The sequence below is a fragment of the Lissotriton helveticus genome, chromosome 6, assembly GCF_964261635.1.
Source record: "Lissotriton helveticus chromosome 6, aLisHel1.1, whole genome shotgun sequence".
Classification (NCBI taxonomy): domain Eukaryota; kingdom Metazoa; phylum Chordata; class Amphibia; order Caudata; family Salamandridae; genus Lissotriton; species Lissotriton helveticus.
In genome coordinates, this window is record NC_136067.1 from 200,017,470 (window position 1) to 200,161,648 (window position 144,179).

The window sequence follows — 144,179 nt, forward strand, 5'->3', positions numbered from 1 at the left end:
TAATATGTGTACTTGTATTCTCCACCCTGCTTCTCCCCCTCCCCGCCTCCCTGCCTCAACGTAACTCCCTCCACGGCCCGCGGCTGCTTATAAGTGTTGCTAACTCTTATTCATTTACAGCATGTTAACATACTATCACCATTCACTTTTTATGTACTAGTAACTATGCTGGTAATTTTGCTACTGATAATATGTGTACTTTTATTATCTAAGGTACTACGCCTGAGAAGACGGCATTAGTAAATAAACATTTCAAATACACATCTGTTCTTCTTAACTCCATGTTCTGGTTTCTAAGAAATCTATAACGACCGACTGTTCATGAGTTCCACGTATCCTGAGGTACTATAAGTTCATATTCTGGATTGTCTAAACATTGAGAGTTTGTTATATCCAATGTGACACTGTACCTAGCTTGCTAAGGAGTTTTTGATTACTAACGTGAGTTTTGGGACACCCTAATTCGCCGAGGTTCCAATCCTCTGTCCACAGTTCTGTGTGAGAACAGAAACCCTGCGACAGGGGCACCCCCGACCCTTGCTGGAGCTTCATCACACTTGCGATACAACTCCAGCAATGCGCCACCTTTACGGCACAGATACATCACGCATCTGTGCTGTTTTTGCCCCATGATGCTCCGCATTGTAAATGCAGCACACCATAGGTGACGGAACAGCGGCACAGAATGACTAACACATCCCTGGTGATGCGCCAGTCATCATAAATGTATCCCTATGCTTCTTATCTTGTTAGAGATGAACCGCCATATGTATCATCAAAGTTTTTTGCATTTCCTAAATAGCGAACTTTAAGGAATAAATAGCGATTCTTTACCATTCCTAGTTTGCGATGAGCTATTTGCTAATTAGCCGAATGTAGCCCAATGAAGCCCAATGTAGCCCAAAGATGGCCGCCAGACACACAAAAAAACAAATGTAGCCCAAATATCAGCCAGATGTAGCCCAACTATAGCCCAGTGACAGAATGACCAATCAGCTTCGCAAACCTCCGTTACGCGAAGCGGAGCGCTGTTACAGATATATATATTTTTTTGAACGTTAATTTCTCAAAATCCACTGGAGCACATATATTGAGACCTAGCAAAGGCACATCGGGCTACCAGTCCCTAATATTTTGCCAAGTTTCGTGCAAATCCATTCAGCCGTTCAATTATTATTATTATTTTTTTTTTTTGCCCCGCGGGGCCCTTTTAAAACCTCCACATCAAACCTAGGGGGTCAGCGAGGATCTACTATGCCCCCTTATAGTTATTTCCCCCTTTGTTTTGACCTCCTCTTGTCTCTCGATCCTACCGAGAGACAAGATGGCGGCCGCTACGGACTGTTTGGAATGTTGACAGACGCCGGAGAACCAATCAGCTTCGCTTCACAAAGCTCCGTTGCGCGAAAAGTCCGCGAACCAGTGCGCTGCCCAGTCCGCGCTTACAGATATATATCTTTTTTTAAACGTTCATTTCTCAAAATCCACTGGAGCACATATATTGAGACCTACAAAAGGCACATCGGGCTACCAGTCCCTACAATTTTGCCAAGTTTCGTGCAAATCCATTCAGCCGTTCGGGCTAAAAGTGAGGCCAACCGCCCTATGGAAAACTCAATGTTAAAAACACGTTTTGGGACCCCCCTTTTTTCTCGGCCCCCACTGGACGAACCCCCCCCAAATTTTCAAGGGCTGCTCAGAAACAAAATGTGCCATTTTCCTGAAAATTTCAGCCAATTCCGTCCACAAACGCCAAAGTTATTAGACATAGAATTTTCAAAAAACCCATAGAGAAAAAATCCTAACTATATATACCTACTGGCGACCGCCAGTAGGTAATGTGTGTGTGTGTGTGTGTGTATATATATATATATACACATATATATTACCTAGTCGCCAGTAGGTAGTTATAGTTAGGACCTAGTTTCCATAGGAAAAGCGTTTTTTCTTTTCCCAATAACTTTGGCGCTGGTTGATGAATCTTCAGGAAATTTTCAAAAAAAATGGCCAGCTCCGGTCAGTTTCTGTCTTCAATGTTTCGGGGTGATTCTTCAAGCAGGGGCTGAGAAAAAGGGGGGTCCCAAAATGCGTTTTCCGCAACTTAATTTCCATACGAAACTTTAGACAAAGCTACAGCCCGAAATGCTGAACGAAATTACACCAAATTTGGCAACAAAGTAGTGCTTGCTTCAGAAAGAGCCCTTTTTGTTAAATGGTGTAACTTGTTCAGTAGTTGCTGAGAAATTAGAAAAAGAAAGTTTCGAGATCTGAGCACCGAGGAGGGATTACGAACCCTCCCTGGCACGAGCTTCACTCCAAACCATCCGTTGAGTCTACTGAGTCACAAGAAAACAGTAATACAAATATAAAAAACAAGAAAAGGGGGAAAGGTATAAACACCCTGTCAGTGATGTCATTTGAGATGTCATCAGTGATGTCATCAGTGATGTCACTGACCATGTCATGAATGATGTAATATGTGACATCATCAACAGTGGATTGTGGGCGCGCGAGTTATAGTGAGTACGACTAACTATAACGGGGGAATTTCAATGGTTTTGTATGAGTGAAATGTCCAGCTAACTATAACTGGTGTGAAACCTATGGTTTTTTCAGTGAATTTGTAAGGTTTTTTCAATGCTTATTCCTAACTGTAACAAGTTTGAAACCTACGGTTTTTAAGTGAATTATTAAGTTTTTTTAATAGCTAATTTTTATAGCTATTAATTTTTCAATTTTTTTCTAATTATTCCAATTTTCTATATTTTTATAATATTATTTTTTGAATGTTTTTCATGTATATTTTTTTAAAAATATTTAACTCCGTTGCGCTCAGGGTGCGCGCACCCGTACATGCACCCTTACATGTAGCGAGAGCGCAAATCCCGCGAGTGAAAAAAAATATATTAATGTATTTAAAGTAAAAAATAATGCAAGACATTTAGTGGCATACTCATAAAAGTAGTATTTTCGATTTTTAAGAACCATATTTTAACTTTAAAAGCATTTCCGAAAATCGAGCAAAACGTCATTCATACGCGCCGCGTAAGCGCCCCGTATGCGCCTCCGTAAGCGCCTACGTACGTGCCGCGTAAGCGCCCCCGTAAGCGTCCCGGAGCGCGCAGCGTAAGCGCGCGTCAAGCCATGTGACCTTATAACAACACTTTTGATTGGTTCATAACTGTTTTTTTCACAACTATGGAAAGTCCCCACCCATTTCCCCACCTACCTCTTTTCAATTGCTGAGAGAACACCTCTTGCTTGTTTCTTAAACTCATTTTTGAAGGATGTCTGCTTCCCAGGACCCCTCCTCAGATTCTGATGTGGAATTCCTGCCTGAGGAGCCCCCCCCAAATAAAAATTAAAGAGCATTTTATTTGGAAGTTCTTTACTTTCCCAGAGGGGGAAAAGAAATGTAATGCTGCAAAGGTAACGTGCCAGATATGTGACACAACTCTGTCACGTGGGGATCCCACCCGAAAATACAGCTTTGGGTATGCCACCTTGATCCGGCATGTGGAGAGGAGGCATCCTAACAACTTTGCCAGGGAGAGCACCAGGGACATGGCATGCAATCCCCCTAGAACTACCTCCAATTCTCCAAAAAGAGCTATATTCCTTATATATTGTGTCATTCTTTTTTTCAAAGAATGTGTACTGAATAAATGAATGAATCAAATGAGTGAATGAAGGGGAGAAACTGACGGAGGGAACAAGTGACAGAAGTGGAGTGAGGGAAGGTGAGTTGTGAACGGGAATGAGTTAAAGTGGAGTGAACAAAGGAGAGTGACAGGGAGTGAGGGAAGGGAATGAGTAAAGGTGAAAAAAGGGGATTGATATTGAGGGAAAGAGGGTGAGGGAGGATAAAGTAATGGGAGTGAGAGTAAGTCAAGGTTAGTGAAGGAGAAGGAAGGCGGAGTGATTGATAGTGAGTTGATGACAGTGAGGGATGGAAGATGAGTGAGGGTGAGTGAAGAGAAGTGAGAGAGTCAGGAGACGGAGGGAGTGAGGGTAAGACAGAGGGAGTTAGGGAAGAGGAGTGAGGAAGTGAGAGGACAGAGGGAGTGTGAGAAGGAGTGAGTGAAGTGGAGTACGGGGAGTGAGGAAAGGAGAATTACTGAGGGAGCAAAGGAAGGAAAGAAGGGGAAGGGGAGTGAAGCAGAGGGACTGGGAAAAGGTGAGTGGGGGAGGAGAGTGAGGGGAAGGGGAGTTAAGGATGGGGAATGAGGATAAGTGAGGGAAGTGGAGTAAGGGAACGGGGGTGAGGGAGGGTGAGAGAAGGGCAGTGAGGTTGAGGAAAGAGGGGTGATATAGGGTGGATAAAGGCGAGTGAGCGTAAGACAAGGGGAGTGAGGGAGTGAGGAGATAGAGGGAGTGAAGGAAGGAGTGAGAGAAGGGGACTGAGAGAGAGAGCAAAGAAAGGTAAGTGAGGGAGTGTTGGTGAGTTAAAGGGAGTGAGCGTGAGGGAAGGGGGTGTGTCAAAGTGACTAGATGGAGGGAGTGAGGGTAAGAGAGAGGGAGTGAGGGAAGGGGAGTGAAGATGTGAGAGGACAGAGGGAGTGAGAGAAGGAGTAAGTGAAGTGGAGTAAGGTGAGTGAGAGAAGGGGAATGAGTGAGGGAGCAAAGGAAGGAAAGAGAGGGGAAGGGGAGTGAAGGAGAGGGACTGAGAGCAGGAAAGTGGGGGAGGGGAGAGAGGGGAAGGGGAGTGAAGGAATGGGGAATGAGGGGTAGTGAGGGAAGCGGAGTAAAGGAACGAGGGTAAAGGAGGGTGAGAGAAGGGCAGTGAGGGTGAGTAAAGAGGGGTGATAGAGGGTGGATATAGGCGAGTGAGCGTGAGACAAGGGGAGTATAATATATATTTCACAGTACAAAATACAAAATAACTTGTACAATATGTTATATGATTTATTTTGCTGTTCTCAGAATATATTGAATTTCACTAAAAACAGTGAGTTCAATACTACTTATCATATGACAGCGGGCAAAAAAAACACAATCAAAAAGATTGTGTTTAAAAAACCCATACAACGTTTCAATAAATAATGTAAAACTTAGAAAAAAACATATCTTAAATGTTTTTTTACAAACAACAATTAGTTACGTACATTTCAACAATCACAAACTAAAAAATCATTAGTATGTCATTATTATACTCTCAAAGTAAAGTAGTATAAAAACATATATTAACAACTTTTACCCGAAATACTCGTTTTTGATTCACTTACTTTTCCAAGAGGACAAATAGTATATGAAAAGTCCTTTTTTTGGAAATTAATTAATAGTACTTTTAAACTTCCATTTACTCGACTTTCTGAATGAAAAGCTCCAACATCTATTCGATCATCTAACAATAGTTATATTTCCACCTCTGGCTCACTCATGATCAACATTTCCTATAATACTGATATCACTCACTATGTGATACACTTACACTACCTCTATGAGAACTACAAGTTTTTTATTATCTTGATCACTCTCACTCACAAAGTAATTTTGAACAGCGGACTAACTTTAATTAACTGTTCTAATCATCCTAGGCCAATTACTTTTCCTAAAATTTGGGTTGTAAGAACACTAGGTAAGAATTTTGTAAGTCAAAAGGCAAACGTTGTTTGAAAGTCAATTGATTATCGTTACAATAAGTTCAGCCTTTTTGACGTTTTAAATAAGCTGTGTAATGTCCTGATGTTGTAGAAGGACCATCATGGAAAATAATTACTGCAGTTACAAAGGTTCTTCCTGAAATTGATAATTGAGAAGCCACAACATTTTTAAGTAAAGATGTCAATTTAGTTCCATCAGGTCTACAACGTTGGAACATTAAAATTACATACTGTCCATATCTTTGTATAAATAATGTTGATAGCATTGCAGAGTTACATTGGGTACAGACCATGTTTTGATTTGCTTCTCTAACAAGATTATTAAAAGACACTGATTTGCAGTCTGGTACAGTCAAATATATAAATCTTTCAGTGTCTATTGTAGTATTACTTGAAAAGGAACAATTGTCGCAGTCAAGCTGCCATTTATAAGAAAGGCCAAAATGATTTTCAACATCTATACCTTCATCTTGCAATACAACAAGCATATACATTAGAAATTCCTGAAAATCTTGCTGAATATTCTGTGAAAATTGATTTAGACCAGAACATATGTCTAAACATTTCGAATATCAGAAACACTTTCTATTTTTGTTTTATCACTGCTACATTTCTCAAAGACAGAATTCAACAAACAACAAAATCTTTGACCCCGATTTTCAACAATCTGCTCTTGTAAAGTTTGGAGAAAAAAAACAACATTAACCACTACATTAGCATAGCAGTTGACACCAGAACTGTTTTCAAACTGAAATCCAACAACATCTTCAACAGAATACTTTTCCTTTCTGCTTACAATTACTGGTTCATCTAGTTTTTTTCTTTTTGCTACAACTTCGCTACAATTTTTCTCATTTCTTCTTTTTCGGCCTACCACACGCTTTTCAAATAAAGGATATTGAGGTAAATTTGGAGCATATTCTCTTCTTAACCTATTATATTTTTTACACAATTTAGATCTGCACTAATCTTTGTCTCATCAAAATCAATCAAGTATAATCCAGATAAAGTTTTGACTCGAGATAAAGCAACATATGCCATACCCTCCTTGAACACAGAACTTCCAATATTCACCAAAGCACTATCTACACCTAAACCTTGAGATTTATGAATAGTCACCGCATATGCCAAACAAACAGGAAACTGTTTTCGGCAGACATAAATCTTTCACAAGCAAAAATCGAGCAGAACAACGACTCAATTGTTGTACTTCTTCAATTCCATCAAATTTAATTTTCAAAAATTCAATTTCATCTCTATTTCGGTAATTCACAAAATCAACAACATGACCCATTGCTCCATTTACTAAACCTCTTTCCACATGTGAATTCCGTCGTAAAATTATACGACAATTCAAACATGCATATAGACTCTTTTCAAAACCCGCAGTTTTAGATATTGTCTTCTCTAAAGAATCCAATTTTGATTTAAACTTTTCTGACAAAATAATAGTAGCTCCTTCATGCTCTATTTTATCAATAGCTTCCAGTTTTACAATCTTTTGATTTTCTAACTTTAACATTTTGTTGTTGAAGATTGAACATTCTTGCAGAGTTGGCATCAAGCATATCACAGATTTGTTTTCAGCAATTTTCCTATAAATATTCTCTGGGAGAATATTTTCGTTTGGAAAAAAATTTGAAAGTAATCGTGCCTGTAAAGCTTCTTTGCCATGTTCACTTACTTTTGCAATTCTTATATCTTGAAGAATATTTTTATAATCTTCATCCTTTGCCTGTCGCATATTTTGAAGCAGTTCTGCATGTTTCAAATATAACCATATATTATCATTTCCATTGCTTCCTAGGCACTTTCTGGTATCTTCCTGCGTAAGCATTTTAAAGACTGGTTATCCTTTTTTTTTAGGAGTTAGCTGCAGTAGATCTCCAAAAACAATGATGTGTTTGCCTCCAAATAACACATCATACTCTGTTTTAAGAATTTGTTGCATTATTAAATGCACAAAAGCAAGCATTAAATCTGATATCATGCTTACCTCATCAATGATAAGAAGTTTAATTTTCTTCAGGACTCTGGAAACTTCACAACAAGCTTCTCCAGATAGCTTGTGGTATTGTAATTTATTATCATGCTCTACTGGCAGCATCAATAAACGATGTGAAGTAATCCCTTTAATGTTATGTGCTGCCAACCCAGTTGGAGCGGTAACAACACAAGAGAGCGATGACTCAGTTCTTTTCTGTAGATAAGTTGCAATTCCTTTAATTAGAAAACTTTTTCCAGTTCCTGCTTCTCCACTCACGTACAGTTGGACAGGTTTAAATGATGTACATGAGCACTCTTTTTTCTCATGACATAATCCATGCTCAATCTGTTCTATGACTTCATCATATATTTGTTTCTGCTCAACGTTTAGTTGTTTTTTCAATTCTTCTAAGTTTACTAAATCCTCCTGAGCTTGTTCCATTGCTCTTTCCACCTCATCCATGGCAGTGGCAGCTTCATTTTGGATAATTGGTCCTCCGAGTGGATCCTGACTCAACGAAGCAGAACTCTGACTGTCTTGAGAACAGTCTCTAGCAATCTCTGCTGAAATTGTAGCTTCTTGCTGTATTTCATCGTTCAACATTTGCAGATAATTAGTAAAAGCAGGACATTCTATAGTATTTTTGCTTGCATTGAAAGAATCTTCATAACTGAGAAAATCTCCAAGTAGTTCCTCTTCTGTACGCCATGGCTTAAATAGTTGCAAAAGAGCTAAATAGTAAAATTCCCTTTTGTCAGGAGATTCGCAACTCAATTTTTGATGATTAATCAAATGTCCTTTTCTTTGTTTCACCAGACATCCTTCACATCCAATTACAGCATATACTCCTTTATTGATATCTTCTGTAATATTCATCTTCAAAATATAGCTTTGCAGTACTTCATAGAGACAAACATTCTCAAGATGACTACTTCTATTCGGATAGTATTTATCCAACATGTTTGTCTTCAAAATATCTGTACTGTTTGGTTCTTTCTCTGCCAAATACTCAATTTCTTGTACAGATTTCAAAACTCGGTTTCGTTTGCAGCAAGACCTAGACTCACCCAAATAATTGTTCTAGATTTGGCATATAGACTTGGTGATGATAACTGATCTTAACATTCGTATGCTCCAATTTCTCGATGCGACAACATCTTCAGACTGTAACTGTACAGTTTCTTACTTAGGCTCTTTTCATGAGAAATTTCTTCCCACATTTCCTTTAGTTCTATCTTTTCTGATTTTGTTATGTAAGACATTACATATCGAGCCACAGCAATAAAGTTGTCAGCAACATATTGATAATCCATGTTAGCATTCCAAATGGACAAAATGACTGAGTTGTAGTCATTTATGTATTTTGACTCTTCATTTCTTTTTAAGTTGTATGTATTTTTTGGTGATTTTCTTGTCACAGTATGTCGCAAAGAATACAATAAATTATTTACTCTTCCTTTAGATATTACTGGTCGTGGAAATCCAAAACGACATTTTGTGTAGAACTTGTCCTTGGATTTGAACTTTCGACGACAGTATTTTCCACAACGATGGGTTTGAAACCGTAAGACTTGATGTCTTAAATTGTTTTCTTCTGTACTTTTCGGAACAACACATGTAGAATACTGTTCAATAAAACTCATCACTGTGTCATCCGAATCTGTTCCAAATTTGGTAGCATCTTTGATCGATAGCAGCATATGTATGTGAGGAGCACATCTTGCATGATACTCCTTTCTCCAAAAGAAATCCAAAACCTCTCCAAGAGGAGGATTTTTTTTGTTTGTGATAAAAGACATCATAGCTTCAAATCTATGATTGAAATACCTGCATACATTAACTGGATCCAAAAAGCATAGTTCTCCAGGTGTCTTGTATTCTATATTTTCTATGTTTGTATTTGCCTCTCGAAGAAATTAAAGTAAGTCTTCCCAAGCATACTCAGCACAGCTAAGTGTAAGGAACCATGTAGGAGTTCCTAAGTTTCTTAGCATACATTTCAGTTCCCCATGACGACGGTACCAATACTCGTTGGTACCACGCTGACATGCCATGAGATTAATTAGCTGAGACTCCAAAATAGTGTCTTGCTGTTGGACTTTATCCATAAAGTCCCTTGCCGAAACATTTAGCAGATATACTCCACTTTTCAGTACATGGTTCACTGCATAAGAAAGTCCAGACAAGTCACTCTCAAACAGAAGATGAAACAAATATGGAATACATTGGCGAAACCTTGGATCTTCTGCATATAATCTTAAAGTCCGGTATTCAGATGCAGGAATTTGAACAGATCGGTCATCATATCAACCACCTTGACCTGTTGGAAATAACTGAGGAAAACAACGAGCTTCCAAGCTTTCTTCCCATACACTAATGGGACTTCCTTTTGCTTCTTTCATTTGGAACAACTCAATAGCATTCCCTATTACTTCTTTGGAAGGCCGAGGATGAACACTATAATGTTCAAAAATTTCTTCACTTCTAGACACATCTACTTTTTCAATTTGCCCAGCTGAGAAATCACTGTCCTCTTCTACAGTTGTTTCCTCTTCCCCTACATATTCATTTTTGTAGTATTGATTGTTTTTTACCAAATACAACGTTGCCTTTTTGACTTTCCTAACATCCACTAATGCTTGCCAGATTTTCTTACTCTTTGTAGGAACGCCATTAACTAGAATAACCAGAGGTTCCTCTTTCACTTTTTCTACACCAATTGTATCAATATTTTTCTTTAAATCTAGAGTCAAATACACCCTTTAATCCTCTCTGTAAATCTGAAGGAGGCAATTTCCCTGTCTTAGGCTCCATGCGAACAATAGCTTGAAGTGGATGCACACATTGAATCAGAATAGACTCATAAGTATTTAAATCCATCAATTCACAAGGAATGTTTACCAACTCAAGATTATTATGTACAGCTCTAGCAGGCATTTTGTTTTCATTTAATTTATTATAACAATATTTACAAATACGCAGATCAGAACCCAAATCAAAACAATTCTCTACCAAGAAATAAGTTGCAAAATCCTTTCACTCATTATTATTTTCCTTTTCACTTTTTACATATAAATCAACTAACCTAGTCTGATTCTTATAATGAGTTCGTCGACAACACACACAAGAAAAATTTAGCCTTTCACTTGAAATGACCTTAAACTTTGTAAATTCATGGTCACAATTTTCTGTACTTAAATTCTGTACATTCTCTTCCACATTACCTTCTATTACTATATCAGTTTCTGCACTGCCCTCTTTTTCACCACAGTAACTAAACTCAATTTCTTCACAAATGTTGTTCACATCTAATACAGATCCATGCAAAAGAGAACTGTTTAACTGTTTTAGCTTAAGTGCTGGACTTTATGTATAATACAACCTTCTCACTAATATCCTCACTTTAGTATGATGTACCGCTAACATCCTAAAATAATGAAAAACACTCTGACATACTTTTCTAGAAAGACAAGCCAGTGAATGCCCATGCAAACCTGTTTTTTCTCTCACTCTGCAAGGATCTAACTCTTGCAACATTTAAATTTTTTGTTTTATATTTTTCTTAGTATATGTATGTCAGAAATTGCGAAACAAATCAATTGAAGCCTGTCACACACTACAAATACTACTATAATTCCAAATGTACACTGGAGCCTTAGGATGTCTACCTAAAACTTCATCAGCTAACACCTCTTCTGCATTTCTAGGCACAATGTTTTCATTTTCAATCGGACAACCGTCCTTCACCTCATATCCTCGACCAATGGTGTCAACTGCATGCACCAAATCATTATCCTGAAAATAACTTTCTTCAATAGAAAATGGCTCACAACTTGAACTATGCTTCCATTCTCCATAAAAAACATCACAAAAATGAGTCCAATTAATTACTCTTTTCCACTTACTTTTTGATTTCAAAACATTGATTACCTTGTCTAGTGTACGAATTCTATTGATTACTAAAATATATATATTTTGTTTCATTTCAAAAGCCTGATCAACTATCCTCTCTATACTTTTCTTTTTCTTGTAAAAATCTGTTTTCCTTTTACAATTCTTAACATTTTTAAATAAATTTAAAACAATTCTGTTATAAAACATTCGCCTACGAATGTCAATGAACTGATATTTACGTCTATTAATGTAGACAATATCATCTCCATAAACTTTTTCTACATTTTTGCTGGGATTTTGCTTTTTTTTTAGTTTTTAGTTGCAGAAACATTTTTTTTCTTTTGTGCATTATCTTGACTTTTTTTACATTGAGTTAATTTCCATATAAAATGCTTTGTTGCCTTACCAGGAGCATTCTTCTTTTTCTCCGTATTTTTTTGCTTACATTCATCTTGTAATTGCGTTTTCTTGGAAAAGTACGTTTTTTTATATTTTCTTCTTCGAACAGATTTAGTAGGCATATTGTTTGTTCTTTTTGTAGATAATTACAATCTGTTGTGAAGAAAAAAGAACATATTATAGACCACTACTAACATACTACATAGCAATTACAATAACTAAACGATATAAACACTAGTTTACAACATAAGTAAGTTTATAGCACAGCAATTGTGTCTCACCAGAGTAGGAAATCATGCAGTGAGTGCTGTTTCTCACTTTATGGCAGTGCAGAACAGCTGCAACATTAATGTCACTCTTTGCCTACACCATCTCTCTCTTTGCGTGTGTCATCTCACTCTCTGCCTGTGCCATCTCACCCTCTACCTGCATCATATCTCCTTCCACTTTTGTCATCTCACTCTCTGCCTGCGTCATCTCTCTCTTTGCGTGTGCCATCTCACCCTCTGCCTGCATCACGTCTCTCTCCACCTGCGTCATCTCTCTCTTTGCCTGTGTCATCTTAGTCTCTGCCTGCGTCATCTCTCTCTTTGCGTGTGTCTTCTCACTCTCTCCCTGCATCATGTCTCTCTCCACCTGCGTCATCTCTCTCTTTGCGTGTGTCATCTCTCTCTTTCCCTGCGTCATGTCTCTCTTCACCTGCATCATCTCTCTCTTTGCGTGTGTCATCTCTCTCTTTGCATGTGTCATCTCTGTCTTTGCGTGTGTCATCTCACCCTCTGCCTGCGCCATCTCTCTCTTTGCGTGTGTCATCTCACTCTCCGCCTGCGTTGTCTCTCTCTTTGCATGTGTCATCTCTCTCATTGCGTGTGACATCTTACTCTCTGCCTGCACCATGTCTTTCTTTGCCTGTGTCATCTCACTCTCTGCCTGCACCATCTCACCCTCTGCCTGCACCATGCCTCCCTCCACCAGCGTCATCTCTCTCTTTGCGTGTGTCATCTCACTCTCTGCCTGCATCACGTCTCTCTCCACCTGCGTCATCTCTCTCTTTGCCTGTGTCATCTTAGTCTCTGCCTGCGTCATCTCTCTCTTTGCGTGTGTCTTCTCACTCTCTCCCTGCATCATGTCTCTCTCCACCTGCGTCATCTCTCTCTTTGCGTGTGTCATCTCTCTGTTTCCCTGCGTCATGTCTCTCTTCACCTGCGTCATTTCTCTCTTTGCGTGTGTCATCTCTCTCTTTGCATGTGTCATCTCTGTCTTTGCGTGTGTCATCTCACCCTCTGCCTGCGCCATCTCTCTCTTTGCGTGTGTCATCTCACTCTCCGCCTGCGTTGTCTCCCTCTTTGCATGTGTCATCTCTCTCCTTGCGTGTGACATCTTACTCTCTGCCTGCACCATGTCTTTCTTTGCCTGTGTCATCTCACTCTCTGCCTGCACCATCTCACCCTCTGCCTGCACCATGCCTCCCTCCACCAGCGTCATCTCTCTCTTTGCGTGTGTCATCTCACTCTCTACCTGCGCCCTCTCACCTTCTGCGTGCATCATGTCTCTCTCCACCTGCGTCATCTCTCTCTTTGCGTGTGTCATCTCACTCTCTGCCTGCGCCATCTCATCCTCTGCCTGCATCATGTCTCTCTCCACCAGCATCATCTTACTCTTTGCATACGTCATCTCACTCTCTGCCTCCACCATCTCTCTCTTTGCGTATATCATCTCACTCTCTACCTGTGTCATCTCTCTCTTTGCGTGTGTCATCTTACTCTGCCTGCACCATCTCTCTCTTTGTGTGTGTCATCTCTCTCTTTGCGTGTGTCATCTGACTCTCTGCCTGCACCATCTCTCTCTTTGCATGTGTCATCTCTCTCTTTGCGTGTGACATCTCACTTTCTGCCTGCAAGATGTCTGTCTTTTCGTGTGTCATCTCACTCTCTGCCTGCGCCATCTCACCCTCTGCCTGCATCATGTCTCTCTCCACCTGCGTCATCTCTCTCTTTGCGTGTGTCATCTCACTCTCTGCCTGCACCATCTCTCTCTTTGCGTGTGTCATCTCACTCTCTGCCTGCGCCATCTCACCCTCTGCCTTCATCAATGTCTCTCTCCACCTGCGTCATCTCTTTTTTTTATTGAACCAGGATAGTTACAATACACAGGAAACACAGCACAATATAATGGTGTACAAATCAAAAAGAACAATAAAAAGAAACAATATTCAAACAGGCAGACAGGCAACGACATTGTTATCAACCATATACCTACTACCCTAACGTTAATTACTGCATCTTAAAGTCGGGCTGATTCCTGCCTTCCAATGAGTGACAGGGCACCAAATTGCATCTCCCAACTTCCTTGCTTTCAGTCCTATTGTAGCATAGATTGTTGTCTCGAAGCTGTATACCGCTAAAAAGCGAGCTAACCACATCTGGAAGCTGGGTGGATCAGAATCTTTCCAGCGCGCGGACAAGATAATTCTTAATACCGCTGTACCAATGAATACAAGTCTTTTTTCATTTCTTGATAAATTTAAAGAATTATCATAACCCATCAAGTATAAACAATCAGAGTCGGGGAGTCTGTGACCAAACAGTACCTCCCAGAAGTCTGACATCATACTTTTAATTAAGTCCAGCTTGCAGCAACCGCTAAACATGTGAATACTGTCAGCTGGACCCAGGGCACATCTGGGACACAAGTCATTCTCTCTTTTTCCCCATGCATGTAACTTAGCCGGGGTATAGTACAAGCTGAACATGGTTTTATACAGCTGGGCTTTGAGATTACTAGACATAAGAAGGAGGTTTGTTAATTCAATAACTTTATACACATCGACATTTGGATTATCCAGTTTAGTTGCCCAAATTACCTCAGTTTTCTCAAGATCATCCTGAATTTCGGCCATTAAAATATCATACAGTCTACCAATTCTGATCTTAAATCTTCCCATTATATCAATCAACTCAATTCTTAACATACAAACTGTTGATTCGTTGGCTTTGAGCTTAGCAAACAGTTGTACGAATTTAAGATAGTCTCCATTAAGTAAGTTATATTTCACTTTTAGATCCAGAAAAGTAGTTACAAAACGTTTGACCAAAAAATCATTAACCGTTTTGATCCCAAGAATTTCCCATTTTTTTGCCATAGCATAAAAAACCATACCAGATGTAAGACTTGAATGCCACAATGGTGTATACCTATTGATTTTCCTAATATGCTTATGTTTGATGATCTTATTCCAAACCTTCAAGGCACTAGTTATGGTTGCAAATTTACAGTTATTTCTATAATAAAAAGAGTCTGTATATCGCAAAAACAAACCTTCCATATTACTCCCAAGTAAAAGCTCATATATTGAAGGTATTGGGTTGATTTCCCTATTGTCCACTTCACTCCTAGGACGAATCAAAATAGCACAAATTTGGAGAAAAGCTGCCCAATGGTACAGGGTTGAGTTGGGTATAGCAAGCCCTCCTCTCTCCAGTGGTAGAGACAACAATTTATGTGACCTCCTAATTTTGCCATGCTGCCAAATAAATTTGGACATAAAAAGAGTTTAACATTTTTAATATCTTATCGTCAATAGCTAGGGGGATAGCACGGAATAGGTATAAGAACCTAGGAAGCACATTCATTTATAAAAAATTGGCTCTACCAATGATTGAAAGGTAAAGGCTATTTACTCAATCTAAATCTAGTTTAATTCTGTCCAATAGGGGATCATAATTAAGTTTTATGATTTGTTTGATATCTGGCTAATCACAACTCCCAAATATGTAGCTTTACTAGCTACTCTAACATCGGAGCAGTCAACGTTATTGGTACATACGATTACTGTTTTCCCCTTTTTAAGACAATAACCTGAATAGTTACCATACTCAAAGGTCACACTCTCAATTGTGTTCATGGCCTCCGACGGATCAGACGTAATAACCGCTATATCCTCTGCATATGCCAACACTTTTGTTTCATATTGACCACAAACAACTGGTTTAATTAGATGATTCTCAAGAAGTTTTAAGATTAAGGGGTTGATATGCAGTGCAAATAAAAGGGGGGAACAAGGGCACCCCTGCCTGGTGCCCCTGGAAATGTTAATATAACCAGAATCCTGCCCTAATATCTGACTCTGCGTCATCTCTCTCTTTGCGTGTGTCATCTCACTCTCTGCCTGCGCCATCTCACCCTCTGCCTGCATCATGTCTCTCTCCACCAGCGTCATCTCTCTCTTTGCGTGTATCATCTCACTCTCTGCCTGCACCATCTCTTTCTTTGCGTATATCATCTCACTCTCTACCTGCGTCATCTCTCTCTTTGTGTGTATCATCTCACTCTCTGCCTGCACCATCTCTCTCTTTGCGTGTGTCTTCTCTCTCTTTGCATGTGTCATCTCACTCTCTGCCTGTACCATCTCTCTCTTTGCATGTGTCATCTCTCTCTTTGCGTGTGACATCTCACTCTCTGCCTGCACCATGTCTTTCTTTGCCTGTGTCATCTCCCTCTCTGCCTGAGCCATCTCACCCTCTGCCTGCATGATGCCTCCCTCCACCAGCGTCATCTCTCTCTTTGTGTGTGTCATCTCACTCTCTACCTGCGCCCTCTCACCTTCTGCGTGCATCATGTCTCTCTCCACCTGCGTCATCTCTCTCTTTGCGTGTGTCATCTCACTCTCTGCCTGTGCCATCTCACCCTCTGCCTGCATCATGTCTCTCTCCACCAGCATCATCTCACTCTTTGTGTGTGTCATCTCACTCTCTGCCTCCACCATCTCTCTCTTTGCGTATATCATCTCACTCTCTACCTGTGTCATCTCTCTGTTTGCGTGTATCATCTTACTCTCTCCCTGCACCATCTCTCTCTTTGCATGTGTCATCTCTCTCTTTGCGTGTGTCATCTCACTCTCTGCCTGCACCATCTCTCTCTTTGCAGGTGTCATATCTCTCTTTGCGTGTGACATCTCACTTTCTGCCTGCACCATGTCTGTCTTTGCGTGTGCCATCTCACTCTCTGCCTGCGCCATCTCACCCTCTGCCTGTATCATGTCTCTCTCCACCAGCGTCACCTCTCTCTTTGCGTGTATCATCTCACTTTCTGCCTGCACCATCTCTCTCTTTGCGTATATCATCTCACTCTCTACCTGTGTCATCTCTCTCTTTGCATGTATCATCTTACTCTCTGCCTGCACCATCTCTCTCTTTGCATTTGTCATCTCTCTCTTTGCATGTGTCATCTCACCCTCTGCCTGCACCATCTCTCTCTTTGCATGTGTTATCTCTCTCTTTGCGTGTGACATCTCACTCTCTGCCTGCACCATGTCTTTCTTTGCCTTTGTCATCTCACTCTCTGCCTGCGCCATCTCACCCTCTGCGTGCATCATGTCTCTCTCCACCTGCGTCATCTCTCTCTTTGCGTGTGTCATCTCACTCTCTGCCTGTGCCATCTCACCCTCTGCCTGCATCATGTCTCTCTCCACCTGCGTCATCTCTCTCTTTGCGTGTGTCATCTCACTCTCTGCCTGTGCCATCTCACCCTCTGCCTGCATCATGTCTCTCTCCACCAGCATCATCTCACCCTTTGCGTGTGTCATCTCACTCTCTGCCTCCACCATCTCTCTCTTTGCGTATATCATCTCACTCTCTACCTGTGTCATCTCTCTCTTTGCGTGTATCATCTTACTCTGCCTGCACCATCTGTTGGACCCGGCCTCATGGCGTGGTCCTACCCCTCCCGCATGGCGGGCCCAGGACAACATCAGCCCTCCTCCGGACCTCAGGCGGCCCCTTCGGCCCGACCCTGCACGCCCCAACACCACAGATCCCGCTACCTGCCCGGATCCCCATCATCGGCCTGGCCCCAGCGTAGGCCCCTCACGACCTCAGCACGAGGCCGTGCCGGACTCCATCTTGGGCCCACCACGTCACGACCACGTGGCCTCGGCCCAAGCCTCGGCCCCAGCGAAGCCCAGACATCGAGGCACCAAGATCCATCCAGGTGGTCGAGTGGCCACTCGACAGATCCCGGAGGGAGAGGAGTTTCGATGGCCCTCCAGCCGTCCCCGGACGCCTGGTATCGATCGCCCTCCGGCCTCCCTGGGCGCTGGCTCCACCCCCCTGCTGGGTGTCTGGACACCATCATCCCGGCCCCTCTGGCCCCCAGGCGCGAGGGTCCGGACATCAAAGGACCTCCGTCCTATATCTGGGCCAGCCCCGGAGTAGGACGCTAGTTGTATCCTGGACTGGAAGCCCTGCTGACGCTGTCACGGCCGACACCAGACGAACTCATCCTTCTTGTAACCTGAACCATCTGAGAGCCTGCTGGCGCTGCCGCGGCCTACCTTGCTGAACCATCTGAGAGCCTGCTGGCGCTGCCGCGGCCTACCTTGCTGAACCATCTGAGAGCCTGCTGGCGCTGCCGCGGCCTACCTTGCTGAACCACCTGAGAGCCTGCTGGCGCTGCCGCGGCCTACCTTGCTGAACCACCTGAGAGCCTGCTGGCGCTGCCGCGGCCTACCTCGCTGAACCATCGGAGAGCCTGCTGGCGCTGCCGCGGCCTACCTTGCCGAACCATCCTGTTAGCCTGCTGGCGCCGCCGCGGCTCGAACCTCTCGGAACCCCCCAGCTCGAGGATTGAGAGCTGTGCGTAGGGTATCCCTTCCTCCACCCAGAGTAAGACTGTCCCGCTACCTTACCCTCCTTGTCCGAGACTTTACGGATCCCGCGATCCAGCTGTATATACTGCCAAGAACTCTCAACCGTTATTACTTATAAAAGCTTGAGAACTTGACCTCCTGTGTGGTGTCCGTTTGTAGTGTTGTGATTACTCTGCTGTTCGATCCTAGGAGGGGCCCTCATTCAGGAGGCCTCTCGGCAACGCTCGGCTACTTCTCGACAGAGGGGTTGACCTAGGGGTGGTCAGTCAGACATCTTCTGCCTCCCCCGGGTCGCCTTTCTAACACCATCTCTCTCTTTGCGTGTGTCATCTCTCTCTTTGCGTGTGTCATCTGACTCTCTGCCTGCACCATCTCTCTCTTTGCATGTGTCATCTCTCTCTTTGCGTGTGACATCTCACTTTCTGCCTGCAAGATGTCTGTCTTTGCGTGTGTCATCTCACTCTCTGCCTGCGCCATCTCATCCTCTGCCTGCATCATGTCTCTCTCCACCTGCGTCATCTCTCTCTCTTTGCGTGTGTCATCTCACTCTCTGCCTGCGCAATCTCACCCTCTGCCTGCATCATGTCTCTCTCCACCAGCGTCATTTCTCTCTTTGCGTGTATCATCTCACTCTCTGCCTGCACCATCTCTCTCTTTGCATGTGTCATCTCACTTTCTGCCAGCACCATCTCTCTCTTTGCGTGTGTCATCTCACTCTCTGCCTGCGCCATCTCACCCTCTGCCTGCATCATGTCTCCCTCCACCTTCGCCATCTCTCTCTTTGCGTGTGTCATCTCACTCTCTGCGTGCGCCATCTCTCTCTTTGCATATATCATCTCACTGTCTACCTGCGCCATCTCTCTCTTTGCGCGTGTCATCTCACTCTCTGCCTCCACCATCTCTCTCTTTGCGTATATCATCTCACTCTCTGCCTGCACCATCTCTCTCTTTGCGTTTGTCATCTCTCTCTTTGCATGTGTCATCTCACTCTCTGCCTGCACCATCTCTCTCTTTGCATATGTCATCTCTCTCTTTGCGTGTGACATCTCACTCTCTGCCCGCACCATGTCTTTCTTTGCCTGTGTAATCTCACTCTCTGCCTGCACCATCTAACCCTCTGCCTGCATCATGCCTCCCTCCACCAGCATCATATCTCTCCTTGCGTGTGTCATCTCACTCTCTGCCTGTGCCATCTCACCCTCTGCGTGCATCATGTCTCTCTCCACCTGCATCATCTCTCTCTTTGCGTGTGTCATCTCACACTCTGCCTGTGCCATCTCACCCTCTGCTTGCATCATGTCTCTCTCCACCAGCATCATCTCACTCTTTGCGTGTGTCATCTCACTCTTTGCCTCCACCATCTCTTCCTTTGCATATATCAGCAAGACCACTGACTCATTGTCCGTGAAATTGCTCTCCCACAGTCGCAGCTCCACCATTAAGTGAGGTGCCCCTGCCCCTGCACTCTTGAGTGTTGGTGATCGAGGCCCTCCTCCACCCGCAGGTTTTCCCTGCGCCTCATCCCTGGTGGTCCAGTGGACCTCTGTCTCCTTTCTTTCTTTCTGCTCCTTCACTCGTTTTTCTCCCCTTTCTATCTTTCACCTGTCTGCACCTCTGCTCTTTTGCGCCTTATTTCTTCCCATTTCCCTTTCTCTCCCTCTGCTCCTTCACTCGTTTTCACTCGTTTTTTTCCCCTTTCTATCTTTCACCTTTCTGCACCTCTGCTCTTTTGTGCCTTATTTCTGCCCATTTTCCCTTTCTCTCCCTCTGCTCCTTCACTCGTTTTCACTCGTTTTTTTTACCCTTTCTATCTTTCACCTTTCTGCTCTTTTCTGCATCTCTGCTCTTTTGTGCCTTATTTCTGCTTATTTTCCCTTTTTTCTTTATCCCTTCTTTCCTCCCTTTACCTTTCCCCGCCGCTGCTGCCCCCGCGGCCCCTCCCCCCCAGCATGACCGGCCCAATCCAGCTCCCCTCCCCGCTCCCGCCTCCCAGCTGTCCAGCCCTCCCCGACCCCTACTTAATGGCGGCCACTGCGGGGACAGGCGAGCAAGACCACTGACTCATTGTCAGTGAAATTGCTCTCCCACCCTCGCAGCTCCACCATTAGGTGAGGTGCCCCTGCCCCTGCACTCTTGAGTGTTGGTGATCGAGGCCCTCCTCCACCCACAGGTTTTCCCTGCGCCTCATCCCTGGTGGTCCAGTGGACCTCTGTCTCCTTTCTTTCTTTCTGCTCCTTCACTCGTTTTTCTCCCCTTTCTATCTTTCACCTTTCTGCACCTCTGCTCTTTTGCGCCTTATTTCTGCCCATTTCCCTTTCTCTCCCTCTACTCCTTCACTCGTTTTCACTCGTTTTTTTCCCCTTTCTATCTTTCACCTTTCTGCACCTCTGCTCTTTTGTGCCTTATTTCTGCCCATTTTCCCTTTCTCTCCCTCTGCTCCTTCACTCGTTTTCACTCGTTTTTTTACCCTATCTTTCACCTTTCTGCTCTTTTCTGCATCTCTGCTCTTTTGTGCCTTATTTCTGCTTATTCTCCCTTTTTTCTTTATCCCTTCTTTCCTCCCTTTACCTTTCCCCGCCGCTGCTGCCCCCGCGGCCCCTCCCCCCCCAGCACGACCGGCCCAATCCAGCTCCCCTCCCCGCTCCCGCCTCCCAGCTGTCCAGCCCTCCCCGACCCCTACTTAATGGCGGCCACTGCGGGGACAGGCGAGCAAGACCACTGACTCATTGTCAGTGAAATTGCTCTCCCACCCTCGCAGCTCCACCATTAAGTGAGGTGCCCCTGCCACTGCACTCTTGAGTGTTGGTAATCGAGGCCCTCCTCCACCCGCAGGTTTTCCCTGCGCCTCATCCCTGGTGGTCCAGTGGACCTCTGTCTCCTTTCTTTCTTTCTGCTCCTTCACTCGTTTTTCTCCCCTTTCTATCTTTCACCTTTCTGCACCTCTGCTCTTTTGCGCCTTATTTCTGCCCATTTCCCTTTCTCTCCCTCTACTCCTTCACTCGTTTTCACTCGTTTTTTTCCCCTTTCTATCTTTCACCTTTCTGCACCTCTGCTCTTTTGTGCCTTATTTCTGCCCATTTTCCCTTTCTCTCCCTCTGCTCCTTCACTCGTTTTCACTCGTTTTTTTACCCTATCTTTAACCTTTCTGCTCTTTTCTGCATCTCTGCTCTTTTGTGCCTTATTTCTGCTTATTTTCCCTTTTTTCTTTATCCCTTCTTTCCTCCCTTTACCTTTCCCCGCCACTGCTGCCCCCGCGCCCCCCCCTCCAGCACGACCGGCCCAATCCAGCTCCCCTCCCTGCTCCCGCCTCCCAGCTGTCCAGCCCTCCCCGACCCCTACTTAATGGCGGCCACTGCGGGGACAGGCGAGCAAGACCACTGACTCATTGTCAGTGAAATTGCTCTCCCACCCTCGCAGCTCCACCATTAAGTGAGGTGCCCCTGCCCCTGCACTCTTGAGTGTTGGTGATCGAGGCCCTCCTCCACCCGCAGGTTTTCCCTGCGCCTCATCCCTGGTGGTCCAGTGGACCTCTGTCTCCTTTCTTTCTTTCTGCTCCTTCACTCGTTTTTCTCCCCTTTCTATCTTTCACCTTTCTGCACCTCTGCTCTTTTGCGCCTTATTTCTGCCCATTTCCCTTTCTCTCCCTCTGCTCCTTCACTCGTTTTCACTCGTTTTTTTCCCCTTTCTATCTTTCACCTTTCTGCACCTCTGCTCTTTTGTGCCTTATTTCTGCCCATTTTCCCTTTCTCTCCCTCTGCTCCTTCACTCGTTTTCACTCGTTTTTTTACCCTTTCTATCTTTCACCTTTCTGCTCTTTTCTGCATCTCTGCTCTTTTGTGCCTTATTTCTGCTTATTTTCCCTTTTTTCTTTATCCCTTCTTTCCTCCCTTTACCTTTTCCCCGCCGCTGCTGCCCCCGCGGCCCCTCCCCCCCAGCACGACCGGCCCAATCCAGCTCCCCTCCCCGCTCCCGCCTCCCAGCTGTCCAGCCCTCCCCGACCCCTACTTAATGGCGGCCACTGCGGGGACAGGCGAGCAAGACCACTGACTCATTGTCAGTGAAATTGCTCTCCCACCCTCGCAGCTCCACCATTAAGTGAGGTGCCCCTGCCCCTGCACTCTTGAGTGTTGGTGATCGAGGCCCTCCTCCACCCGCAGGTTTTCCCTGCGCCTCATCCCTGGTGGTCCAGTGGACCTCTGTCTCCTTTCTTTCTTTCTGCTCCTTCACTCGTTTTTCTCCCCTTTCTATCTTTCACCTTTCTGCACCTCTGCTCTTTTGCGCCTTATTTCTGCCCATTTCCCTTTCTCCCCCTCTACTCCTTCACTCGTTTTCACTCGTTTTTTCCCCCTTTCTATCTTTCACCTTTCTGCACCTCTGCTCTTTTGTGCCTTATTTCTGCCCATTTTCCCTTTCTCTCCCTCTGCTCCTTCACTCGTTTTCACTTGTTTTTTTCCCTATCTTTCACCTTTCTGCTCTTTTCTGCATCTCTGCTCTTTTGTGCCTTATTTCTGCTTATTTTCCCTTTTTTCTTTATCCCTTCTTTCCTCCCTTTACCTTTCCCCGCCGCTGCTGCCCCCGCGGCCCCTCCCCCCCCAGCACGACCGGCCCAATCCAGCTCCCCTCCCTGCTCCCGCCTCCCAGCTGTCCAGCCCTCCCCGACCCCTACTTAATGGCGGCCAATGCGGGGACAGGCGAGCAAGACCACTGACTCATTGTCAGTGAAATTGCTCTCCCACCCTCGCAGCTCCACCATTAAGTGAGGTGCCCCTGCCCCTGCACTCTTGAGTGTTGGTGATCGAGGCCCTCCTCCACCCGCAGGTTTTCCCTGCGCCTCATCCCTGGTGGTCCAGTGGACCTCTGTCTCCTTTCTTTCTTTCTGCTCCTTCACTCGTTTTTCTCCCCTTTCTATCTTTCACCTTTCTGCACCTCTGCTCTTTTGCGCCTTATTTCTGCCCATTTCCCTTTCTCTCCCTCTGTTCCTTCACTCGTTTTCACTCGTTTTTTTACCCTTTCTATCTTTCACCTTTCTGCACCTCTGCTCTTTTGTGCCTTATTTCTGCCCATTTTCCCTTTCTCTCCCTCTGCTCCTTCACTCGTTTTCACTCGTTTTCACTCGTTTTTTTACCCTATCTTTCACCTTTCTGCTCTTTTCTGCATCTCTGCTCTTTTGTGCCTTATTTCTGCCTATTTTCCCTTTTTTCTTTATCCCTTCTTTCCTCCCTTTACCTTTCCCCGCCGCTGCTGCCCCCGTGGCCCCTCCCCCCCCAGCACGACCGGCCCAATCCAGCTCCCCTCCCCGCTCCCGCCTCCCAGCTGTCCAGCCCTCCCGACCCATACTTAATGGCGGCCACTGCGGGGACAGGCGAGCAAGACCACTGACTCATTGTCAGTGAAATTGCTCTCCCACCCTCGCAGCTCCACCATTAAGTGAGGTGCCCCTGCCCCTGCACTCTTGAGTGTTGGTGATCGAGGCCCTCCTCCACCCGCAGGTTTTCCCTGCGCCTCATCCCTGGTGGTCCAGTGGACCTCTGTCTCCTTTCTTTCTTTCTGCTCCTTCACTCGTTTTTCTCCCCTTTCTATCTTTCACCTTTCTGCACCTCTGCTCTTTTGCGCCTTATTTCTGCCCATTTCCCTTTCTCTCCCTCTACTCCTTCACTCGTTTTCACTCGTTTTTTTCCCCTTTCTATCTTTCACCTTTCTGCACCTCTGCTCTTTTGTGCCTTATTTCTGCCCATTTTCCCTTTCTCTCCCTCTGCTCCTTCACTCGTTTTCACTCGTTTTTTTACCCTATCTTTCACCTTTCTGCTCTTTTCTGCATCTCTGCTCTTTTGTGCCTTATTTCTGCTTATTTTCCCTTTTTTCTTTATCCCTTCTTTCCTCCCTTTACCTTTCCCCGCCGCTGCTGCCCCCGCGGCCCCTCCCCCCCCAGCACGACCGGCCCAATCCAGCTCCCCTCCCTGCTCCCGCCTCCCAGCTGTCCAGCCTTTCCCGACCCCTACTTAATGGCGGCCACTGCGGGGACAGGCGAGCAAGACCACTGACTCATTGTCAGTGAAATTGCTCTCCCACCCTTGCAGCTCCACCATTAAGTGAGGTGCCCCTGCCCCTGCACTCTTGAGTGTTGGTGATCGAGGCCCTCCTCCACCCGCAGGTTTTCCCTGCGCCTCATCCCTGGTGGTCCAGTGGACCTCTGTCTCCTTTCTTTCTTTCTGCTCCTTCACTCGTTTTTCTCCCCTTTCTATCTTTCACCTTTCTGCACCTCTGCTCTTTTGTGCCTTATTTCTGCCCATTTCCCTTTCTCTCCCTCTGCTCCTTCACTCGTTTTCACTCGTTTTTTTCCCCTTTCTATCTTTCACCTTTCTGCACCTCTCCTCTTTTGTGCCTTATTTCTGCCCATTTTCCCTTTCTCTCCCTCTGCTCCTTCACTCGTTTTCACTCGTTTTTTTACCCTTTCAATCTTTCACCTTTCTGCTCTTTTCTGCATCTCTGCTCTTTTGTGCCTTATTTCTGCTTATTTTCCCTTTTTTCTTTATCCCTTCTTTCCTCCCTTTACCTTTCCCTGCCGCTGCTGCCCCCGCGGCCCCTCCCCCCCCAGCACGACCGGCCCAATCCAGCTCCCCTCCCCGCTCCCGCCTCCCAGCTGTCCAGCCCTCCCGACCCATACTTAATGGCGGCGGGCGCGCCGCTGGTGCACCGAAGGCGCGTCAAAGGCAAGCACATCTGCGCCCGTCTGCGACCCGTCCGCGACCAGCACCAGGAACCCTGGACCTCCGCCCCGCCAACGCTACGACCCAGCAGCACTCCACGCACTCAACCCAGGCTACAACAACAACTGCAAGCTAGCATCACCAGCCGACACCCATGGACCCTTCAGCTGTCACCGCTGCCGGCACACCTGCAGCACCGCCAAGAACACGGATCCAGCACAACCCGCCCACAAGAACACAACCGAACCGAAGACCCTGCAATGCATCCTCCTCAACGTCCGATCCCTCCACAAACACGCCACAGAAATCTGGGACCTCCTCGACAGCACAACCCCAGACGTAGCATTCTTCACCGAAACCTGGACCAACACCACCTCGGGACCGGACATCGCCATCGCCATCCCCCAAGGATACAAGATCTCCAGGAAGGACCGCCCCATCCACCCAGGAGGAGGAATCGCCATCGTCCACAAATCCAGCCTCCGCCTGAGCACACTGCCTGACGAGTCCACAGAACTGATGGAACACCTTCACTTCAAGATACTGGCCAGCCCCACCGCAGCCCTCCGAGGAACCCTCATCTAGCGACCCCCTGGACCCCGCGGACCCTTCGCCAACTCCATCACGGACATTATCTCCCCGCAGGCCATCGCATCCACCAACTACACCCTGCTGGGAGACCTCAACTTCCACCTCGACAATCAACTGGACCCCAACACCACATCCCTCCTGGACAACCTCCACAACATTGGACTCCGCCAGATTGTGACCGAGCCCACGCACTCAGCAGGACACACCCTCGACCCCCTCTTCACTACAGGAAACTCCATCACCTTCAGCCACACCACCGAACTCCCATGGACCGACCATCGTTGCGTCCACTTCACCTTCAGAACACCCACCATCCACAGACACCAGCACCTGCTTCCACAAAGAAACTGGACCAAAATCACCGATGACCAGCTCACCTCCTCACTCAACAACTCCACCCCAACCATCGTGGAAAACGACGACCCCAACACCGCAGCCCGAACCCTGCATAGATGGATCTCGGACAGCACCAACACCATAGCCCCCCTCAAGAAAAACAACAATACCCGTGCCAAGAAAGCCAGATGGTTTACCACCGAACTTCGAGAGTCCAGGCGCACATGCCGCCGCCTCGAAAAGGCCTGGAGAAACACCAAATCCACAGAAGCCCACAACAACTTCAGAGCCGCCACCAACGCCCACCATCAACTCATCAGAGAAATGAGGAAAAAAGCGATTGAAGACAGAATCTCCACCCACGCACACAACAGCAAGGAACTCTTCAGCATCATCAAGGAGTTCGCCCAACCCACCAGCGAGTCTACCGACATCCCTCCCTCACAAGACCTCTGCGACAAACTCAGCATCTTTTTCCACCACAAAATCAAGAGCATCTACGACAACTTCGACGAAGACAACCAACACACTGAACCCTCACCAACCACCCCCGACATCCGGAAACCAGCGATTGATGACTGGACAGCCCTCACCACCGAAGACACACTGAAGACAATGAAGTCAATCCACTCAGGGGCCCCCACGGACCCCTGCCCCCACCACATCTTCAACAGAGCCGCCAACACCATCGCACCCATGCTCTGCCAAACCATCAACCGCTCCCTGACGACCGCCTCATTCCCCGACGACTGGAAACACGCCGAGGTCAACCCCCTCCTAAAGAAACCCTCAGCGGACCCCACCGACCTCAAAAACTACAGACCCATCTCCCTGCTCCCGTTCCCAGCGAAAGTCATCGAGAAAGCCATCAACAGCCAACTCGCCACATTCATTGAAGAACACAACATCCTCGACTCCTCCCAATCCGGCTTCAGAAAAAACCACAGTACGGAAACCGCCCTCCTCGCCGCAACAGATGACATCCGCACCTTACTGGACAAAGGAGAAACAGTAGCCCTCATCCTCCTCGACCTATCAGCGGCGTTCGACACAGTCTCCCACCGCACCCTAATACGCAGACTCTACGATGCAGGAATCCAGGACAAGGCCCTCGACTGGATCTGCTCCTTCCTCTCCAGCAGGACGCAGCGGGTCAGACTCCCCCCTTTCCTCTCGGACCCCACACCTATCACCTGCGGAGTCCCCCAGGGCTCCTCCCTCAGCCCGACGCTCTTCAACATCTACATGGCTCCACTTGCCCCCATCGTCAGAACCTACGGACTCAACATCGTGTCGTATGCAGACGACACCCAGCTCATCCTCTCCCTATCCAACGAGCCCAACACCGCCAGACGCAACTTTCGAGAAGGCATGGAAGCCGTCGCCAAATGGATGAAAAACAGCTGCCTACAACTAAACACCAACAAAACAGAAGTACTCATCATGGGCCCAAACCCCGACGCCTGGAGTGACACCTGGTGGCCCACCGCCCTCGGAAACCCGCCAACCCCCACAGACCACGCACGCAACCTGGGAATCATCCTGGACTCCGAGCTCAAAATGGACCGCCAGATCAACTCTGTCTCATCTTCCTGCTTCCACACCCTCCGCCTCCTTCGTAAGACCTTCAAATGGATCCCCCTCGAACACCGAAAGACAGTCACTCACGCCCTGGTCACCAGCAGACTCGACTACGGCAACGCACTCTACGCCGGAATAAACAAAAACCTCATCCGCAAGCTACAGAACATCCAGAACGCCGCCGCAAGACTGGTCCTCAACCTGCCAAAACACTGCCACATCTCCCAGCACCTGCGCACACTCCACTGGCTCCCCGTCGAGGCGAGAATCACCTTCAAGATGCTCACCCACGCACACAAGGCCCTCCACGGCACCGGACCAGCATACCTGAACAGCCGACTCAAATTCCACGCACCCCAAAGGACCCTACGATCAGCCCAGCTTTCCTACGCTGTGGTCCCCCGCACCAGAAAGACCAGATCGGGAGGCCGCTCCTACTCCTTCCTTGCGGCCAAAGCATGGAACGCCCTTCCGCTCCACCTCAGACAGACAACATCGCTCCCCATCTTCGCAAGAAACCTCAAAACCTGGCTCTTCGACAGACCCCCCTCCTGGATGGAATGGAACCTGCACCCCCCCAACTCACCCCCCCACCCCTAGCGCCTTGAGACCCTTACGGGTGAGTAGTCGCGCTTTAACAAACTCCTGATTGATTGATTGATTGATTGATTGATCTCACTCTCTACCTGTGTCATCTCTCTCTTTGCGTGTATCATCTTACCCTGCCTGCACCATCTCTCTCTTTGCGTGTGTCATCTCTCTCTTTGCGTGTGTCATCTGACTCTCTGCCTGCACCATCTCTCTCTTTGCATGTGTCATCTCTCTCTTTGCGTGTGACATCTCACTTTCTGCCTGCAAGATGTCTGTCTTTGCGTGTGTCATCTCACTCTCTGCCTGCGCCATCTCACCCTCTGCCTGCATCATGTCTTTCTCCACCTGCGTCATCTCTCTATTTGTGTGTGTCATCTCACCCTCTGCCTGCGCCATCTCACCCTCTGCCTGCATCATGTCTCTCTCCACCAGCGTCATTTCTCTCTTTGCGTGTATCATCTCACTCTCTGCCTGCACCATCTCTCTCTTTGCATGTGTCATCTCACTTTCTGCCTGCACCATCTCTCTCTTTGCGTGTGTCACCTCACTCTCTGCCTGCGCCATCTCACCCTCTGCCTGCATCATGTCTCCCTCCACCTTCGACATCTCTCTCTTTGCGTGTGTCATCTCACTCTCTGCGTGCGCCATCTCTCTCTTTGCATATATCATCTCACTGTCTACCTGCGCCATCTCTCTCTTTGCGTGTGTCATCTCACTCTCTGCCTGCACTATCTCTCCCTTTGCGTGTGTCATCTCTCTCTTTGCGTGTGTCATCACACTCTCTGCCTGCACCATCTCTCTCTTTGCGTGTGTCATCTCACTCTCTGCCTGCGCCATCTCACCCTCTGCCTTCATCATGTCTCTCTCCACCTTCGTCATCTCTCTCTTTGCGTGTGTCATCTCACTATCTGCCTGCGCCATCTCACCCTCTGCCTGTATCATGTCTCTCTCCACCAGCGTCATCTCTCTCTTTGCGTGTATCATCTCACTCTCTGCCTGCACCATCTCTCTCTTTGCATATATCATCTCTCTCTCTCTACCTGCGTCATCTCTCTCTTTGCGTGTATCATCTCACTCTCTGCCTGCACCATCTCTCTCTTTGCGTGTGTCATCTTTCTCTTTGCATGTTTCATCTCACTCTCTGCCTGCACCATCTCTCTCTTTGCATGTGATATCTCTCTCTTTGCGTGTGACATCTCACTCTCTGCCTGCACCATGTCTTTCTTTGCCTGTGTCATCTCCCTCTTTGCCTGCGCCATCTCACCCTCTGCCTGCATCATGCCTCCCTCCACCAGCGTCATCTCTATCTTTGCGTGTGTCATCTCACTCTCTACTTGCGCTCTCTCACCTTCTGCGTGCATCATGTCTCTCTCCACCTGCGTCATCTCTCTCTTTGCGAGTGTCATCTCACTCTCTGCCTGTGCCATCTCACCCTCTGCCTGCATCATGTCTCTCTCCAACAGCATCATCTCACTCTTTGCGTGTGTCATCTCACTCTCTGCCTCCACCATCTCTCTCTTTGCGTATATCATCTCACTCTCTACCTGTGTCATCTCTCTCTTTGCGTGTATCATCTTACTCTCTGCCTGCACCATCTCTCTTTTTGCGTGTGTCATCTCTCTCTTTGCGTGTTTCATCTCACTCTCTGCCTGCACCATCTCTCTCTTTGCATGTGTCATCTCTCTCTTTGCGTGTGACATCTCACTTTCTGCCTGCACCATGTCTGTCTTTGCGTGTGTTATCTCACTCTCTGCCTGCGCCATCTCACCCTCTGCCTGTATCATGTCTCTCTCCACCAGCGTCATCTCTCTCTTTGCGTGTATCTTCTCACTCTCTGCCTGCACATCTCTCTCTTTGCGTATATCATCTCACTCTCTACCTGCGTCATCTCTCTCTTTGCGTGTATCATCTCACTCTCTGCCTGCACCATCTCTCTCTTTGCGTGTGTCATCTCTCTCTTTGCATGTGTCATCTCGCTCTCTGCCTGCACCATCTCTCTCTTTGCATGTGTCATCTCTCTCTTTGCGTGTGACATCTCACTCTCTGCCTGCACCATGTCTTTCTTTGCCTCTGTCATCTCACTCTCTGTCTGCGCCATCTCACCCTCTGCCTGCATCATGCCTCTCTCCACCAGGGTCATCTCTCTCTTTGCCTGTGTCATCTCACTCTCTACCTGCGCCCTCTCACCTTCTGCGTGCATCATGTCTCTCTCCACCTGCGTCATCTCTCTCTTTGCGTGTGTCATCTCACTCTCTGCCTGTGCCATCTCACCCTCTGCCTGCATCATGTCTCTCTCCACCAGCATCATCTCACTCTTTGCGTGTGTCATCTCACTCTCTGCCTCCACCATCTCTCTCTTTGCGTATATCATCTCACCCTCTACCTGTGTCATCTCTCTCTTTGCGTGTATCATCTTACTCTCTGCCTGCAGCATCTCTCTCTTTGCATGTGTCATCTCTCTCTTTGCGTGTGACATCTCACTTTCTGCCTGCACCATGTCTGTCTTTGCGTGTGTCATCTCACTCTCTGCCTGCGCCATCTCACCCTCTGCCTGCATCATGTCTCTCTCCACCTGCGTCATCTCTCTCTTTGCGTGTGTCATCTCACTCTCTGCCTGCACCATCTCACCCTCCACCTGCATCATGTCTCTCTACACCAGTGTCATCTCTCTCTTTGCGTGTATCATCTCACTCTCTGCCTGCACCACCTCTCTCTTTGCATGTGTCATCTCACTTTCTGCCTGCACCATCTCTCTCTTTGTGTGTGTCATCTCACTCTCTGCCTGCGCCATCTCACCATCTGCCTGTCATGTCTCCCTCCGCCTGCGCCATCTCTCTCTTTGCGTGTGTCATCTCACTCTCTGCCTGCCCCATCTCTCTCTTTGCTTATATCTTCTCACTCTCCACCAGCGTCATCTCTCTCTTTGCGTGTGTCATCTCACTCTCTGCCTGCGCCATCTCTCTCTATGCATATATCATCTCACTGTCTACCTGCGCCATCTCTCTCTTTGCGTGTGTCATCTCACTCTCTGTCTGCACCATCTCTCCCTTTGCGTGTGTCATCTCTCTCTTTGCGTGTGTCATCTCACCCTCTGCCTGCATCATGTCTCTCTCCACCTGCGTCATCTCTCTCTTTGCGTGTGTCATCTTAGTCTCTGCCTGCGTCATCTCTCTCTTTGTGTTTGTCTTCTCACTCTCTCCATGCATCATGTCTCTCTCCACCTGCGTCATCTCTCTTTGCGTTTGTCATCTCTCTCTTTCCCTGCGTCATGTCTCTCTTTCCCTGCGTCATGTCTCTCTTCACCTGCGTCATCTCTCTCTTTGCGTGTGTCATCTCTCTATTTGCACGTGTCATCTCTGTCTTTGCGTGTGTCATCTCACCCTCTGCCTGCGCCATCTCTCTCTTTGCCTGTGTCATCTCACTCTCCGCCTGCGTCGTCTCTCTCTTTGTATGTGTCATCTCTCTCTTTGCGTGTGACATCTCACTCTCTGCCTGCACCATGTCTTTCTTTGCCTGTGTCATCTCCCTCTCTGTCTGCACATCTCACCCTCTACCTGCACCATGCCTCCCTCCACCAGCGTCATCTCTCTCTTTGCGTGTGTCATCTCACTCTCTGCCTGCAAGATGTCTGTCTTTGCGTGTGTCATCTCACTCTCTGCCTGCGCCATCTCACCCTCTGCCTGCATCATGTCTCTCTCCACCTGCGTCATCTCTCTCTTTGCGTGTGTCATCTCACTCTCTGCCTGCACCATCTCTCTCTTTGGGTGTGTCATCTCACTCTCTGCCTGCGCCATCTCACCCTCTGCCTTCATCATGTCTCTCTCCACCTGCGTCATCTCTTTTTTTTTTATTGAACCGGGATAGTTACAATACACAGGAAACACAGCACAATATAATGGTGTACAAATCAAAAAGAACAATAAAAAGAAACAATATTCAAACAGGCAGACAGGCAACGACATTGTTATCAAACAAATACCTACTACCCTAACTTTAATTTCTGCATCTTAAAGTCGGGCTGATTCCTGCCTTCCAATGAGTGACAGGGCACCCAACTTCCTTGCTTTCAGTCCTATTGTAGCATAGTTTGTTGTCTCGAAGCTGTATCCCGCTAAAAAGCGAGCTAACCACATCTGGAAGCTGGGTGGATCAGAATCTTTCCAGCGCGCGGACAAGATAATTCTTAATACCGCTGTACCAATGAATACAAGTCTTTTTTCATTTCTTGATAAATTTAAAGAATTATCATAACCCATCAAGTATAAACAATTGGAGTTGGGGAGTCTGTGACCAAACAGTACCTCCCAGAAGTCTGACATCATACTTTTAATTAAGTCCAGCTTGCAGCAACCGCTAAACATGTGAATACTGTCAGCTGGACCCAGTGCACATCTGGGACACAAGTCATTCTCTCTTTTTCCCCATGCATGTAACTTAGCCGGGGTATAGTACAAGCTGAACATGGTTTTATACAGCTGGGCTTTGAGATTACTAGACATAAGAAGGAGGTTTGTTAATTCAATAACTTTATACACATCGACATTTGGATTATCCAGTTTAGTTGCCCACATTACCTCAGTTTTCTCAAGATCATCCTGAATTTCGGCCATTAAAATATCATGCAGTCTACCAATTCTGATCTTAAATCTTCCCATTATATCAATCAATTCAATTCTTAACATACAAACTGTTGATTCGTTGGCTTTGAGCTTAGCAAAAAGTTGTATGAATTTAAGATAGTCTCCATTAAGTAAGTTATATTTCACTTTTAGATCCAGAAAGGTAGTTTCAAAACGTTTGACCAAAAAATCATTAACCGTTTTGATACCAAGCATTTCCCATTTTTTTGCCATAGCATCAAAAACCATACCAGATGTAAGACTTGAATGCCACAATGGTGTATACCTATTGATTTTCCTAATATGCTTATGTTTGATGATCTTATTCCAAACCTTCAAGGCACTAGTTATGGTTGCAAATTTACAGTTATTTCTATAATAAAAAGAGTCTGTATATCGCAAAAACAAACCTTCCGTATTACTCCCATGTAAAAGCTCGTATATTGAAGGTATTGGGTTGATTTCCCTATTGTCCACTTCACTCCTAGGACAAATCAAAATAGCAAAAATTTGGAGAAAAGCTGCCCAATGGTACAGGGTTGAGTTGGGTATAGCAAGCCCTCCTCTCTCCAGTGGTAGAGACAACAATTTATGTGACCTCCTAATTTTGCCATGCTGCCAAATAAATTTGGACATAAAAGAGTTTAACATTTTTAATATCTTATCGTCAATAGCTAGGGGGATAGCATGGAATAGGTATAAGAACCTAGGAAGCACATTCATTTAAAAAAAATTGGCTCTACCAATGATTGAAAGGTAAAGGCTCTTTACTCGATCTAAATCTAGTTTAATTCTGTCCAATAGGGGATCATAATTAAGTTTTAAGATTCGTTTGATATCTGGGCTAATCACAACTCCCAAATATGTAGCTTTACTAGCTACTCTAACATCGGAGCAGTCAACGTTATCAGTACATACGATTACTGTTTTCCCCTTATTAAGACAATAACCTGAATAGTTACCATACTCAAAGGTCACACTCTCAATTGTGTTCATGGCCTCCGACGAATCAGACGTAATAACCGCTATATCGTCTGCATATGCCAACACTTTCGTTTCATATTGACCACAAACAACTGGTTTAATTAGATGACTCTCAAGAAGTTTTAAGATTAAGGGGTTGATATGCAGTGCAAATACAAGGGGGGAACAAGGGCACCCCTGCCTGGTGCCCCTGGAAATGTTAATATAACTAGAATCCTGCCCTAATATCTGACTCTGCGTCATCTCTCTCTTTGCGTGTGTCATCTCACTCTCTGCATGCGTCATCTCACCCTCTGCCTGCATCATGTCTCTCTCCACCAGCATCATCTCTCTCTTTGCGTGTATCATCTCACTCTCTGCCTGCACCATCTCTCTCTTTGATTATATCATCTCACTCTCTACCTGCGTCATCTCTCTCTTTGCGTGTATCATCTCACTCTCTGCCTGCACCATCTCTCTCTTTGCGTGTGTCATCTCTCTCTTTGCATGTGTCATCTCACTCTCTGCCTGTACCATCTCTCTCTTTGCATGTGTCATCTCTCTCTTTGCATGTGTCATCTCTCTCTCTGCGTGCGCCATCTCTCTCTTTGCATATATCATCTCACTGTCTACCTGCGCCATCTCTCTCTTTGCGTGTGTCATCTCACTCTCTGCCTCCACCATCTCTCTCTTTGCGTATATCATCTCACTCTCTACCTGTGTCATCTCTCTTTTTGCGTGTATCATCTTACTCGCTCCCTGCACCATCTCTCTCTTTGCGTGTGTCATCTCTCTCTTTGCGTGTGACATCTCACTCTCTGCCTGCACCATGTATTTCTTTGCCTGTGTCATCTCCCTCTCTGCCTGCGCCATCTCACCCTCTGCCTGCATGATGCCTCCCTCCACCAGCGTCATCTCTCTCTTTGCGTGTGTCATCTCACTCTCTACCTGCGCCATCTCACCTTCTGCTTGCATCATGTCTCTCTCCACCTGCGTCATCTCTCTCTTTGCGTGTGTCATCTCACTCTCTGCCTGTGCCATCTCACCCTCTGCCTGCATCATGTCTCTCTCCACCGGCATCATCTCACTCTTTGCGTGTGTCATCTCACTCTCTGCCTCCACCATCTCTCTCTTTGCGTATATCATCTCACTCTCTACCTGTGTCATCTCTCTCTTTGCGTGTATCATCTCACTCTCTGCCTGCACCATCTCTCTCTTTGCGTGTGTCATCTCACTCTCTACCTGTGTCATCTCTCTCTTTGCGTATATCATCTCACTCTCTACCTGTGTCATCTCTCTCTTTGCGTGTATCATCTTACTCTCTGCCCGCACCATCTCTCTCTTTGCGTGTGTCATCTCTCTCTTTGCGTGTGTCATCTCACTCTCTGCCTGCACCATCTCTCTCTTTGCATGTGTCATCTCTCTCTTTGCGTGTGACATCTCACTTTCTGCCTGCACCATGTCTGTCTTTGCGTGTGTCATCTAACTCTCTGCCTGCGCCATCTCACCCTCTGCCTGTATCATGTCTCTCTCCACCAGCGTCACCTCTCTCTTTGCGTGCATCATCTCACTCTCTGCCTGCAACATCTCTCTCTTTGCGTATATCATCTCACTCTCAACCTGCGTCATCTCTCTCTTTGCATGTATCAACTCACTCTCTGCCTGCACCATCTCTCTCTTTGCGTTTGTCATCTCTCTCTTAACATGTGTCATCTCACTCTCTGCCTGCACCATCTCTCTCTTTGCATGTGTCATCTCTCTCTTTGCGTGTGACATCTCACTCTCTGCCTGCACCATGTCTTTCTTTGCCTTTGTCATCTCGGTCTCTGCCTGCGCCATCTCACCCTCTGCCTGCATCATGTCTCTCTCCACCAGCATCATCTCACTCTTTGCGTGTGTCATCTCACTCTCTGCCTCCACCATCTCTCTCTTTGCGTATATCATCTCACTCTCTACCTGTGTCATCTCTCTCTTTGCGTGTATCATCTTACTCTGCCTGCACCATCTCTCTCTTTGCGTGTGTCATCTCTCTCTTTGCGTGTGTCATCTGACTCTCTGCCTGCACCATCTCTCTCTTTGCATGTGTCATCTCTCTCTTTGCGTGTGACATCTCACTTTCTGCCTGCAAGATGTCTGTCTTTGCGTGTGTCATCTCACTCTCTGCCTGCGCCATCTCACCCTCTGCCTGCATCATGTCTCTCTCCACATGCGTCATCTCTCTCTTGGCGTGTGTCATCTCACTCTCTGCCTGCGCCATCTCACCCTCTGCCTGCATCATGTCTCTCTCCACCAGCGTCATTTCTCTCTTTGCGTGTCTCATCTCACTCTCTGCCTGCACCATCTCTCTCTTTGCATGTGTCATCTCACTTTCTGCCTGCACCATCTCTCTCTTTGCGTGTGTCATCTCACTCTCTGCCTGCGCCATCTCACCCTCTGCCTGCATCATGTCTCCCTCCACCTTCCCCATCTCTCTCTTTGCGTGTGTCATCTTACTCTCTGCATGCGCCATCTCTCTCTTTGCATATATCATCTCACTGTCTACCTGCGCCATCTCTCTCTTTGCGTGTGTCATCTCACTCTCTGCCTCCACCATCTCTCTCTTTGCGTATATCATCTCACTCTCTACCTGTGTCATCTCTCTTTTTGCGTGTATCATCTTACTCGCTCCCTGCACCATCTCTCTCTTTGCGTGTGTCATCTCTCTCTTTGCGTGTGTCATCTCACTCTCTGCCTGCACCATCTCTCTCTTTGCATGTGTCATCTCTCTCTTTGCGTGTGACATCTCACATTTCTGCCTGCACCATGTCTGTCTTTGCGTGTGTCATCTCACTCTCTGCCTGCGCCATCTCACCCTCTGCCTGTATCATGTCTCTCTCCACCAGCGTCACCTCTCTCTTTGCGTGTATCATCTCACTCTCTGCCTGCACCATCTCTCTCTTTGCGTGTGTCATCTCACTCTCTGCCTCCACCATCTCTCTCTTTGCGTATATCATCTCACTCTCTGCCTGCACCATCTCTCTCTTTGCGTTTGTCAACTCTCTCTTTGCATGTGTCATCTCACTCTCTGCCTGCACCATCTCTCTCTTTGCATGTGTCATCTCTCTCTTTGCGTGTGAAATCTCACTCTCTGCCTACACCATGTCTTTCTTTGCCTTTGTCATCTCACTCTCTGCCTGCGCCATCTCACCCTCTGCCTGCATCATGCCTCCCTCCACCAGCGTCATCTCTCTCTTTGCGTGGGTCATCTCACTCTCTGCCTGTGCCATCTCACCCTCTGCGTGCATCATGTCTCTCTCCACCTGCGTCATCTCTCTCTTTGCGTGTGTCATCTCACTCTCTGCCTGTGCCATCTCACCCTCTGCCTGCATCATGTCTCACTCCACCAGCATCATCTCACTCTTTGCGTGTGTCATCTCACTCTCTGCCTCCACCATCTCTCTCTTTGCATATATCATCTCACTCTCTACCTGTGTCATCTCTCTCTTTGCGTGTATCATCTTACTCTGCCTGCACCATCTCTCTCTTTGTGTGTGTCATCTCTCTCTTTGCGTGTGTCATCTGACTCTCTGCCTGCACCATCTCTCTCTTTGCATGTGTCATCTCTCTCTTTGCGCGTGACATCTCACTTTCTGCCTGCAAGATGTTTGTCTTTGCGTGTGTCATCTCACTCTCTGCCTGTGCCATCTCACCCTGTGCCTGCGTCATGTCTCTATCCACCTGTGTCATCTCTCTCTTTGCGTGTGTCATCTCACTCTCTGCCTGCACCATCTCTCTCTTTGCATGTGTCATCTCACTTTCTGCCTGCACCATCTCTCTCTTTGCATGTGTCATCTCACTCTCTGCCTGCGCCATCTCACCCTCTGCCTGCATCATGTCTCCCTCCACCTTCGCCATCTCTCTCTTTGCGTGTGTCATCTCACTCTCTGCGTGTGCCATCTCTCTCTTTGCATATATCATCTCACTGTCTACCTGCGCCATCTCTCTCTTTGCGTGTGTCATCTCACTCTCTGCCTCCACCATCTCTCTCTTTGCGTATATCATCTCACTCTCTACCTGTGTCATCTCTCTTTTTGCGTGTATCATCTTACTCTCTGCCTGCACCATCTCTCTCTTTGCGTGTGTCATCTCTCTCTTTGCGTGTCTCATCTCACTCTCTGCCTGCACCATCTCTCTCTTTGCATGTGTCATCTCTCTCTTTGCGTGTGACATCTCACTTTCTGCCTGCACCATGTCTGTCTTTGCGTGTGTCATCTCACTCTCTGCCTGCGCCACCTCACCCTCTGCCTGTATCATGTCTCTCTCCACCAGCGTCACCTCTCTCTTTGCGTGTATCATCTCACTCTCTGCCTGCACCATCTCTCTCTTTGCGTATATCATCTCACTCTCTACCTGCGTCATCTCTCTTTGCATGTATCATCTCACTCTCTGCCTGCACCATCTCTCTCTTTGCGTTTGTCATCTCTCTCTTTGCATGTGTCATCTCACTCTCTGCCTGCACCATCTCTCTCTTTGCATGTGTCATCTCTCTCTTTGCGTGTGACATCTCACTCTCTGCCTGCACCATGTCTTTCTTTGCCTGTGTCATCTCACTCTCTGCCTGCACCATCTCACCCTCTGCCTGCATCATGCCTCCCTCCACCAGCGTCATCTCTCTCCTTGCGTGTGTCATCCCACTCTCTGCCTGTGCCAGCTCACCCTCTGCGTGCATCATGTCTCTCTCCACCTGCGTCATCTCTCTCTTTGCGTGTGTCATCTCACTCTCTGCCTGTGCCATCTCACCCTCTGCCTGCATCATGTCTCTCTCCACCAGCATCATCTCACTCTTTGCGTGTGTCATCTCACTCTCTGCCTCCACCATCTCTCTCTTTGCATATATCATCTCTGTTGGACTTGGGCCTTCTGGCAGGGTCACCCCTGAACTTTTTGCCTTGAAATTATAGTGATTTCTGGTCTTTGCGCACTTTGACACTGTGGCGCAGTGTAAAGTGCGTGCTCTCCCTGAGTGCGTGTGTGAGATTGGCCTGCCCTCCCATAGGAATGCATGGGGAATGTCTGTGTCCCTGGTAGTTCCTGGTGCGTGAGGTGTGCATGGTCAAGTTTGGTATGTGTGAACTCGGGGGAGTGAATGCTGCGAGATGGTGTATGCCGCATGTATGTGTCTAGTAGGGAAGCGCCATTTCTAGACATGGCTGTACGTGTGCTGTGAGGGTGCTGGCGTGTGATTGGCTGGAGCTGGCTGGGATGCCAGGCTCCAGGAAGTCTGTGTGGGTCTGCCCCGGTGGTGAGTGGGAGATTAGCATGAGTGATGTGTGGGAGGAGTGTACCTGTGTCCTGGATGGGCTGGGTTTTCCCCACACAATGCTGGCTCCGCCCCCCTGTGGTGTGACTGATGACCCTAGCCCTGCCTGTGAATAGAATGGGTGGTTGGGCCATCAACAGTACTCCCAGACCAGCTGCGACTGGTTCTGCCCCCACCCTGCACCTAAAGACAAAGAGAAAGGTGTATAAAAGAGGGGCTGTGACCCCATGAAAATGTTCTTGTTTGCTGCTTGAATCTGCCAGGGGCGTGCTGCTGCTTGGGCTCAGGGATGGCTTGCCTCCCTGAGCCCTGCCCAGCCCCTGGCTTGCTGATGGACCCCTGATGGACTTTTGTTGCTCTTTGTGCCTTCCTAGCGCCTGGGAGCGCTGTAGTTCTTTCCTAGCGCCTGGGAGCGCTGTATTCCTTTTAAAGCGCCTGGGAGCGCTGTTCTTTGCCTCTGCCATAGCGCTTGGAAAGCGCTTTTATTTCCCCTCTAGCGCTAGGAGCGCTGTAATTGCTTTTCATAGCGCTGTGGTCACCCTTCTAGCGCTGGGAGCACTTTATTTGCGGCTAGCGCCTGGGGACGCTTTCTGTTCGTGGCCGGTGCCCACCCGGCATTTGCCCCGTGGATTTGCCAACTTGGGCGCGGCTGCCCACGCCGCCTACGTGCCTTTTTGTTATTTAAAAAGGAAAGCCGGTGCCCACCCGGCATTTGCTGCTGTTCTACGGCCGGGCCGCCGCTCTGCCTTTGACGACCCGGAAGCGGTTGGGCAGCCGGCCAATCCCGGCGCGGCCCCAACCGGAAGTCCCGCCTGCCGCCACCGGCAGGAGAAAGAAGTCGAGTGATGGCCGCCCGGGACTCCCGTGAGCTCGGGAGAGCCCCGGGCCCGCCAGGAAGCAGCCGCCGGATGTTGAGGGGCTCCCAGGACCAGGAGGGAGCCCCGGTGGAGGAGGAGAGCCGCCACCGAGCATCAGAGACCCGGTGAGTGTGTGCGGAAGGGAGGGGGCGTCGGGGCATGTTGCCGGTGCCCGCTCCTCCCCTCCATAGCGAGACCCTGTGTGTCCAGAGGCCCGTGAGGCCTCCAGCAATGCCGAGTCCCCCGAGAGGGACTCCGCCTACCCCCCCACCTTGCTAGTGAGCCCCGAGAGGCTCTGAGATGCTGAGCCCTGCGAGGCTCCCCCGCTGTTGCCCGGAGCCCCGAGAGGCTCCCAGATGCTGAGCCCCAAGAGGCTCCTTTGTTCTCTTGAGCCCGAGAGGCTCCCCAGTTGTCCTCGAGTCCCTCGAGAGGGACTCCAACGTGGAAGGGGCTGCATTGCTTCATTGTGAGCCCGGAAAGGCTCAAAGGGGCATTCTGATTTACTGAGAGCCCACGAGGCTCAAGGGGGCATTCCTTTGTTCTCTGAGTCCCCAGGAGGGGGACCCCAACGATGCCCGCAATTGTGCCTACAGCCTAGAGAGGCTCAGGGCACCCCCAGTGTTCCCGGGTCCCCTGGGAGGGACCCCACCGCCCAGTGAGGCTACATCTTTTTGTTGAGAGCCCGGAGAGGCTCCAAAAAGGGGACAGTCATTTCCTCAGAGCCTGTGAGGCTCCCACATCATGTTTTCCCCATCATCCCCAGCTGCCCAGCACTTTGTGGGCAGCTGCCACGTTTAGGTTTTGGCGCAGTGGCGCAACCTGGACCCTGGACTTTGATGTAAGTTCATGTTACTGTGATTTCTGCGCTAAAGGTGATTTATGCGCTAACTGAGGCTTAGATGCTGTTGTGATCTATGTCCTATTGCTTTTGGGTGTTAGGAAATGTACAATGTGTAGTATGTTTTGCGCACCCTGTGTTCTGCACCTCTGAATGTGTTGTTGATACATTATGTGCCCTGTTCCTTACACCGCTGAATGTAGGTTCTGCATCATGTGTTTTGTCCCCAGGTCTATGCCCCTACTTGTATTGTGATACTGAGGTGGTTGTTCTTGCTAGTGCAGGTGGTGTTAGTAAGGTCCTGGTTCCCTGCGTGACCTGTTCCTAGGGTGGTTAGGATTGCGTAGGGGGGACTTACCAGTTACCAGTGGGTACTGGTTGTGTGCTTTATGTCCTATTTTGTGTTACAGTGATCTTCTGTTATAAGTGATCCCAAGGGCTTGATACTAAGCTTGCCCCCTGACCAGAGTCCCAGGACCAGTGGACTCTATGGTGCCTTCCCTGCCAAATTGCTGGGACTTGTCTGATCTCCCTTGGCCCCTGGGGCCTCGCTGAAGTGTGCCTCGCTCGTTCCCCTCGGCAGCTCGTGCCGGCAGCCCGTCCAAGCCTCGAGCAGCGCCGCTCTCCCCTGAGCCGCGCCGCTTCGCTGGGTCGCCCGCATCCTGCCTCCCCCTCCTCTTCTGAGCCGCACACATTGGTCGCCCCAGAGAAACGCTTGTACTGTGCCGGCAGCCCGTCCAAGCCTCGAGCAGCGCCGCTCTACCCTGAGCCGCGCCGCTTCGCTGGGTCGCCCGCTCAAGCTTACTAAGGAGGTCACTCGCATTATCCCGTGCAACCAGGACGGAAGGTACTGTCTGATAGGCTATGTTCTAAGTTCTAGGCCTACAAGTATTGTATTGTTACTCCTAAAAGTGCTGATTCCTGACAGTGGTCCAGGTGGCCCTGTCTTGTAAATAATCCCTTGTAAATTCTGCCCGTGCCTCTGGCACATTGTAAAGTGTGTTTTATCTAATGTGTTTTGGTGTAATACAAAGGCTATTTTTATATAACCTTGTGTGGAGTTTCCTTTGTGGTGGGCCTTTGGGTGTTGTTGCTGGGGTGCGTGCGCAAATACTTAACTTACATCGCCTCCAAGTTTAGCCTTGCTGCTCGCGCCACGTTACCTAGAGGGTGAGCAGGGGTTATCTTGGCGTGTAACTCCCTTGCCCTGACTTGGGTGTGGTGGTCTCTGACTGACTTTGGCGAAAGCCCTGGCCAGCCGGGGATCCCATTTCCAACAATCTCACTCTCTACCTGTGTCATCTCTCTCTTTGCGTGTATCATCTTACTCTGCCTGCACCATCTCTCTCTTTGCGTGTGTCATCTCTCTCTTTGCGTGTGTCATCTGACTCACTGCCTGCACCATCTCTCTCTTTGCATGTGTCATCTCTCTCTTTGCGTGTGACATCTCACTTTCTGCCTGCAAGATGTCTGTCTTTGCGTGTGTCATCTCACTCTCTGCCTGCGCCATCTCACCCTCTGCCTGCATCATGTCTCTCTCCACCTGCGTCATCTCTCTCTTTGCGTGTGTCATCTCACTCTCTGCCTCCACCATCTCTCTCTTTGCGTATATCATCTCACTCTCTGCCTGCACCATCTCTCTCTTTGCGTTTGTCAACTCTCTCTTTGCATGTGTCATCTCACTCTCTGCCTGACCATCTCTCTCTTTGCATGTGTCATCTCTCTCTTTGCGTGTGACATCTCACTCTCTGCCTACACCATGTCTTTCTTTGCCTTTGTCATCTCACTCTCTGCCTGCGCCATCTCACCCTCTGCCTGCATCATGCCTCCCTCCACCAGCATCATCTCTCTCTTTGCGTGTGTCATCTCACTCTCTGCCTGTGCCATCTCACCCTCTGCGTGCATCATGTCTCTCTCCACCTGCGTCATCTCTCTCTTTGCGTGTGTCATCTCACTCTCTGCCTGTGCCATCTCACCCTCTGCCTGCATCATGTCTCTCTCCACCAGCATCATCTCACTCTTTGCGTGTGTCATCTCACTCTCTGCCTCCACCATCTCTCTCTTTGCATATATCATCTCACTCTCTACCTGTGTCATCTCTCTCTTTGCGTGTATCATCTTACTCTGCCTGCACCATCTCTCTCTTTGTGTGTGTCATCTCTCTCTTTGCGTGTGTCATTTGACTCTCTGCCTGCACCATCTCTCTCTTTGCATGTGTCATCTCTCTCTTTGCGTGTGACATCTCACTTTCTGCATGCAAGATGTCTGTCTTTGCGTGTGTCATCTCACTCTCTGCCTCTGCCATCTCACCCTGTGCCTGCGTCATATCTCTCTCCACCTGTGTCATCTCTCTCTTTGCGTGTGTCATCTCACTCTCTGCCTGCACCATCTCTCTCTTTGCATGTGTCATCTCACTTTCTGCCTGCACCATCTCTCTCTTTGTATGTGTCATCTCACTCTCTGCCTGCGCCATCTCACCCTCTGCCTGCATCATGTCTCCCTCCACCTTCGCCATCTCTCTCTTTGCGTGTGTCATCTCACTCCCTGCGTGCGCCATCTCTCTCTTTGCATATATCATCTCACTGTCTACCTGCGCCATCTCTCTCTTTGCGTGTGTCATCTCACTCTCTGCCTCCACCATCTCTCTCTTTGCGTATATCATCTCACTCTCTACCTGTGTCATCTCTCTTTTTGCGTGTATCATCTTACTCTCTGCCTGCACCATCTCTCTCTTTGCGTGTGTCATCTCTCTCTTTGCGTGTGTCATCTCACTCTCTGCCTGCACCATCTCTCTCTTTGCATGTGTCATCTCTCTCTTTGCGTGTGACATCTCACTTTCTGCCTGCACCATGTCTGTCTTTGCGTGTGTCATCTCACTCTCTGCCTGCGCCATCTCACCCTCTGCCTGTATCATGTCTCTCTCCACCAGCGTCACCTCTCTCTTTGCGTGTATCATCTCATTCTCTGCCTGCACCATCTCTCTCTTTGCGTATATCATCTCACTCTCTACCTGCGTCATCTCTCTTTGCATGTATCATCTCACTCTCTGCCTGCACCATCTCTCTCTTTGCGTTTGTCATCTCTCTCTTTGCATGTGTCATCTCACTCTCTGCCTGCACCATCTCTCTCTTTGCATGTGTCATCTCTCTCTTTGCATGTGACATCTCACTCTCTGCCTGCACCATGTCTTTCTTTTCCTGTGTCATCTCACTCTCTGCCTGCACCATCTCACCCTCTGCCTGCATCATGCCTCCCTCCACCAGCGTCATCTCTCTCCTTGCGTGTGTCATCTCACTCTCTGCCTGTGCCAGCTCACCCTCTGCGTGCATCATGTCTCTCTCCACCTGCATCATCTCTCTCTTTGCGTGTGTCATCTCACTCTCTGCCTGTGCCATCTCACCCTCTGCCTGCATCATGTCTCTCTCCACCAGCATCATCTCACTCTTTGCGTGTGTCATCTCACTCTCTGCCTCCACCATCTCTCTCTTTGCATATATCATCTCACTCTCTGCCTGTGTCATCTCTCTCTTTGCGTGTATCATCTTACTCTGCCTGCACCATCTCTCTCGTTGCGTGTGTCATCTCTCTCTTGGCGTGTGTCATCTGACTCACTGCCTGCACCATCTCTCTCTTTGCATGTGTCATCTCTCTCTTTGCATGTGACATCTCACTTTCTGCCTGCAAGATGTCTGTCTTTGTGTGTGTCATCTCACTCTCTGTCTGCGCCATCTCACCCTCTGCCTGCATCATGTCTCGCTCCACCTGCGTCATCTCTCTCTTTGCGTGTGTCATCTCACTCTCTGCCTGCGCCATCTCACCCTCTGCCTGCATCATGTCTCTCTCCACCAGCGTCATCTCTCTCTTTGCGTGTGTCATCTCACTCTCTGCGTGCGCCATCTCTCTCTTTGCATGTGTCATCTCTCTCTTTGCGTGTGATATCTCACTTTCTGCCTGCACCATGTCTGTCTTTGCGTGTGTCATCTCACTCTCTGCCTGCGCCATCTCACCCTCTGCCTGTATCATGTCTCTCTCCACCAGCGTCACCTCTCTCTTTGCATGTATCATCTCACTCTCTGCCTGCACCATCTCTCTCTTTGCGTATATCATCTCACTCTCTACCTGCGTCATCTCTCTTTGCATGTATCATCTCACTCTCTGCCTGCACCATCTCTCTCTTTGCATGTGTCATCTCTCTCTTTGCGTGTGACATCTCACTCTCTGCCTGCACCATCTCTCTCTTTGCATGTGTCATCTCTCTCTTTGCGTGTGACATCTCACTCTCTGCCTGCACCATGTCTTTCTTTGCCTGTGTCATCTCACTCTCTGCCTGCACCATCTCACCCTCTGCCTGCATCATGCCTCCCTCCACCAGCGTCATCTCTCTCCTTGCGTGTGTCATCTCACTCTCTGCCTGTGCCAGCTCACCCTCTGCGTGCATCATGTCTCTCTCCACCTGCGTCATCTCTCTCTTTGCGTGTGTCATCTCACTCTCTGCCTGTGCCATCTCACCCTCTGCCTGCATCATGTCTCTCTCCACCAGCATCATCTCACTCTTTGCGTGTGTCATCCCACTCTCTGCCTCCACCATCTCTCTCTTTGCATATATCATCTCACTCTCTACCTGTGTCATCTCTCTCTTTGCGTGTATCATCTTACTCTGCCTGCACCATCTCTCTCTTTGCGTGTGTCATCTCTCTCTTTGCGTGTGTCATCTGACTCACTGCCTGCACCATCTCTCTCATTGCATGTGTCATCTCTCTCTCTGCGTGTGACATCTCACTTTCTGCCTGCAAGATGTCTGTCTTTGCGTGTGTCATCTCACTCTCTGCCTGCGCCATCTCACCCTCTGCCTGCATCATGTCTCTCTCCACCTGCGTCATCTCTCTCTTTGTGTGTGTCATCTCACTCTCTTCCTGCGCCATCTCACCCTCTGCCTGCATCATGTCTCTCTCCACCAGCGTCATCTCTCTCTTTGCGTGTGTCATCTCACTCTCTGCGTGCGCCATCTCTCTCTTTGCATATATCATCTCACTGTCTACCTGCGCCATCTCTCTCTTTGCGTGTGTCATCTCACTCTCTGCCTGCACCATCTCTCCCTTTGCGTGTGTCATCTCTCTCTGTGCGTGTGTCATCTCACTCTCTGCCTGCACCATCTCTCTCTTTGCGTGTGTCATCTCACTCTCTGCCTGCGCCATCTCACCCTCTGCCTTCATCATGTCTCTCGCCACCTTCGTCATCTCTCTCTTTGCGTGTGTCATCTCACTCTCTGCCTGCGCCATCTCACCCTCTGCCTGTATCATGTCTCTCTCCACCAGCGTCATCTCTCTCTTTGCGTGTATCATCTCACTCTCTGCCTGCACCATCTCTCTCTTTGCGTATATCATCTCACTCTCTACCTGCGTCATCTCTCTCTTTGCGTGTATCATCTCACTCTCTGCCTGCACCATCTCTCTCTTTGCGTGTGTAATCTCTCTCTTTGCATGTGTCATCTCACTCTCTGCCTGCACCATCTCTCTCTTTGCATGTGTCATCTCTCTCTTTGCGTGTGACATCTCACTCTCTGCCTGCACCATGTCTTTCTTTGCCTGTGTCATCTCCCTCTCTGCCTGCGCCATCTCACCCTCTGCCTGCATCATGCCTCCCTCCACCAGCGTCATCTCTCTCTTTGCGTGTGTCATCTCACTCTCTACCTGCGCCCTCTCACCTTCTGCGTGCATCATGTCTCTCTCCACCTGGTCATCTCTCTCTTTGCGTGTGTCATCTCACTCTCTGCCTGTGCCATCTCACCCTCTGCCTGCATCATGTCTCTCTCCACCAGCATCATCTCACTCTTTGCGTGTGTCATCTCACTCTCTGCCTCCACCATCTCTCTCTTTGCATATATCATCTCACTCTCTACCTGTGTCATCTCTCTCTTTGCGTGTATCATCTTACTCTGCCTGCACCATCTCTCTCTTTGCGTGTGTCATCTCTCTATTTGCGTGTGTCATCTGACTCTCTGCCTTCACCATCTCTCTCTTTGCATGTGTCATCTCTCTCTTTGCGTGTGACATCTCACTTTCTGCCTGCAAGATGTATGTCTTTGCGTGTGTCATCTCACTCTCTGCCTGCGCCATCTCACCCCCTGCCTGCATCATGTCTCTCTCCACCTGCGTCATCTCTCTCTTTGCGTGTGTCATCTCACTCTCTGCCTGCGCCATCTCACCCTCTGCCTGCATCATGTCTCTCTCCACCAGCATCATTTCTCTCTTTGCATGTATCATCTGACTCTCTGCCTGCACCATCTCACTCTCTGCCTTCACCATCTCTCTCTTTGCATGCGTCATCTCACTTTCTGCCTGCACCATCTCTCTCTTTGCGTGTGTCATCTCACTCTCTGCCTGCGCCATCTCACCCTCTGCCTGCATCATGTCTCCCTCCACCTTCGCCATCTCTCTCTTTGCATGTGTCATCTCACTCTCTGCGTGTGCCATCTCTCTCTTTGCATATATCATCTCACTGTCTACCTGCGCCATCTCTCTCTTTGCGTGTGTCATCTCACTCTCTGCCTGCACTATCTCTCCCTTTGCGTGTGTCATATCTCTCTGTGCGTGTGTCATCTCACTCTCTGCCTGCACCATCTCTCTCTTTGCGTGTGTCATCTCACTCTCTGCCTGCGCCATCTCACCCTCTGCCTTCATCATGTCTCTCTCCACCTTCGTTATCTCTCTCTTTGCTTGTGGCATCTCACTCTCTGCCTGCGCCATCTCACCCTCTGCCTGTATCATGTCTCTCTCCACCAGCGTCATCTCTCTCTTTGCGTGTATCATCTAACTCTCTGCCTGCACCATCTCTCTCTTTGCGTATATCATCTCACTCTCTACCTGCGTCATCTCTCTCTTTGCGTGTATCATCTTACTCTCTGCCTGCACATCTCTCTTTTTGCGTGTGTCATCTCTCTCTTTGTGTGTGTCATCTCACTCTCTGCCTGCACCATCTCTCTCTTTGCATGTGTCATCTCTCTCTTTGCGTGTGACATCTCACTTTCTGAATGCACCATGTCTGTCTTTGCGTGTGTCATCTCACTCTCTGCCTGCGCCATCTCACCCTCCGCCTGCATCATGTCTCTCTCCACCTGCGTCATCTCTCTCTTTGCGTGTGTCATCTCACTCTCTGCCTGCACCATCTCACCCTCCGCCTGCATCATGTCTCTCTCCACCAGTGTCATCTCTCTCTTTGCGTGTATCATCTCACTCTCTGCCTGCACCATCTCTCTCTTTGCATGTGTCATCTCACTTTCTGCCTGCACCATCTCTCTCTTTGTGTGTGTCATCTCACTCTCTGCCTGCGCCATCTCACCATCTGCCTGCATCATGTCTCCCTCCACCTGCGCCATCTCTCTCTTTGCGTGTGTCATCTCACTCTCTGCCTGCCCCATCTCTCTCTTTGCGTATATCATCTCACTCTCCACCAGGGTCATCTCTCTCTTTGCGTGTGTCATCTCACTCTCTGCCTGCGCCATCTCTCTCTATGCATATATCATCTCACTGTCTACCTGCGCCATCTCTCTCTTTGCGTGTGTCATCTCACTCTCTGTCTGTACCATCTCTCCCTTTGCGTGTGTCATCTCTCTCTTTGCGTGTGTCATCTCATTCTCTCCCTGCACCATCCCTCTCTTTGCGTGTGTCATCTCACTCTTTGCCTGCGCTATCTCTCCCTCTGCCTGCATCATGTCTCTCTCCACCTGCGTCATCTCTCTCTTTGCGTGTGTCATCTCAATCTCTGCCTGCGCCATCTCACCCTCTGCCTGCATCATCTCACTCTCCACCAGCTTCATCTCTCTCTTTGCATGTGTCATCTCACTCTCTGCCTGCGCCATCTCTCTCTTTGCATATATCATCTCACTGTCTATCTGCGCCATCTCTCTCTTTGCGTGTGTCATCTCACTCTCTGCTAGCACTATCTCTCCCTTTGCGTGTGTCATCTCTCTCTTTGTGTGTGTCATCTCACTCTCTGCCTGCACCATCTCTCTCTTTGCGTGTGTCATCTAACTCTCTGCCTGCGCCATCTCACCCTCTGCCTGCATCATGTCTCTCTCCACCTGCATCATCTCTCTCTTTGCGTGTGTCATCTCAGTCTCTCCCTGCGCCATCTCACCCTCTGCCTGCATCATGTATCTCTCCACCAGCGTCATCTCTCTCTTTGCGTGTATCATCTCACTCTCTGCCTGCACCATCTCTCTCTTTGCGTATATCATCTCACTCTCTACTTGCGTCATCTCTCTCTTTGCGTGTATCATCTCACTCTCTGCCTGCACCATCTCTCTCTTTGTGTGTGTCATCTCTCTCTTTGCATGTGTCATCTCACTCTCTGCCTTCACCATCTCTCTCTTTGCATGTGTCATCTCTCTCTTTGCGTGTGACATCTCACTCTCTGCCTGCACCATGTCCTTATTTGCATGTGTCATCTCTCTCTCTGCCTGCGCCATCTCACCCTCTGCCTGCATCATGCCTAACACGACCAGCATCATCTCTCTCTTTGCGTGTGTCATCTCACTCTCTACCTGCGCCCTCTCACCTTCTGCGTGCATCATGTCTCTCTCCGCCTGCGTCATCTCTCTCTTTGCGTGTGTCATCTCACTCTCTGCCTGCGCCCTCTCACCTTCTGCGTGCATCATGTCTCTCTCCACCAGCATCATCTCACTCTTTGCGTGTGTCATCTCACTCTCTGCCTCCACCATCTCTCTCTTTGCGTATATCATCTCACTCTCTACCTGTGTCATCTCTCTCTTTGCATGTGTCATCTCACTTTCTGCCTGCACCATCTCTCTCTTTGCGTGTGTCATCTCACTCTCTGCCTGCGCCATCTCACCCTCTGCCTGCATCATGTCTCCCTCCACCTTCGCCATCTCTCTCTTTGCGTGTGTCATCTCACTCTCTGCCTGCGCCATCTCACCCTCTGCCTTCATCATGTCTCTCTCCACCTTCGTCATCTCGCTCTTTGCTTGTGTCATCTCACTCTCTGCCTGCGCCATCTCACCCTCTGCCTGTATCATGTCTCTCTCCACCAGCGTCATCTCTCTCTTTGCGTGTATCATCTCACTCTCTGCCTGCACCATCTCTCTCTTTGCGTATATCATCTCACTCTCTACCTGCATCATCTCTTTCTTTGCGTGTGTCATCTCTCTCTTTGCATGTGTCATCTCACTCTCTGCCTGCACCATCTCTCTCTTTGCATGTGTCATCTCTCTCTTTGCGTGTGACATCTCACTCTCTGCCTGCACCATGTCTTTCTTTGCCTGTGTCATCTCCCTCTCTGCCTATGCCATCTCACCCTCTGCCTGCATCATGCCTCCCTCCACCAGCGTCATCTCTCTCTTTGCGTGTGTCATCTCACTCTCTACCTGCGCCCTCTCACCTTCTGCGTGCATCATGTCTCTCTCCACCTGCGTCATCTCTCTCTTTGTGTGGGTCATCTCACTCTCTGCCTGTGCCATCTCACCCTCTGCCTGCATCATGTCTCTCTCCACCAGCATCATCTCACTCTTTGCGTGTGTCATCTAACTCTCTGCTTTCACCATCTCTCTCTTTGCGTATAGCATCTCACTCTCTACCTGTGTCATCTCTCTCTTTGCGTGTATCATCTTACTCTCTGCCTGCACCATCTCTCTCTTTGCGTGTGTCATCTCTCTCTTTGCGTGTGTCATCTCACTCTGTGCCTGCACCATCTCTCTCTTTGCATGTGTCATCTCTCTCTTTGCGTGTGACATCTCACTTTCTGCCTGCACCATGTCTGTCTTTGCGTGTGTCATCTCACTCTCTGCCTGCGCCATCTCACCCTCTGCCTGTATCATGTCTCTCTCCACCAGCGTCATCTCTCTCTTTGCGTGTATCATCTCACTCTCTGCCTGCACCATCTCTCTCTTTGCGTATATCATCTCACTCTCTACCTGCGTCATCTCTCTCTTTGCGTGTATCATCTCACTCCCTGCCTGCACCATCTCTCTCTTTGCGTGTGTCATCTCTCTCTTTGCATGTGTCATCTCACTCTCTGCCTGCACCATCTCTCTCTTTGCATGTGTCATCTCTCTCTTTGTGTGTGACATCTCACTCTCTGCCTGCACCATGTCTTTCTTTGCCTGTGCCATCTCACTCTCTGCCTGCGCCATCTCACCCTCTGCTTGCATCATGCCTCCCTCCACCAGCGTCATCTCTCTCTTTGCCTGTGTCATCTCACTCTCTACCTGCGCCCTCTCACCTTCTGCGTGCATCATGTCTCTCTCCACCTGCGTCATCTCTCTCTTTGCTTGTGTCATCTCACTCTCTGTCTGTGCCATCTCACCCTCTGCCTGCATCATGTCTCTCTCCACCAGCATCATCTCACTCTTTGCGTGTGTCATCTCACTCTCTGCCTGCACCATCTCTCTCTTTGCGTATATCATCTCACTCTCTACCTGCGTCATCTCTCTCTTTGCGTTTATCATCTCACTCTCTGCCTGCAACATCTCTCTCTTTGCGTGTGTCATCTCTCTCTTTGCATGTGTCATCTCACTCTCTGCCTGCACCATCTCTCTCTTTGCATGTGTCACCTCTCTCTTTGTGTGTGACATCTCACTCTCTGCCTGCACCATGTCTTTCTTTGCCTGTGCCATCTCACTCTCTGTCTGTGCCATCTCACCCTCTTCCTGCATCATGTCTCTCTCCACCAGCATCATCTCACTCTTTGCGTGTATCATCTCACTCTCTGCCTGCACCATCTCTCTCTTTGCGTATATCATCTCACTCTCTACCTGCGTCATCTCTCTCTTTGCGTGTATCATCTCACTCTCTGCCTGCACCATCTCTCTCTTTTCGTGTGTCATCTCTCTCTTTGCATGTGTCATCTCACTCTCTGCCTGCACCATCTCTCTCTTTGCATGTGTCATCTCTCTCTTTGTGTGTGACATCTCACTCTCTGCCTGCACCATGTCTTTCTTTGCCTGTGCCATCTCACTCTCTGCCTGCGCCATCTCACCCTCTGCTTGCATCATGCCTCCCTACACCAGCGTCATCTCTCTCTTTGCCTGTGTCATCTCACTCTCTACCTGCGCCCTCTCACCTTCTGCGTGCATCATGTCTCTCTCCACCTGCGTCATCTCTCTCTTTGCGTGTGTCATCTCACTCTCTGTCTGTGCCATCTCACCCTCTACCTGCATCATGTCTCTCTCCACCAGCATCATCTCACTCTTTGCGTGTGTCATCTCACTCTCTGCCTCCACCATCTCTCTCTTTGCGTATATCATCTCACTCTCTACCTGTGTCATCTCTCTCTTTGCGTGTATCATCTTACTCTCTGCCTGCACCATCTCTCTTTTTGCGTGTGTCATCTCTCTCTTTGCGTGTGTCATCTCACTCTCTGCCTGCACCATATCTCTCTTTGCATGTGTCATCTCTCTCTTTGCGTGTGACATCTCACTTTCTGCCTGCACCATGTCTGTCTTTGCGTGTGTCATCTCACTCTCTGCCTGCGCCATCTCACCCTCTGCCTGCATCATGTCTCTCTCCACCTGCGTCATCTCTCTCTTTGTGTGTGTCTTCTCACTCTCTTCCTGCGCCATCTCACCCTCTGCCTGCATCATGTCTCTCTCCACCAGCGTCATCTCTCTCTTTGCGTGTGTCATCTCACTCTCTGCGTGCGCCATCTCTCTCTTTGCATATATCATCTCACTGTCTACCTGCGCCATCTCTCTCTTTGCGTGTGTCATCTCACTCTCTGCCTGCACCATCTCTCCCTTTGCGTGTGTCATCTCTCTCTGTGCGTGTGTCATCTCACTCTCTGCCTGCACCATCTCTCTCTTTGCGTGTGTCATCTCACTCTCTGCCTGCGCCATCTCACCCTCTGCCTTCATCATGTCTCTCGCCACCTTCGTCATCTCTCTCTTTGCGTGTGTCATCTCACTCTCTGCCTGCGCCATCTCACCCTCTGCCTGTATCATGTCTCTCTCCACCAGCGTCATCTCTCTCTTTGCGTGTATCATCTCACTCTCTGCCTGCACCATCTCTCTCTTTGCGTATATCATCTCACTCTCTACCTGCGTCATCTCTCTCTTTGCGTGTATCATCTCACTCTCTGCCTGCACCATCTCTCTCTTTGCGTGTGTAATCTCTCTCTTTGCATGTGTCATCTCACTCTCTGCCTGCACCATCTCTCTCTTTGCATGTGTCATCTCTCTCTTTGCGTGTGACATCTCACTCTCTGCCTGCACCATGTCTTTCTTTGCCTGTGTCATCTTCCTCTCTGCCTGCGCCATCTCACCCTCTGCCTGCATCATGCCTCCCTCCACCAGCGTCATCTCTCTCTTTGCGTGTGTCATCTCACTCTCTACCTGCGCCCTCTCACCTTCTGCGTGCATCATGTCTCTCTCCACCTGGTCATCTCTCTCTTTGCGTGTGTCATCTCACTCTCTGCCTGTGCCATCTCACCCTCTGCCTGCATCATGTCTCTCTCCACCAGCATCATCTCACTCTTTGCGTGTGTCATCTCACTCTCTGCCTCCACCATCTCTCTCTTTGCATATATCATCTCACTCTCTACCTGTGTCATCTCTCTCTTTGCGTGTATCATCTTACTCTGCCTGCACCATCTCTCTCTTTGCGTGTGTCATCTCTCTATTTGCGTGTGTCATCTGACTCTCTGCCTTCACCATCTCTCTCTTTGCATGTGTCATCTCTCTCTTTGCGTGTGACATCTCACTTTCTGCCTGCAAGATGTATGTCTTTGCGTGTGTCATCTCACTCTCTGCCTGCGCCATCTCACCCCCTGCCTGCATCATGTCTCTCTCCACCTGCGTCATCTCTCTCTTTGCGTGTGTCATCTCACTCTCTGCCTGCGCCATCTCACCCTCTGCCTGCATCATGTCTCTCTCCACCAGCATCATTTCTCTCTTTGCATGTATCATCTGACTCTCTGCCTGCACCATCTCACTCTCTGCCTTCACCATCTCTCTCTTTGCATGTGTCATCTCACTTTCTGCCTGCACCATCTCTCTCTTTGCGTGTGTCATCTCACTCTCTGCCTGCGCCATCTCACCCTCTGCCTGCATCATGTCTCCCTCCACCTTCGCCATCTCTCTCTTTGCATGTGTCATCTCACTCTCTGCGTGCGCCATCTCTCTCTTTGCATATATCATCTCACTGTCTACCTGCGCCATCTCTCTCTTTGCGTGTGTCATCTCACTCTCTGCCTGCACTATCTCTCCCTTTGCGTGTGTCATATCTCTCTGTGCGTGTGTCATCTCACTCTCTGCCTGCACCATCTCTCTCTTTGCGTGTGTCATCTCACTCTCTGCCTGCGCCATCTCACCCTCTGCCTTCATCATGTCTCTCTCCACCTTCGTTATCTCTCTCTTTGCTTGTGGCATCTCACTCTCTGCCTGCGCCATCTCACCCTCTGCCTGTATCATGTCTCTCTCCACCAGCGTCATCTCTCTCTTTGCGTGTATCATCTAACTCTCTGCCTGCACCATCTCTCTCTTTGCGTATATCATCTCACTCTCTACCTGCGTCATCTCTCTCTTTGCGTGTATCATCTTACTCTCTGCCTGCACATCTCTCTTTTTGCGTGTGTCATCTCTCTCTTTGTGTGTGTCATCTCACTCTCTGCCTGCACCATCTCTCTCTTTGCATGTGTCATCTCTCTCTTTGCGTGTGACATCTCACTTTCTGAATGCACCATGTCTGTCTTTGCGTGTGTCATCTCACTCTCTGCCTGCGCCATCTCACCCTCCGCCTGCATCATGTCTCTCTCCACCTGCGTCATCTCTCTCTTTGCGTGTGTCATCTCACTCTCTGCCTGCACCATCTCACCCTCCGCCTGCATCATGTCTCTCTCCACCAGTGTCATCTCTCTCTTTGCGTGTATCATCTCACTCTCTGCCTGCACCATCTCTCTCTTTGCATGTGTCATCTCACTTTCTGCCTGCACCATCTCTCTCTTTGTGTGTGTCATCTCACTCTCTGCCTGCGCCATCTCACCATCTGCCTGCATCATGTCTCCCTCCACCTGCGCCATCTCTCTCTTTGCGTGTGTCATCTCACTCTCTGCCTGCCCCATCTCTCTCTTTGCGTATATCATCTCACTCTCCACCAGGGTCATCTCTCTCTTTGCGTGTGTCATCTCACTCTCTGCCTGCGCCATCTCTCTCTATGCATATATCATCTCACTGTCTACCTGCGCCATCTCTCTCTTTGCGTGTGTCATCTCACTCTCTGTCTGTACCATCTCTCCCTTTGCGTGTGTCATCTCTCTCTTTGCGTGTGTCATCTCATTCTCTCCCTGCACCATCCCTCTCTTTGCGTGTGTCATCTCACTCTTTGCCTGCGCTATCTCTCCCTCTGCCTGCATCATGTCTCTCTCCACCTGCGTCATCTCTCTCTTTGCGTGTGTCATCTCAATCTCTGCCTGCGCCATCTCACCCTCTGCCTGCATCATCTCACTCTCCACCAGCTTCATCTCTCTCTTTGCATGTGTCATCTCACTCTCTGCCTGCGCCATCTCTCTCTTTGCATATATCATCTCACTGTCTATCTGCGCCATCTCTCTCTTTGCGTGTGTCATCTCACTCTCTGCTAGCACTATCTCTCCCTTTGCGTGTGTCATCTCTCTCTTTGTGTGTGTCATCTCACTCTCTGCCTGCACCATCTCTCTCTTTGCGTGTGTCATCTAACTCTCTGCCTGCGCCATCTCACCCTCTGCCTGCATCATGTCTCTCTCCACCTGCATCATCTCTCTCTTTGCGTGTGTCATCTCAGTCTCTCCCTGCGCCATCTCACCCTCTGCCTGCATCATGTATCTCTCCACCAGCGTCATCTCTCTCTTTGCGTGTATCATCTCACTCTCTGCCTGCACCATCTCTCTCTTTGCGTATATCATCTCACTCTCTACTTGCGTCATCTCTCTCTTTGCGTGTATCATCTCACTCTCTGCCTGCACCATCTCTCTCTTTGTGTGTGTCATCTCTCTCTTTGCATGTGTCATCTCACTCTCTGCCTTCACCATCTCTCTCTTTGCATGTGTCATCTCTCTCTTTGCGTGTGACATCTCACTCTCTGCCTGCACCATGTCCTTATTTGCATGTGTCATCTCTCTCTCTGCCTGCGCCATCTCACCCTCTGCCTGCATCATGCCTAACACGACCAGCATCATCTCTCTCTTTGCGTGTGTCATCTCACTCTCTACCTGCGCCCTCTCACCTTCTGCGTGCATCATGTCTCTCTCCGCCTGCGTCATCTCTCTCTTTGCGTGTGTCATCTCACTCTCTGCCTGCGCCCTCTCACCTTCTGCGTGCATCATGTCTCTCTCCACCAGCATCATCTCACTCTTTGCGTGTGTCATCTCACTCTCTGCCTCCACCATCTCTCTCTTTGCGTATATCATCTCACTCTCTACCTGTGTCATCTCTCTCTTTGCATGTGTCATCTCACTTTCTGCCTGCACCATCTCTCTCTTTGCGTGTGTCATCTCACTCTCTGCCTGCGCCATCTCACCCTCTGCCTGCATCATGTCTCCCTCCACCTTCGCCATCTCTCTCTTTGCGTGTGTCATCTCACTCTCTGCCTGCGCCATCTCACCCTCTGCCTTCATCATGTCTCTCTCCACCTTCGTCATCTCGCTCTTTGCTTGTGTCATCTCACTCTCTGCCTGCGCCATCTCACCCTCTGCCTGTATCATGTCTCTCTCCACCAGCGTCATCTCTCTCTTTGCGTGTATCATCTCACTCTCTGCACCATCTCTCTCTTTGCGTATATCATCTCACTCTCTACCTGCATCATCTCTCTCTTTGCGTGTGTCATCTCTCTCTTTGCATGTGTCATCTCACTCTCTGCCTGCACCATCTCTCTCTTTGCATGTGTCATCTCTCTCTTTGCGTGTGACATCTCACTCTCTGCCTGCACCATGTCTTTCTTTGCCTGTGTCATCTCCCTCTCTGCCTATGCCATCTCACCCTCTGCCTGCATCATGCCTCCCTCCACCAGCGTCATCTCTCTCTTTGCGTGTGTCATCTCACTCTCTACCTGCGCCCTCTCACCTTCTGCGTGCATCATGTCTCTCTCCACCTGCGTCATCTCTCTCTTTGCGTGGGTCATCTCACTCTCTGCCTGTGCCATCTCACCCTCTGCCTGCATCATGTCTCTCTCCACCAGCAACATCTCACTCTTTGCGTGTGTCATCTAACTCTCTGCTTTCACCATCTCTCTCTTTGCGTATAGCATCTCACTCTCTACCTGTGTCATCTCTCTCTTTGCGTGTATCATCTTACTCTCTGCCTGCACCATCTCTCTCTTTGCGTGTGTCATCTCTCTCTTTGCGTGTGTCATCTCACTCTGTGCCTGCACCATCTCTCTCTTTGCATGTGTCATCTCTCTCTTTGCGTGTGACATCTCACTTTCTGCCTGCACCATGTCTGTCTTTGCGTGTGTCATCTCACTCTCTGCCTGCGCCATCTCACCCTCTGCCTGTATCATGTCTCTCTCCACCAGCGTCATCTCTCTCTTTGCGTGTATCATCTCACTCTCTGCCTGCACCATCTCTCTCTTTGCGTATATCATCTCACTCTCTACCTGCGTCATCTCTCTCTTTGCGTGTATCATCTCACTCCCTGCCTGCACCATCTCTCTCTTTGCGTGTGTCATCTCTCTCTTTGCATGTGTCATCTCACTCTCTGCCTGCACCATCTCTCTCTTTGCATGTGTCATCTCTCTCTTTGTGTGTGACATCTCACTCTCTGCCTGCACCATGTCTTTCTTTGCCTGTGCCATCTCACTCTCTGCCTGCGCCATCTCACCCTCTGCTTGCATCATGCCTCCCTCCACCAGCGTCATCTCTCTCTTTGCCTGTGTCATCTCACTCTCTACCTGCGCCCTCTCACCTTCTGCGTGCATCATGTCTCTCTCCACCTGCGTCATCTCTCTCTTTGCTTGTGTCATCTCACTCTCTGTCTGTGCCATCTCACCCTCTGCCTGCATCATGTCTCTCTCCACCAGCATCATCTCACTCTTTGCGTGTGTCATCTCACTCTCTGCCTGCACCATCTCTCTCTTTGCGTATATCATCTCACTCTCTACCTGCGTCATCTCTCTCTTTGCGTTTATCATCTCACTCTCTGCCTGCAACATCTCTCTCTTTGCGTGTGTCATCTCTCTCTTTGCATGTGTCATCTCACTCTCTGCCTGCACCATCTCTCTCATTGCATGTGTCACCGCTCTCTTTGTGTGTGACATCTCACTCTCTGCCTGCACCATGTCTTTCTTTGCCTGTGCCATCTCACTCTCTGTCTGTGCCATCTCACCCTCTTCCTGCATCATGTCTCTCTCCACCAGCATCATCTCACTCTTTGCGTGTATCATCTCACTCTCTGCCTGCACCATCTCTCTCTTTGCGTATATCATCTCACTCTCTACCTGCGTCATCTCTCTCTTTGCGTGTATCATCTCACTCTCTGCCTGCACCATCTCTCTCTTTTCGTGTGTCATCTCTCTCTTTGCATGTGTCATCTCACTCTCTGCCTGCACCATCTCTCTCTTTGCATGTGTCATCTCTCTCTTTGTGTGTGACATCTCACTCTCTGCCTGCACCATGTCTTTCTTTGCCTGTGCCATCTCACTCTCTGCCTGCGCCATCTCACCCTCTGCTTGCATCATGCCTCCCTACACCAGCGTCATCTCTCTCTTTGCCTGTGTCATCTCACTCTCTACCTGCGCCCTCTCACCTTCTGCGTGCATCATGTCTCTCTCCACCTGCGTCATCTCTCTCTTTGCGTGTGTCATCTCACTCTCTGTCTGTGCCATCTCACCCTCTACCTGCATCATGTCTCTCTCCACCAGCATCATCTCACTCTTTGCGTGTGTCATCTCACTCTCTGCCTCCACCATCTCTCTCTTTGCGTATATCATCTCACTCTCTACCTGTGTCATCTCTCTCTTTGCGTGTATCATCTTACTCTCTGCCTGCACCATCTCTCTTTTTGCGTGTGTCATCTCTCTCTTTGCGTGTGTCATCTCACTCTCTGCCTGCACCATATCTCTCTTTGCATGTGTCATCTCTCTCTTTGCGTGTGACATCTCACTTTCTGCCTGCACCATGTCTGTCTTTGCGTGTGTCATCTCACTCTCTGCCTGCGACATCTCACCCTCTGCCTGCATCATGTCTCTCTCCACCTGCATCATCTCTCTCTTTGCGTGTGTCATCTCACTCTCTGCCTGCACCATCTCACCCTCCGCCTGCATCATGTCTCTCTCCACCAGTGTCATCTCTCTCTTTGCGTGTATCATCTCACTCTCTGCCTGCACCATCTCTCTCTTTGCATGTGTCATCTCACTTTCTGCCTGCACCATCTCTCTCTTTGTGTGTGTCATCTCACTCTCTGCCTGCGCCATCTCACCATCTGCCTGCATCATGTCTCCCTCCACCTGCGCCATCTCTCTCTTTGCGTGTGTCATCTCACTCTCTGCCTGCCCCATCTCTCTCTTTGCGTATATCATCTCACTCTCCACCAGCGTCATCTCTCTCTTTGCGTGTGTCATCTCACTCTCTGCCTGCGCCATCTCTCTCTATGCATATATCATCTCACTGTCTACCTGCGCCCTCTCTCTCTTTGCATGTGTCATCTCACTCTCTGTCTGCACCATCTCTCCCTTTGCCTGCACCATCCCTCTCTTTGCGTGTGTCATCTCACTCTTTGCCTGCGCTATCTCTCCCTCTGCCTGCATCATTTCTCTCTCCACCTGCGTCATCTCTCTCTTTGTGTGTGTCATCTCAATCTCTGCCTGCCCATCTCACCCTCTGCCTGCATCATCTCACTCTCCACCAGCGTCATCTCTCTCTTTGCATGTGTCATCTCACTTTCTGCCTGCGCCATCTCTCTCTTTGCATATATCATCTCGCTGTCTATCTGCGCCATCTCTCTCTTTGCGTGTGTCATCTCACTCTCTGCCAGCACTATATCTCCCTTTGCAAGTGTCATCTCTCTCTTTGCGTGTGTCATCTCACTCTCTGCCTGCACCATCTCTCTCTTTGCGTGTGTCATCTAACTCTCTGCCTGCGCCATCTCACCCTCTGCCTGCATCATGTCTCTCTCCACCTGCATCATCTCTATCTTTGCGTGTGTCATCTCAGTCTCTCCCTGCGCCATCTCACCCTCTGCCTGCATCATGTATCTCTCCACCAGCGTCATCTCTCTCTTTGCGTGTATCATCTCACTCTCTGCCTGCACCATCTCTCTCTTTGCATATATCATCTCACTCTCTACCTGCGTCATCTCTCTCTTTGCGTGTATCATCTCACTCTCTGCCTGCACCATCTCTCTCTTTGTGTGTGTCATCTCTCTCTTTGCATGTGTCATCTCACTCTCTGCCTTCACCATCTCTCTCTTTGCATGTGTCATCTCTCTCTTTGCGTGTGACATCTCACTCTCTGCCTGCACCATGTCCTTATTTGCGTGTGTCATCTCTCTCTTTGCCTGCGCCATCTCACCCTCTGCCTGCATCATGCCTAACACCACCAGCGTCATCTCTCTCTTTGCGTGTGTCATCTCACTCTCTACCTGCGCCCTCTCACCTTCTGCGTGCATCATGTCTCTCTCAACCTGCGTCATCTCTCTCTTTGCGTGTGTCATCTCACTCTCTGCCTGCGCCCTCTCACCTTCTGCGTGCATCATGTCTCTCTCCACCAGCATCATCTCACTCTTTGCGTGTGTCATCTCACTCTCTGCCTCCACCATCTCTCTCTTTGCGTATATCATCTCACTCTCTACCTGTGTCATCTCTCTCTTTGCGTGTGTCATCTCACTCTCTGCCTGCACCATATCTCTCTTTGCATGTGTCATCTCTCTCTTTGCCTGTGACATCTCACTCTCTGCCTGCACCATGTCTGTCTTTGCGTGTGTCATCTCACTCTCTGCCTGCGCCATCTCACTCTCTGCCTGCACCATCTCTCTCTTTGCATGTGTCATCTCACTTTCTGCCTGCACCATCACTCTCTTTGCGTGTGTCATCTCACTCTCTGCCTGCGCCATCTCACCATCTGCCTGTATCATGTCTCCCTCCACCTGCACCATCTCTCTCTTTGCAGGTGTCATCTCACTCTCTGCCTTCACCATCTCTCTCTTTGCATGTGTCATCTCTCTCTTTGCGTGTGACATCTCACTCTCTGCCTGCACCATGTCCTTATTTGCATGTGTCATCTCTCTCTCTGCCTGCGCCATCTCACCCTCTGCCTGCATCATGCCTAACACGACCAGCATCATCTCTCTCTTTGCGTGTGTCATCTCACTCTCTACCTGCGCCCTCTCACCTTCTGCGTGCATCATGTCTCTCTCCGCCTGCGTCATCTCTCTCTTTGCGTGTGTCATCTCACTCTCTGCCTGCGCCCTCTCACCTTCTGCGTGCATCATGTCTCTCTCCACCAGCATCATCTCACTCTTTGCGTGTGTCATCTCACTCTCTGCCTCCACCATCTCTCTTTGCGTATATCATCTCACTCTCTACCTGTGTCATCTCTCTCTTTGCATGTGTCATCTCACTTTCTGCCTGCACCATCTCTCTCTTTGCGTGTGTCATCTCACTCTCTGCCTGCGCCATCTCACCCTCTGCCTGCATCATGTCTCCCTCCACCTTCGCCATCTCTCTCTTTGCGTGTGTCATCTCACTCTCTGCCTGCGCCATCTCACCCTCTGCCTTCATCATGTCTCTCTCCACCTTCGTCATCTCGCTCTTTGCTTGTGTCATCTCACTCTCTGCCTGCGCCATCTCACCCTCTGCCTGTATCATGTCTCTCTCCACCAGCGTCATCTCTCTCTTTGCGTGTATCATCTCACTCTCTGCCTGCACCATCTCTCTCTTTGCGTATATCATCTCACTCTCTACCTGCATCATCTCTCTCTTTGCGTGTGTCATCTCTCTCTTTGCATGTGTCATCTCACTCTCTGCCTGCACCATCTCTCTCTTTGCATGTGTCATCTCTCTCTTTGCGTGTGACATCTCACTCTCTGCCTGCACCATGTCTTTCTTTGCCTGTGTCATCTCCCTCTCTGCCTATGCCATCTCACCCTCTGCCTGCATCATGCCTCCCTCCACCAGCGTCATCTCTCTCTTTGCGTGTGTCATCTCACTCTCTACCTGCGCCCTCTCACCTTCTGCGTGCATCATGTCTCTCTCCACCTGCGTCATCTCTCTCTTTGCGTGGGTCATCTCACTCTCTGCCTGTGCCATCTCACCCTCTGCCTGCATCATGTCTCTCTCCACCAGCATCATCTCACTCTTTGCGTGTGTCATCTAACTCTCTGCTTTCACCATCTCTCTCTTTGCGTATAGCATCTCACTCTCTACCTGTGTCATCTCTCTCTTTGCGTGTATCATCTTACTCTCTGCCTGCACCATCTCTCTCTTTGCGTGTGTCATCTCTCTCTTTGCGTGTGTCATCTCACTCTCTGCCTGCACCATCTCTCTCTTTGCATGTGTCATCTCTCTCTTTGCGTGTGACATCTCACTTTCTGCCTGCACCATGTCTGTCTTTGCGTGTGTCATCTCACTCTCTGCCTGCGCCATCTCACCCTCTGCCTGTATCATGTCTCTCTCCACCAGCGTCATCTCTCTCTTTGCGTGTATCATCTCACTCTCTGCCTGCACCATCTCTCTCTTTGCGTATATCATCTCACTCTCTACCTGCGTCATCTCTCTCTTTGCGTGTATCATCTCACTCTCTGCCTGCACCATCTCTCTCTTTGCGTGTGTCATCTCTCTCTTTGCATGTGTCATCTCACTCTCTGCCTGCACCATCTCTCTCTTTGCATGTGTCATCTCTCTCTTTGTGTGTGACATCTCACTCTCTGCCTGCACCATGTCTTTCTTTGCCTGTGCCATCTCACTCTCTGCCTGCGCCATCTCACCCTCTGCTTGCATCATGCCTCCCTCCACCAGCGTCATCTCTCTCTTTGCCTGTGTCATCTCACTCTCTACCTGCGCCCTCTCACCTTCTGCGTGCATCATGTCTCTCTCCACCTGCGTCATCTCTCTCTTTGCTTGTGTCATCTCACTCTCTGCCTGCGCCATCTCACCCTCTGCCTGCATCATGTCTCTCTCCACCAGCATCATCTCACTCTTTGCGTGTGTCATCTCACTCTCTGCCTGCACCATCTCTCTCTTTGCGTATATCATCTCACTCTCTACCTGCGTCATCTCTCTCTTTGCGTTTATCATCTCACTCTCTGCCTGCAACATCTCTCTCTTTGCGTGTGTCATCTCTCTCTTTGCATGTGTCATCTCACTCTCTGCCTGCACCATCTCTCTCTTTGCATGTGTCACCTCTCTCTTTGTGTGTGACATCTCACTCTCTGCCTGCACCATGTCTTTCTTTGCCTGTGCCATCTCACTCTCTGTCTGTGCCATCTCACCCTCTTCCTGCATCATGTCTCTCTCCACCAGCATCATCTCACTCTTTGCGTGTATCATCTCACTCTCTGCCTGCACCATCTCTCTCTTTGCGTATATCATCTCACTCTCTACCTGCGTCATCTCTCTCTTTGCGTGTATAATCTCACTCTCTGCCTGCACCATCTCTCTCTTCTCGTGTGTCATCTCTCTCTTTGCATGTGTCATCTCACTCTCTGCCTGCACCATCTCTCTCTTTGCATGTGTCATCTCTCTCTTTGTGTGTGACATCTCACTCTCTGCCTGCACCATGTCTTCTTTGCCTGTGCCATCTCACTCTCTGCCTGCGCCATCTCACCCTCTGCTTGCATCATGCCTCCCTACACCAGCGTCATCTCTCTCTTTGCCTGTGTCATCTCACTCTCTACCTGCGCCCTCTCACCTTCTGCGTGCATCATGTCTCTTTCCACCTGCGTCATCTCTCTCTTTGCGTGTGTCATCTCACTCTCTGTCTGTGCCATCTCACCCTCTACCTGCATCATGTCTCTCTCCACCAGCATCATCTCACTCTTTGCGTGTGTCATCTCACTCTCTGCCTCCACCATCTCTCTCTTTGCGTATATCATCTCACTCTCTACCTGTGTCATCTCTCTCTTTGCGTGTATCATCTTACTCTCTGCCTGCACCATCTCTCTTTTTGCGTGTGTCATCTCTCTCTTTGCGTGTGTCATCTCACTCTCTGCCTGCACCATATCTCTCTTTGCATGTGTCATCTCTCTCTTTGCGTGTGACATCTCACTTTCTGCCTGCACCATGTCTGTCTTTGCGTGTGTCATCTCACTCTCTGCCTGCGACATCTCACCCTCTGCCTGCATCATGTCTCTCTCCACCTGCATCATCTCTCTCTTTGCGTGTGTCATCTCACTCTCTGCCTGCACCATCTCACCCTCCGCCTGCATCATGTCTCTCTCCACCAGTGTCATCTCTCTCTTTGCGTGTATCATCTCACTCTCTGCCTGCACCATCTCTCTCTTTGCATGTGTCATCTCACTTTCTGCCTGCACCATCTCTCTCTTTGTGTGTGTCATCTCACTCTCTGCCTGCGCCATCTCACCATCTGCCTGCATCATGTCTCCCTCCACCTGCGCCATCTCTCTCTTTGCGTGTGTCATCTCACTCTCTGCCTGCCCCATCTCTCTCTTTGCGTATATCATCTCACTCTCCACCAGCGTCATCTCTCTCTTTGCGTGTGTCATCTCACTCTCTGCCTGCGCCATCTCTCTCTATGCATATATCATCTCACTGTCTACCTGCGCCCTCTCTCTCTTTGCATGTGTCATCTCACTCTCTGTCTGCACCATCTCTCCCTTTGCCTGCACCATCCCTCTCTTTGCGTGTGTCATCTCACTCTTTGCCTGCGCTATCTCTCCCTCTGCCTGCATCATGTCTCTCTCCACCTGCGTCATCTCTCTCTTTGCGTGTGTCATCTCAATCTCTGCCTGCGCCATCTCACCCTCTGCCTGCATCATCTCACTCTCCACCAGCGTCATCTCTCTCTTTGCATGTGTCATCTCACTTTCTGCCTGCGCCATCTCTCTCTTTGCATATATCATCTCGCTGTCTATCTGCGCCATCTCTCTCTTTGCGTGTGTCATCTCACTCTCTGCCAGCACTATATCTCCCTTTGCGTGTGTCATCTCTCTCTTTGCGTGTGTCATCTCACTCTCTGCCTGCACCATCTCTCTCTTTGCGTGTGTCATCTAACTCTCTGCCTGCGCCATCTCACCCTCTGCCTGCATCATGTCTCTCTCCACCTGCATCATCTCTCTCTTTGCGTGTGTCATCTCAGTCTCTTCCTGCGCCATCTCACCCTCTGCCTGCATCATGTATCTCTCCACCAGCGTCATCTCTCTCTTTGCGTGTATCATCTCACTCTCTGCCTGCACCATCTCTCTCTTTGCGTATATCATCTCACTCTCTACCTGCGTCATCTCTCTCTTTGCGTGTATCATCTCACTCTCTGCCTGCACCATCTCTCTCTTTGTGTGTGTCATCTCTCTCTTTGCATGTGTCATCTCACTCTCTGCCTTCACCATCTCTCTCTTTGCATGTGTCATCTCTCTCTTTGCGTGTGACATCTCACTCTCTGCCTGCACCATGTCCTTATTTGCGTGTGTCATCTCTCTCTTTGCCTGCGCCATCTCACCCTCTGCCTGCCTCATGCCTAACACCACTAGCGTCATCTCTCTCTTTGCATGTGTCATCTCACTCTCTACCTGCGCCCTCTCACCTTCTGCGTGCATCATGTCTCTCTCAACCTGCGTCATCTCTCTCTTTGCTTGTGTCATCTCACTCTCTGCCTGCGCCCTCTCACCTTCTGCGTGCATCATGTCTCTCTCCACCAGCATCATCTCACTCTTTGCGTGTGTCATCTCACTCTCTGCCTCCACCATCTCTCTCTTTGCGTATATCATCTCACTCTCTACCTGTGTCATCTCTCTCTTTGCGTGTGTCATCTCACTCTCTGCCTGCACCATATCTCTCTTTGCATGTGTCATCTCTCTCTTTGCGTGTGACATCTCACTCTCTGCCTGCACCATGTCTGTCTTTGCGTGTGTCATCTCACTCTCTGCCTGCGCCATCTCACTCTCTGCCTGCACCATCTCTCTCTTTGCATGTGTCATCTCACTTTCTGCCTGCACCATCACTCTCTTTGCGTGTGTCATCTCACTCTCTGCCTGCGCCATCTCACCATCTGCCTGTATCATGTCTCCCTCCACCTGCACCATCTCTCTCTTTGCTTGTGTCATCTCACTCTCTGCCTACCCCATCTCTCTCTCTTTGCGTATATCATCTCACTCTCCACCAGTGTCTTCTCTCTCTTTGCGTGTGTCATCTCACTCTCTGCCTGCGCCATCTCTCTCTTTGCATATATCATCTCACTGTCTACCTGAGCCATCTCTCTCTTTGCGTGTGTCATCTCACTCTCTGCCTGCACCATCTCTCCCTTTGTGTGTGTCATCTCTCTCTTTGCGTGTGTCATCTCACTCTCTGCCTGCACCATTTCTGTCTTTGCGTGTGTCATCTCACTCTCTGCCTGCGCCATCTCACCCTCTGCCTTCATCATGTCTCTCTCCACCTTCGTCATCTATCTCTTTGCGTGTGTCATCTCGCTCTCTGCCTGCGCCATCTCACCCTCTGCCTGTATCATGTCTCTCTCCACCAGCGTCATCTCTCTCTTTGCGTGTATCATCTCACTCTCTGCCTGCACCATCTCTCTCTTTGCGTATATCATCTCACTCTCTACCTGTGTCATCTCTCTCTTTGCGTGTATCATCTCACTCTCTGCCTGCACCATCTCTCTCTTTGCGTGTGTCATCTCTCTCTTTGCATGTGTCATCTCACTCTCTGCCTGCACCATCTCTCTCTTTGCATGTGTCATCTCTCTCTTTGCGTGTGACATCTCACTCTCTGCCTGCACCATGTCTTTCTTTGCCTGTGTCATCTCCCTCTCTGCCTGCACCATCTCACCCTCTGCCTGCATCATGCCTCCCTCCACCAGCGTCATCTCTCTCTTTGCGTGTGTCATCTCACTCTCTACCTGCACCCTCTCACCTTCTGCGTGCATCATGTCTCTCTCCACCTGCGCCATCTCTCTCTTTGCGTGTGTCATCTCTCTCTTTGCATGTGTCATCTCACTCTCTGCCTGCACCATCTCTCTTTCTTTGCGTGTGTCATCTCACTCTGCCTGCATCATCTCACCCTCTGCCTGCATCATGTCTCCCCCCACCTGCGTCATCTCTCTCTTTGCGTGTGTGATCTCACTCTCTGCCTCCACCATCTCACCCTCTGCCTGCATCATGTCTCTTTTGCGTGTGTCCTCTCTCTCTTTGCGTGTGACATCTCACTCTCAGCCTGCACCATCTCTCTTTCTTTGCGTGTGTCATCTCACTCTGCCTGCATCATCTCGCCCTCTGCCTGCATCATGTCTCCCTCCACCTGCGTCATCTCTCTCTTTGCGTGTGTCATCTCACTCTCTGCCTCCACCATCTAACCCTCTGCCTGCATCATGTCTCTCTCCACCAGCGTCATCTCTCTCTTTGCGTGTGTCATCTCACTCTCTGCCTGCTTCATCTCTCTCTTTGCATATATCATCTCACTCTCCACCAGCGTCATCTCTCTCTTTGCATGTGTCATCTCACTCTCTGCCTGCGCCATCTCTCTCTTTGCGTATATCATCTCACTCTCCACCAGCGTCATCTCTCTCTTTGCGTGTGTCATCTCACTCTCTGCCTGCGCCATCTCTCTCTTTGCATATATCATCTCACTGTCTACCTGAGCCATCTCTCTCTTTGCGTGTGTCATCTCACTCTCTGCCTGCACCATCTCTCCCTTTGTGTGTGTCATCTCTCTCTTTGCGTGTGTCATCTCACTCTCTGCCTGCACCATTTCTCTCTTTGCGTGTGTCATCTCACTCTCTGCCTGCGCCATCTCACCCTCTGCCTTCATCATGTCTCTCTCCACCTTCGTCATCTATCTCTTTGCGTGTGTCATCTCGCTCTCTGCCTGCGCCATCTCACCCTCTGCCTGTATCATGTCTCTCTCCACCAGCGTCATCTCTCTCTTTGCGTGTATCATCTCACTCTCTGCCTGCACCATCTCTCTCTTTGCGTATATCATCTCACTCTCTACCTGTGTCATCTCTCTCTTTGCATGTATCATCTCACTCTCTGCCTGCACCATCTCTCTCTTTGCGTGTGTCATCTCTCTCTTTGCATGTGTCATCTCACTCTCTGCCTGCACCATCTCTCTCTTTGCATGTGTCATCTCTCTCTTTGCGTGTGACATCTCACTCTCTGCCTGCACCATGTCTTTCTTTGCCTGTGTCATCTCCCTCTCTGCCTGCACCATCTCACCCTCTGCCTGCATCATGCCTCCCTCCACCAGCGTCATCTCTCTCTTTGCGTGTGTCATCTCACTCTCTACCTGCACCCTCTCACCTTCTGCGTGCATCATGTCTCTCTCCACCTGCGCCATCTCTCTCTTTGCGTGTATCATCTCTCTCTTTGCATGTGTCATCTCACTCTCTGCCTGCACCATCTCTCTTTCTTTGCGTGTGTCATCTCACTCTGCCTGCATCATCTCACCCTCTGCCTGCATCATGTCTCCCCCCACCTGCGTCATCTCTCTCTTTGCGTGTGTGATCTCACTCTCTGCCTCCACCATCTCACCCTCTGCCTGCATCATGTCTCTTTTGCGTGTGTCCTCTCTCTCTTTGCGTGTGACATCTCACTCTCTGCCTGCACCATCTCTCTTTCTTTGCGTGTGTCATCTCACTCTGCCTGCATCATCTCGCCCTCTGCCTGCATCATGTCTCCCTCCACCTGCGTCATCTCTCTCTTTGCGTGTGTGATCTCACTCTCTGCCTCCACCATCTAACCCTCTGCCTGCATCATGTCTCTCTCCACCAGCGTCATCTCTCTCTTTGCGTGTGTCATCTCACTCTCTGCCTGCTTCATCTCTCTCTTTGCATATATCATCTCACTCTCCACCAGCGTCATCTCTCTCTTTGCATGTGTCATCTCACTCTCTGCCTGCGCCATCTCTCTCTTTGCGTATATCATCTCACTCTCCACCAGCGTCATCTCTCTCTTTGCGTGTGTCATCTCACTCTCTGCCTGCGCCATCTCTCTCTTTGCATATATCATCTCACTGTCTACCTGAGCCATCTATCTCTTTGCGTGTGTCATCTCACTCTCTGCCTGCACCATCTCTCCCTTTGTGTGTGTCATCTCTCTCTTTGCGTGTGTCATCTCACTCTCTGCCTGCACCATTTCTCTCTTTGCGTGTGTCATCTCACTCTCTGCCTGCGCCATCTCACCCTCTGCCTTCATCATGTCTCTCTCCACCTTCGTCATCTCTCTCTTTGCGTGTCATCTCACTCTCTGCCTGCGCCATCTCACCCTCTGCCTGTATCATGTCTCTCTCCACCAGCATCATCTCTCTCTTTGCGTGTATCATCTCACTCTCTGCCTGCACCATCTCTCTCTTTGCGTATATCATCTCACTCTCTACCTGTGTCATATCTCTCTTTGCGTGTATCATCTCACTCTCTGCCTGCACCATCTCTCTCTCTTTGCGTGTGTCATCTCTCTCTTTGCATGTGTCATCTCACTCTCTGCCTGCACCATCTCTCTCTTTGCATGTGTCATCCCTCTCTTTGCGTGTGACATCTCACTTTCTGCCTGCACCATGTCTTTCTTTTCCTGTGTCATCTCCCTCTCTGCCTGCGCCATCTCACCCTCTGCCTGCATCATGCCTCCCTCCACCAGCATCATCTCTCTCCTTGCGTGTGTCATCTCACTCTCTGCCTGTGCCATCTCACCCTCTGCGTGCATCATGTCTCTCTCCACCTGCGTCATCTCTTTTTTTGCGTGTGTCATCTCACTCTCTGCCTGTGCCATCTCACCCTTTGCCTGCATCATGTCTCTCTCCACCAGCATCATCTCACTCTTTGCGTGTGTCATCTCACTCTCTGCCTCCACCATCTCTCTCTTTGCATATATCATCTCACTCTCTACCTGTGTCATCTCTCTCTTTGCGTGTATCATCTTACTCTGCCTGCACCATCTCTCTCTTTGCGTGTGTCATCTCTCTCTTTGCGTGTGTCATCTCTCTCTTTGCGTGTGTCATCTGACTCTCTGCCTGCACCATCTCTCTCTTTGCATGTGTCATCTCTCTCTTTGCGTGTGACATCTCACTTTCTGCCTGCAAGATGTCTGTCTTTGCGTGTGTCATCTCGCTCTCTGCCTGCGCCATCTCACCCTCTGCCTGCATCATGTCTCTCTCCACCTGCGTCATCTCTCTCTTTGCGTGTGTCATCTCACTCTCTGCCTGTGCCATCTCACCCTCTGCCTGCATCATGTCTCTCTCCACCAGCGTCATTTCTCTCTTTGCGTGTATCATCTGACTCTCTGCCTGCACCATCTCACTCTCTGCCTGCACCATCTCTCTCTTTGCATGTGTCATCTCACTTTCTGCCTGCACCATCTCTCTCTTTGCGTGTGTCATCTCACTCTCTGCCTGCGCCATCCCACCCTCTGCCTGCATCATGTCTCCCTCCACCTTCGCCATCTCTCTCTTTGCGTGTGTCATCTCACTCTCTGCGTGCGCCATCTCTCTCTTTGCATATATCATCTCACTGTCTACCTGCACCATCTCTCTCTTTGCGTGTGTCATCACACTCTCTGCCTGCACTATCTCTCCCTTTGCGTGTGTCATCTCTCTCTTTGCGTGTGTCATCTCACTCTCTGCCTGCACCATCTCTCTCTTTGCGTGTGTCATCTCTCTCTTTGCGTGTGACATCTAACTCTCTGCCTGCACCATGTCTCTCTTTACGTGTGTCATCTCACTCTCTGCCTGCGCCATCTCACCCTCTGCCTCCATCATGTCTCTCTCCACCAGCGTCATCTCTCTCTTTGCCTGCACCATCTCTCTCTTTGCCTGCATCATGTCTCTCTCCACCAGCATCATCTCTCTCTTTGCGTGTGTCATCTCTCTCTTTGCGTGGACCATCTCTCTCTTTGAGTGTTTCATCTCACTCTCTGCCTACGCCATCTCACCCTCTGCCTGCATCATGTCTCCCTCCACCTGCGCCGTCTCTCTCTTTGCGTTTGTCATCTCACTCTCTGCCTACGCCATCTCACTCTCTGCCTGCACATTCTCTCTCTTTGCATGTGTCATCTCTCTCTTTGCGTGAGACATCTCACTCTCTGCCTGCACCATCTCTCTCTTTGCATGTGTCTTCTCTCTCTTTGCGTGTGTCATCTCACTCTCTGCCTGCACCATCTCTCTCTTTGCATGTGTCATCTCTCTCTTTGCGTGTGACATCTCACTCTCTGCCTGCGCCATCTCACCCTCTGCCTGCATCATGTCTCTCTCCACCTGCGTCATCTCTCTCTTTATATTACTAGCCTCACTGATAAGGTTAAACAGAGAAGATCTTCACCGATTTGGACTATACCTCATAAAGGTAATTTGTGTTTGCAAATAAATGGCCAGGACACTAAGATCAAACAGGAAAAGAGTAATTGTTCCCATACATACTTTTATACACCCTTGGTTTCCTCACCATTAGTACCATCTCAAGGTACATATTTTATTTGCCGCGATAGAGCCTACACATGGCTTCCCACCTATTTCTTGGGACCATATTATGTAGCGTTCCTTCTTCCTCCGACATATACTGCTCCTGCAGATCATCATAGAAAGAGAAATGGTAGAGGGGTTATTGATTCTGAAGACACAGCTGGACAAGAGGGAGGAGATTTTCTGAAAGGGTTTCTTCCCTTTTGGGGTCCAATAGTCAATAGCAGAAACATTAGACGTTTAGTCTGTGTGGTCGATGCTACCATAAATGTGACCTCTGGAGCATTGAATAATTTGACAGCTGAACTTCAGGCTGATCATCTTATGGCTTTAGAAAACCAAATGGTTTTAGACATTGTCCTTGCAGATAGAGGAGGAGTCTGTAAATTAATTGGGTCTATTTGCTGCTTTTACGTTCCCGATAATGCCCCTACAGTATACCAAGCCATTTCTAAGCTAGCTACATGTGATTTCTGAGTCTATTCATCAGGACACCGGAGATTGGTCTGTGATGGGATGGTTTTGGGGACTACTGTCCACATGGGGATGGAAAGTATTAACTTTCCTAGGGGCGATTCTAGCGATCATCTTTTCTTGTTGTCTCGGTTTGCAGTGTGGCACAGTCATCTGTGGACTTTGTGCCACTTTATGTGTTCCAAAGCCGGTGTCACAGAAAACAGAGAATATTAGAATGATGTTGCAGCAACAACTCAGTGACCTCATGACCATTGACATCGACTCAGACTTCGTATCTGGCCGCCATTTTGTGTCCAGCCGCCATTTTGTGTTGCCTCACTCAGGCAGCACGGCGAACGCAGTGTTTTTGCTTTTTCAGCTGCTACATGTCTCCTCTGTTAAAGAGTAACCCCTTGTCCTTATTTACGAAACCGATGTCAGGGTCTGGCTGAGTTCGTTAATCCATGTCTAGAATGATTAATCCTTGTCTTACTCCACTGTTTGGGTCCCACCATTCTTCCCTTACTTTATCTTATTTTACTGTCCTTCGCTATTCTCTTCGTGTATTCTCTTATTACATAAACTATCCTTTGAAGCATACAAACATGTTCTACCACCTGCAAAATGAATTACGGGCACTAGTGTTGATTAACTTGAGGGGAGGAGAGCACAAGGGGTCTGAAAGGAAGGTGTGTTTTGGACATTCGATAGCTTGTTTTCGAACTATTCCTATTCGTTAGTTTTGTATGTTTTGGGAGCGGGCATTATAAATATGTGCACTATAAGAGACTGTGAGCCACGGAGTTAAGTAGCAGTCTCCTAAGAATCTACCTTCCGTAACTTCTTGGACAACTGTGCTTGGCTGCAGCTAATAAATCAGATTTTCTACGTCTAACAGAGTGTCTCGTGTCTCTGTCTGACAAGGCAGGTGAACCCGGAGATATTAGGCATGCCTTGCGCCGCCCGGCCCATAAGGCCCGGTTCTCCACCTGCATCATGTCTCTCTCCACCAGCGTCATCTCTCTCTTTGCGTGTGTCATCTCTCTCTTTGCGTGTGTCATCTCCCCTCTGCCTGCATCATGTCTCCCTCCACCTGCGCCATCTCTCTCTTGCATATCTCATCTCACTCTTTGCCTGCATCATGTCTCTCTCCACCAGCGTCATCTCTCTTTTTGCGTGTGTCATCTCTCTCTTTGCGTGTGTCATCTCCCCTCTGCCCGCATCGTGTCTCTCTCCACCTGCGCCATCTCTCTCTTTCAGTGTGTCATCTCACTCTTTGCCTGCATCATGTCTCCCTTCACCTGCGCCATCTCTCTCTTTGCGTGTGTCATCTCGCTCTTTGCCTGCATCATGTCTCTCTCCACCAGCGATGACGCTGGTGGAGAGAGACATGATGCAGGCAAAGAGAGAGATGACGCAGGCAGAGAGTGAGATGACACACTCAAAGAGAGAGATGGCGCAGGTAGAGAGTGAGATGATATACACAAAGAGAGAGATGGTGCAGGCAGAGAGTGAGATGATACACGCAAAGAGAGAGATGACGCTGGGGGAGAGAGACATGATGCAGGCAGAGGGTGAGATGGCGCAGGCAGAGAGTGAGATGACACACGCAAAGAGAGAGATGACGCAGGTGGAGAGAGACATGATGCAGGCAGAGGGTGAGATGGCGCAGGCAGAGAGTAAGGTGACACACGCAAAGACAGACATGGTGCAGGCAGAGAGTGAGATGACACACTCAAAGAGAGAGATGGTGCAGGCAGAGAGTGAGATGACACACGCAAAGAGAGAGATGGCGCAGGCAGAGAGTGAGATGACACACGCAAAGAGAGAGATGGTGCAGGCAGAGAGTGAGATGACACACGCAAAGAGAGAGATGGTGCAGGCAGAGAGTGAGATGACACACGCAAAGAGAGAGATGATGCAGGTAGATGGAGACATGATGCAGGAAGAGGGGAGATGGTGTAGGCAGAGAGTGAGATTACACACGCAAAGAGAGAGATGGTGCAGTCAGAAAGTGAGATGACACATGCAAAGAGAGAGATGTTGCAGGAAAAAGAGACATGGTGCAGACAGAGGGGATAAATAATGCAGGCACACTGCATATAGCATATAGCGCAGGCAGAGGGAGAGATGGCGCCAGCACAGGTTAACATGACGCAGGCAGTAGGAGAGATGGTGGAGACAGAGAGTGAGATGGCACAGACAAAGAGTGAGATGGCATAGGCAGAAGGAGGAATGATGCAAGAAGAGGGTGACACAGCAGAGGGTGAAATCGTACAGGCAGAGGGAGAGGGCTTGTGCAGTCAGAAAATACATTTCCAATTTACAGCACTATCTCTATACCAGCATTGAATGAAAGCATGAGAAACAATCTAAAAAAAGAGTACCCTATAAGCAAAGAGATGCAAACTGTGAGGAGACACAGGTGACATTATAGAAAAAGGTGCAAATATAATTCTTTAATTTACACAGACACTCAGTGTGATCCTAGTTAAAAATGTAAAAACAATAATTTTACCTAAAAACATGTACCACAATAAATCATTTAAAAGACAGAGTACAGCCCATATAAATAAGCACGATATTACAGTGCAGAAACCTGACTCATTTCCAAAATACATTTCCAATATGCACCATTACATTTTTTACCAGCCTTACAAAAAAACATGAGCCACAATGCAAGAATAAAGAAGCGCAATATGCGTGTTAATCGTCCCCATAGTGCATACAGCACACTAACTATATTAAATGGATCATTACTCACCTTTAAAAATGCTTTTGAAGATTTAGAACAGTGTCAGTCACACACACCAGATTTTCTTAAGCAGAATCTCTGAAATGCACCTCAGACACTGGAACCTCAAAATGGCCCTGATTCTCTCTTACTTTTCACACATATGCCTGTGCATACCCAATCAAATTTCTTCCCACACAAATTCAAAACCAAACTAACATTTTAATTGGTTGTACATTTCAACACTTTCAAACTCACATAATATTCACCCATCCCCCCCCACTGTTCTTTCTGCATGTTACCATGGTAACACTCCACACATCGCCTAACTGAGCAAACAGGTGAAAAGTTCATCATACTATGTTGCAAATGAACCCAGCAAGGGTGTTTGACTTCTCATTATACCAGCTTATCCTGTGCAATGTTTCTTTCTATGACTTTTTCTCAACCATTAGAATTACTTCTTTCAAAAAACAGAAGCATGCACCCTTTTTTTCAGTGTTGAATTTTCAGAAACCACCAATCATTTCTTATTCTTCGAGTGCACTGAATCTCATCCACATTTTATTCTAAACTCCTACTTTTCAAACTGCCATTTTATTTCCAGAGCCCATCTGAGTACAACAAAATCTCCCTTCAAAATGCCTAAAGTTTGGATTGTGGGACACAGCTATATTTACTGGACTGAAAGGTATGCAGTAAACATAGGTATTCCCAACCTTGATTTGCCAAATGTAGATGATATGTGGATTGGCCAGAGAGGATTGAGATGTCACCAATTGATACCATTGGTAAAATCCTTTTTGCATCTCCCACACCCTGACCTCATAATTGTGCACTGTGGTGGAAATGACCTCGGCACATTGACTGGGATAGGTCTGGAAATGCTTTTAAAGGACACCTTTGTGAAATTGATGTCACTTTTTCCTCAAACTGCCTTTGTATATTCTAAGATATGCCAAAGGCAAAAATGGAAGTGGTCCAACCAATATTGTCCACAGATTGAGAAAGCAAGGAAACATGTGAATAAGTCTGTTTCTGCTTTCCTCAGAGACTATGGTATGGGTTGTATATACCACAACAACTTGCGTTACAACATGCAAGGCATTTATACTGGGGACGGTGTACATTTCACAGATGATGGGAACAGAATCTTCCTCTTGAATTTTAGACTCTGCATCGGTACCTACTTGTAGGTACTTAAATAACCCACATAACACAACAGCTCTTTTTAGAGCTACCGTACCTCTAAGCACTCTAAATTCTTATTTTACTCGAATTTTTTACACTGTTTTTCCCCGTGATACGCTCAGAGTACGCGTACAGGTAAACGCACATGTAAGTGTACATGTAAACGTGCCCTGAGCGTACTCCGTGAAATTTAAAAAAAAAAATAGTTTTTTTGCTCTTCGTGGTCCTTCTAGGCCCCCCTTATAAAACCTAGGAGGTCTGGGGGTCTATCCCCTGCCCCCTTTTAATGTTTTCCCCTTTTTTTTTTCACCTCTTGTGTCTCGGTTCTTCCGAGACACAAGATAGCGGACTCTCCGGACCATTTGGAATGTTTACAGACACCCGAGAGCCAATCAGCTTTCCGCTCGCGCACTCCCGTGGCGCGCCGGGTGCGCTTACCGGTACGCGCACCCAAAGCGCTCGAAGCGCACATATAGATATATACATTTTTTTGAAGTTAATTTCCATAAAAACCACTGGAGCGATTTTCACCAAAAAAGGAAAAGGTCCTACTGCGTACCAGTCCCTACCATTTTGCCAAGTTTGGTGTAATTCCGTTCAGCGGTTCGGGCTGTAGCAGTGTCTAATCATCCTATGGAAATTAACATGGGGAAAACGTGTTTTGGGACCCCCCTTTTTTCTCGGCCCCCGCTTCACGAATCCCCCGACACTTTCTGGGAAGGAGCGGAGCGTAACGGGCCATCTTCTTTGAGAAATTCACAAAGATTCATGCACCGGCGCAAAAGTTATTCCCAATAGAATATTGCGGATTTCCTATGGAAACTAGGTCCTAACTATAACTACCTACTGGCGACCGCCAGTAGGTAATATATATATATATATATATATATATATATATATATATATATATCAATGCTCGAAGGTTTCCACCTTTTTGAATAGCACGCGAACAGCAGCTTGGTTTATGTATAGGTGAGGATGGGGATCCACTCGTAGATGCCGCTCCGTACGGGATCTGCCTGATGCGTTTCGAAGCTCCATATGCTTCTCTTCAGGGGCTTTAACGGAAGCGGTGTGCGCAACCGCCGACCCACTTCCCCATTTTATATATAACACACCCACCGATGGGAGGCTCAAATGAGACTGTGCATTCTGTGAAGTGTGGTCCGGGAAGCACACAATTAAGTCCTGTATGGACTCCACAAGTGGGCCCGTCCTCGATTCCAAGTACGACTGCTGCTTCACTTTAGTGACCCCCAGGGTACCGGGGTGGTGCATACTCCACGGCTGGACGGCCGCGTATAAATCAATGCTCGACGGTGTCCACTTTTTTGAGTAGCATGCGAACAGCAGCTTGGGTTATGTATAGGTGAGGACGGGGATCCACTCGTAGACGCTGCTCCGTACGGGATCTGCCCGACGCGTTTCGAAGCTCCATATGCTTCTCTTCAGGGGTTTTAACGGAAGAGGTGTGCGCAACCACCGACCCACTTCCCCATTTTATATTTAAGACACCCACCGATGGGAGGCACAAATAAGACTGTGCATTCTGGGAAGTGTAGTCCGGGAAGCACACAATTAAGTCCTGTATGGACTCCACAAGTGGGCCCGTCCTCGATTCCAAGTACGACTGCTGCTTCACTTTAGTGACCCCCAGGGTACTGGGGTGGTGCATACTCCACGGCTGGACGGCCACGTATAAATCAATGCTCGAAGGTGTCCACCTTTTTGAGTAGCACGGGAACAACAGCTTGGTTAAAGCTTCCGTTAAAGCCCCTGAAGAGAAGCATATGGAGCTTCGAAACGCGTCGAGCAGATCCCGTACGGTGCGGCGTCTACGAGTGGATCCCCGTCCTCACCTATACATAAACCAAGCAGCTGTTCGCGTGCTACTCAAAGGTGGACACCTTCGAGCATTGATTTATACGCGGCTGTCTAGCCGCGGAGTATGCACCACCCCGGTACCCTGGGGGTCACGAAAGTGAAGCAGCAGTCGTACTTGAAATCGAGGACGGGCCCACTTGTGGAGTCCATACAGGACTTGATTGTGTGCTTCCCGGACCACACTTCCCACAATGCACAGTCTCATTTGAGCCTCCCATCGGTGGGTGTGTTATATATAAAATGGGGAAGTGGGTCGGCGGTTGTGCACACTGATTCCGTTAAAGCCCCTGAAGAGAAGCATATGGAGCTTCGAAACGCGTCGGGCAGATCCCGTACGGAGCGGCGTCTACGAGTGGACCCCCGTCCTCACCTATACATAAACCAAGCTGCTGTTCACGTGCTACTCAAAGGTGGACACCTTCGAGCATTGATTTATATGCGGCCGTCCAGCCGCGGAGTATGCACCACCCTGGTACCCTGGGGGTCACGAAAGTGAAGCAGCAGTCGTACTTGGAATCGAGGACGGGCCCACTTGTGGAGTCCATACAGGACTTGATTGTGTGCTTCCCGGACCACACTTCCCACAATGCACAGTCTCATTTGAGCCTCCCATCGGTGGGTGTGTTATATATAAAATGGGGAAGTGGGTCGGCGGTTGTGCACACCGCTTCCGTTAAAGCCCCTGAAGAGAAGCATATGGAGCTTCGAAACACGTCGGGCAGATCCCGTACGGAGCGGCGTCTACGAGTGGATCCCCGTCCTCACCTATACATAAACCAAGCTGCTGTTCGCGTGCTACTCAAAGGTGGACACCTTCGAGCATTGATTTATACGCGGCCGTCCAGCTGCGGAGTATGCACCACCCTGGTACCCTGGGGGTCACGAAAGTGAAGCAGCAGTCGTACTTGGAATCGAGGACGGGCCCACTTGTGGAGTCCATACAGGACTTGATTGTGTGCTTCCCGGACCACACTTCCCACAATGCACAGTCTCATTTGAGCCTCCCATCGGTGGGTGTGTTATATATAAAATGGGGAAGTGGGTCGGCGGTTGTGCATACCGCTTCCGTTAAAGCCCCTGAAAAAAAGCATATGGAGCTTCGAAACGCGTCAGGCAGATCCCGTACGGAGCGGCGTCTACGTGTGGATCCCCGTCCTCACCTATACATAAACCAAGCTGCTGTTCACATGCTACTCAAATGTGGACACCTTTGAGCATTGATTTATACGCGGCCGTCCAGCCGCGGAGTATGCACCACCCCGGTACCCTGGGGGTCACGAAAGTGAAGCAGCAGTCGTACTTGGAATCGAGGACTGGCCCACTTGTGGAGTCCATACAGCACTTGATTGTGTGCTTCCCGGACCACACTTCCCACAATGCACAGTCTCATTTGAGCCTCCCATCGGTGGGTGTGTTATATATAAAATGGGGAAGTGGGTCGGCGGTTGTGCACACCGCTTCCGTTAAAGCCCCTGAAGAGAAGCATATGGAGCTTCGAAATGCGTCGGGCAAATCCCGTATGGAGCGGCGTCTACGAGTGGATCCCCGTCCTCACCTATACATAAACCAAGCTGCTGTTCACGTGCTACTCAAAGGTGGACACCTTCGAGCATTGATTAATACGCGGCCGTCCAGCCGCGGAGTATGCACCACCCCGGTACCCTGGGGGTCACGAAAGTGAAGCAGCAGTCGCACTTGGAATCGAGGATGGGCCCACTTGTGGAGTCCATACAGGACTTGATTGTGTGGTTCCCGAACCACACTTCCCACAATGCACAGTCTCATTTGAGCCTCCCATCAGTGGGTGTGTTATATATAAAATGGGGAAGTGGGTCGGCGGTTGTGCACACCGCTTCCGTTAAAGCCCCTGAAGAGAAGCATATGGAGCTTCGGAACGCGTCGGGCAGATCCCGTATGGAGCGGCGTCTACGAGTGGATCCCCGTCCTCACCTATACATAAACCAAGCGGCTGTTCACGTGCTACTCAAAGGTGGACACCTTCGAGCATTGATTTATACGCGGCCGTCCAGCCGCGGAGTATGCACCACCCCGGTACCCTGGGGGTCACGAAAGTGTAGCAGCAGTCGTACTTGGAATCGAGGACGGGCCCACTTGTGGAGTCCATACAGGACTTGATTGTGTGCTTCCCGGACCACACTTCCCACAATGCACAGTCTCATTTGAGCCTCCCATCGGTGGGTGTGTTATATATAAAATGGGGAAGTGGGTCGGCGGTTGTGCACACCGCTTCCGTCAAAGCCCCTGAAGAGAAGCATATGGAGCTTCGAAACGCTTCAGGCAGATCCCGTACGGAGCGGCGTCTACGAGTGGATCCCCGTCCTCACCTATACATAAACCAAGCTGCTGTTCGCGTGCTACTCAAAGGTGGACACCTTCGAGCATTGATATATATTGATTTACATTGATTTACATTGATATATATATATATATTTATGGGCAAGTAAAACAACACACTTATAAGTAAGCAAATGCAACTGTTAAATGCAAGTAAAAAATACAAGTAGATATTATTTCTGGATGTCCACTTCAAGAAATAAACACTGTTAAATGCAAATACTCAGACACTAGGAATCAAAAGGAAAGCATGAAAAGATATAAATATATATACACTAAATACATCCAGATGATTATAACCACTGGAAATACACTCACATATCACTATGCCAAGAATCAAAAAGAATACATCACCAGCTGCAAACACTGCTTCTTAGCCCACTCCTGACTGGGGGATTCCCAGCCAGGGTCAAGAGACTCAGCAGGCTGGGACATTTCCACCAACATTCAGTTCCAAAATCCCACTTTCCAAGTGAACAAACCCCAGCTTAATAATCTCAAAACACCAGAAGCTTCTGAGAGGACCTCCTCTGTGCCCAGGAAACTTACTGGGTTGACCACTCTCCATGCAAGCTTTCCAAAGACAAAAGAGTTCTCACGTATTCTCCTGCACTCCCACATGCTCCAGTCCCTTATCTTAACGAAGATTACAAAAGTACAAACATCTCCAAAAGTACAGAAACAATCTTGATCATGAATAGCCTAATCAATTTGAGTGATCTGGGGGCCTGCCTGTATGCACAAACCTCAAGCTAGACAGAGGTAGAATTCAAGATGGCATGAGGGCAAGTCAAATCCAATAGTAAAATCTTTCAAATGTACAAGACAATGCACATTTGGGCACCACTGCCTATAGCCTCACACATTTTATTTCCCAATGTACAACATAATGCACATTTGGGCACCACTGCATATAACATTACACTCCGAGGCAGAAATGTATGTTCCACACCTTTCTCTCTCTCATGCTTTCAAATGCACATCTCACACTTTCTGTTCTGGCAAGGGTGTTCTACTCTGTAAAAACACTCCCACTCTGCAGCTTTAAGGAGACATGAAACAAAATCTACAAGGCATGCAGGAAACATGATGTCGTACATTTAGGCTAGGATAAAGTAAAACACCTAAAGTCAATTAAAACAATGGTAGTCAATGGTCATCACTAGGTCCCAATACATGGAATTGCCTCTGGCACTACATCCTGCTACTTAGCATGACTGGATTATTGTGGGTTGTTCTTGAAGTGATAGTGACTAACGGGGTCATTTAGAGTTTGGTGGACTGAAAGGGGAGGCGCATTTTAATGTAAACCCTTGATCAGGATGACCTTGCATGAAAGGGCTGCCAGGTCGCAGTGGGCCTATCATTATTGTAAGTAGGGAACATGCACAATGGTTTTATGCTCAGAGAGGAAACACCTTGCATACTAGGACCATTGGTGTTTTGTTTTATGAAAATAAACTTTTCCTTTAATAAACAAAAAATGTTACTGAATCGGCACATCAAACGTGGTACCTACTCAGCAAAGGATGAGTGCCCTCAATGGAGCCACTGCAGAAGCAACTCCATTGAAGACACATTGATCCTCAGCTGCCTCATGGAGATTTTGAAAAATTGTACCTAAGCCTCTGCTGACCTGGTGGGCCTAGGTGTTTAATGAGCCTTTGAATTTCTGGAGCTTGCACCAAAGCTACTGACTATGCTACTACTGTTTGCGCTTTTGTAAGAGGCTGACTTGGTATATGATGCACACCTATGTAAGTGGGCACCCTGCACCAATACAGACAATAATTATGGTGATTTTAGTGGTCTTAGACAACCTCAGAAAGCTCTCTAAATAGTAGCTGGATAAAGCAGCCTTCAGGATAGCCCAGAAGAAGTGTAAAGCAGCTTGTTTTACCAGAACATATGCTTATTGGTATAGATTAAGAGAACAAAAATATACAGTGTATTTTTAGAAAAAAATATTTATTGTAAGATACTCACTAACACATACAGATATCTCCCAGCTGGAGATATACACAAATGCACACTATACTTTTCAATAGAAACAGGTAAGTAACACAGAATACACAATGGTCACCAGGGGGAGACCAAGGTATATACTAAAATAGTGGTATGCGAACCACGACTCAAGCCAAGACTATACCCAGAGGATGCGTTGGGGACCTAAGGAACCACCCAAGTTTGGTATCCAGTAGCTCCAATGAGGTATTGTGCAGTGTGGGAACACGACCGCGTTCTCAGTACAAATCAACGGGTAAGTTGCGGTTGCAATTTTAAAGAAGAAGGACCCTTCCACGTGGACCCTGAATGAACCCCATGGAAGACAAGAGGTTGGAGAGCCACCCCACACGTGTATACCCTACGAACCAGGACACTTACACCAGAGAAGCCGGGTGCATAGGTGTGAATTGGCGGCAGAAACTGTTATTGAGCTCAATGGGAGACTTCAGGAAGATGCCGCTGCAGGAGAAGATGAGTGTCTCCAGTGGAATCCCAAGGTAGATTTGAGGTGAAAAGTACATGCAAGCAGAGGGTACAGAGTCTAGGCCACTCAGGAGTGACCAGGAGGCATGGAAGACGAGTGCCCACTGATGTTGGGTACTGCAGGAGAGCTGACGGTGACCTTGGAGCTTCAGCTATGAGGACCAGGCAATGCTACGGAAGACTAGGAGCAGTTCACCAACTGTCCCACATCGTTTTTCAAGAGTAGAGGGGTCTGTGTCCGTCGGGAGCACAAACAAGCCTTGGCAACAATAAACGACGTGGAAAGCAAAGAAGGTGCAGTGTCGGGACCAGCAACGACCAGGTGACTCACCACAAGCAGGGTAGTCAGGGTAGGCCCCACGCAATCAGGGGAGCACACAGAAATAAAAAGGGAGCCTCAACAGGACCCACAGGCTGGAGGCACTGGAGTCGCAATAGGACCTCGAGCATCTCACCAAAGATGCAAGCCCACGGTGCAAGTGATGTGGTGAGAGATGAAGATCTTGCTCACAGGAGATGCTTGTGGTGAGGGCTACTTGGAGCCCGAAGAACTTGAAGGAAGGAAGCCAACAATCCTTTGCAACAGCAAATCGACACTGTGCACAGTGGTTCAGTTCCTGTGGCTCCGATGAGGGATACTGGCCTTAAACTTGGTGAGAAGACAGGGCAGGCCTTGATGAATGTGTAGAACCACTACCTGTGTCGCTGAGCCTTTTAGAGTCTGTGGGAGGCAAGGATCAGCAGACAGGTGAGCTTAGTTGCAGTGCCTGCCGATTCAGGGAAGTGACTCCTTCACTTCAAGGGAGATTCCTTTAGGTGTCTTGGATGCCCACAGGCCTTGGAAGACTTCTGTATGGAGCACAGGCATGGACGTTTTAGCAGACGAGCAGTGCAATTAAATGAGGAACAGCAGGAGTTTTCCAAGTTGTACAGCATAGTCCAGAGTGCCCAGATGGTTGAAGTGGTGTCTTGAAATGAATCTTGTCCCACGACGAATCTAGGGACCCACCCTCAGGTATGCCCTTAACTTAAGTACCATAAGGAAAGGGTATGGACGATTCATGGTTTCCTCCCAGTAGAGGGGTCGGACTGTGGGGAGGATACTCCCATGTTGTTTGTCCAATTTTGTACCAGAGTGGGAGCCAACGTCTCCCTGGGCTGGTTTGAAAGGGACTATGAAAGGGGGGTACCGAATGTGCCCTTCAATAAGAGTGTTGCTGACATGAGCTCCCACCTGTCCCCAATACACTAAACCCTGTCTGGGAGGTGGTAACACCTCCCTATGACAGGATACCTATTTTTCTACCTTCCCCTGCTCGAGCTTTGCTCAGCAACAGGAGGACAGAATCATGTCTCTGGTCGTCAGCAGCCATGTTGTGCTGTCCGGGTCTAGAAGACTGGTACCGGGAGCACCGAGGCCTCCCAGAGGAGATTAACAGTGCATGGAATCATATCTCCCACACCGTTTACAGTGTGGGGATATTATTTGCATGGAATCATACGATGATTTCAACATGTTTGATACCAAACATGATAGGGTTTGTTCCAGACAGTTTCGAGATGGTCATTGCGTAATGATGCAGTGCCCCTCTATATATTATATGGCTGTCTCACTTACAACCCAGGAAAATGAATTCCAAAGGCTGTAGGGGTGTCCTGCTCATGCAGGGGCACCCTCACACTTAGAACTGAGCATCCAGCCTTCAGGATTGAAAAGGCCTGCTTTAAGGGTGACTTATAGGTTTTAAGTGCAGTGACCATAGATATAGAAAAACCTATATCTATCGTAAGTGGTGCTAGCACCAACCTTCACAAATGCAACGGCAGGACTGTAGTTACAGTCTGACTGGTCCCTCGTGGGTGGCATAATACATGCTTCAGCCCATGGGGGACGCCTGGTGTGCCTATGCCCTGGGTACCTTAGTACCAGATGCTAGGGACTGATAAGTGTACACCAGTATCCAATCTGGGATGTAACTTAGTGCTTACCATACCAATTTAGGGGAGAAAGCACAGTGACTGGGGTACTGGTTAGCAGGATCCCAGTCAGACTAGTCAGACACAGCATAGCAAAAGTCAAAAAGTGGGGGTGATCATAAAAGCAGATCCTACTTTCCTACAGCTGTTTATTTGGATACTGATAACAACTGAATTACTATGATTTGAACTTTGATACTTGCACTAACAGTGAGGATGTATTAAAACCTGACCTTCTACCTGTACATACTGATAGTGACTGAGTTGATATGTCTTGTACTGATGGAACTAAGCACTTATTGTAAGATCTGAACTATTGTATTGGCTCCAATATCAGCTGCTCTGCATTACCAAGGCTTGCATAATCAAAAGAAATCACAGCAGAAAATAGTGAATTGGACTGGGGAATAATACGCATATTGAGATCAATCTCCAATCATTAAAACATTAGGATAAGAAGGAAAATGAATCTTATCTACCCATATAATCTTCATTTTTCTTCTTATGCTCATCTTTAATGAGTGGATGAGTACAGGTTGATTTCCAATAATTGCTTAGCTGTCACATGGCGCATGACACCTTTAGTCAATCATGTTGTTTTTGCCAACAACACTTTCCTTCCTGGACTTGCAGTTCCGCATTACAACATGACATGAGGCCACTTGGCAGCTTTGATAATTGCGTACTTTGATTTAACCAAAATAATTACACCACCCATTTACTTATTGTGTGATTTCTTCTTTTTCAGTCAATCAGTGTTTTTACTCTGACAGAGGACAAAACTGCAAAGACATGAGGAACCATTGTGAATACGACCTTGTGAAAACCTTATGTGAAGCTACCTGTAATTGCTGAACTAGAGCAGGGAAGACATGGACTGGTGAATTATCTTCCACTCGATCATAACAGAAGCATCTTGCCTGGAAAATGCCAGCTACCTGAGCAAGGGACAATCATGTATACATATATTAGTTTGCATAACAATGTCAACTCTTCAATATTCTAAATCAAGAATTTAAATCTTCTGTTCACACTCAATGTCTGACATTTGTGTGTGCTTAAATACTTTTCTTTGAACGCTTGGTGGCGCCACCATAACATACACCATGCTATATAAAGGTTTTGGTAGTGCCAGCATTGATTTATTTTAGGAGATAAACAGCACTATTTTACTGTATCATTATCAAAAATGCCTATTGCTGCTGTGACGTACACAGATGTCATCTGTTGTGCTGTAAGGAAGTAGTATGTAATCTTTACACACATTTATGGGTTTAAAATGAAGACATAATTGGGGTATAATGGGTACATCAGATGTCCAGGTCTCTCTATCATTGCATCTGCTTTACTAATGATCATTCTGCCTTCTGATTTGATAGATCATCGAGTGCAAAAGGATAGACTTGAGGGCTCAGTTATAGTTTGGTGGATGGCACACTGCCCATCATGGTGGCGGAAGACATTACGTCTGACACCTTGAGTAAATACAATCTGCCAAATTCACATGTCAATGCCAGTGGAGTCTGTTCCTTTACAGGTACTGCAGCTTTGGAGGTTCCTGCAGGGACGGCCGGTACAGGTAAGAACGTAGGGTGGGCGGAGGTGGGGTGGGGGAATCAACATACGAAGTGATAGGGAAAATAAACTAAATAAATAAATAAAACCACTTAACCTGGTGCTCGCTGACTCGGCGATGCAGCAACCGCAAGGTAGGTGGTTTTATTTAATAATTTTATTTTCCCTAACCCGTTGTATATCGACTTCACTGGCCCGCCCCAAGGCTCTTACCTATTGCGACTGCGCCTGGGAACCTGTCAAGGTACAAAGGGTCTTATTTATGATGCATTGCAACACTTTTGCGCCGCCATTGCTTCTCTTTATGCGACACACTGGCGGAGTACAAAATGCGCCATGTTGCACCCTATTTACAAAGTGACACTTCTAGGCACATGCACTCACTTTGTAAACCTTTGTGTCACATTTTGAATGTGTCAGGTATAATGTATGCGGGGTGGGAATTACCCCAAAAAACATTATGCATGTGCCAGGTATACTGTATGCAGGGAGGGTGTTACCCCCCAAAACGCCTCACAGCAGGCGTAAGACTGGCAAAGGCTGTTTCACATGGGTCAAGACACATTGCTGGAGTCGTGTCTGTTTTCAGACACACCACAGACATACGCTACTTTTGCACCTCGAAATACATCAGAAATACTCACGTATCTGTAACTACTTGTGACATGGAGTGCCGTACCTTAAATACAGCACATTCATTATGTCACAAGGAGGGCGCAGTGAAAACTGTTGTTTTCGCACAGCGATGCAACCGTTTTCATAAATGAGGCCCAAATGTTTGGTGAGTAGTGCTGTCTATTGTGAGAGTTTTCCACCAAACTTTGACAAAGGTATTGTTTTTCTTAAAAAACAAAAAAAGCTACACCCATGCAGTTTCTTCTCTTATTTGTTTTGTTTCACCCACATATTCAGGATGCAGTAAGTAGTCAAAACCTATGGATAAAAGTCTGGGGAAAATAAAGAATCCCATGGTGTTTCAGACCCAGAGTTACCAATTCTCTGATAATTCCAAATTTCTTAGTAGATTCTAAGTGACAAGGGCCACATGCATCAAATCACTTTTCTGATGCATGAACCTATTTGCATGAATTGCAAGTTAAGTAATCACAATTTTTTGCGATTACCTAAATTGCGAATGCATTTAGGTAATCGCAAATTGCAATTCCCTAAAGGCAATGCATCAAGCCTTTCCTAAACGCAAACTGGGCATTTAGGAGACGCTAATTACCATCAATTTCAAGTTGATGGTAATTTGCAAATTCTTTGAAAAATGCACAAAAGTGCATTTTTCAAAGTGACATGTGGTGTACACATATACGCTTAGGGCATGTGTGTGCACAACATGTGCACACATACGTTTTGGGGGTGGACACCCTTCGAATTGCATTTGCAATTTGCGATTACCGATGTAGTAATCGCAGTTTGCAAATGCATTCCCATTCATTCCAATGGGCCTATTGCGCCATAGGAATGAATGGAGTGACATTACCTAATAGAAATTTGCAATTTGCAAATCACTATTAGGTAATGTTTAGGAATCCCAATTTATTTTGCGATTCCTACATGCATGAGGAATTGCGATTCCTAAATAGTGATTGCTTAAAAATCAGCCCTCAGGTGCTTTTATTGAGACATCTACAAAGTAAACCCAGGATTGTTGTGTGTCCTTGTGTGCCTCTCAGAGCTTCTTTCGGTACTCCTCAGGTGTGAAACCAAACACCTGCACTAGGGCATCCTTTAAATGAGTGTAGGAGCTAGCTACCCTCTCTTCTAGAGTCAAGAACCCATCCTTCTGAATTGTTGTTACTAACACAGTTTGAATGAATGACTGAAAAAAAAGGCATTTCTATACTGGAAAACAGCTGCTTTCAGAGGATGCATTCCGTCGCTAAGTGAATATCCAATGACAGCACAGAATGTATATTAATGCCTAAAAAAGCTACAGTTCTTTAAACAAAAAGGTTTTCAGACTGGCCTTGAACGCTGGCTCTAAATCAAAACATGTAAGATGGTTCAATAAGGCATTCCATAACGTAGCTGTCTTGAAAGCAATAGACCTTCTCTGATCCAGTATATCCTGGAAATACTATGTAGGTTTTGACCAGGAATATAAGGCCGTCGGTGGTGCATATCTATTGACTTGACTTATTCCTGAATATAAATGGGTCCTTTTTGTGAATACTTCTATGAGTTATCAATAAGGCTTTAAATCTTACTCTTTGTTCAAATGGTAGCCAATGAAGTTGATTTATAACCTTTCATACAGACTGTCTTTTAGGAACATGTAAAACCAGTCTTGCTGTTCCATTTTGCACTTCTTGTAGCCTAGTTAACAGTCTTATTGATATTCCTAAACACAAGGCATTTGCATAGTCTAACCTAGAGGTGATTAAGGCATGTACAACATCTTTGTTTGTGGCAACTGGCTAAAATGTTCACATTTTTCTCAAAGCCTTCGTAAAATTAAACAGACTACCATAGTTGCTTTTACCTGTGGTTGGAAAATAGTTTCGTATTCAATTTTACCCCCAGATGATGTTGGTGTTGGGGCTTCTCCCAGATCTGTTCTTTGTATGCCCAAAGGAAACTAAGATTTCATCAAAGCTACTACTGCTGACAGACATCCCTGAAAGTTAGTAATAGTGATGCCGTCTGCATGTGATATAAAATTAAAGCCCTAGGCCAACACTGCAGAAGCCAATGTGTGTGTGTGTGTGTGTGTGTGTGTGTGGGTGTATATATATATATATATATATATATATATATATTCACAAAAAAACATTGGTTTCAGGGATGTTACTGTTAGAAATTATCATTTAAAAAACCTTGAAAATTCACTGAAAAAACACAGGTTTCAGTGGCTTTATAGTTAGTTGGACATTTCACTCGTACAAAACCAGAGAAATTTGGCTGTCATAGTTAGTTGAGCTAACTATAACTCACGCCCCCGCAATGCACCGCTGATTACATCACATATTACATCACTCATGACAAGGTCAGTAACATCAATGATGATATCACTAATGACATCTCAAATGACATCACTGCTAACATTATCCACTTAATACCTGATGCACCTCAACACACGCTAATATAACCATTCCTACAGCTACTTTAAAATGCAGACTACCATTCTCAAAACCATAGACACACCAATACCAGTTAGCACATACCCACTGACTGATTCATAGGTCTACACACACATCCACTCATCCATACAGTCACTCATGCATGCAGTCACTCATCAATACAGCCACTGATATATGCACTCATTCACCTAGACAAATACTCAGACGCTGCCACATACCCATAGAGTTACTCACACATCTAGTCAGTCACCCAAAGAATCAGTTACACTGCAATGTACTCATTATACAGTTATACAAACACCACCTCACTTAATCATACAGATACTAACCCATACTTACTCTCATCTACAATCACTGACACAAGCACACACTCATCCAAACAGTCACTCTCACAATCACACACTCTCACATATAGTCACTTATATTCTCTAACACTCACATATACTGCCTTTCACATATGTAGTTACTCACATATGTACCACTGAGACATCCATTCACTCACCAACACAGCCATACACACAGTCAACCACAAATACAACCCCTCACAGATGCACTAATGAACTCATACACTCAGTGAATCACCTACTCACACATCCATGCAGGGAGTCACACATCCCACACCCACCCACACAGAGACTCAGGCACCCATACAGCTACTCAGACAACCAATCATAAACACATATAGACAGTCATGTAGGTACTCACCAACCCATGCAGCCACTTACACACCAACTGAAAGACCGATACAGACATTCACACAGATTAGTGACTAAACCCATGAATTCAGTTTGACACGCTTAATTACTCACTTATACAGTCATTTACGCACCTACTAAATCATCCATTAAGACATTCATACACCCACTCATACTTCAATCCACCTTGGAATATATATATAAAACATACTTAAACTTTTCCGAAACACACAGTCACTGGATGATGTCATCAGTGATGTCATTTGAAATGTCAATATTGATGTCACTGACCATGTCATGAGTGATGTAATATGTGACGTCATCAGCAGTGCATTGCAGGGGCGCGAGTTATAGTTAACTAACTATAACGGCTGAATTTCTCTGGTTTTGTACGAGTTAAATGTCCTACTATCTATAACGTCCCTGAAACTTGTGGTTTTTCCAATGAATTTCCATGGTTTTTTAAATGCTAATTTCTAACTATTATCGTCCCCGAAACCTATGTTATTTTCAGTGAATTTCTAAGGTTTTTAAAATGCTAATTACTAACAATAACGTCCCTAAAACGTATGTTTTCTTCAATGCATTTCAAAGGATTTTTAAATGCTAATTTCTAACTATAACGTAGTAGTTGCATTTGCAGAGTGGTGCAGAAAGAGGCCTGGGCCTCAGACCAGGGATCAGGAATTCCACTGTGCAGGACTTACAGATGGTACCAGCTTGGTTACTTGGCCCTCAGTACTAAAGTGTACTTCATCTCCCAGTACTGTGTCAGGATGCGCATTTGCAGAGTGGTGTAGAACGGTGAGCATGGCCTCCGAAGACCTCTTCGCAATCCCACTGTGTGGGACCTACTGGAGGTAACAGGAGGGGTAGTTGGCCCTCAAGGTCAGCTACCCCTCCTGTTACCTCTGGGGATTAAAGTCCCCTTCGCTGCTGGGGGTCGTCACGGGCCAACTAGCCTTCCTGATAACTCCTTATTATAATTAAGATAGTCCTTGTAGCCAGATGTAGTGTAGATATATTCATTAAGTTTATTGTCAAGATAGTCACATCAGTAAATCACAGGAAGATGGTAAGTCCATATGACGCCCCACCAGGAGCAGCCTCTGTCCTGCTCAGCCTGCCACCAACTGACACTCCACAGCCCCCCAAGCACCCAACATTCCATGATGACCACATCATACCTCCAACATTCCAGTCATCTTCAGGCACATCCATACACACACTGGCTGAGCAGTAGATAGAGGAACCATAGAGAAGGGAAATGCAGCAATAGATTATAACACATCCCCCTCCCTAAGGAAACCAAACACAATGAAGAATAAATAAAGATGCATGAAAATACACTGAACAAATGAATCAAGTACATATAACAAAATGAAAATGTAAGCCAATTCAAATGCCAATGAAATCACACACCTTAAATCACAATAAAAGAGTTCTCGGAAATCATTAGATACAAACAGTATTAATGTAATCATTCCAACACAACGTAGGTAAAACAAGAAAACCAGAAACAGATTCGTTACCAGGTAAAACCCAGGATTGCTTCAACTAAACATTTTATAGGTAAGAAGCAGTGAAAACCCACAAGAATGTGTCATATGCAACACAATCAAACCTAGGATAGCATTTAAAGAAAGTACCGGAAAAACCATACACCCACCAACCAACAGTGAGTGTAAGCGTAGAGAACTTCATGTGAAGATGTTTACTCCACGCAGACCAAACCATAATGACTAACCAGGAAAACCATTCACTCACCAACCAAACAGTGAGTGTGAGCGTAGAGAACTTCATGTGAAGATGTTTACTCCACGCAGACCAAACCACAATAACTAATCAGGAAAACCATTCACTCACCAACCAAACAGTGAGTGTAAACGTAGAGAACTTCATGTGAAGGTGTTTACTCCACGCAGACCAAATAGAAAGAATTCACTCACCAACCAAACAGTGAGTGTAAACATAGAGAACTTCATGTGAAGGTGTTTACTCCACGCAGACCAAATTTAAGTAACACAGACCAAATTTAAGTAACACAGAAAATGTGAAACCATAACCTCACATAAAGGAACACACAGAATGTGAATCCAAAACCAACAACACGGAAAACCACGCCAAGACACAACATACACTTTCCTCCTCTCTTCCATATAAATTAAACACAAACAGAAAAATCTTGCAACACTTGCAATATGGCCCACTACAATATTGTAAACACCCAGTTGTAAATAGGAACAAATCAACAGTAACATAACAAATTAAAATAATAAACGTGGTCACCGTAGTCTATCATTGATGAGCGATTTCTCACCCGAAAATCCATGTAGCTTCTCACCCAAAGTCCAGAAAGTATTTGTCAGATCCAGAGTTTCCACTGTAGTAGTACCACATTCGCAGTAATGACAACCCAGTTTGAAATGACCACATGCGAAGGGTCAACACCAACAAGGATACCGCAAACCCATCTTGGATTAGAAAAAAAAAAACGCTGCATCTGTTGAAAAGAGCGAATGATGAAGTGTCTGGACATCGTAAAAGAACTTGGAACATCAAACAAGTCAAAGTCCATTGCAAACCAATCTCCAACGTCGTGTTTAAAATCAAAACAAAGAAATCCATCCCAAAGTGTTAAAATGGCCGCCACTGCGTCGTTAAGCGTCATTTTCTGAAGGAAATAGGCCACGTTGAGCATGACGCAGGTTACACTGCTGAGATCCGTCACAGGGGTCATCTTCACCAGTACTCCTGGGAATTTGAAATGAGTCATCAGAAAGACACAGCAGAGGAACAGAGAGGAGCTCTGCGGGCCAACCGTCACCAACTCCACAACGGTGAGTCAAAGCAGAGAAGTGCTCTTCACACATTAGGAAATAATTGTTGAACTTCTGCTAAAACACGCTGCACAACTGAAGTCTAAAGTCTTATTAATAAAATAGACAATCCTCTCGATCACACAGATGCTTAGCTCGAGCACAAACAAGTTATTGAATTCCTTAAGCATATATATTTTATTCCAGTAGATGGCAGCAACAACACATGAATCAGTCCGAAATGTAAGTAATTTGTTGATGTCTTAAACAGCCATGACGATGCGATCACACGGACAACGTTAAGTGAAAGTCAGTTTTTTGTTTTTTTTTAAATTTACATCGTCATTCCAAATTTTTCACAGCAGGTAATTGTCAAAGCGCCCTGGTCTGTAATGTGCAGACGTCCAAATAACCACAGAAATGGCACCATAGTCCAAATTCCAAATTCAGCAACTGGCACACGGCAGAAACCTCTTTCAAAGATACTTAAATGCTAAATAAACGTCAAACACTCTGGTCTATAGGCTGTCCTGATGACTAAGGACACTGGTGGGGCTTACCAGAGTGCAGTTTCAAGTAATCTTCTTCTTTGAAAGTAGAGTTCTAGTTGCAGTAATACTCAAGTCCTTGGTTGTAGGGTAATCCAGGGTAATCCAGGGTAAAGTAGGTTAATCCTTCACCAACACGTAGGTAGTTCCTTTGACCTCGTCGCCAGTATTATAATTAAGATAGTCCTTGTAGCCAGATGTAGTGTAGATATATTCATTAAGTTTATTGTCAAGATAGTCACATCAGTAAATCACAGGAAGATGGTAAGTCCATATGACGCCCCACCAGGAGCAGCCTCTGTCCTGCTCAGCCTGCCACCAACTGACACTCCACAGCCCCCCAAGCACCCAACATTCCATGATGACCACATCATACCTCCAACATTCCAGTCATCTTCAGGCACTTCTGCCATCACGCGCATTACCTCGGATTCTTAATTTTAACTTGCACAGCTCGATATTTTTAAATTTGCGTCACTGTAATTGTGCAGCTGTATTTTACTGTTGTTTAATTTCTGAGCGCTGTTACTGCTGTCACCTGGGGACTAGACAGGCTTACCTGCATTTAAATTGTGCCCCCACAAGCCGCGTTTGCGAGACTGAGTTAGTGGGGTCCCTGGTCCTGGTGATTCGTCCGCCATCTTGGGTAGGTAGTGACGCTCTGGGAGATTCTCAGGCGCCATATTGGTTGGGGTTAGAGGCTCGAGCAGCCGGAAGCCCGCACTTGGAGAGCTTATAAAAGCTGCTCCTAGCTCTCGTTTTTCAGACCTTTCCTGCCATCACGCGCATTACCTCGGATTCTTAATTTTAACTTGCACAGCTCGATATTTTAAAATTTGCGTCACTGTAATTGCGCAGCTGTATTTTACTGTTGTTTAATTTCTGAGCGCTGTTACTGCTGTCACCTGGGGACTAGACAGGCTTACCTGCATTTAAATTGTGCCCCCACAAGCCGCGTTTGCGAGACTGAGTTAGTGGGGTCCCTGGTCCTGGTGATTCGTCCGCCATCTTGGGTAGGTAGTGACGCTCTGGGAGATTCTCAGGCGCCATATTGGTTGGGGTTAGAGGCTCGAGCAGCCGGAAGCCCGCACTTGGAGAGCTTATAAAAGCTGCTCCTAGCTCTCGTTTTTCAGACCTTTCCTGCCATCACGCGCATTACCTCGGATTCTTAATTTTAACTTGCACAGCTCGATATTTTTAAATTTGCGTCACTGTAATTGCGCAGCTGTATTTTACTGTTGTTTAATTTCTGAGCACTGTTACTGCTGTCACCTGGGGACTAGACAGGCTTACCTGCATTTAAATTGTGCCCCCACAAGCCGCGTTTGCGAGACTGAGTTAGTGGGGTCCCTGGTCCTGGTGATTCGTCCGCCATCTTGGGTAGGTAGTGACGCTCTGGGAGATTCTCAGGCGCCATATTGGTTGGGGTTAGAGGCTCGAGCAGCCGGAAGCCCGCACTTGGAGAGCTTATAAAAGCTGCTCCTAGCTCTCGTTTTTCAGACCTTTCCTGCCATCACGCGCATTACCTCGGATTCTTAATTTTAACTTGCACAGCTCGATATTTTTAAATTTGCGTCACTGTAATTGCGCAGCTGTATTTTACTGTTGTTTAATTTCTGAGCGCTGGTACTGCTGTCACCTGGGGACTAGACAGGCTTACCTGCATTTAAATTGTGCCCCCACAAGCCGCGTTTGTGAGACTGAGTTAGTGGGGTCCCTGGTCCTGGTGATTCGTCCGCCATCTTGGGTAGGTAGTGACGCTCTGGGAGATTCTCAGGCGCCATATTGGTTGGGGTTAGAGGCTCGAGCAGCCGGAAGCCCGCTCGGCGTAATACTATAACTAGGATGTGTAAGCAGACGCGCAGCGGATGCGTGCAGCGGAGGCACCGTAGATGCGCCGGAGGTGCGCCAGAGGTAAGCCCGTTTGCGCCCGTTCGCGACCCGGGCGCCCCTGGCGCACCTGCCTCACCTGCCCCTCCATACTCTGCTGCTCCCCGCCCTGCTACCACTGAGGACTTAGAGCCTGAGCCCATCCTCACCCCGCATAAGACATTGTCTTGCGGCTTGTTGAATGCACGCTCTTTGATAAAGCACCACGCTGAGACTGCCTTATTAATTGAATCGTCACAGCTAGATATATTGTTCGTGACTGAAACGTGGGCCACGAAGGACTGTGGCATGGAACTGGGCTGGGCTTGCCCGCCAGGCTATTTGATAAAACACACCCCCCGCACCTCAGGTAGGGGTGGTGGGGTAGGCTATATCTTCAGAGATTCTATCTCTTTGACCGAACTGGTGACTACGAAGGTAGCAGGGTTTGAGCTTATGGGCTTTTCCATCGTAGCTCAAGGAGGTACTTTAGTAGCAGGTCTTCTATGCTACAGACCGCCCTCTTTGCCCACGGCAGCCCTTCAATCTCTGATTGATCTGATCTACGACCTTTCTAATTCGCATACCAATTTTCTAGTATTGGGTGATTTCAACCTTTGGCCTTCTGGCCCTCATGACTTGGCCTTCCGAGAACTGTGCCAAGCCTGTAGCAATATCCAACTTGCTCAACTGGTTCAGGTACCCACCCATGATAGGGGACATATACTAGACTTGGTATTTGCTGATAAGAATTTGGTTGTGATACATAAGGTCGAGGCCCAGGGTTGGACCGATCACTCTTTGATTGTTTTGTCCCTTCGTATGCCTGCCCCATGGAGACCCAATAAACCGACCAGTAGGAAGTTGAATCGGCAATGGAGTCGTCTCCTTAGGGAACCAATTCGACCTACACTCCTACCGGGAACTTTTCGGATGGAGGAGAATGTGGACAAGAGCTATGCTTCTCTCTGCCGGCATATTGTATCATCTCTTGATGACCTGGCCCCCTTACGCAAGGTAAGAGACAGGCCCAGGGGCCTAAACGCCTGGTTCAGCGAAGAATTGGGGCACTCCAAACTTCGCTGTAAACAGGCGGAGCGTACATGGAGGAGAGGATACAGGGAGCAGGATAAGGCGGCCTATAAAGCAGCCTTGCACGAATACAAGGCCCAGTTAAGAGCCGCAAAAGCCAAGTTTTTGGAAGATTCTTTGGCGAAGGCCTCTAACAAATCTCAGACCCTGTTTAGATTGGTCAAGACTTTGTCTGACCCGCCTTGCATGGTGTCTACCATCCCGGCCTCGCAGGCGCTGTGCGACTCACTGGCCCTTGCATTTGAGGAGAAAATCAGGACTATCCTGACTGGACTCGAAAATTCTGAACAATCCGTAACATCCGTAGCCTCTCCTTTGGACCCGTCTGACAACCTGGACAATTTGGACTCCAATTGGGCACCTAACAAGGAAGGTATGCCTCAGTTGTCCAGCTTTTCCGCCCCCTCGTTAGAGGAATTTGTTACCCTGGCAAGTAGTGTATCGTCAGGATCGCCGCTGGATCCAATGCCTCATAAGATCTGGAAGGCCTTTCAAGATGAGCTTTTTCCTCCGTTGCACTCCATCTGCTGTCAATCATTGACCACAGCGTCAGTTCCAGACAGCTGGAAGTTGGCTATTGTAACACCTCTGTTGAAAAAGGCTTCTTTGGACCCTCTCTGCTCGGCTAATTACAGGCCAATTTCGCTATTACCATTTGCGATAAAAATCCTCGAGAGATGGGTTACAAGAGCCTTATCCAACTTCCTAGAAACAAATCTATGCCTGGATGCTGCACAATTTGGCTTCAGGCCAGCGCACGGCACCGAGACGGCCTTGGTCACCGTGTTGGATGATCTGCGAACGCGAGTCGACAAGGGCAAGTCTGCATTCTTGGTGCTACTTGACATGTCGGCCGCGTTCGACACGGTGGACCATGAAGTATTACTAGGCCGTCTTCGGAGTGCGGGAGTGTGCGGTCTGGCCTTAGACTGGCTCATGTCCTATTTGGACAACCGACAACAAGCCGTGGCACTACCACCTTTTCGATCAGCCACTAGGCGGGTGAAACAGGGACTTCCTCAAGGATCGGCCATTAGCCCGATCCTATTTAATATATATCTTCGTCCCTTGATAGCACTGATAAAGTCATTCGGCATATCTGTTGTCAACTATGCCGATGACACTCAGTTGATTTTTTCATTTGAGGGTTCAGATGCTATTTCAAGGGATGCCTTTCACCGTTGTATGGCAGCCACAGCAGCATGGCTGCGAGCCAATGCGCTACAATTCAATGGATCAAAAACGGAGGTACTCCACTGCTCCTTGGACCGAACTCCCCGTACACTACCGGCCGATTTTTGGCCAGTGTCCATCCCGGGCTCGGTGGAGGCGGCAGAGTCTGCTCGCAACCTGGGAGTTCTATTCGAACCCAATTTGCAGCTTGATGCCTCCGTAAACAAAACGGCAGCAACATGTATGGGCTTGCTCCGTGTTCTACGGAAAATCTTGCCACTTCTCCCACGGGGCTCCAGAGCTGAGGTAGTGCGTAGTTCCATTCTCAGTAGGATTGACTACTGCAACGCACTACTTCTGGGCGCCCCGAAGACTCTGGTCTTAAAGCTCCAAAGGATACAGAATATGGCCGCTAAACTGGCCCTGTCTCGACCACGGTCCGCCTCTTCATCGGCAGCTTTGGCCGATTTGCACTGGCTCCCAGTCCAGCAGAGAATTGCGGTTAAGGCTCTCTGCCTTGTTTTTAGGGCCCTGCATGGACTGGGACCAATACCTCTCCAGACTCTCTTCCTCTGGTATCAGGCAGCCAGACCTTTAAGATCATCTTCGGCGTTTCTGGCAAGAGTCCCCAAAATCAATAGAACGAGAATGGGTGGTCGCGCTTTTAGTTTCGCGGCTGCCACGTTGTGGAATACTCTCCCCTTGACATTAAGGAGTTGCCCTGATCTGCTCACTTTTAAAAAGAGCCTTAAAACCTACTTGTTCCCCAGAGTAATGTAGCTTTTTAATAGATGCATGGTTAGGTCTCAGCGCCAGGATACCCTTTGGGTGACAGCTGCGCTCAATAAGCAATAAATACATACATACATCCATACACACACTGGCTGAGCAGTAGATAGAGGAACCATAGAGAAGGAAAATGCAGCAATAGATTATAACACTCCTGTATGCCTCAAATAGTAGGATAGCTGACAGGTGGGCACAGGCCATGCCTCCTTTCTCCACCACTCTGTAAACACGCCTCCTGGTGTGTTCGGGGTTGGGGGATTAAGTCCCCTTGAATTCTGAGTGCCCCTGGGGGCCAACTAGCCCACCAGGTACCTCCTGTAAGCCCCAAACATCTGGATTGCTGAGAGTGGTCTGAGGTCACGCCCCCTTTGTAGACCACACTGGAAATGCTCCTCCTGGCACACTGAGGGATGAAGTCTACTTTAGTCCTGAGGTCCTCACGACAAAAGAAGAACTCTCCGCGTCATCAGCAATGCGCCAAGAGGCGCGTTTGCAGAGTGGTGTAAAAAGGGGCATGGCCTCAGACCACCTCTCAGCAATCCCACTGTGTGGGGCTTACTGGGGATACCTGGTGGGCTAGTTGGCCACCAGGGACTCTCAAGATACAAGGGGACTTAATCCCCCAACCTAAAAGTGCCAGGAGTCACGTTTGCAGAGTGGTGCAGGAAGGGGGCGGGGCCTCCGGTGAGATGTCGGCTTTTCTTTATTAAAAATTTTTGTTAGAAGGGGGCTGTGTAACTCCCCTTCTCTTAAAATGTTGTGGGCTCTGGGGACCCCATCCCCCCGAGCCTGACCCAATAATAAAAAAAAATTTAAAAAAGGGAAAAGGGTTCCGCATGGGCCCCATCGCGAAGTCTATTTAGGGCATAACCTTGTTTATTTCTTAATTTATTATTATTAATAAGGAAGGGGGGCCAAGTGGTGACCCTTCGCTGGGCCACTTCTGGCCCCGGGGACCCCATCCCCCGGGGCCGGCCTTCCGCTTAAAACCCCCACCCAAAAAACAGGTAGATCCTGTATTATCAGGTAGATCCAGCACTACCAGGTATTCCATACAATTTAGTAGATAGGGTGGTTAATAGTGTGATGTTTTGACCACATCACTACCCTGGGTGAAAATATCTGACATTAAGTTGTTAGGTCCTAAAGAATCGCCCCTAGATTTAGGATTAGGCGAGAAACATGTTGACCTTCCACATGAAAGAGCGCCCCAACGGAGAAATAAATTCCAGCTTTGCGCCTTTCGTTTTGTTTTTACTCAGGGTAGGAGACTCACTTATTAAAATTGTTTTTGCTGGTACTACCAACCTTGTTTTAAAATCAACACATTTTTTGACATCTTCACTTTTAGGGCCCCTCACCCCCATGGCACCAAACGGCTATTGGAAAAAAGATCTCAGACAAAGTGCCCCGTATCGGTAGCCCGTCAGGTATTGCAGGGCTAATTCAACAAGGAGCAGCCCGATGATGAAGCTTGACAAATATCTAGGTGTGTGAGGGCCCTAAATTCCAAAAAAATGGATTCCCATCCTTTGATTCATTCATAGGCAAGCACTTGTAGATCCCTTTAATGACTCAGCCTTTTAACTAATAGGAACAGCATATTGTTTTTTCTCATGACTCTGGACGCATATGCTGGACCTTGACAAATGCCCTTTGTCCCTCTTTTTGTATATCAACGTTGGTTTGGTCCCTTTTTATTTTATGATAGAAAGTTTCCGGTGCCAACACCCATCGACTAAATGGACAGCAGAACGTTCAGGCAAATAATGGGCATTGATTAAAAGGAAAAAGACTGTCACAAATCCTATTGACATGAAGAGGAATACCATACTTAGCACCCTCCAAATGTATGTCCATGGAGGGACCAGATAATTCTTTCGAAACCGGGAAAAGAAAATACTAATTTTCATTGGTGGGTCTGCCACAGAGGATGCTGAAGAAGAAGATGAAGAACTTGAAGAAAAGTTATCTCTGTCCATATAATAACCACTAGCTCCCAGGTGAAAAACTGTTGATCAGCATTAAAAGATGATTTTATAGCGGTAGTTGGAATATCAATAGTGTGTTCCAGTGGCGGAGAAGCATACTCATGGGATGTAGCAGCTGTAGATGACTACAAAACAGTCAAAACATTGATAGAGGTTTCCACTTCGTGTTCCCGCACTGCTGAAATCATTGGGGACGACATCTGGTGCGGGGAAACATCCTGCAGAGTAATGCTGATAGGCGTACTATACAATATCGGCCAAATTGTGTAACTTGACATGTTCAATTGAAATTAAGCGATTCTCCTTCCGACTAGGCAGTGGGGGCAAAATCACAGTATGAGTGCCCTTCAAGTCAAGAACTGGGACCAGTGCACGATAGGGGAGACCAAATTATGTTTTGTTCTCCAACTTCTCCCGGAACATATCTCCAACTTTAGGAAGCCAGTATGTTACCAGAATCAGCACCGCTGCATCTGCAGACAAAGGGCACATGATCCTTTGCAAGGGCATCGAAGGTGTTTTGTAGACCCTGTTACATAGCACAACGGTTATCTACATCAAATGTTGGAGCAGCCACTGTAACGTCTAGACCACCAAGGTCTGGCACAAACATTTTAATGCCAAAGAGCAATTTGTATGCGGTTTGTCCACCCAGAAATCTTCTATTTAGTGCAAGTTAGACAGCATACAAATGAGTCAGCCAACTCCGACCAGTACCTAAAACCCTAGCTGTCAAAGACTGCTTTAAGGCATGGTTCATTCGCTCAACTACAGAATTGTCCTCAGCCCTGTATGGAGATGAAAATTGCAGCAGCACCCCCAACGACCTCATTGCGTCTTTGTAAGCCTCAGAGGCAACTGCTGGACCTTGGTCAGAATGGAAGGTGCCTCAGGCAAATGTTTCAACAAAGACGTTGGAAGTCTCTAATGACATTTAGAGTGTCAGTACAACATAGCGGCCAAATCCAAAGGAATCTCGTGCAAGAATCCACTGCAACCAAAATATATTTACATGCAGTGTCTGATGATAAAGGCCCGCAGTGATCAAGGTAAATACCACCAAATGGATGATTCAAAATGTATGGTTGCATATGTGGTACAACTGTGGATGGCTTAATCTGTTCACAAATGTCACAAGATAGAACATAATTTCGAGTCTGTCAATACAAGCCACGCCACCAATAACGCTGCCACAAGAGGGACCCTGTCGCTGAAACTCCAGCATGAACACATGTCATGCCCTCATGAGTGGCTATGATCAAAGGAAGCCTGCGGTCTGCATTGGGAATCAGCAGATCCCCAACGGACGGTATTGTTGCAAACAGGACTTGCCCTGGCGACATATGATAAGAATATTTGGAAGGAAAACCTTGCAGGAATATTGTCTCATCTTTCGTAACAGATATAGCAGCAAGTATATAATTGTCTATTTTAGTCATGGACCTTGTTACGGCTGCTACTGAACAAGTGGCTACTTCAGATTTAGCTGCCTCATCAGACACAGAATTACCAGCAGCATGTGCTCCCACAAGCTGATGGCCAAGAGTATGGATAACATGTGTGAGCGGCAGACTCTCCTTAAGAGCTGCCACTTGAACCCAAAGCATGTTATGCTTTATTGCACTGCCTTTACTTATTTATTTATTTACTAAAATTTGTACAGCACATAGCTGCCCCAGCAATGGGGGATCCCAGCTCTACCCAAGTAAACATGGTTAAAGCAGTGCAGAGAGAAATAACAGAGATTAGTCCGGGAAGACTCATGTCTTTATAGCTTTGCGGAACTCTAGATGGTTTTGTAGTCCTTGAATTGCAGGGGGAAGAGAGTTCTAGAGTTTAGCCACCAGCACCTTAAAAGACCGGCCACCGGCTCTGGCTCTACAAACAAGGGGAATACAGACCAACCTTTGATCTGAGGAATGGAGCGGTGGATTTGGAATGTATGGCACTAGCATTTCAGCTAGGACAGAGGAGGCTTGATGAGACAACATTTTATGGCCTATGCATAGAGCTTTAAACTGAATTCTTCTCTCCACCGGCAGCCAATGAAGTTTAAATAGGGACCTAGACACTGAGCAGGATTTCAGGAGTGCAAGCAGGCTCCTGGCCACAACGTTTTGAGTTCTTTGGAGTCGCAAAGTACAAGATTTACTGGCCCCTAAATATAAAGAATTCCCGTAGCCCAGCCTTGCCAAAATCGTGGCCTGAAGGATCGTCTGATGAACAGTGGGCTCAAAGAACCCCAGAATAGGTTTCAAACCTCTCAATAGCCCAAAACAGGTGCCTGCAACTGCCTTGGACTGAATATCGAAAGACAGACTTCTATCAATCCAAATGCCCAAGTTCATACCCGCCTCCTTAGGAGAGGGTGCAGGTTTGAGATTATCCGGCCACCACTGTTCTGACCACATATCATGGTCTCTCCTGAGCAGAAGTATTTTCGACTTGCTTGCATTTAATTGCAAGCAATTTGCTGTCAACCAATCAGCAATGGTCATCAGATCATCCTTGAATTAACAAGGTTTGAATTCATGTTTTTTGGAAAAAGCGATGACAAGTTGGGTGTCATTGGCATACGATACCAATGACAACCCTCAACTCCTGGATACCAATGCCAGCAGCTGAACATAGATATTGAAGAGCAGAGGGCTCAAAATGGAGCCCTGCGGCACCCCATGTGTAATGGCATGCTCCTTGGAATGGAAAGGTGGCACAGTGACCTGGAAGGTCATGCCCTCTAAGAAGGATCGGAACCAACCTAAGGCCGGATCCCCATCCCAATCTCCTGAAGCCTTTGCAGTAGAATCTCATGAGCCACCATAGAATCTCATGAGACACCGTAGAATCGCTATAATCATTTTGAGAGCAAAAGTACAAATTGTCATTAAAGGAATGCACTCAATAAGAGTGGGCACTGCAGAATCATCGAATTCTGGAGCTAACAACAAAGCACACAGGTCAGCCAATTGAGCTGTACAGTCTCCTAAAGATAGCCTATGCACCAAGGAAGACTTAAAATCCCTGTCAACCACAGAACCTGTCACCATAGCGCAGGCAGCCGAATAAACATGGTTAGAGCCCCCGGCCCGTTGAGCAGACCCATCGGTACAAATGATACATGTGTACCAATCCAGAGGAACTAGTGATGATGGAGGAAGATAAACCTGTTTGTAATGTAAAAACATCTGCGTCTGTAATGATAGGTCAAAGATAAAAGTGACATCAGCGGATGTCAACAAACTTGCCTATTGAGTCCAACAAGGACGCAAAGCCATTCGGAACACGCCCCTCAGTGACCTCCTCAAGAGCTGGCACAGGCGAGACGATAAGAATGCGTTTACATTGAGCAAGAGAGCATTCTTTAAGAATCTCCAACGGAACTGCAGTTAGAATTTTGTCTATCGAAGAGAAACGCATCTCTGCTTAAGTGTACAAGTGAGATTTGGGGACCGTATCACCTTAATTAGAGTATGTGAAACTCAATGTACCTGGTATGACCAAATTCGTGGTATTTTCTCTTGTCAAGAGGAATTTGTTCACAAGCATATCAGATTGCAAAGACCGTAGAATTGTTGTGTGTTGGGGAATCCAGCTGGAAGACGAAAAGAGGGTTGTATCAACGCATAAAGCGACTTGATACGCTGGGCATATTCAAGGATATATGTTCGCCGGATAGTTAAACATCCCAGCAAAGATTGTAACTTTTTTAAAGTTGAAGGAGGTTGCAATTGAGCGCATTTCTCCAAGAAAGTAGGCGCTATACCCACCTTCATTGTTGAGTTCATAACCCTAAAAAACCATAGCCAAAAAGGCGATGTGTGACTTAGCAACGTTAAATTTGAACCCAAGGTCGGCAAAAGACATAATGATGCAATCAACGCAGACAAGTTGCAGCATCAACTCGTCATCTGTTTAATAGATGTCATTAACGTATGAGAAAGCGTATGGGTCTATGTTATGTAGAAGAGAGATCACTCATGTAGCAAAAGCCCCTGGACTATTGTTATAGCCCATAGGCAAATGTGTAAATCTTTTTTGATTGCTGACCGCGGTAAATGCGGTCAAGTTACGGCTGACAGGACCCAGATTGTGACTGTAAAAGTAATTGGAAATAGCCACAGTTGTCTTATACACCTTACGTACTATGTTATTGCTCAACGTAGAGCTGTGTGTGATTTGTACGGCAAACGTGCACACATGACTATTAAAATTTCTATAATCCAAAACAATGTGATAGGAACCGTCCGGTTTCAAAGTCGGAAAAAGAGGATTATTCTTTGATGAAGCAGAGGGTTCAGTTACACCCTGATATTCCAATTGGGTCAAGATTTCACTCACTGAAGCTTTGCCATCTCGTTTGATGGGGTATTGGGCCTGTGACCATGGCATAGAATGCAAATGTATGTCATGTGCCGGGGAAAGTTTGTCCCAGCCCCTTGGTTACGATGCACAGCTGGCGCTAATGCCAAGGCTCTTTCCTGTGTGTAAACTTGTCTAGCCTCCTCCAAGACATATCAGGAAAAACTAGGAATTATTACGTCTTCCCCTCGTGAAGAAGCCAAGACGGATGGGGGAGGCCAATCAGCCTCTGCCAATAAGAGGAAGTAAGGTTTTCCCAAAAGATTGCCTCACCCTCAATTTTGAGGATTATCCCATAAACTCTATTTTGGGGCAACTTGCGTATCTGCTGTCTCCACTGTTATAAAAGTATCAGGATCTCTCACCTCTCACCTTCAGACAAGGATGGAGTGCCTCCTGCACTATGGCAACTTCCGCCTCACTGTCAAGGAGTGTCACAGCCCATCTCCATTTGAGGAGCAGGTTTCTCACCATATGAGGCATAGTTTGATTTCAAAGCGTCAACTTTTTTCTTCTGATACAGTGCATGGTACGGAAGTTGTCCCTCCAGTTACGATTTTATGTCAAACCATCTCACGTCTTTGTTGCGTGGTCTCACCTTGTCTGCGATCCTGTCGCTCCCCTCCACCGAACTCTGGGTCCAATGATTCCTGAAAAGATCGAGGAGAGCACGGATCAGGGACCTGAAATCTTTTTGTTGTCTTTAGTTTAGCGCGGTCACGCAAATCATATCTACATTTAGAAGTATCAGGTGTCGGTGATCCCACACTCGACCCTTGCTTCTGCCTATTTTATTTTGATTCTGAGTAAATGATCAAATTCCCAAATTATTGTATCCCCAAGGATTTACATACTTCAGCTATAGTCTTTGACAATTCACGTTGTTTATTAACGTCAGACACAGCCTCAAAACGCTGACTCACCTGCAAGCTGACTGCCTCCCCCTGAACATTAGCCAGAATCATGTCGGAGACTATAGGGAATGCCCCCACTAGTCTCATCCCCAACTCCAAGGCGGCCTCTGCCCGTGCTCATCCTGAACTTCCTTAGGAACCGTCAGAAGCACCGTCATGGAGGGGGTGCCAAAGCAGAGGGAATAAACCGCTGCAAACACCTTCCCCCAAGTGGTGCAATATGCTAAATTGGGTATAAGACCTTTCGGTAAACTCAAGGAAAGTATCCTGTGTTTATCCACAGGAGACGTGTGTGGAAATACAGTTTCGAGTTGCTCAAACTTTTCTGCCAACCAAAAAGGAAATTCATCTCTATTCTGAGGTTGCTTCACCATCACAGAATTAATCATGATAGGACTTATAACCATGCCACCATGCCCTGGTGGCTAAGCAGCACCCGCCGGAGCCGCCGGTACATTACTCAACAGATACTATATGACACCTCTGTGTAATTGAATCAAGGATGTGTGTAATACTCACAGCTCTGCATGTGAAACAGTCTGATAATTTGATTGTGGAGTAAGTTATGTACCTCCTAACACATAAAGGTGGTGAGTACACCACTTTTTTCACTTAAGAGCCAATATACACTCTTAATCATCTGGTTCTGATGAAAGCCTGTAGAGATTCCAGTAGGCTGATACATGTTGACCGCTCTCACTAGTGCGAAAGGCTAGTAACTAGGCCTCAAAACGCACGTCTCTGTTTGTAGCTTCCTATACCAGTGTTCTACAGAATAAAAACATCCGAGACTGGATATAAGTATTTTATTTCCACACTCACATGAGAACTAACACGCCCTCCTTTTATTCCTGGCCACTACTGTCACTCCAGTTGGTCTTCTTCCATGTGAAGGTCAGCATAACATACTAAAGAAACGTCTTTGTTGCGTGGTCTCACCTTGTCTGCGATCCTGTCGCTCCCCTCCACCGAACTCTGGGTCCGATGATTCCTGAAAGGATCAAGGAGAGTACGGATCAGGAACCTGAAATCTTTTTGTTGTCTTTAGTTTAGCGCGGTCACGCAAATCATATCTACGTTTAGAAGTATCAGGTGTCGGTGATCCCACACTCGAACCTTGCTTCTGCCTATTTTATTTTGATTCTGAGTAAATGGTCAAATTCCCAAATTATTGTATCCCCCATGATTTACATACTTTAGCTATAGCCTTTGACAATTCACGTTGTTTATAAACGTCGGACACTGCCTCAAAATGCTGACTCTCATGCAAGCTGACTGCCTCCCCCTGAACATTAGCCAGAATCATGTCAGAGACTTTAGGGAATGCCCCCACTAGTCTCATCTCCAACTCCAAGGCGGCCTCCGCCCGTACTCATCCTGAACTTCCTTAGGAACCGTCAGAAGCACCGTCATGGAGGGGGTGCCAAAGCAGGGGGAATAAACAGCTGCAAACACCTTCCCCCAAGTGGCGCAATATGCTAAATTGGGTATAAGACCTTTCGGTAAACTCATGGAAAGTATCCTGTGTTTATCCACAGGAGACGTGTGTGGAAATACAGTTTCGAGTTGCTCAAAATTTTCACCCTACCAAAAAGGAAATTCATCTCTATTCTGAGGTTGCTTCACCATCACAGAATTACTCATGATAGGACTTATAACCATGCCACCATGCCCTGGTGGCTAAGCAGAACCCGCCGGAGCCGCCGGTACATTACACAACAGATACTGTATGACACCTCTGTGTAATTGAATCAAGGATGTGTGTAATACTCGCAGCTCTGCATGTGAAACAGTCTGATATTTTGAATGTGGAGTAATTTATCTACCTCCTAAAACATAAAGGTGGTGAGTACACCACTTTTTTCACTTAAGAGCCAATATACACTCTTAATCATCTGGTCCTGATGAAAGCCTCTAGAGATTCCAGTAGGCTGAAACATGTTGACCGCTCTCACTAGTGCAAAAGGCTAGTAACTAGGCCTCAAAGCGCACGTCTCTGTTTTTAGCTTCCTATACCAGTGTTCTACAGAATAAAAATACTCGAGACTCGATATAAGGAATTTTATACCACACTAACATGCCCTCTTTTTATTCCTGGCCACTACTGTCACTCCAGTTGGTCTTCCTCCATGTGAAGGTCAGCATAACATCCTAAAGAAAAGACCCAATGATAATGCTGTTTCGGCACTGAATGGTGGGGAACCAAGATATACGGCCTGATGCTTGTGTTCGCCTATGAGGGTTTTTTACTATCATGACCCCCCGTACGTTACCATGGACCCTGGGAACACAGGACAAGTGTTTCATGGGAAACATCCTTTACCACGCAACTTTTACCACGCAGTGCTTTTACAACGCAGGTGTTACAACGAAAACCATTACAACGTATTACACTGGGAGGCGCTCTAGGATAGGGAATAGTTTTAATTTACTATCCAACACCTTCCCTACTATCCACGGGGACTGGAGTTGGAACAGTAAATTAAACTATTCACTATCCAGCACCCCCCAAAGCAATGCGTTGTAAAGGCTTGCGTTGTAAAACATGCGTTGTAACAGCATGCGTGGAAAAAGCATTCGTTGTAACAACGTACATCCTGTTTCATTCCCCCCAACTTGATTTTTCTGCTCTAGCCTAAGGAAGCTGAATGAACTACAACTTCTTCTTGTTCCCCCTCCAATGATTTTTTGAGTACATTTGATTTGGTTCACCCTGAGTCAAGTAAAGACACCCATTAGGCATTTGTTGATCTTCTTACCTATGAAGTTCTCGCCCTTTTCGCAGGACTATGCACAGCATTATGGGACCTTGGTGTATAGAGACTGATCCTTCCTACCACCTCAGTGCCCACAAGTCCAGGACCGACTAGCTATAGTGTCCTACACAAACATTGAGAAACAAATGATTAGGCAACCCAGAACACAACACTCCCGGATCTCTCAGGAATCGTGTTAACAAGACACACCTTTTTACTCACACTCTCGTACCTGTCCACAATAAGATTTGAACAAGACACAAATTTAGTGCAAGAAGTTTATTTTAACTAACGTGCTCTAGCATGCAATATAGGTGCCACAACAAGCAGAATAATGCTTAACAGTAAAACAGTTAGCATCGCAGCCAGTCCATATATTATGAAGGGAGATGTCATCTTATATAGACAATGGAGAAAGGAATATAGTGCCTAACCTACCTTCCCTTGGAAAGAAAAAGTATTATTATATGTTAGAAGATCTTTGGGTTTTGTCAGCAGACACTCTACCTTAGAGTATAGATGGGATTTCTACATGGAATGTGAGTGTTGCTCTTCTCTCTGGAAAGGTTCCTCTCCAAGTGTGTCTATCACCGTAATATTAAAGTACGAGTCTCCAGTCTTATCTGCAGTGGGATGTTTTGTCTAGGAGCTAGGGCCTGACACGAACTGAGTGACAAGGGACATTGTTTATCGACCTTGCTCACAATGTTCAGACTAAACTCCAGGAACAGGCAAAGAACAAACACAGCAGACAGTTTTCATGTGAAAGGCATAATCAGAGTCTTGCAAAACTAAAGTTATGTAGTAACGTGCGCAAAAAACAGCATCATCGCTGCATGAGCCATGCTAACTTAGTGATGTTGGCAATGTCCCTATCGGCCACGTGACAACACATGTGTTAGATGCGTGAGATATGAGACGGTACTCTTGGGTATAGGACTACCTCTTTATGTACTTCATTCTCGTCTGATAATTTGCTCCCCACATACCCAACAATAACCCACACACAGTCACAATGACAATCATACTCATTTTTGAGCCTTAGTACCACACTGAATTGAGTTCAATTCCATGATGGCCGTCATGGTCTTTCTCACTGACAAAGTTCATTCAGTCTTATGTCTGTGTCTATGTTCATGTAAGACTATGTTATGAGACTACAACATGTATTTATTTGTGTGATCAAGACTGCTTGCCAGTCGAAATGCATAACAAACGAGTAAGCATTCACCTTATCATCTCTGAGAGTGCGCTTTATTAGAATTTTGGATTGATTGACATTACCGGCACTCTCCCCCGAGTGGTGTGCCACCCCCCAAGGGTCAAGGATTTCAGAAGGAGTTATCTGGATTTGAATATATGTAGACTCCTGAGGGTCCCTGCGTCTCATTTCTCTAAAACTGGAGATAAAAGGGGGTAATAATCCTGCTTGTTATCTATTTGTCAGAAAGGAGCTAATCCATTGTACTGATATGTCCCAAATGCCTGCATCCTTCAATCAGTGAAGCAAGGTGTTATGAGACAGTGTATTGAATGCTGCAGATAGATCAAGGAGAACGACCACTGCTTTCTTTTTTAATAACCTCTGTAACCTCTGATTCCTTATTGAAGCTATTCCATCAGCCAGACTTAGAACTGTGAAGGATACAATCTCTTTTAAACAGTTATTTATCTGAACATTCACCATGGCTTCTACCTTTTTCTCTATTGCTGACAGTAAGGAAATGGATTTATAGTTATTCAAAATTGATAGATCAGTAGTTGTCTCTTTCAATAAAGAACAATCTAGGACTTTTTCCAAATATTTGGTCATATTCCTTGTCTGAGTGACAACTTAAATAGAGAGACATTTAAAGAGAATGCAGCCCTGGACAAAATGAAGATAGGGCCTACATCTAGTGTAGAACCTGATTGAAGTTTCTGAATGGTTACTTTCGATTCTTCTAAAGATATATGTTTAAACATTGTCAATAAGGACCCAGGCCTCTTCCTAACAGACTCATAATTAGAGGAGGTTCTTGACCCTTCAAAACTTGAATAATTGTGTTCTACTTCTCCAAGAAAAACTAAAGCTATATATATCATCCACAAAGGACTGGGAAGGAGGGATCTCTTGTTTAGCTACTTTTCGATCTAGAAATTATTTCACTTCCTTACAGATAGCTCTTGATAAGTTCTCCAGATCAGCAATTTCTGTTGTAAACAAGTCTGCTTTTGCTTTTTAATGTTTTTCAAAAGTCGTTTAATTTTTTTTATAAATGACATTTTCCTCTAATTTATATTTACATCTTCATACTCTTTCTTAACTGGTTTCATGTATATTTTTCCAGCTACAAGGAGGCTGAAAGCCATGGTGCTGTATGGTGCACTCTTTTTCTCACACTTCTATGAATTGGTGCCAATTTCTTAAGGCCTTCATCTAGAGCCTTGTTAAGGGAATTGACAGTTTCATCAATTCCCTTGCACATTTTCAATGTTAATATGGGAGCAGATGTCTTCTATATATTAGCATGGGATATACGATGCCAAGGGTGGGAGGCATTACATTGTCTCTCAACCTTCGGCTGAGTATCTGTGATTGTCAAATTGAAAAGAACTAGCAAATGATCAGTCCATACTAGTGGACTCATTTGTAAAAATGACGTCCAGTATGTGAACATCTTCATTAGTTGGACCTTTGACCGCTTGTTTGAGAATAAAATCAGACATAGTCTCAACAGTTTGACGGGTCAACTAGCATTTGGGCTAATCAACATGTAGGTTACAAGCCCCCAAAACAGTAAAATTAGAATACTGCAGATAGAAAGGTGTCGTGACATTCGCTAATGATTCAGAAAAATTAGGCTGATATTTTGGTGGCCAGTAAATTAAGGTTCTTGACAAAGAGAATTTGTCAATATTTTTAGTTAAAAAGACCAGTCCTTCATTTAATCCTAAGCCTTCTAGTTTTTGTATGGTGCATTGCAACCTAGAGCAATGACTTATTGCAATTTTCCTCTCAGGACCATAATCCCTATCTTTAATCTTTATGTGAAATAGTGGATCCCTCAGCAATGCCTAAAAAAATATCTGCCCTGAACTCTTGTTTAGCCAAGTTTCAGTAAGGAAAACAATATTCTAAAAACAAGGCTACTCAGTGCTCTTGACCCACCTTGCGCATCATCCAAGTTCTTTTATAGGAGGCAAACAATTTGTGAGTGCTGTCCCCACCACAAAGCTAAGCACTATACTCTGGGGCCAGCGAGAAGTGTGTGGGCACATTGTAGGCTCCTCACCATTACAGCTACCATCTAATTTGAACCTCAGGAGTCCTAATAAGCGTTCTTTTCATACAAGGCTAGGTCCTCCTTTTTTTCTCCTGTGCAAAATTCCTGTCCCAGTTTGGCCTGCAGTTCCTTTGTTTGTCACTGAGCTCCAACTGACAGATGACTAATTTAGAAGGGCTTCTGCTGGCAGAGCGTACTTTGCTCCCAATACTGGATGATATTTTTTAAATAATTTTTATTAGAGTGGTTAAACCATTTCCATTACATTTGTACTATTAATTGTCCATTTCTTTTTTATGCAATAAGAAGAAAGAAAAGAGAAAAAAAAACAGAAAGTAAGAAAGAGAGCTATTCTACTACAGTCTGTCTCAAAGCAGTTCTATATGAGAACAATATCGAAAGTATCGGGGGCATATTATCAAGGACCCGTGTTAAAATTATCGCCGTTTTATCGGCAGGAAACTGCTGATAAAACTGCGATAATGTGCCCTTGTTAATTCCCTTAGAAGCCCATGTTCTGATGTTAACATGGGCTTCTATGGGAATTAACAAGGGCATATTATCAAGCCCCTTATCGCCGTTTTATCGGCAGTTTCCTGCCGATAAAACGGCGATAATTTTAACACCGGTCCTTGATAATATGCCCCCTCATTTTGAACTTTACACCACCAATACCTCATCATCTTGATTATTGCTGTTTTTATTTCATGGGTCTGACACAATAATGACCACCAATCCTCTAATGTTGGAGGTACCTTTTTATCCAATCTTGTGTGATACCTAATCTGCAACACAGCAATATATTTTGTCACTGCCTGTTTGACTTGTCTTCACTCCTCCTTTTTGCTGAACCGGTTTTTGTTGCGATTTGCTCACTTTATCACTGCTAACTAGTGCTAAAGTGATTGTGCTATCTCCTTTAAACATGGTAAAATTGGATTGCACCCAATTGGTACGTTTAATTTATTTATAAGTCCCTAGTAAAGTGGTACTACATGTACGCAGAGCCTGTAAATTAAATGCTACTAGTGGGCCTGCAGCCCTTTTAAACATGTCTCATATCTACCAGTGCAGCCTGTGCATGCACTTTTAAACAGCCATTTTGAACTGGCAAAACAAACCTTTTGCCAGGGCTAAACCTTCCTTTTCAATATATATGTCACCCTAAGGGTGTGCCCTAAACAGCCCATGTACTTTTAGGTTTTACATGCCCTGGTTGTCAAAACCTCCCAAATTTATTTTTCACTATTGCAAGCCTGTAACTCTCATCGGATAACATTGGGTTCTTTAGGCTCGGGTATAAAACTCAGCTAATCTCGTGGAGTTTGCGGCATTCGGGCACTACGCACTCTCCTGAGGAGCATGGAATTCCAGAATTCCACCCTACGGTGCAAAGCAGAGTTCATAGTTTTTATTTGTGCTCTCAAGATTTGTTTTGGTACTCACTCGCAAGGGCCACCAAACTTTCAGGGTGCTTGCGAACCCGCGCAAGACTTAGCACTCTGTCACACAGCTTCTGGCTGTGACTGCACCAATGAAGTGCTGATCACATTCGCAAATGGAGCACTGGAGCATCTTTTGTGCTTGAGAAGCAGCTGAAAGGCTTTTTGAGTGGATTATTTTCTCCAACTGGCAGTTGGAGTTGTATTTTTTGTGCGAGAACCCTTTATTTTTACTTTTAATTTACCAAAAGGAACTGGCCCAGAGACTCCAATTTCCTTTTCCTGTCTAGTAGGCAGGTCCCTGTGCTTTGTATAATTCCTGGTCACTTTTCATTGGATTTGGAGCTGGAAGGATCACCCTCCTTGTCTGCTTCATACATACTATTAGATTTAGTGACTTTGTATTTTAGATTTCACATGTTTAGTTGAAAAACCAGTGTATAAGGGTGTTCTTTTATGTGATTGGGGGCATGCACCAGGATTTATTTGTACTTTTATTTTATTATTATTTTTTTTTGTGGTGGGTGGCTGGCAGTTTCAGTAGGGGCCTCGTTATTTTTTTGCATATCATTTTTCTTCTTTTATAAAGGAAAAATTAGCATAGTTCACTACGTTTTCTCCATGTTTCTTTAATAAATTTGTAACATTCATTTAATTCACTATGTGGCCTAGTCTGCCAATGGGCGTTCCAGCCACTAGGCCTAGTAATAATATAGGTGCATGAAACAACTGTTTCTGTGGGGTCTTTTGTATTGAAACATCATTTAGGCCATAGAGGGATTTAGATTAAATTACAAAATGTTTTGTTTTAATGGGTATTTCACATTTTGTTTCTGCAAACAGTGTATATGTTTATATGTTGGGTAATGATATGTGATGCCTTTGGATAATTTGTGCCCAGTTAATTTTGCTTTTTGGCTTGCTGAAGTATTGCTCTTTTTAGGTCAAGAATTTGAGACCTGTTGTATATACTTTAGTATGTACTTTGTTTGTGTGCTTCAAGCCATTTCATTTGCTAATTTCAGTGTCCTGTAAAAGTCTTTGCTTGCTAGTGGTCAGTCCTGCCTGTTTGTCTTTCATTCCACCAAAAGGGCAGGAAATAAATATTATGGGGCAGATTTACAAGCCCCTTGTGCCTCATTTACGCCGCCGTTTCGTCACTTTTGGGATGCAGCGGCGGCGCAAATTCTGCGCCATGGTGCGGGGTACTTACAACGTGACGCATCTGGGAGATGCATCATGTTGTAAAGCCCTGTGCCACATATAGGCGTTCCTGCGCAGGAAGGGACGTTCCGGCGCAGAAAGGCCTCCTAAAAGTGGCTGAGTGAAATCTACAAGATTTCCCTCAGTCACTTTTAGGCAAATGCTGCGCCAAACCCTGTGCCTGCTTGAAGCAGGCATAAGGCTTGACGCAGCATTGGAAGAATATGCCCCCCCAGAGCATTGCTGAAGGTGCATCGCGCTTGCAAAGCAAATTCAGCAATGCACTGCCTTTACGGCACAGATGCGTCACGCATCTGTGCCGTTTTTGCCCCTTGGTGCGCCACATTGTAAATGCGGCGCATTATGGGTGGCGGAGCTGCGCGCACAATTACTGGCCCATCCCTGCTGATATGCAGGGATGCGCCAGCTATTGTAAATCTGCCCCTATATAGTTACGCTTTGGTTCTTTATGTGTTCTTTGACAAAATACTTTTTTTCTTTCTTTATTGCTTGTGTTACACTATGGGTGAGTGTTCAGCTTCAGTGCCCCTTTTCATTCACTTGTGAATAGGCCTGTAATTCTTAATCTAATCTGGTTACATTTGCAGAGCATTTAAGACCAAATTCAAATTCCATGAAACTTTTGAATGGATAGCGCTGTGGCTATGGTTCAAGAGGGGGCCAAGAGGCACAAGAGCACACATTACAGACTGAGGAATGCCCTGAGAACTTGTTTTCTATTGCAGGTCTTTATTGCTATCTGACTCTGTCCATCAACATGGCAGCTTTTTGTTTCCTTTTGTGCTAATATTCAAAAGGATGCAAAGAGAATATTGAATGCAAGTTGCGCGCAACTTCCCTCTACTGCTCCAGGGATATTGTTCAGGTGTCAAGGGAGCATCTCCCTCATCAGTCAGATTGATGGCACTGTCTAGGACATCCCACTTACACAAGTTGACTCAATAGAAAAGACTGCTGCAGACAGGTATGCAACTCTGGAGACTGAGAAGCTGCTGCGTAGTGCCGTTGTGTGAAGGAACGAATGTCCTACACTGAATTTACTGTTTAATATGGCCACCGCTAGTTGTACACCTTTCCTCTCCTCCAACTGCCCACTTAGAAGACTCAGATGGGGGTGTTAATTATCACAGGGTAGCTAAAAGGTGCTTGCCAAATAGCGTAAGGTTTACACAGAAGAAAAACAGTTAAATGTAGTCCACAGGTGATGGAAAATTACCCCTAAACCCCCAGTTTTGGACCCGAGTGTCTGCTTATATACAACAACAGATCCCATGCACACGCATGTGAGGAAAAGACAATACTACAGAGTTTCAGTTGATTAATGATGAAAACACTGGTAGCCTTTTTTTGTAATGTTCACTTTTAATGGTGTGTTGCTTAACGATCCAGCCAACACATGTATCGTAAGGGGGGTGTAAACTCTTGACTTCTTCAGGGCTCCAAACAACGTGGAGAACAACGTGTGTTACAATATATTTTCTGAAAAAATTAGTAGTATAAGCAAACATCTTCAAGAATATTTACTTTCAAAGGTGTACCAGGAATGATTCCTGTCTATCAGGGAAGAACCCAATTTTTAAACTGAAACTTAACCAGGAATTATAATGCCCTTGTGGGGACCACATGCACGGTTCCGATAGTGCATGTGAGTTTCAATCAGTGCCTAATGGAGTATGGCGCAGTGTTTGTGCGCATCTAGGTTGTGAGTGTATATCAAAATAAAAGTCTATTTCCGAGTAGTATAGAAATATTGTGAGTGAGGGATAAAACTGAAAAGCCTATTCCAGACTGAATAAGACTATACATTGCGAGTGCGGGATCATGAGTGGAGCAGCGATATGTCTTTCAAGTCTGGATTTAACCTATATAAAAGTGAGATTGCTGTGATATCAGGATCTGTCATAAACTCATGAGAGAATTATACATGAGCCTTCCTGTAAGGAGGTAAATTGATTCTTAGACCTATAACAAGAGGTAATAGCTCCAGTCAAGACAAATATCCTAAGTTTGTGTGTAGCAAAGACACCCTGGCTACAGGTTAAAACACAGAAGGCACTCACTGTTGTCAAGGACTCACCTTAAATCGGTGATAATTCTGATCATAGGTCATATGTATTCCACACTGATGAAGTATAGTTCCTTTTTTTGCAATTAAGTCTGTGAAATGACAGCTCCCATCAGTATTCATAGTAAGACTAATACCACGACATATAAGTGAAAACACTGTCCAATCCTCATTACTGTCAGAGGGTTGACCATCATATTGTATTATATCATACAACACATCTACTGCGAGCGAGCGGTGTCTATTCTTCATTGTGGTCCAATCCTATCTTACCTCTGGGTCAAGGTATCATACCATTGTTTTCGATCCGGTCCTGTGGTCAGTAACTTTAGCAAAGTTTTACTAAACCTTGGTGTGGCAAGCTGTGTTGACATGGCACAATTGGCCATGCAAGAGTCTAAAATCAAGCAAGAAAGAATCCTATATTAGTCCAATGCTTGGCACTGAATTCCATCATATTGATGAATACGAAGACGCGCTCCAAGTCCAAAATCTGTTCTCCTCTCTTACCTCTGGCGAGTACGCCCAGCCTATCTTGTGTCTCCGGGATCTCCTTTCAACCAGATACAGTGGGAGACGCAGCCCGGAAATGTATTTAACCAGTCTCAATGTCTGAACAACTAGACCACAAGAACAGCCTTGCATCAGAAGTCTGGTGTCATTCGCAGTGTGGCATGCAGTGCATACATTCTTCGCGCATGCGTGTTTTAGAGAGGGTAGATAATTGACAGAAGTCCAGGAAGTATTGGAGATCACACATGGTAAAGACAACGGTACACAAAAAGTACATAATAATGAAAACTACAGAACACATAAAATTGACATGTGACTTGTTGACTGACATCCAAACGTAATATGACCAAGTGTGCAAGACGATGTACAACAGTGAAGATAGCGAATATAAAGGCAAAAGTACATAGAGGGCCAACGTATTCCAGAGAGCTCAACAAGACAAAATCAGTTTGCGTGTGTTTATAGGGCAAATCACTAGTAGAAAAAACCACGGGGTTTTGAAAATTATGGATATGAAGGAAACAGTACATTTGAAACGACAAATTACAGAGAGCTTGACAAATATCATGTAAATGCAATGTTACGTGTCATCCAATCTGCAATGCAACCAATGTGATTTAGAAACTGAAAGTTGGCATTGGGGTACATAAAAGCATTTTTCTTTATTATCCATGTATCACATATGGGAGGTGCATATGATAAGTGCGGTATTGCTCTCAATTACCTAGAAAATAGTGCACCTCTCGATCACTGTTAAGACTACAAGAGAACATTCTCTGGTCCCAATAGAACATATGACATCTGATGCAACATAAACTGTAAGATGAAATTTGTGGTCTATGTGCTGGAATGATGCGTCAGTTGACGAAAATATGTAGGTAGTACCATTAGGACACTGAGGGAAAGAGTAGGAGAACACATTCGGGCTTTGAAACAACAGGACCCCAGATACCCAATGGCACTACATGTGTGGGAATGTTCCTCCCAAGGTCCACACAAACATTTTCTGTTCTATGGAATAGACATGACTGAACCCAGCCTTAGGGGAAGCAATAGGGAACTACAACTCAGATGGTCTAAAGCCTTTTGGACAATGCGTTTGAGGTCGTTCGAACAAGGTCTTAACAGTGATCAAGAGATGCACTATTTTCTAGGTAATTGAGAGCAATACTGCATTTATCATAGGCACCTTCCTTATGTGATACATGGATAATTTAAAGCAATGCGTTTATGTCCTCTAACGGCAACTTTAAGTTTCTAAATCACATTGGTTGCATTGCACATCAGATGACACGTAACGTTGCATATGCACGATATTTGTCAAACTCTCTGTAATTTGTTCATTTCATATGTACTGTTGCCTTCGTACGCATTATTTTCAAAACCCCGTGGTTTTTTCTACGAGTGATTTGCCCCATAAACACACGCAAACTGATTTTGTCTTGTTGAGCTCACTGGAATACAGTGGCCCTCTATGTAGCTTTGCCTTTATATTCGCTATCTTCACTGTTGTACATCTTCTTGCACACTTGGTCACATTATGTTTGGATGTCAGTCAACAAGTCACATGTCAATTTTATATATTCTCTAGTTCTCATTATTATGTACTTTCTGTGTACCGTTGTCTTTACCATGTGTGACCTCCAATACTTCCTGGACTTCTATCAATTATCTACTCTCTCTAAAACACGCATGTGTGAAGAATGTACGCACTGCATGCCACACTGCGAATTACACCAGACTTCTGATGCAAGGCTGTTCTTGTGGTCTAGTTATTCAGACATTGAGACTGGTTAAATACATTTCCGGGTTGCGTCTCCCACGGTATCCGGTTGAAATGAGATCCCGGAGACACAAGATAGGCTGGGCTTACTCGCCAGAGGTAAGAGAGGAGAAGAGATTTTGGACTTGGAGCGCGTCTTCGTATTCATCAATATGATGGAATTCGGTGCCAAGCTTAGGACTGATATAGGATTCTTTCTTGCTTGATTTTAGACTCATGCATGGCCAATTGTGCCATGTCAACACTGCTTGCCACATCAAGGTTTAGTAAAACTTTGCTAAAGTTACTGACCACAGGACCGGATCGAAAACAATGGTTTGATACCTTGACCCAGAGGTAAGTTAGGATTGGGCCATAATGAAGAATAGATACAGCTCGCTCGCAGTAGATGTTTTTTGTATGATACAGTACAATATGATTTTCATCCCTCTGACAGAAATGAGGATTGGATAGTGTTTTCACTTATATGTCGTGGTGTTAGTCTTTCTATGAATACTGATGGGAGCTGTATATACTTCATCAGTGTGGAATACTTATGACCTACCGAGTCAGAATTATAACCGGTTTTAAGGTGAGCCTTTCACAACAGTGCCTGTCTTATGTGTTTTAACCTGAAGCCAGGGTGTCTTTGCTTCACACAAACTTAGGATATTTGTCTTGACTGGAGCTCCTACCTCTCATTATAGGTCTAAGAATCAATTTACCTCGTTACAGGTAGGCTCATGTATACATCTCACAAGAGTTTATGACAGAATCCAGATATCACAGCGCTCTTACTTTTAGATAGGTTAAATCCAGACTTGAAAGACATGTCGCTACACCACTCATGATCCCGCACTCACAATGTATACTCTTATTCACCCTGGAATAGGCTTTTCTGTCTGTTTACGTTTAATCTCTCACTCACAATATAGTTTTTCTATACTACTCTAAAATAGACTTTTATTTTGGTATACACTCACTACCTAGATGTGCACAAACACTGCGCCATACTCCATCATGCACTGCTTGAACCTCACATCGGAACCGTGCATGTGGTCCCCACAAGAGCATTATAATTCCTGGTTAAGTTTCAGTTTAAAAATTGGGGGCTTCCCCTCATAGACAGGAATCATTCCTGGTACACCTTTGGAAGTAAATATTCTTGAAGGTGCTTGCTTATACTATTCATTTTTTCAGAAAATACATTGTAACACACGTTGTTCTCCACGTTATTTCCAGCCCTGAATCAGTGAAGGGTTTACACTCCACTAACGATACACGCATTGGCTAGATCGTTAAGCAACACACCATTAAAAGTGAACATTACAAAGAAAGGATTCCAGTGTCTTCATCATTAATCAACTGAAACTGTGTTGTATTGTCCTTTACTCACATGCGTGTGCATGGGACCTGTTGTTGCACTTATAAGACACTCTTTTAGTGCTGGTAACTTGCCCTGAGTGTCCCTTTAAGTGGTGCGACACTGTCCTCCCTTTGCTCTGGCTACAGATCCTTCACCCTATTTGAGGCACACTGTCCGACTAGGAAGGCTGCACTGGTGTCCGGGGCTCCACTGCCATCCTCGCCTCACCGATCTCCATTGTAGGTCCTCCTAGGAGCCCTTCCCTGTCTGCTTCTCTCAAAGCCCTCCACTGTATCCTGCTGTCATGCCTTCACCTTCTTACAATGATGTGTGTATTTTTTTTAAGTATGATTCTTCTGAATCCTTTTTCAAATTAGCAAGATTTTTCCTAGGCTGGCTGCAGCTCGCATTTCATAATGCCTGGGTTTTTTCTGCTTCGACTAAACGTGCTGCATTACAACTTGGCATTTAAAATGCAGTTGAAAGATTAATGGGAAATTTGATTAAACAAATTGCCACTTGAAATTGCTTTAAATGTTTCCCAAAATGCACTGGGATCCAGGAGTGCTAATGTTATCAACACGGCCTGAATCAGAGAGATGTGATTTGATCAACAGTTCGGTGATGTGTGTCTGTGGGCTGTGTCTGGGCGAAAAATAAGGTACAAGGTTTTATTGTATGCTATGAACATTTGGCTAGGACTTACGACACTTGCAGAGGCACTGAATCACTCTGTGCGATCTTGGGCGAATTCCTGATATGCCCATGTAGCTGGTTTGACATGTCTGCCAGACAGTGAAGTCTGTTAAGAGAACAATCATTTGTTTAATTATGGCACATAAGTAGAATTGAAATCGGCACAAATAATAGCCCTAGCTCTCCTGGTTAGCATCAAACTTCCATTTGTTCTTCATACATGGTGAGAGTGTTAGGATAGGTTTATGGTGACTTACGCTGCCCTAAAAGCCCTGACTATGCTAGCTTACAACCACTGGCTGGTCAGCCTAGCCCTGGTAGTGCTGTGTATATCATGCAGCAAAATAGACCAAGCTAGTGGTACTCATTTTATTTAGCTCAGAAATAATAAAATATATTCACTGCAAAGTGCTCACAATCTCACAGAATATGCATTTATCCACTGAGATATCTGGTTGATTTAGTACACAGGCCTTAATCAAGTCCATCAGTACCCGAATGTATGACGTTACTTAGCATGCTATTACTTAGCATGCCTTTTCTACGAAGTTTTTACTTCGCAAATGCCTTTACTTAGCAGTATTTCATTACGCATACCATTACTTCGCAAAAAAAATTTAAAAGCATTAAATAGGCATTACTTAGCAGTACATTACTTCACAGGATTTTACTACGCATAAAAATTCTTTTTTTAAATTTTTTTCCTTATACACCAACACTACCCTCCACGCCCCCTACACTTCCCAAAACCCTAAATCACTACCCTACACTACACATACACTACATCACTACCCTAAACCCTAAAACACTTCCCCTACAGTACACATACACTACAACACTACCCTAAAGCCTAAAACACATCCCCTACACTACACATACACTACAACACTACCCTAAACCCTAAAACACTACCCCCTACACTACACATACACTACAACTCTACCCTAAACCCTAAAACACTACCCCTTACACTACACAAACTCTACAACACAACCCTAAACCCTAAAACACTACCCTACACTACACATACACTACAACACTACCCTAAACCCTAAAACACTACCCTACACTACACATACACTACAACACTACCCTACACCCTAAAACACTACCCTACACTACACATACACTACAACACTACCCTAATCCGTAAAACACTACCCTACACCACACAAACACTACAACTCTACCCTAAACCCTAAAACACTACCCCCTACAGTACACATACACTACAACACTACCCTAAACCCTAAAACACTACCCCCTACACTACACATACACTACAACACTACCCTAAACCCTAAAACACTACCCTACTGTACACATACACTACAACACTACTCTAAACCCTAAAACACTACCCCTTACACTACACATACACTACAACACTACCCTAAACCCTAAAACACTACCCCCTACACTACACATACACTATAACACTACCCTAAACCCTAAAACACTACACCCTACACTACACATACACTACAACACTACCCTAAACCCTAAAACACATCCCCTATACTACACATACACTTCAACACTACCCTAAACCCTAAAACACTACCCCCTATATTACACATACACTACAACTCTAACCTAAACCGTAAAACACTACCCCCTACACTACACAAACACTACAACACAACCCTAAACCCTAAAACACTACCCTACACTCCACATACACTACAACACTACCCTAAACCCTAAAGCACTACCCTACACTACACATACACTACAAAACTACCCTAATCGCTAAAACACTACCCTAAACTACACATACACTACAACTCCACCCTAAACCCTAAAACACTACCCCCTACACTACAAATACACTACAACACTACCCTAAACCCTAAAACACTACCCTACACTACACCTACACTACAACACTACCCTAATCCCTAAAACACTACCCTACACCACACATACACTACAACTCTACCCTAAACCCTAAAACACTACCCCCTACAGTACACATACACTACAACACTACCCTAAATCCTAAAACACTACCCTACACTACACATACACTACAACACTATCCTAAACCCTAAAACACTACCCCCTACACTACACATACACTACAACACTACCCTAAACCCTAAAACACTACCCTACTGTACACATACACTACAACACTACCCTAAACCCTAAAACGCTACCCCTTACACTACACATACACTACAACACTACCCTAAACCCTAAAACACTACCCCCTACACTACACATACACTACAACACTACCCTAAACCCTAAAACACTACCCCCTACACTACACATACACTACAACACTACCCTAAACCACTACCCTACACTACACATACACTACAACACTACCCTAAACCCTAAACCACTACCCCATACACTACACATACACTACAACACAACCCTAAAACACTACCCCCTACACTACACACACACTACAACACTACCCTAAACACTAAAACACTACCCTACACTACACATACACTACAACACTACCCTAAACCCTAAAACACTACCCCCTACACTACACATACACTACAACACTACCCTAAACCCTAAAACACTACCCCTTACACTACACATATACTACAACACTACCCTAAACCCTAAAACACTACCCCCTACACTACACATACACTATAACACTACCCTAAACCCTAAAACACTACACCCTATACTACACATACACTACAACACTACCCTAAACCCTAAAACACATCCCCTCCACTACACATACACTTCAACACTACCCTAAACCCTAAAACACTACCCCCTACATTACACATACACTACAACTCTAACCTAAACCCTAAAACACTACCACCTACACTACACAAACACTACAACACAACCCTAAAACACTACCGTACACTACACATACACTACAACACTACCCTAAACCCTAAAACACTACCCTACACTACACATACACTACAACACTACCCTAATCCCTAAAACACTACCCTACACTACACATACACTACAACTCTACCCTAAACCCTAAAACACTACCCCCTACACTACAAATACACTACAACACTACCCAAAACCCTAACACACTACCCTACACTACACATACACAACACTACCCTAAACCCTAAAACACTACCCCCTACACTACACATACACTACAACACTACCCTAAACCCTAAAACATTACAACCTACACTACACATACACTACAACACTACCCTAAACCCTAAAACACTACCCTACATATACATACACATACAACACTACCCTAAACCCTAAAACACTATCCCCTACACTACACATACACTACAACACTACCCTAAACCACAATTATTAATGAAACTGTGAACTTTTGTTAGGAAGTGTGTCCTGCTTTACCTCGTATTCAGTACCTGAAATTAAAAAAAAGCTACCAGCTTTAGTTTCTGTACACTGGAAAGCTCTCATTCTGACATATTTCATGGAAAAGAAGTGTGCATGGGGAGATACACTTGTCACTAACACCATACTTACAGTGCAGATGTATATACACCAAGTCTACCTGGGTAAAAATGTCCAGCAAGGGAGGCCTTTCAATGAAATTCCAGTTAGCTGTTTTCAAATGTTTTTTTCTGGATATTTGGCTAATTAATTTTTGGTACTTTTAACTATGCATGTGCATCAGAACAAAAAAAAATAGTATAGGCTAGGAAGAACTACCACTGAACTAAACCGACAAAGTAACACTCATATAAACAGTGCTTATCCTCCATAGCAATTCACCAAATGCTAAAAAAACGATTTATCACGAGTTGGTTTCAGGGGAAACCATTTGAAACTGCAATGTCCGTTTGGATAAGGATCCAAGGTGGCCTGAGGATACTGGTTACTGGGGAGCAGGGCCGTTGTAATAATGTGTTTTTTCATCTGTATCATTTTCCACATAAATATGGATGTTCCGCATTTGTCACCTAATCCATCACCCTCTGCATAATCTGCAGATTTTAACAAACAAATGTTCTAGCTCAAACATATCAAATTATATTAAAATTACTGTGACCTGTGTTGCTTTGTAAATTAATGCAAAGTTTGTCTAGTCATCTGCCATTTGCTTATTACTGTATTTGGATGTTATACAGATAACAAGTTTGCCCAGACAGTGTTAACGAGTTAAAAAATGGCAATATTAGGAAGTAATATTATCACAAAATGTACCATATTAGTTTGCATAATTGGCCTTTTCTTGCCACATCATTTAGCCAACACGGCTGCGCAATTTGGTCTTTCCTTGCCGCATAATACCAGTGACCCCACTGTAGAGTTTGCCTCTTATTCCAGAGCACAGCCTGAGGTTTAATATCTTGCAACCACTATAGTTGCTGGTATTTTTCTGTATAATTAGCAATTTACTGTGCATAACACATACACCATACATTTATATCTGTTCTGTTTGTGACTCTCCTTATTACCCTTCTATGTTTCGAGTTTTGCAGGTTATATTGTGTTAATTTAAAGCCTACATTACTCAAGGCTGTTTTTTTTTTTTACTGGATTTTGGAAAGATCTGTTTGTAGGGTGGTGTACCAACTGCACTTAAGCCAACAGGATTGTCACCTGTGTTGAAGAAAGCATGCTTCTTCTGATGGTTCATTCTTCATGTGATTGCTTTGAGCACATTGTTGAGCTGGGGAGTTAGGTCCTGGGACGTGGGTTCTTCAACGACGTCAATCGACAATTGAAGCATCTAACCCAGCTGAGTGATTGTGCCGGTACGCGAGGGATAGATCGAGCCTGCATGAACGTTGTTGACAGTCCTTGTAGAACAGAGTGAGCGCGACGTGCGCCGCTCCCTAGAGGACCATTACATGTAATGGGGTGACCCTATAACCCTCAGAACCTGGGCGGGTAGTACATTGAATAATAATGGTTCTGTAGGTGATTTAGTACTTTGTCCCTAATTAGGATACAAAGACAGCAGTATTTTTATCAAACCAATTAACTACACTGACCACAAAATAAAAAGGAAAGCGAATTTTTTACTCAAACACTTTCATATTTTGAATTTGAAACACAAAAAACTACAGATGCTGTCCCTAAAATGCACTTAAAACATATTTAACACATAAGCTTTGTGCAAAACTTGATACACAATTAAAACAACAAGTAAAATTGTAAATTCATATACACATTAACGAAGACAACTACATATACAATAATCTGATAGGCACAACAATTTGATCTTGATTCCTAGGAGATTTTGAGTAGTTGGTTCATGTAAGGAAGGATTGCGTCGACGTTTCGACCCTGGGGAACGATGCAATGATTTAGCGCATCCCTAGAGGAGGCACAGGTCATCACAGAGATCCAAACTAGCATGAGAGAAATGTCCGCTCCGTGAAAGAAGCAATTAACACAGAGCACACACGCCCAGCATAAACCACAGGTGACCCGGGGACATATATGTGACAGACATACATGACAAGACCTGAACTATAGAAAGAGAATATGAACAAGACAGAAATCCCAGAAAACAGAGTTAACCTGTGGAACTGGCCACACGCTTGGTTACAGATAGAAGTGACCGAGCCCTGATGAGAACCCGCACATTCAGACATCGGGTTCGAAACGCGTTGGCATAAAGGAGGCGATTAATTGCAGTATTAGTTGCGAATTCAACTAATATATTGCTTTGAGTTCAATTTTTTACCTTCTTGTTGATTCTTTGTCCTTCAATGACATGACATAAAGCTAATGTTGTCTAGAAAAAGGCACCACACAAAGACTAAACATTTGCTGGCCCATAAGCTATCGGAAAAAGATGTGTAATATGTATTTGTTGTTTTGATATAAATGTATTGTATATTCGTGAAATTTGTGGTAAATGTACAGTGTTACATTTGTGTAATTTGTAGTAAATGTACAGTGATATATGTATTGCAACTGCAAAAGAATTAGCAGTCGAATTGAGAACAGAGATCGATGAACTAGAAGACAAGATAAAAATGATTGGTAGTGTGGAAGAGGCTATGAAGAAAATGGAGGAATGTAATAAGGAACTCAAATAATTTTCAACCTATTTAGACAAACGTAAAAATGACAAACTACTGAAAGATAAAAGGTTCTCCACAATTGAAAACACTTACCCTTATCTAAAAGTTGATTTTTACCAACAAAATCACTATTTTGAAGAAAATAGAGAACAACAACAATGTGTCAATACTTTCTCTGAGACCTCGGACTCTGAGAATGAGAATAATGAAGGATACTATGACTCTGAGGCCACATACAATCCTACTCAAGGGAGAGGTAATTGTAGACCGCCTTTTTTAGGGAACCGCGGGATGGGCCGCGGGCGCCCGAGGGTTCGTTTTCAGGGTTTACCCAGAGGGAATTACAAACCTCAGCACCATCATCAACAGGAGGAACCACAATTCATACGGGAAACCAGGAATCGGCAGTACTGGAAGCCGGGAATGTAATTCCCATTTTTAATTTAACAAAAACAGAACTAGATGATACCATTACCAGACTATTATCCAAGGGTTTGTCTTTTGTCCCTCATTCCTCTTTAAATTTGTTTGAACTTTACTGTGATATTATATCTTTTTTCCGTAAAGTTCGTCTTAAAAAATTCTTTGCCTTAAATACACCGATGGAAGAAGAAAATACCCCCATGAGATTACTTAGTCTCCCTTCCACATTTAGCCCTTCACTTGAGCAGCTAGGACCAGAAGTTGCCACTTGGTAGTGTTGAAGAAACTAGATCAAGCCCTACGTTTTATCCCTAAGCCTGTTTACAATTTAAGTAAGGATGAACATGAAGCCTTATTTTCTCTCTCATCTAATGAAAATCTAACCATCAAGGGATGTGACAAAGGTGGCGGAATAGTTATCATTGACACTGCCCAGTATGAGACGAATATGCTCAAAATGCTTGATAATCTAGAATTGTATAACCCTATTAAGAAACACTCTACTGCACCTTTGTCCAGAAGAATCCAATCTTTAACAAAACAGGCTTTAGAGAATGGAGATATCTCTGTGAAAGAATACGATTATCTAAATCACAATCAAGGTAAGATGGCATGCATATATGGACTACCGAAGATACATAAGAGTCAAAATGATCCTCCATATCGTCCGATAGTTTCCACTATCGGTACGATAACAGAACCTTTATCCAAGTATGTGGATAATTATTTACGTCCATACATTCCAAAAATTGATTCATATGTATGTGATACAGGCCATATGATTGTTAGAACTGAGGGTTTGGCATTCAATTCCAACCAAGATCTGTTGGTAACTATGGATGTAGAATCCTTATATAGTAACATTCCACTCGCAGAAGCAATGAAAACTACTGCTTGGTTTATTGAACAATATAGCATTCCTTGTCCAATAACCTTTGTACTTGCCTGTCTAGAAATTGTTCTCACAGAGAATATCTTTGAATTTGGACCCCATGTTTACCGACAAATTAAAGGAGTAAGCATGGGTGCATCGGTAGCCCCATCAGTTGCCAATATATTTATGGCTTCATTTGAAAAGAAATATATCCAAAATGAAGTTGCCCCTTTTTTTGAGTCAATCTCCCATTGGTCCAGGTATATCGATTATATATTTTCTATCTGGACTGATGGGAGAGAAACCCTGGAGGAATTCATTGCTTGGATAAATGCAGCGGATCCCAATTTACGTTTTACCACTCAAATTAGTGCTGAAAAGGTGGAATTCCTTGATATTGCGATAATGAATAATCAAGGGGAATTAAAGGTTGATCTTCATGTAAAGCTGACATCCAGAAACACCCTCTTGCATTATAAAAGTTTTCATCCTAGGACGCAAAAGGATAGTATACCGTTCAAACAATTTTTACGCGTTAGACGTAATTGTACAGATCTTGTTGATTTTGTTAAGCAAGCATTAGTGATGAGATCCAAATTTATTGAAAAGGGCTATCCTCACCGGCTGGTGAGGCATTCATATAAAAGAGCCCGATACTACAACCGAGACTGCTTGCTGAGGGCCAAAACATCTAAAACAAATGAGCAGATTGTCTGCATTACCAAACATTCCACTGTAAATGCCAAAGTAAAGCAGATTATCAACTCTAATTGGCACATTCTCAACAGTAACTGTTCGGTGGAGCAGAAATGAATTAAGCCACTTTTTGCACACAGGGGAAATAAGAATATTTAAGAACATGTTGTGCATTCTCGATTTAAGACATCAAAAACTGAACAGAATTTAATGCAGAGATCTATTCTGACTCAAAATCCGATTAAAGGAACGTTTCCGTGTTCTTCATGTACCTCATGTAGAAACATCCTTACAGGTGAGGAATTCTCTTATAATGGACATATAACTAAAGCAAAAGAGATGTGGAATTGTAGATCCTCGAATGTAATTTATTTCATACAGTGTCCCTGTCTCCTAGGGTATGTAGGAGAGACCTCCAGGATGATTCAAACTCGTCTTACTGAACATCGCTCTGCTATTAAAACAAAAAAGACTACTGGCCCATGGTGAAACATTTCATAGAAAAAAATCATTGCCCAAACGATATGAAATGGCGAATACTAGAGAAAATTCAAACACCAGATTCCAGGGGCGGTGCAATAATAAGAAAGAAAAGGGAGGTATTCTGGATTTTTGTCTTTGACTCTTTTCGGAACGGCCTCAATAGTGAAATCCCCTGGGAGAACGCAATCTGTTAATTGCGATGAGTTATTCACATTAGAACCATGGGCATTTAAAAGCGGCAGTATGTTATTTAGATTTGAAGAAGTTGTAATGATTACTCAGATTATACTTATTGGCTTTTATTAACGCTTATATGCCTTAAATATATATAGATATGTTCAGTTATGACTGCAATAATACAGTTATAGACCCCCTTGAATATTTCTGTAATAACAAGATACATTTATAAACTAATGATCAGCATTTCCTTCATTTCTAGATTGCAACTGCATTGATATTCCTATTGACTCATATAAGTCACTATAAAGTGGTTTTACTATATATCATTGCCCCTACATTACACTAGGTAGTCCAGCATTTTGGCTTCATCTTTCTGGATCTATCTGTCAAATTGATTTGAGAGATGATACATATATTTTTTCTCTTACATTTTTGTTCAAATATAATGAAATAGTTCATTTGTTTATTCAAATTTTAATTTCAACACACAAAGTTGAAAAATTTGGGCCCAGTTTTTTACGATGTAGAATGGTGGCTTTTTCCGCTTTTCGCACGAATGGTCTATAGTCTGTTATCTTGCTCTATTTTCAGACGCATTCGAGCAATGGGAGCTTCTCTCACCGTAGTGGTTAGAAATGGGACGGAATAGTCCATTCTTTGTTTTCAGTCAACATAGCTAAAGTCAGTAACATTCTAACAGTATCGGTATGTCTGGATACAAGATGGATTAGTCCGTTTTCTATTTTTAGCTAACAGTGTCAATCTTATTTACTACTCAGATGACGACACTAAATATGTCTCAATAGAAGAGTGAATAGTCCGTTCTATATTTTTAGCCACCAGTGTGGAATTCTGTTGCATCTCAGATGACGACGCTGTGTACACAGCTGAAACGAATAGTCTCAACGAACGGCTTTATAAAAACGTGACCTTTCTGAGGCATCTCGATCTTCAGATGTATTTACCAGAAGCCCGCCTCTCGCCGCCGAACCGTTAGAGTACTCCAAAATATCATTAGGAGGTAAGAGCTACATACCGTTTTTTAGAACTCGTTAAACCCACTATGCCATCTAATTGAAATCGACCCATGAGCTGATTTCAAATGTTAGTAAGAATTAATATCATATGTCCCCATCATTTATCAGGAACTTAAAAGGAAGGAATTTCCCCATATCAGGAGGATTCTCCGACACAGAGAGTATATTTACAGCTGCCCAGGAAGGCTGATATCTTGACTCTTTTTGAATTACTTTAACCATCACAGTATCTGCCAGGAGCGATAATAATTTATAACATATTTTATTTTCCAAGCTTGTTTCATCTTCGTATTAGGTAAGGGCCTTTAGAATAATTTGTTAAAAAAGAATGCGAGTCGCCATTTCATGGGCACAATAATATGATAACTTACCCCTTTTCCTTTTTAATTTTATAGACCCAGTTCAATTTTTAAACAGAAACAACAGATATACATGTAACCTAGTGTTAAAATCGCACACCATACCACGCCTGGGTAACTATTTGTTTAAAATGTCCTTTGTCACCTAGCAGTAAGCTTCGGATAGGGAAAGAGTGTGATATCACTATTAAAATAAATGGAAAATAAAGTTTTCGCTTAGCATCTTCAACATGTCATGATATAGGACCCCGGGAAATAAATGAAGACGCTTAGTTATATATCCGTTATATCTTACAAATGTTAATAAGGAGTAGATGTTACCTACTACATAAAATAGATGTGAAGGGCCTTTGGCTATTGCTAATAATGACTGTCCAGCATTCACATAGAAAACTTAATCATATATTTTCCATAGTTTTGAGACCTGATATGCTGTCCACAATTTGAATACTTTCTAATCAAAAGATAACCAAGAAGAGAGAAATAATTTGAGCCATCCATGCTAATTATATCGTCTTTGTCTGTAAGTATATGGATATAGGCTTTTTTCATCCATCCTTGCTCGGAATTTAAAAAAAAAAAGAAGTGAATTCGATTTTTCTTTCCATCATTATGTAGGGAGACATGATAACATTGAAATGATATATTGTAGTTAGTTTACTACTGGATCTGTCCCCACTCCTTTGCCTAGAAGCTCTGTCCTCCAAACCCCGCCCCCCCCCTTTTTTTCATTGTCTCTGGTTCGGGATGTACAAGGAAATGAAATAAAATGTTGTAATTGTTTTATTATTGGAACTGTTTTTGAAGACAAGAGGTCTATATGAAGCTACCAGTTGTGATATATATGTCTTTTTTTTAAAACAGTATCAGCTTTGTAATAATTGTATGTATTTGTTCTCATTGCTGTATTTTTTGCAAATTCATTTATAGAAAACACATGGCTCCTCCAGAAGAAGGCGCTGGTCGCCGAAACGCGGGTCGAGAATTATTGTGCCACTTTTATATATGAATTATTTTTAATGAATAGTTAATAAATTGTGTGTTGTATTTAGTGTTTTATGCATAGTGATTAATTGATTTATTTTTGATTATTTCATGTATATGAATTTTATGTCCTTCTATGTCCCTTTTTAACATAAATGTGAATAAATATCAGAAATTGAATCCACTGGTAGCCCTCTTTCTGTTAATAGTTTCCTTTTAATATGTATTTTTAATTATGATTGCCTAGGTTGTTTTTTGTCGATTGTGTTTTTCTCATACATGAAATCACAGACAGGCGAATTTAACATAAAAGTAAAGGGTAAAAATAAAATATACCTAACAAAATCAAAAAGGAGGCGATTAATTGCAGTATTAGTTGCAAATTCAACTAATCTATTGCTTGAGTTCAATTTTTTACATTCTTGTTGATCTTTGTCCTTCAATGACATGACATATAGCTAATGTTGTCTAGAAAAAGGCACCACGCAAAGACTAAACATTTGCTGGCCCATAAGCTATCAGAAAAAGATGTGTAATATGTATTTGTAGTTTTGATATAAATGTATTGAATATTCATGAAATTTGTGGTAAATGTACAGTGTTATATTTGTGTAATTTGTAGTAAATGTACAGTGATATATGTATTATGTTTTTCTCATTCATGAAATCACAGACAGGCTAAATTAACATAAAAGTAAAGGGTAAAAATAAAATATACCTAACAAAATCAGCAATAAGACTGATTTGTTGCTTGGATTTTCAAGCTAAAAACAAATGGGGCTGGCAATTTGTACGTTATAAAAATGCTTTGAGCACATGGCATTCGCTCTCTATGTCCCTACAGGACTGGGTACTGCAGCGCACACCGCAGACAGGTCCGGGCTGCCAGACCTCAGCCCTTCCATTATACCTGAATAAGTTGCCCTGGGTGGCCCCATCCATCGTTAGACATGGCAACCACCTCACACAGACCTTCCTGCTGCTGTGGAAAAATATGAGAATGATCTGGCAGCTTCTGGCCGAGCATGTGAGTAATGACTTCTGCAGTAACCCTCTGCGATCAGCAGGCCATGCAGTGGTGAGTCTGCCTTATTACCCCTCTGTAGTGACCGAAGGCGGTGCATAAGGCCTGCTACAGCTTTTGCCCTTCAGCCATTCTGTTGTTTGATAGATATACAGGCTCTTTCTTCCTGCTTCTGTACAGTTTACTGGTGGCAGTGGCTTAGCCCTCCTACTACTCTTGTGTGTGCCCATGTGAGAAAGTCTTCCCTCCAGCTAATCTCGAGTGCCCTTGCTGATGTTCTTCTAGTACCAACCCCTCCATAGAGCCAATCAGTTGTCAATCAATCCTACAACTCTGTCCATACTAACAAGTTTCTCGGGGAGTTCTCATATGACACGCACACTGGGGTCTCTTATATAACTTGCATGTGAAGGTATGTGTTTGTCCTTCCAATCTGTAATGTTTCTTGTGGGGGGGGGGGGTTCTGGAATTCATCCCTTTTACACAGTGTGTGCTTCTATCCTCTAACTCAGCTACAGTGAACCAATGTCATGCCTCAGTACAGAAAATTTGTGGAGATAGCCCTTCTCCTGCCACTCTTCTGCAAGTCACCTACAGGTCTGTGTTTGCCATTCAACAACACATCATTCGACTTGTAACCACATCTTAAACACAGCAACACAATTAGACAACACACCACATACATCCAATCCCTATCAGAGAATTACACAACATGCCACAAAATTGAACAGAGCACCCCATAATTAAACCCCACTGCATACCACTCCGCAACACAAAATACCATTATACATAATTTCACTCCATAACACAAACTCCCACTCCACGTAATTCCAGAACACACATTACTACATGATTACTATGCACATAATCCCATTGCACACAATGCCACATAATTCCACTACACAACTTACAATTCCAATCAAACCAACATAATGCTACACCATCTCACATACATCCACTCCACTCTATAACACATGGATAAAAGACCTTGTCATTTACAATGCCAATAGCTCTAACTCTTGCAAAAGCGATACCTATTGGTTTTGCCAATGATTGTTTCTGTGTTACCAGGCCTCCTTTGGTCGGCCACTATGTGAGTGTGTTTGCCATAAACCACCATTTGTCTTTGTTCCCCATGCCATGTGACCAGGGACCCTTTTTGAGTCAGAGACCTGTAAGTATTCTTTGTTTTTCATGCCTCCTGCTCGTTGTTGTTTGACCATGTGGCTGGTACCCATTTTGTGGAGTCAGCCACTGTGCTGTTGCCATAGACCTGCATGTGCTCTTTGTTTTCCAAGCCTCCTGATTGTTATTGTGACCATGTGGTCGGAGGTCATTTTGTGGAGGCAGCCAGTGTGCTTTTGCCATATACCTGCATATGTTCTTTGTTGTGGCCATGCCTCCTTGCTCATTGTCCCCCATGCTTTCTTGCTCAGTGTTGTTGTTAATCATGTGGCACAGTCTGGCAGCCATTTTATGCACCGAACCAGTGTGCCTTTGCCATAGGCTTGCATTGAAGGATTAGATATTAGTTTAATATGCTTGTGGATAATTTCACTTGTCATTACCTTTTTCTATTTTAATTTTGTAAATTTTTTTGTTGTAATTTTACTTTTTTTAATGGAAATGTGTTTAATTTTAATTGTCATTTTTACTTCAATTTTTTTTAATTGTCATTTTTGCACATTTACATTTATTGTAATTTTAATTGTTTACATTTTTGTTTTTGAAAATTATTTTTTTCCCCTGGTCGATCCATCATCTGTCCATCCATCCACCTTAGGTGCATAGTTGCACAACTTTATTCAGTTTTTTTAATTTATAATTCAATTTCCTCCTGGTGGTGCAGTTTAGAATCTAGCATCATTCATTTTTTTAAAGATTAGCATTCCATTTACCCATTTAGTTCCCGTTGTGCTACAGGTGTCTCCTTTAGGATATATTAAACATAATGGAAAGAGGCCTATCATTCTGCATATGATGTGTTATATTTGGATGGGGAATTATGGTGATGTGGTATGACATTAAAGTGGTTACCTAAGTTAACAAAACAACCACACTAATATTGCCTTTGTCTGTACTTATTCAAACTGCAATCAATGCCACGTTTCACACTAAAGACCCGATTACGATGCGGAAGAACACTGCGCCTACACTCGGGATGAACTGCACCTCAGCTCTTTACTATGAGGGCATGCATTCCAACACATTGTAAGGAATAGGATTGCTACCGAACAGTGGGGCATATTACCAACAACTAGCGATAATTATCGCTATGTTGGCTTAGCGGCAATATTTTTATCGCCGTGCTGCGGCGATTTTTATCGCTTAGGAACCTTGCTATTATCAAGGTTTATCTCCTAAGCGATAAAAATCGGCCGAAATGCATGAATATCACTGAAAAGTCAGCAATATTCATGCATTACCGAGCTAATGCTCTTAGCCATGTTATCCACCTACCATTGGATAACATGGCTAAGAACTGCTATGGGGCAGGTGTTAGCTTTTGGAGATATTCGCGCTTAGCGCGAATATCTCCAAAAGTTGGTAATAGGAGATAGCGATGTTAGCGACTGTTTCCAGTCGCTAACATCTTGGCATGCCCACTTTGCATGTCATTAGTGATAAATTTCACTGACATGCAAAGCGGGGCCCAAGATGGTCGCTATCTCCTACTAGCTGTCGCTAACTGGTGTTAGCGACAGCTAGGTAATAGGGAGATAACTTTATCTCCGCTTTCTTGGCTTTTAAAGCCAAAAAAGCGGAGATAAACCCCCTTCATAATATGCCCCAGTGTTTGGTTGCATCCTAATTGCTGGTTTTGGGACTGCCAACAGCAGGTAGGTTGGTCCAACTTCTAGATCGATGTCGGATAGACTTAGATACGTCCAACATCATAATCGGCCCCCGAAATGTGTTTCTTGCTTATTTGCTTTTAGGTGCAAAAGAGAAGAGACATTACCCGCAGTGCTGCAAAACAGAAGTCCTGGGCAGTTACATGTCAGTCCTCAAATCACTTCCGCTTGTGCAATTTGGTGAAACTGCCAATGTGAGCTTTGAGAAGACGGCCCCAAAGAAAGATGCTACCAAGACAAAAGCCAGTGAGAAGAAGCAACTTTACACTACTGACTTGCCTCCCAGAACCATTTCCGGCAAACCTTTGCCTACTGTACCGGCCTATGGGGAGCAAGCTGGGAGCAACAATTCTTCATCAACAGCACCACCCCAACCTAAGCCCAGGACCATGTCTGTGAGTGAGGCAGCCCTGTAATCATGTCCACGCCGACGAGTAGTGAGGTTGAGTTGGATTTGTCCCTTTTGCAAAGTGGTACACAATAATTTCAGGTAGCAGAGCAAAGAGGACAGCAGCTGCAGCCAGCAAATATACATTTTCCTGATGTTGGAGCAGAACAGGAGGTTGAGCTTCCTTCCAAGGCAGAACCTCCTCTATTAGAATCATTGCCTTCCAGATCTACACCATCTGTTCCAAGCACCACTTCTGATGATGATGATGATTGTTAGAAAACGAGGCAGTATCTGTGAGGCCTGCACAAATAACATGTCTACATTTGTCCTTCACTGGGAACCAAACACCCAATTGTAGCACTTGACTCAGAGGGTAGCATTGCAGAGCAGTCTGAGGCTTACTCAAGGGTCGTGGTGTGGGCAAATAATTGCCATTGCAGGTGTGCAGAAATAACACTCAATAATTAATTGTCCAGTCTGTACTTTGCTTTATTAAAGTAAGAGTACATTTATTAAACACACACACTACTTAATACTATGCACCAATTTACAAATATACATAAGCTGTTGGAATTACTTTGTGACATTACATCACATCTCCACCCCTCCCGCGGGGGGTCTAGGACCAACACTCACATGTATGCACATCATCTTGCCCCCTAAAGCAGTTAGTTGAACATAATCTGGAGCAAGGACCCCGCGCACTGGCACCATCCCAGTGGCGACCCACCCCATTACCTCAACAAGTATTTAAAATAGGCACACGTGCCCTGGTGACACATAACCCTGACTGAGCATTTCCTAATGACCATGAAGTATGCACCTCTATATCTTAAGGGCTAACAGTCTGGGTTCTTCACCTAAGCGCAGCAGCAAGAATACATGTGTATACATCACTTTAGAATGACAGTACTCATCACATTTGTGGATCATTAGAATGCATTGCAATTACAGCCCCTAAAGGCATCACAAATTAAATCACAGGATTAAGCATATACAGCTAGATGCCCTAGCAGGAATGTTTGGCAACCTAACCCCACTTTGCTTATGACTCCACCTTAATCAGGCACTTCACATTACACATGTGACCTTCAGTCCCTTGAAAAAAAAATAGCATGGTTAAATGCATTTATAGTGCAATTACACCTCTTCACCTCCAGGGGATGCCCTTCTCCATGAATCCCCAAATCAGCCCTTCACTGCTTGAGGCAGTCCCTAAGGCACCCCCCAGCTGAAGAACAAACGTTCCAGCCATGGGGATGCAGGTGACTCCTGGCTGAGCCCTTGAGGGATAATTCATTTGAGTCCCCATGAGACTCAGGGAGAGACTTCCATTTTTCGTGCTGGGGAGACTGCGTTGCTCCTGCAGCTCCCCCGGCACCATTGCACAGACCTCGTGGTGACCCCGTCCTCCTGGGGCTCCCCAGCTTTGTTTGGGCCTGGAGTTGGGATCCCAGGAACCCCAAAAGGCCCCTTTCACAGGGGCGCAACGTCGCTCCCTGTCTTTACTTTATGCGGGGGCAACCCCCAGGACCTGACCCATCCCGGGGGCATATCCAAGACTGGCTGCGGAGCCCCACATTCTTTGTCGTTGGTCTGCCAGAGGTCAAAGGTTGCCTACATTCAGGGGGGCATATCTCAGCCCCCAGGATTCTGATCTTCGTGATCTTGGCCTCTTATTGCTCCTGGTAGCACACCCCAGCCACTTGGAGCACTCTCCTTTACCTTCCTGGTCACATGGAGGGGGGATTCAGAAGGGAACTGTCTTCACTGGCTCCCTGCACCAACCATTCACCTGGCTCTCCTCCTGGTCCTCTCTCCTCCTTGGGCAGAGGCCCAGGCTTCTGCTCACAGGTCCTGGATTCCTCTCCTGGTGCTATTCAGGTTCCTCCTCCCAAATGCCCTTGGCGCAAGGCTCCAGCACCCTCTGCCTCAGCAGACCACACCATATAGAGAGCTTCTCAATATGTGCAAACACTGTTTAGAGTTTGGGGAGGGGGCTGGCAGGAAGTCTCTCTTTGTCCTATCAAACGGCCACAGATCACTTCACTGCCCTTGCTCCCACCTTCCTGCCCAGGCCTCTGGGTTGGTTCAAGATGGCGTCGTCCAGGGGTCTCCTGCCACATGGTCTCTGAAAGCCCCTTCTCCCATGCTGCCTTCTCCCTTGTGCATCCTGGTGCCTGGCATCAGGTGATAGCTGCTCATGGATTAGCCTGTAGCTCCACTCTTCTTCTCTTCTTGGAGAGGAGGTCTTCACTTTTGGAGGGAAGGTTATAAATCCAGCCTCAAAAAAGGGGGGAGGGAGAAGGAGGAAACCAAAGGCTAGGTCGGCCTCCTAACCAAGTAACAGAACTGTAGGAATCCAAAGAACTGGTTTCAGAGGCCTAGCTTGTGTATTGGTCACTGATCAGATTTTGTCAGGATAGACCAAAGAGAAAGAAACATTTCTTTCTAGTGTCCCCTCACTCACCGGGGTTTCCCCACGGTGACATGCTTCATCATTGGGGCCATCCCAGTTCTCTACGAAAAGGGGCGTGCTACGACTTGCGAATTATGTAGGAGCACTTGGTTGTGAAAGACTATGGGGTCCATTAGGATGGCGGGCGGACAATCGGCCTAACGGAGATCGGGACCGCCCGCCATATGGGCGGGGGTCCCGTTGTGGGTATTAGGATGTGCCCGCCACAGTGGCGGGCACATCCTATATGTTTTGCATTGTGGCGGGCGGTGCTCTCTGCACCGCCCGCCACAATGCAGAACATATGTTGACGCATTTCAGGATGCAAAGCGGCAGGCACCGCGCGGTGCCTGCCGCTTTGCACATGTACATGTGGGGGGTACCATAGGTACCCCCCCATGTGCCCCCCGACAGTGGTGGCAACGTGGGGGCCCTGCAGGGGGCCCCCGCAGCAATCTCCGCCTGCCTTTCCGTGGCGGCATTGCCGCCGCGGAAAGGCCCCAACATTATGGCATTGGTAATATGGCTGGCGGTGTCCATTGGACACCGCCACCATATTAATCTATTACCGCCACGGTCGCAAGGCGACCGCGGCGGTAAAGCGGCGGACGGTCTTTCCGTCCGCCGCTGTCCCCTCCGCCATCCTAATCTGGCGGAGGGGAAAACGAGAGTGCTTGTCGGGCGGATTGCCTCCGCCAGGGTGCCGGTGGCCACCGCCACCCTGGCGAAGGCAATCCGCCCGACGTACTAATGGACCCCTATGTGTGGTGTGAGTGAGATAGTGGTAGAGTGGGTGTGAGTGATTAAAAATACCGTGCTAGTGGGCCTCAACAGATTTATTAAGCTCCTAGTTTGGTATAGATAAAATGGGGTATGACACTGCAATTTAACCTTAACATTAAAGGTTAAATTGCAGTGTCCTACCCCATTTTATCTATACCAAACTAGGAGCTTAATAAATCTGTTGAGGCCCACTAGCACGGTATTTTTAATCACTCACACCCACTCTACCACTATCTCACTCACACCACACATAGTCTTTCACAACCAAGTGCTCCTACGTAATTCGCAAGTCGTAGCATGCCCCTTTTCGTAGAGAACTGGGATGGCCCCAATGATGAAGCATGTCACCGTGGGGAAACCCCGGTGAGTGAGGGGACACTAGAAACAAATTTTTCTTTCTCTTTGGTCTATCCTGACAAAATCTGATCAGTGACCAATACACAAGCTAGGTCTCTGAATCCAGTACTTTGGATTCCTACAGTTATATAAATCCAGCCTGCCAGGATAATCCCCAGCCAGGCCCTGGTTATGAGCTGTATCAGAGAAATATGACATTTCTGGATGACCCAAAAGCATTTCAAATATGACATTGGACTCTGCAGAATACTTCTTCTCACACATGTTACAGTGGACTTTAGTGAGTGTCTGGAATGTGTAGGCCTTAGGAAAGTGAAACTAGTCCATGAGCTCCACATCACCATAGGAAAATACTGGAGTAAAATCAGTAAAACACACTGACTTTCCCTGGCATGTTTCTTCCCACTGTATAAAGCCTATTCCATGTCACCACCCAATTCTGCATAAGTCCTGCCACACCATTCACTTTGGAGCTGCTCCTGGGCTGCGCATGTTATAAATCCCCCTGCACAGCCTGTACACGTGTGCACATGCATGTACATATGTGTCTGCATGTAACCAGCCCGGTGCCCTCACTACAGCTGCAGCGCAGCGGCCTAGTCGAGCTAGGGGGACACCAGTAAAATCCACACACAGTCTCTTTCACCATGAGTTCACTGTGGGTGAGTCCCAACTTTTGAGGCTCTCCTACAGCAAAAGCTCAACAAAAAAGGTACTCAAAATGTGAAATATCTGGGCGGCTCAGAGTGTCAGAACCACCTTATAACAGACATGGAGTGGACCCCGGCAGAGTCCAAGAGACAAAAGAAGAAGCAATTGAAAAGAAAAGTTCCTGAAAGACTTAGACTTATGGAAGGGGATGATGAAGGGGATGATGATGACGAGGCAGTCATTATGGAAGGTGACACTGAGGAGTCTGACATTTCTATTCAACTGATGATGGGGATAATGACAACGAGGCAGTCATTATAGAAGGAGACACAGAGGAGTCTGACATTGCTATTCAACCGACTCCGAAGGATGTGGCACAGGTAGCAGAGCCAACAGCTCCCCTTTTTGCAAAGCACTAGCTAAGACCTGCACCAACCCCTACCTCAGGATAAGAAGAGAGGCAATCAATGCCCAGTTCTTTTTCAGGCATTGGCTGGGGCACAGTAAAAAAGTACTCCTCCCCAGTTTGGGACTTTTTTCCAGTGAGCAAAGAGGGGGAGCACATGGTAGTATGCAGCATTTGCAACACACATGTTCATCTAGGTAAGCCTGTTACACATTATGGTACTGGAGGCCAAACGGCCCATATGAAAATAAATAACACAAAATCGAGAGGGAATAGCTCCTTAAAATAAATTACTGAACTCTGTTGTGGTGGTGAGGAGAGCCAGGGAACATCAGCTACAAGTCCAATTGGGAAACAACATTTACAACGCAACTTTTACAACGCACTACCATTACAAGGAAACTTTTACAACGCAAAAACCATTACAACGCATGTATTTACAACGCATGTTTTTACAACGTAGGTACCTTTACAACGCATACCATTACAACGTAAGTATTGGTAAGTATATAATTATATTTAAAATATTATATGTTTGTTTTTTTTTTAAGGGTTATTTTTAGGGTTCAGGGTCAGTTTTGGGTTTTTGGGTAAAGGGGTATTTTTAGGGTTCAGGGTCAGTTTTGGGTTTTTGGGTAAAGGGGTATTTTTAGGGTTCAGGGTCAGTTTTGGGTTTTTGAGTAAAGGGGTATTTTTAGGGTTCAGGGTCAGTTTTGGGTTTTCGGGTAAAGGGGTATTTTTAGGGTTCAGGGTTAGTTTTGGGTTTTTGGGTAAAGGGGTATTTTTAGAGTTCAGGGTCAGTTTTGGGTTTTTGAGTAAAGGGGTATTTTTAGGGTTCAGGGTCAGTTTGGGGTTTTTGGGTAAAGGGGTATTTTTAGGGTTCAGGGTCAGTTTTGGGTTTTTGGGTAAAGGGGTATTTTTAGAGTTCAGGGTCAGTTTTGGGTTTTTGGGTAAAGGGGTATTTTTAGGGTTCAGGGTCAGTTTTGGGGTTTTGGGTAAAGGGGTATTTTTAGGGTTCAGGGTCAGTTTGGGGTTTTTGGGTAAAGGGGTATTTTTAGGGTTCAGGGTCAGTTTTGGGTTTTTGGGTAAAGGGGTATTTTTAGGGTTCAGGTTCAGTTTTGGGTTTTTGGGTAAAGGGGTATTTTTAGGGTCCAGGGTCAGTTTTGGGTTTTTGGGTAAAGGGGTATTTTTAGGGTTCAGGGTCAGTTTTGGGTTTTTGGGTAAAGGGGTATTTTTAGGGTACAGGGTCAGTTTTGGGTTTTTGGGTAAAGGGGTATTTTTAGGGTTCAGGGTCAGTTTTGGGTTTTTGGGGTACAGGGGTACAGGGTAAAAATAAAGTAAAATTAAATTTAAATTAAATTAATTAAATGAAATTAAATGAAATTAAATGAAATTAAATTAAATTAAATTATATTAATTTCAATTCATTTACATTTAAAAAATTAATATATACTTACCAATACTTACGTTGTAATGGTATGCGTTGTAAAGGTACCTGCGTTGTAAAAACATGCGTTGTAAATACATGCGTTGTAATGGTTTTTGCCTTGTAAAAATTTCGTTGTAAAGGTATGCGTTGTAAAAGTATGCGTTGTAACGTCATACATCCGTCCAATTACTGTTAAAGGTGATAAGAGAAGAGGGTGGTATTTTCACACAAAGCAGCCCTTTCCTCAGCAGTGAGGCAACAACATCACTCACCTGAGTGACTACACAATGGAATACAGTGAATGCCCACCATGTCTCACTAAGTGCCCAACACCACCATTTATTCCTCAAAAGACGCCTGAGTCAGTGACCCTAGAAAAGAAGAAAATCCAGGCTACTATTATAGTCATGTTTAGGCAGGAGGAGCCCCATGAGCTGACCCACCGGGCCACACATTTGTCAATAGGAAATTTGCAAAAATGTAAGCGCTGGACGGCCTCCCTTTTTTTTCTTAGAATTTGTGGCAGGCATCTGCCTGAAACGGAAGGATTGAAGTTGGACCTATTTTGAAAGGGTTGCTGTTCCAGCGCTGCATCACGATGTGCAGTAGTTTGTAGGACAAGTTTTGAAGTACAATGTTGTTAACACCATCCACCTGATGACAGACATGTGGACCAGTTGTCAGGCGACTGATTATATGTGCATCATTGCCTTCTGAATCCCTTTTGTGGGGGTAAAGCAAAATATATCTGCAAGTCTTGGCCCTGAGGAAAGTTTTTTAAAAGTTTGGCAGAATGCAACAGTGGCCATGTTCGCCATGGAGAAATCACATACAGCTGTAAACATCTTGGGGGAATTTGACAGCAAGGGGGCAGATTACGATGGTGTTAGGAAGGGCTCCCCAGGGGATTTGGCAGTTTTTGATCCAATTCGGAACCCTTGTTTCCTGCCAAATCGGTCACCTTTCCGGACAACTGAGTATGATGCAAGGAAGCCACCGGGCTGTCTGGATCAGTTCTGAATGGGATTCTGGCAGCCTGAGTCATTCGGAGCCGAATCGTACAGCCCAATGGAGACGGTTTCCGAACGAGCGAGTACAATGACCAATTCGGTCAGCTGCTCCGAATCGGTATGACCGAGATGAAACGACTTTTAGAATCGGTCTTTGGGGGTCCATTGCAGGGCCCCCTTCATCTGAAGGTGACCGAATGTGACCCACGATTGTTCCCAAGAAACCTCTCTTTCCAACCATGCACAATGTGGCTGGCACCATGGGGTCCCCGCCCCAGGGTGCAAGGTTTTCCCCAACCACCCATTTTTCCAATGGGAGCCTGTGTTCTCATTCGGCACACAGGCTCCCATTGAAATCAATAAGAGACCAACCAAACAGAGTCCGTACGCAGTCAGACACAGTGTAATTAGTCAGTAGGACTCCCAGAATACAAATTGTTCAGAAATCGTTCCTAACTTTGGTGGGAATGCTTTCCTAACAACATCGTAATCAGTCCTAAGGTGTATGAATGGCGGTAACCAGGAAGCCTAAGTACTGGAATTGTCGCCACAGACAATGGCAGTCACATAGTCATGGCCATGTCAGGTGGAGGCTATTTTAGGGTCCTGTGTTTGGCCAATTGCATCAACCTGGTGGGGCAAAACTTTCTAAAAAAACTAAGACATACACAACAACATACTGACCACCTGTAGACGAATCTGCACTCATTTCAGCAATTTTTTCAAAGCCCGTAAGAAGTTGTGGATTATTCAGTGTAATAATAGAGCACCAGTTAAAGCCCTGATACAGGAGGTGCCAGCACGCTGGAAGTCGATCTATTACATTTTGCAGCATCTATTTGAACAGTACAAACAGATCAATGACTTTGTCATTCAGAGAGGATGGAATGCAGTTGGGAAAGCTATGACCATGGATGCAGTCAAATGCAGGACACAGATGCTACTCTCTTTTGAGATTTTCATTCAAGAAGTTAGCAAGGAGGACAGTACGATGGGACAAGCTATCCTGGGGTGCATCTCCTACCAGAACAGGTAAAAAAGATATCTGAAAGGTTAACCTCTACAGGTGTGAATGAAACACAGAAGCGCATGCTTTGGTTGAGAGCTTAATCTTTTGGTTGGCTTGTAATGCAATGCAGCAAAATGACATCATCATGTCAAAAGATTACAAGTGTGCCACACGAGTTGATCACTGGTACAAAAAAATTCTGTCCACTTTCATTCCTTTATCTGAAGGGGATGGTTCTAAATACAAGAGGTG